The sequence below is a fragment of the Microcebus murinus genome, chromosome 4 (assembly GCF_040939455.1).
Source record: "Microcebus murinus isolate Inina chromosome 4, M.murinus_Inina_mat1.0, whole genome shotgun sequence".
NCBI classification, from domain to species: Eukaryota; Metazoa; Chordata; class Mammalia; order Primates; family Cheirogaleidae; genus Microcebus; species Microcebus murinus.
This window is the reverse complement of record NC_134107.1, coordinates 104,309,425-104,453,603: the sequence shown is the minus strand read 5'-3', so window position 1 is coordinate 104,453,603 and position 144,179 is coordinate 104,309,425. Positions and strand designations below refer to the sequence as shown.

The 144,179-nt window shown below is 37.6% G+C and overlaps 5 protein-coding genes and 1 pseudogene across 7 annotated transcripts; 4 read left to right on the top strand and 2 right to left on the bottom strand.

Annotated features, from left to right (window-relative positions):
* Positions 1-9,494: 9,494 nt before the first annotated feature.
* On the top strand, positions 9,495-28,938 carry LOC105881593 (olfactory receptor 8G3). Its single transcript, XM_076001422.1, has 2 exons — positions 9,495-10,437; positions 28,442-28,938. The coding sequence occupies exons 1-2, from the start codon at positions 9,510-9,512 to the stop codon at positions 28,936-28,938; spliced, it is 1,425 nt and encodes a 474-aa protein (XP_075857537.1). The 5' UTR covers positions 9,495-9,509.
* Positions 28,939-29,528: 590 nt separating this feature from the next.
* LOC105881592 (zinc finger and BTB domain-containing protein 46 pseudogene) lies at positions 29,529-34,742 on the bottom strand (annotated as a pseudogene).
* Positions 34,743-39,730: 4,988 nt separating this feature from the next.
* On the top strand, positions 39,731-40,702 carry LOC105881621 (olfactory receptor 8G1). Its single transcript, XM_012783308.2, has one exon. The coding sequence runs from the start codon at positions 39,767-39,769 to the stop codon at positions 40,700-40,702; it is 936 nt and encodes a 311-aa protein (XP_012638762.2). The 5' UTR covers positions 39,731-39,766.
* A 16,833-nt stretch (positions 40,703-57,535) lies between these two features.
* Positions 57,536-116,848, top strand: LOC105881620 (rho GTPase-activating protein 20-like). 3 transcript variants are annotated; one of them, XM_076002648.1, is made up of 16 exons: positions 57,536-58,652; positions 59,471-59,550; positions 63,158-63,322; positions 68,676-68,825; positions 75,373-75,414; positions 76,310-76,394; positions 81,644-81,710; positions 92,840-92,906; positions 95,417-95,789; positions 96,958-97,119; positions 101,054-101,243; positions 102,178-102,294; positions 103,406-104,165; positions 104,569-105,382; positions 109,814-109,928; positions 111,030-116,848. In XM_076002648.1, exons 1-9 carry the CDS (start codon positions 58,644-58,646, stop codon positions 95,436-95,438), a joined length of 687 nt encoding a protein of 228 aa, XP_075858763.1. In that variant the 5' UTR covers positions 57,536-58,643; the 3' UTR covers positions 95,439-95,789; positions 96,958-97,119; positions 101,054-101,243; positions 102,178-102,294; positions 103,406-104,165; positions 104,569-105,382; positions 109,814-109,928; positions 111,030-116,848. The 3 variants fall into 3 exon arrangements, with proteins under 3 accessions (XP_075858763.1, XP_075858761.1, XP_075858760.1); XM_076002646.1 differs by having other exon boundaries at positions 103,406-105,382; positions 111,030-111,389; positions 112,086-116,848; XM_076002645.1 differs by having other exon boundaries at positions 103,406-105,382.
* Positions 116,849-127,903: 11,055 nt separating this feature from the next.
* On the top strand, positions 127,904-128,830 carry LOC105881619 (olfactory receptor 10G9). The gene has a single exon (XM_076001340.1). The coding sequence runs from the start codon at positions 127,904-127,906 to the stop codon at positions 128,828-128,830; it is 927 nt and encodes a 308-aa protein (XP_075857455.1).
* An 11,633-nt stretch (positions 128,831-140,463) lies between these two features.
* Positions 140,464-141,408, bottom strand: LOC105881601 (olfactory receptor 10G7). Its single transcript, XM_012783296.2, has one exon. The coding sequence runs from the start codon at positions 141,397-141,399 to the stop codon at positions 140,464-140,466; it is 936 nt and encodes a 311-aa protein (XP_012638750.2). The 5' UTR covers positions 141,400-141,408.
* Positions 141,409-144,179: the final 2,771 nt, after the last annotated feature.

The following is a 144,179-nucleotide window of genomic DNA, read 5'->3' as shown; positions in this document are numbered from 1 at the left end:
TGTTGCTATTTGAAATGACACAATTTTAAAAAACTTCTATTTCTACTTGTTGCATCTTAGAAAAATACATTTTAATATAAAGACACATAAACCTCAAAAGGAAGAGAATAGAAAATGCCATGAAATATGCCAGAATATGCCATGAAATCACTAACAAAAAATTGTTTTGATATCCTAATATCAAGAATAGGAACTTTAAGTATGATGTGTTATAAGGTATTAGGCAAACATTCCATAATGATAAAGTGTTCAATCCAAGGTTATCCAAACGGAATCCTAAACCTCCATATAACCCAAAGAACATCCCCTAAATTTTAAAGCAAAAATGTTGATAAAATAAAATGTAAATAGAAAAATCCAAAACTTGCAGGAGACTCATAGATACTGCTCACAATAGCTGTTAAAATAGCAGAAAAAATCATCATGCATGTAAAATATGAACACAATAAATTAAAATTCCCTTAATGGAAATGTTTAGAACACACAATTCAGAAAAAACAGACAACATATTTTTTCAAGTGTGTTTGAAGTCTCTACAAAAATTACAATATCTTGTAAGATAAACAAAACCACAAATTTCAAAAAGTTAAAACAGAGTATGTTCACTAATTACAATGAAATTTATAGCCATCTAAACAGAGAGATACTTTCATTTATTTATTTGTTTAAATTCGGGATATTATGGAGTATGAACATTTTGGTTACATGTAATGCATTTTCCTTGCCAAAGCCAGGGCTACAAGCATGACTGTCCCCATACAGTGTGCATGGCTTCAGTCAGTTGGGGGTTTGTCTCCTCCACACCCCTACCAGATGGGAACCCAATGACTATTACTACCATGTGTGCACCTTAGTGTTGATAAGTTAGTACCAATTTGATGGCCAATACATGTGGTACACGTTTTTCCATCCTTGTGATACCACTTTTCGAAGGATGGACTCAAGCTGTATCTAGGATCATATAAGAGGTACTAGTTCACCATTGTTTTTTGTAGTTGAGTAGTATTCCATGGGACATATATACCACATTTTATTAATTCAATCATGTATTGATGGGCACTTGGGCTGTTTCCTCACCTTTGCAATTATGAACTATGCTGCTATAAACATTCTAGTGCAGATGTCTTTATTATAGAGTATCTATTTTTCCTTTGCGTAGATGCCTAGCAGTGGGATTAATGGATCAAATTATATTTCTATTTTTAGCTCTTTGAAGTGATCTCCAAATTAGTTCGACAGGGGTTGTACTAGTTTGCAGTCCCTCCAGCAGTGTAAGAGTGTTCTTATCTCTCCACATCCACACCAGCATTTGTTGTTTTGGGACTTTTTGATAAAGGCCGTTCTCACTGGAGTTAGGTGATATCTCATTGTGGTTTTGATTTGTACTTCCCTAATGATTAAAGATGTTGAGCACTTTTGTGTACATTTGCTGGCCATTATTCTATCTTCCTTTCAGAAGTTTCTGTTCATGTACTTTGGCCACTTTTTGATGGAGTGTTTTCATTTTTTCCTGTTTATTTTTAAGTTGTATGTAGATTCTTGTTATCAGCATTTTATAAGATATATAGAAAGCAAATATTTTCTCCCACTATGTAGGTTGTTCATTTGTTCTAATGATAATTCCCTTGGCTGTGCAGAACCTTTTTAATTTGATCAGGTCCTATGTGTTTATCTTTATTGCGGCTGTGATTGATTTGGAGGTCCTCTTCATAAATCTTTTGCCCAGGCAAATGTCTAAAAGAGTCTTCCCAACTTTCTCTTACAGAATTCTTAAGGTTGCATACCTTAGGTTTAAGTTTGTTATCCATCATGAGCTGATTTTACTGAGAGGTCAGAGATGGGGATTCAGTTTCAATATTCTGCATGTGGATATACAGTTTTCCCAGCACAATTTATTGAATAGTTTCTTTGAATCTCTATTTATTGAATCTCTATTTATTGAATAGAGATTCTACACAAAAATGTATATTTTTGTCTGCTTCATCAAAGATTAGTTGACAATATGAGGATGGTTTTTATACTTGGATTCTCTGTCCTGTTCCAAAGATCTATATCTCTGTTCTTGTGCCAATACTATCCTGTTTTGGTTACTATAGCATTGTAGTTAAGTTTGAGTCTGGCAGACTGATGCCTCCCAATTTGTTCTTTTTGCTTTAGATTGCTTTGGCTATATGAGGTCTTCTCTGGTTCTATATGAAGTATGGAATTATTTTTTCTAAATCTGTAAAGAATGATTATGGTATTTTAATAGGGACTGCATTAACTCTGTCGATCACTTTAAGTAGTATGGACATTTTAACAATATTGATTCTACCAATGCATGAGCATGGTAGGGATTTCCATCTGTTTATATATTTTACAGTTTCCTTTCTTATTGTTTTGTAGTTCTCTCTATACATTTATGTCACCTCCTTCATTAAATATATTCCTAAATATTTAATTTTCTTTGATGCTATTGTCAAAGATGTTGTGTCTCTGATTTGACTTTTGGCTTGACTGTTATTGACATATATGAATACCACTGATTTGTGTGCATTAATTTTGTATCCTGAGACTTTACTGAATTCATTTATCAATTCCAGGAGTCTCTTGGCTGAATCCTCAAGATTTTCTAGATATCATATCATCAGCAAAAAGTAAGAGTTTGAACTCTTCTGCCCCCATTTGGACACCCTTCATTCCTCTCTCTTATCTGATAGCTCTGGCAAGGAATTCCAGTACTATGTTGAAGAGAAGTAGAGACAATGGGCAACCTTGTCTGGTTCCTGTTCCAAGAGGGAATGCTTTCAATTTTTCCCCATTCAGCATCATATTGGCTGTGGGTTGATCATATATATGTCCTTAATAAGGAATGTCTTATCTATGTCTATTTTGTAAAGAGTTTTTATCATAAAAGTGTGCTTGATTTTGTCAAATGCTTTTTCTGTGTCTACTGAAACAATCACATGATCTTTGTTCTTGCTTTTATTTATGTGGTGAATTGCATTTATAGATTTGCTATGTTGAACCAACCTTGCATATCTGGGATAAAGCCCAGACCATGCATATTTTCTTCCAGTATACCAAGAAATAAGTTTTCCAGCCCTTGTGTAGAGAGATACTTTTTTAAAAGCTCAATTTTATGGTAATTAATAGTAAGCTTCTAAATATTTCACAGGAAAAAAATCAAAGAGAAATGATAAAATATTTTTAAAAAATATAGTGATGATTAAAATATTGAAAAGTATGAGATACAGTTAAAGTGTGGATGATGGAAATTTACACCTTATAAGTGTATGTCAGATGCTGCATATGGAATCAGAGAAGACTCTGTATAGCAAATGCAATCTTAAATAAAAAGAACAAGTTGGGAGGTATCAATTTACCAGATTTCAAGCTATATTACAAGGATATAGTAACAAAAACAGCATGATACAAGAACAGAGACACAGACCAATGAAACAGACTGAGAACCCAGATATAAAACCACCCTCATATAGCCATCTAATCTTTCACAAAGCAGACAAAAACATACACTGGAGAAAAGAATCTTTATTCAAATGCTGCTGGGAATATTAGATAACCACATGCACAAGAGTGAAACAGAATCTGTATCTTTCAACTCTCACAAAAATCAATTCATGGTGGATAACAGACTTGAACCTAAGGCATGAAACTATAAGAATTCTAGAAGAAAATGATGGAAAAACTATTATTAACATTGGCCTAGGAAAAAAATTTATGAAGAAGACACCAAAGGCAATCACAGCAACAACAAAAATAAATAAATAAATGGGACCTGATCAAATTAAATGCTGTTACACAGCCAAGGAAACTATCACAAGAGCAAACAGACAACCTACAAAACGAGAGAAAATATTCATATGTTACACATCTGATAAACAGCTGATAACTAGAATCTATATAGAACTCAGGAAAATCAGCAAGAAAAAAAATCAAACAACCCTATCAAAAAGTGGGCAAAGGACATGAACAAAAATTTTTTTAAAAAGATAGACTAATGGCTAACAAACATATGAAACAATACTCAACATCTCTAATCATCAGAGAAATGAAAATCAAAACCACAATGAGATATCATTTATCTCCATTGAGAATGTCTTTGATCAAAAAGTCCCAAAACAATAAATGTTGGCATGGATGCAGAGAGACAGGAACACTCATACACTGCTGGTAGAACTGCAAACTATTACAACCTCTGTGGAAAGTATTATGGAGATACCTCAAAGAGCTACAAGAAGAACTACCATTTGATCCAGCAATTCCATTACTGGGCATCTAGCCAAAGGAAAAATAGACATTCTATAAAAAAGACATCTGCACTAAAAGAAGAACTACCATGTGATCTTGCAATCCCACAATTAGGTATCTACCCAAAGAAAAATAAAAGACATTCTACAAAAAAGACATCTGCACTCGAATGTCTATAGCAGGACAATGCATAATTGAAAAGATGTGGAAACAGCCCAAGTGCCCATCAATACATGAGTGAATTAATAAAATGTGGTACATGTATACCATAGAGTTCTACTCAGCCACAAAAAAAGAGGGGGATCTATCACTTCTGGTATTATCCCAGATTGAGCTGGAGCCCATTCTACTAAGTGAAGTACCACAAGAATGGAAAAACAAGTACCACATGTACTTGATGTAACCATCAAATTGGTATTAACTGATCAACACTTAAGTGTTATAGCAGTAACATTCATCAGTTGTCAGGCAGATGGGAGAGGGGAAAGGGGATGGACATATAAACACCTAATGGGTATAGTGCAGACTGTCTGGCAGGTGGATACACTTGAAGCTCTGATTTGGGTGGCACAAAGGCAATATATGTAACCTAAACATTTTTACCCCTGAAATATGCTGACATAAAAAAAATAAGAAAAAAAAAACCCAAATAAAACAAATACTAATTGTTCACACACAAAAACGTCTGTACTAGGAAAGAAGGAAGGTTGGAATTGATGATTTAAGCTTCTATTTTAATAATTTAGAGGTAAAAACAGGAAAGATAAAAATCTGAATAACTGATTAGTATTTAAGAAATTCAGATTAGAACTAAAAGAAATTGATAACAAAAGAACTGTAGAGACAGCTAATGAAACAAAATGTTGGTTCTTTGAAAATATAAACAAAATTGACAGGCCTCACCCTAGATGAACCAAAAGCAGAAAAGAAAGGACTTCAGTAAGCTCAATTGGGAATGAAAAAGGGGAAATTACAGTTGATACCATAGAACAGAGATAATACAAAATATTATCTCTGAATACTGTAAAAACCTCTATGCACATAAACTTGAAAACATGGAGGAAATGGACAAATTCTTAGAAACACATAGCCTCCCTAGGCTCAGTAGGAAGAAATGCAGTTTCTGAACAGATCATTATCTACTACCAAAATTGAAGCGGCAATAAAAAAACTTACCACCAAAAAAAGTCCTGGATCAGATGGTTTAACACCCAAATTTCACCAAACCTACAAAGAAGATCTAATAAATATCCTGCAGAAATTATTCTGTGACACTGAGAAGGAATGAATCCTCCCAAACATGTTTTATGAAGCCAACATCACCTTCATACCAAAGCCAAGCAAGGACTCAACCAAAAAGAAAAACAAAAAAGAAAATTACCAACAAATATCCCTTATGAATATAGATGCAAAAATTCTCAGTAAAATCCTAGCACATAGAATTCAGCTGCTCTTTAAAAAAATAATCCATCCTGACCAAGTGGCCTTCATCCCAGAGATGTAGGTATGGTTCAACACATGCAAATCTATAAACATAATTCACCAATTACATAGAAGTAAAAACAGAGACCATGTGAGCCTCTCAATAGATGCAGAAAAGCATTTGACAAAATTCAATATCATTTCATGACAAGAATGCTTAACAAAATAGGCATAGACAGGATTTACCTCAAAATGATAAAAGCCATACATGACAAACCCACAGCCAACATCATACTGAATGGTGAAAAATTGAAACATTCCTGCTTAGAACTGGAACCAGAGAAGTTTGTCCACTATCACCACTTCTATGCAACATAGAGCTACAAATCCTAGCCAGAGCAATCAGATAATAGAAAGAAATCAAGGCTATCCAAATAGGGTCAGAAGAGGTCAAACTATTGCTCTTTCCTGATGATATGATCTTATATTTAGAAAACCCCGAAGATTCTGTCAAGAGACTACTAGAATTGACAAATCAATTCAGCAATGTCTCAGGTTATAAAATCAATGTACACAAATCAGTAGTATTCATATGTGCCAACAACAGTCAAATTGAGAACCAAATCAAAGACTCAATACCTTCACAATAGCAACAATGAAAATAAAATACATAGGAATATATTTAACTAAGGAAGTGAAAGACCTCTACAGAGATAACTACAAAACTCTGAGGAAGGAAATAGCAGAGGACATAATCAGATGTAAAAACATACCATGCTCATGGATTGGCAGAATCAACATTGTCAAAATGTCTATAATACTCAACGTCATCTATAGACTCCATGCAATCCCCATTAAAATACCAATATCATTTTGCACAGATCTAGAAAAAAGAATTCTATGCTTTGTATGGAACAAGAAAAGACCCTGTATAGCCAAAGCAACCTTAAGCAAAAAGAACAAATTGGGATGCATCAATTTATCAGACTTCAAACTATACTACAAGGCTACAGTAACTAAAACAGCATGCAATTTGCATAAGAACAGAGACATAGGCCAATGGATCTGAACAGAGAACCCAGATATAAACCCATACTTATATTGCCATCTGATATTTGACAAAACAAGCAAGCATCTCTCTTCTTCCCATTACCTGGGGAAAATTTTTCATACATGACCATCAAGTTTGTTTGTTGTTTGCAATATGTCCTTTTTAAGCAGTTTAAAGAACTTACTGTCTGTTCCTAGTTTGCTAAGAGGTTTATAAAATTATTACTACTTGATGTTTTCTTATATGATTTTTTATATTTTATAAGAAACCCTGTAAGATTGATGTCATTACTTCCTTAAATGTGAAGAACAGTGAAAAGATCTGCAAAAATATTGTAGCTTGCTTTATGTATCAGAATACAAATAATTCTGAAATGTTCCAGGTTCTCTAAAAAAGAATATGTGTTATTAGCTTTTACATGCTGTGAGATTATATTGTATATATATATCTTCTCTATCTTTGTTAATTTTTTATTATTGTTTTAAAGTCAAGATCAATTTATTATATTTGTTCATATATTAAGATTATATTAAAATATATTTTACCTAGATTACATCAATAATGAAAGTACTCATTTTAAGTTTAAAGTTCATCTAAATTAATTTTGATAGATGCATACACTGGTGAAAGCAAGACCACATTATTGAAACATTGTCATCATCCTAAAGTTTCTCATGCCTCTTCCCCGTCAATCTCCCATATCCCACTGCAGTCAGCCCCTGACCTCATTTCTGTCATCATACATAAGTTCTGCTGTTTAACAAGTTCGTATGAATGGAATTATACAATGTGTACTCCTTTATGTCAAGATCTTTTTGCTCAACATGATGTTTTCAAGATTAATCCATGTTGTTGCATATATATGTGATTTATTCATTGTTATTAATAGTTTACTGAGTAGTATTCCATTCTATTCATATACCCCAAATCATTTATCTGTGCATTTGTTGAATAGTTGGGTTTGTTTCCAGTTTGGGGTTTTTAGTAACAAAGCTGCCTTGTACATTTTTATATGTGTCATTGTGTAGACATATGTTTACATTTCTCTTGAGTAAATACTGAGGAATAGAGTTGTTCAGTTATATTCTAACTATATGATTAGTTTCTAAGAAATTATCAAGTAGTTTTCCAAAGTATTAATAGTAGTAAAATATTACATCTCTCCTCACCAGCTATGATTGAGAGCTCTGGTTGTTGCATATCCTTGTCAAAATCTGGTACTGTAAGTTTTTGTTTGTTTTCTGTTTCTTTTTTTCTATTAATTTAGTGTGAATGTGTAGTGGTATATCTATTCCCTTATGAATAATAAGTTTAGTATCTTTTCATGTGCTTATTAACTATTTGTATATCTTCTGTCATATATCAATTGAAATAACTTTCTTATTTTATTTTGATCTGTTGACTTAATTTATTGTCATGTTGATATTATTTATATATTTTAAATAAAAGTCTATAGTCAGATAAATTTATTGTCTTTGCCTTACTCTTAATTTTCTCAATAGTGACTTTGGACATCACATTTTAATTAGGATAAACCATAATTTATTAATATTATATGATTAGTTCATATGCGTGTATCCTAAGAAATCTTATTAGATTAATATATTAAAATTTTTCTTCAGTTATGTTTTCCAGAAGTTTAATAGTATAGTGTTTATTCTTAGATTTGAAATTTACTTCAAGAGTTTTCTTTCTTTAGGTGTCAGCTATAACATTTTAGATATTCTGTTTCTTTTCTTCTATTCAAGTAAAATTTCTTTGGAATTTTATCTTGATATGTGAAATGACAAAATTATCAATTTGCTGCTTAACATAATGGGGGTTACATTTATAATTTTAATTCCCTAATTTTATCACTCTGCCTTTTACACAATCCTAATTCACAAAAGAAAAAAGAGATGAATGGAAAAATTTAAACATTATGGATTCCTGTTTCTGTATTTGAAGTATGCAAACATCCCTTATTTTCCAATTGAAGCATGTTGTAAGTGAAACAGCTACAATTACCACTGTCATTTTCAGAGTGCTAAACTTCTGCTAATTTGATGATGATGGTATTTTATTTGTCCACATTTATCATCTAGTGTATCATAGGATGAGAATATGAACAGAGACACTTTGAATGTAAAGACTGTTCACTTAACCACTACTCACCCTGTTTCCCTCAATCACAAGCAGAGGCATTGGGTCCAAGAGCTATAAACCTGCTAACAGTAGGACAATTCAGCTAATAGATCTACACAATTAATATCTTTGGTGCCATTTCATTTTAATAATAATCATGAACATCTGAGGATTTTATGTACAAACCCAAATCACCTGATTATCATTGAAAAATTTGAAAGATGTAACAATAATGTATCTCTGTTACTCTTGGCAGAAGGTAGCTGCTGGTCTTATTAAAGGTTACTGACTGAAACTGTTTCTGCTCTCCTTGGTTGGCCCTCAGCAAATTTCTGTCATTTTCTTTGACTTCTCTAAGTTTTTAAGTGTGTGAGGATCACCTTAGAAAAATAGACTTAAAGATCACCGAATGTTCAGACTAAAATATCTATGAAATAATATTTTATATAAAGTAATGTAACCATTTGATATTAAACTGTAAAATATTTATTAACTAAAATATTTCATAGGTAAAGCTACTCAGAGTTATTATTATAAAGAAACCAAGGAGGAACCTCAATCATGAATCCTTAATATGGGGCAAAGGCAATTGAGAAGAGCAATGAAATCCCTCCAAATACTATGTTTTTTTCTTCCCTGCAGAAACTGACCAGAGAGGAAAATGACAGCAGGAAACCATTCCTCAGTGACTGAGTTCATCCTGGCTGGGCTCTCAGAGCAGCCAGAGCTCCAGCTTCCCCTCTTCCTCCTCTTCCTCGGAATCTATGTGATCACAGTGATGGGGAACCTGGGCATGATCACACTTATTTGGCTCAGTGCTCACCTGCACACCCCCATGTACTATTTCCTCAGCAGTCTGTCCTTCATTGACCTCTGCCATTCCACTGTCATTACCCCCAAAATGCTGCTAAACTTTGTGACAGACAAGAATATCATCTCCTATTCTGAATGCATGGCTCAGCTCTATTTCTTCAGCATTTTTGCCATTGCAGACTGTCACATGTTGGCTGTAATGGCATATGACTGCTATGTTGCCATCTGTAGACCCTTGCTTTACAATGTCATCATGTCTTATCACCTCTGCTTCTGGCTCACAGTAGGAGTTTATATTTTGGGTATCATCGGATCAACAATTCATACAAGCTTTATGTTGAGACTCTCTTTGTGTAAGACCAATGTGATTAACCATTATTTCTGTGATCTCTTTCCACTCTTGGAGCTGTCCTGCTCCAGCACCTACATCAATGAATTACTGGTTTTGGGCTTGAGTGCATTTAACATCCTGACTCCTGCCTTAACCATCCTTGCCTCCTACATCTTCATCATTGCCAGCATCCTCCGCATTCGCTCCACTGAGGGCAGGTGCAAAGCCTTCCACACTTGCAGCTCCCACATCTTAGCTGTTGCTTTCTTCTTTGGATCTGCAGCGTTCATGTACCTTCAGCCATCATCAGTCAGTTCCATGGACCAAGGGAAAGTCTCCTCTGTGTTTTATACTACTGTTGTGCCCATGCTGAACCCCCTGATTTACAGCCTGAGAAATAAGGATGTCAAACTTGCCCTGGAGAAAATTCTGGACAGGAAATTGTGTTCGTGAACCAGATCAATGTTACGTTGTCACATCAAAACAGGACTGAAAACCCAGATAAAAAATCATCCACATATAGCCACCTGATCTTTGACAAAGCAAACTAAAACATACATTGGAAAAAAGAATTCCTGTTCAATAAATGCTGCTAGAAAAATTGTATAGCCACATGAAGAAGACTGAAACAGGATCTGCACCTTTTATCACTCACAAAAATCAACTAATGATGGATAACAAACTTAAACCTAAGGCAGGAAACCATAAGAATTCTGGAAAAAAAATGTCAGAAAAACTCTTCTAGACATCAGCCTAGGCAAAGAATTTATGAAGCAGACCTCAAAGGGAATCACAGCAACAACAAAAATAAATAGATGGGACCTGATGAAATTAAAAAGCTTTTACACAGCCAAGGAAACTATCATTACAGCGGATACACAACCTACAGAATAGGAGAAAATATTTGCATGATTTACCTCTATTATAGGGCAGATAACTAGAATTTATATAGAACTCAAGAAAATTGAAAGAAAAGATTCAAACAACCCCATTAAAAATGGGCAAAGCACATGAATAGAAACTTTTCAAAAGAAGATAGACTGATGGCCAACAACCATATGAAAAAATGTCAACATCTCTAACTATAGGGGAAATTCAAATCAAAGCCACAATGAGGTATCATTTAACTCCAGTGAGAATGGCTTTGATCAAAAAGTTCCCCCCAAAATATGTTGGTGTGGATGTGGAGAGATAGGAACATTCATATACTACTGGTGGGACTGCAAACTAGTACAACCACTATGGGAAGTAATATGGAGAAAGAACTAAAAGTGGACCTACCATTTGATCCAGCAATCCCACTACTAGTTATCTACCCAGAGGAAAAAAAGACATTCTATAAAAAATACATTTGCACTAAAAGTAAAGCTACCATCTTATCCTGCAATCTCACTATTAGGTATCTACCCAAAGATAAAAAAGATATTCTTATGAAAAAGACATCTGCACTTGAATGTCTATAGCAACACAGTTTACAACTGCAAAGATGTGGAAACAACCCAAGTGCTCATCAATACATGAGTGGATTAATAAAATGTGGTATATGTATATAATGCAGTTCTACTCAGCCATAATAAAATAGTGAATTAATACCTCTTATATTATACTGGATTGAGCTGTAGCCTGTTCTCCTAAGTGAAGTATCAGAAGAATGGAAAAAGAAATACCACATGTACTCACCATTAAATTGGTACTAATTGATCAAAACTTATGTGCCCATCGTAAGCAACATTCACTGGGTGTTGGGCAGGTGGGAGGAGGAAGGAAGCCATAGGTAAACTCACACCTAACAGGTGTAGTGTGTGCTGTCAGGGGCATGGGAATGGGAATGCTTGTAGCTTTGACTTGGGCAGTGCAAAAGCCATTTATGTAACCAAAGCATATGCACCCCCGCAATACACTCAAATAAAACAAAACAAAATAAAACAAAAAACCAAAAAATAAAACAGGACTTTGGTTTGACTAGATATGTAATTTGTTAGGTTTATTGTTCAAATTTTTAGAAATTCAATGATGCTTGACTATGTAACACATTTCCAAAATTTCCCCCCAGTCTGTTTTCTTTGAACATATATTACACTGACTCTGTCTGGGGAAACACTAAAAGTAAAATCAAAAGACTAGTGAGTTTAAAGAAACCCTAGTTTTATTTTTTATTCATAGTACAAACAACTACTTTAACAACAAAGATTATGATGACTATGATAAAGAAGAGGATAGCAACAACATAGTGAGATTTCATAAAATATCAAGCACTGTGCCCCAAACTTTAAGTGCACCTCTTTATTTAATATTTAGGGTATTCCCTTAGGGGAAGAATTATTATTATTTCCTTTTTACAGATGAAAAAAATTGAAGCTTATTTGAGTCAATTCACAGGGTCTCAAACATAATAAGAAATTGATCCTAGAAAGTATGACACCAGGACCTGTGATAATACTCAAACGGGTACTCGGTCCAGGTAACAGTGGTTAAGCCTAAGGATGCCTAAGAATTTTCTTCTACACATCAAGCATCTGTAGTTTCCTACAAGACTGTGTTGCTTCCCTATGGATAGCTTCATGATTGTTTTATTTCATCAGCTATGATGACAATAATCAAACTCTTTCAAATTTATTATGATGAATGAAAACTAGAGCAAAACCAGAAACTTATTCTACCCTTGTTACAGAGACTCATTATACATTATACCTGACAGCAACAATTTCTGTAAAAGCAGCCCAAACAACACTGCCTTATCTTTATACCAGTAATGCTGTGTCTATTTATGAGGCAACTACTCTTGGCAGTCAAAAATCCAGCTAAGTTGTATTGATTCCATGCAGTTCACGCTTCTTTGCCCCAGAACTTACAGTTGCCACAGTTGATATTTCACGTCAATTTTCTTTTAAAAAATATCTTCTCTCTACTCATATTATTGGAAGAATGATAAAAACATATCACCCTTCCATATCCATTCATACATTGCAGTCAGATATTTATTCTCACATTGATTATTTGACTTAAAAGTCATCATTCATATAAAGTAAGGGAAAATGGCCATGATTACAACTTTTTTCTTAGGCAGGATTCCTAGTTCAGTGTGTTGGACAGCATATGTGCAAACATATTAACAGTGGACAAACAAAACAGTGTTCTGGCATAGAACCTGGAATTATGAAACCTGAGCTTACATAGAAAATATAGACTAATCAAAAGGCAGTAGACTCATCCTGGAAGAGGAGAAAAGCTCACGCAGACTCAGAAGGCAATATCACATTCAGGCGAAACAAATAAGCACCCAGGATGGAAGAATAGGAAGAAACAGTTCATAAGCCACATTTGGCCATTACAAGACATCACTGTTTATCTTAGTGAGCAGAGCTGCTAAAATCTTTTTAATCAGGGTATGACACATTAGCTTCGCATGCTAATAATAACACATGCCATGGAAGATACATGGACTTCAATAGAAAAAAAAGACTACTGAGAAAATATTGACTATAACTGCTATTCTCAAGAACCTGATTCTCTGAGAAATGGAAATTTGGGGGGAGTATTTGTCTCTGTGTTATTTGGTACTATGTTATTTGGTACATATCTAAATTCAGGATATAGCTATTTAGCACAGCCATCAGAAGTGCTCGATAGACTGTCAAAAGCGAGGATGTTTGTTATCTTAAGCCCGAGAAACAGAAACTAAACAGTTACAGTTGTGGATGCTGACTTGTGCTGTACACCAGCTTCAGAAGTGGTTCTGAGACCAGACTGAGGGATGTGCTCTTCCCTCTCAGAACTAAGGACAGCAGAATATCTGGTGCCTACAACTCCCAACACTAGCATTAGTGTCATTTTTCTCTAAGTTGAAGAGAGCAATTTGCGACTAAAATTTGACATTGCAATTTCCAAACAAAGGAAAGGTGACTGTGTTCATCCTATCCTTGTGATTTGGGACTATTAGGATTAGAATTAATTGATATAAGATGACAAACATCCCTTTTAATATATTTCCATTCATTCATAAAATATTTTTAAGCATTTTTGACGTGCCAGACAGTGTACTAGTGACTTGGGATATAGAGGAGAATAAGTTTGAATTTATTTATCATCTAGTTTATAGTCTAGCTCACAGTCTAAAATTGTACTGTGGTAGAAATTACAGGTGGCTTTCTGAGCTTGTATTCAGCAGGTCTAACCTGTTCCAAAGAGTTGCGAATATCACCCTGATGACGTAATTTTAAATGAGACTTGGAAGAAATAAAATTTCACCAGGCAATTGAGAGACAGGATTTAGTAAGACTGTTTAATCTGAGGAGAAGCACAAATAAAAATGTAGCTACCTAAGAGAATGTGACATATTCCAGAAACTGAAAGGAACCAAATGTGAACTAGGTCTGAAGAGTATGGAATATTCGTATGTTACCTTAAAAAGCAGCATTGAAGAAGAAAGATCCTTTCTCCACGGTCCCCGAAAGTGGATTGTTCTGTTTTATTTTTGAGTGTATTCAATAATTACAAATAAGTACATTATTTCATTTCCAAAAACTCAAACTGTTAGGATACTTTTCTTATATTGAGTAAAAGTTGTATCCTTCAATCTTCTAAATACCATACACAAATCAGTCATTCTTCTCTTTAAATTCCCTGCAGATATACAAAGATTCTTGCTAATTATTCATTATTTTAGAATATTTCCAAGTTCTCCACAGCTTCTATGTGCCTTTCATTTTCTTGGTATCTGTCCTTAAAAAGGACATCCATAACTAAATAAAAAACTCAGGATATAAAGCAGTGCAGCACAGTGCTCCCTAGCTTAATGGCACATGTAGAAAATGGTAATATTTGTGTAGCACAAGGCCATGGCACAGATGTGCTCCAATAATGGCATTCCAATTCCATGAAACTAAAGTTGGGAAGCTATGCTATGGCTCTCATGAGGATTATTACCCATCAAATTGTAGACACTGTATTTTTATAATTATAATCTGAAACAAATTATTAACAAGCCATTTAGTTTATGGCTTAATAAGTTAATAAAGAACTTTCATCTGATTTTTTTTCCCACATAGATTACGCTCAAAACATATACAATGGGAAAATAATTTTTTTTCTTAAGCTGAATTAAGAACTTCAATCTTTGCACTGCTAAATTTCAACTTATTTGTATGAACTTTTTCCTGGGCTTGGATTCATTTGTGTAGTAGATGTAGTACATTCAGGCCAAGGTTATAATAACATGGGAGGTTTTGTTGACCAGATGTTAGGGACTGACCTTTCACAACCCCACCGAACATAAAAGCAAGGATGCAATCACACAAGAGGAGCTTTATTTTCTGGCTAGCCAGGGTCCGAGCCCTAGAGCACCAATGCAGTGGACACTCCTTCGCAGGCAAGGACCCCGACTGGTGTAATGGCATGCCTTTTTACCCCCATGGCACACAAGCGGTGCACAAGCCGATCACGCATGGATCATGCCTTGACCTTTAAGATGATTGGTTGCCCACTATTGTCCTTCTAATATGATTGGTTGTCCCCTATTGCCTGATGGGCCAGTTGCCTGTGCTTCAATGACCTCATCCCATAATTCCCCCTACAGCGGTGTAATAAGCAAGCAATGACCAGAAACAAAAGTTTGCCGTTAGTTCATTGCCCCACCCAAGTAAATTCCCGACAATTAGAAAAATTCCTCTGCCCTTCCTGTGCCCTACAAATTCCTCTGCCCTTCCTCTGCCCTACACAGAGAGTGTGCATCATACTTATCATGGAAAATTAGCAACCTCCAAGTCCAAGCTTAACTAAACAAACAAAAATTTCACACAGAGAGTCAAAGTCTCAACCACTTTTTTTCTTATTGCATTCTCAACTATCCTCTTTATAATTCAAATAAGTAAAAAGGATAGGAGAGAGGGAGAAAAAGATAAAGAAGGAAGAAAGAAGAAAAAGAAGGGAAGAGAAGGGGAGGGAGGAGGGGAGGGGAGGAAGGAAGAAGAAAATGAAAACATAGCATTCTTAAGTTCTCACTTGAAGCATGCCACTGCATTGAATATTTGGTTTCTTAATCCAATAGTTCCCAAACTTGGGTACTCATTAGAATCACTCAGTAGCTTGGTTTGTTTCTCTTTTTGCTTTAAATAATTTTGGTCTTTGAATGTTTAGATCAGAACTCAAAGGTTCTGATTCACTGATTCTGTTCTTGTATTAGAAATTTCTCCAGATATATTGAGAAAACTTTGAAAGTTGATCAATAAAGAGTTTGGAGAATATTTTCACATTTCCAACAGCAGCTAAGAAAGAAACTAAAATAGGCCGGGCGCGGTGGCTCACGCCTGTAATCCTAGCTCTCTGGGAGGCCGAGGCGGGCGGATTGCTCAAGGTCAGGAGTTCAAAACCAGCCTGAGCAAGAGCGAGACCCCGTCTCTACTATAAATAGAAAGAAACTAATTGGCCAACTAATATATATAGAAAAAATTAGCCGGGCATGGTGGCGCATGCCTGTAGTCCCAGCTACTCGGGAGGCTGAGGCAGCAGGATTGCTTGAGCCCAGGAGTTTGAGGTTGCTGTGAGCTAGGCTGATGCCACGGCACTCACTCTAGCCTGGGCAACAAAGTGAGACTCTGTCTCAAAAAAAAAAAAAAAAAAAGAAACTAAAATAAAATACAGGTGCCAAATATTGGAAGAGAGGTGGTGACAATGATTTAAAGTAACTCCACATATAATTGAAAGTCAAGGTAATAGTCAAAAGTTAATAATTCGGAAAGAAAGCAATAAGAAAAAATTATTTGGAGCTATGGAGGTAACCTTCAAAACTAGAAGCAGAAACTGTTTATTGCAGCTATTATGCAGACATTAAGTTGTCTCTAGTGACTAGGACTAAGAGTGTAGGGAAGGTAATACAGGAACTATTCCTTTTTGTTATAATTATGTTTAGAGTTTTACATTCATCATTTTTATAAATACTATCACTTCCCTAGATGATGCTGATTTTCAGTGATTTGGGGAAATCCTGGAGTTCATTAACACTCTTTGTGTTCAAGTATGTTCTACATCTGAGTGTAAAGCAACCAGCTCACATAACTCTACCTTATCCATGAGCACACTATGAAAGCCTGTGCCACCAGCCTATATAAATTGAAGATGAACCGTGTCTATATCATATTCATCTTGAGCAACTAAAATACTGGCTTTGACATAAAATTCCTTTGACTTGAGACAAGTTGGATTTTAGAAAGGAAGGAAGGCACTTACTGATCTCATATGTGAATGTTAACTGAATTCAGATACAAGGAGAAAGAAATATAGAACACGAAGTATAACATATCCTTTACGTGCTATTCATATGGATTTCTTGTTGAGTGTCATCCCATTTATTGAAACATTGCTCTCTTCACTACAAAGCAATGTCATCTGTCATAAATCAAGTATCTGGGTATGTGTGTGAATCTAGCTTTGAATTCTGTATTTTGTTCTGTTAGTCTATCTCTATCCTTATGGCAATATGATATCATCTGTGTCTTATAATGTGCCAAGACCATATGACAGCATAATTTACAGAATTTTGTTCTTCATGGTTGTTGTGGCTATTTTAGACTGCATGCATTTTCATGTGAAATTAGCACTCCACCAGAAATATTATTGCAATTTTAATTTGGATTATATTGAATCTATAAATATAGAAACACTTGTTATCATTGTAATATTGAATCTTCTAATTTGTGAACATGGTAAATATCACCTATTATTAAGATTCTCTTGAAAATTTCTCAATAATTTATAATTTTAAGTATGCAGAGATACATTTGGTATATTTATTTCTAGGTATTTCCTGCTAAATTCTTGCTATTATAAGTGATACGATTTTTAGAAAAAAAAATATATGCATTTATTCAATTTTGTCACATAAAACCTCACATATTTTAATATAAGAACCCAGAAGGTTCAAAGGGATAAAATTGAAAGTGATATGCCAAGCAAACACTAACCAAATTAATTAAATATGGTTTTGATAATTCTAATATCAGGCATAGAAGCTTTAAGCATGATGCATTTCTAGATATCAGAGAAACATTCCATAATGATAAGGGGTGAATGTCCAAGGTTGCCTAAAACAGTAAGATCTCAGAATCCTAAATTTCTATATGACCCACAGCATAGTTCCCAAGTTTTAAAGCAAAAATGTTGATGAAATATTAAAAACAGATTAATCAAAAATTTGTGAGAGACTTTAATATATATTCCTCTGTCAATAGCTATCAAAACAGAAGGCCAAAAATAAAATCACCATGGCTATAAAAGATGAACACCACAGAAATAAATTACACATAACTTAAATATATAGACCACACAATTCTAAAAGGGCAGAAAACTTTTTTCAAGTGCATTTGGAATATATACAAAAAAGGACAATATGTTGTAAAATAAACGAAACTTCAACAAATTTCAAAAACTAAATATCACAATTCAAAAATTAAATAATTTAATGTTTATTGACCACAATTACATTGATAGTAATTTTCAAAAGGGTTTTTTTTTAAACATTTGATTTTATAAATATTAATAATATATTTTAAATATTCTATGGACAAAAACATTAGAAGAGAAATTATAAAATATTTAAATGGAATTATATTGACAATTTAAAACATTAAAATGTGAGATGTAGCTGAAGAGAGTAATTTGAGAGGAATTTGTACATTATAGGTATATGTTAGAAAAACGAAGAAAGATTGAGACAATTATTTCAGCTTCATTAAAGAATTTAGGAAAAAAACAGGAAAGCATACCTAAAATATATATATAAAGAAAAGGAATAATTAAGTTATTAAGAATAGTTTAAATAGAAAATGTACATAAAATTTATGAAATTATAAAGTAGTCTGTTATAAAATAATTAATAAAACCGACAAACTTCTAGCATGAATAATCAAGAGAAAAATGAACCATACATTATTTATTTCAGGAATGAAGAAATAAAAATATTACATATCTTATAAACATTAAACAAAAGTGAAAGAGGCTAGGTGTGGTGGCTCACACCTGTCATCCTAGCACATTGGGAGATTAAGGCGGGAGAATTGCTTGAGGCCAGGGGTTAAAGGCCAGCATGGGCAACATAGTGAGACTCTGTAAAAAAATTAAAAATTAGTGGGTCATGATGGCATCCACTTGTAGTCCCAGCTACTCAGGAGGCTAAGATGGGCTTAATTACTAACAAACCCAAACTGGAAACAACCCAACTCCCTTGAGCCCTGGAGTTTGAGACTGCAGTGAGCTACTATCCTGCCACAGCACTCCAGCCTGGGCAAAAAAACAAACAAAAGAAAAATTAAAGAAAAGGGTATGAAAACCATTTGATCATTTTCAAAACCTTGAAGTATTAATTTCAGGGAGCTGAAAAGAAAGACAAAAAATCTGAATATTGACAGCTATTTCAGAAACTTAATCTGTTACTTAAAATCTGAATAAAAAGAATATCAAAGGTCTACATTGCTTCACTGGTGAACACTTCCAAACATTTGAAGGTAATTATTGTGTAAAGTATTCCAGAATTAGAAATACAGGGAACTTTTTCTACATCTCTTACCAAGTAAATTCTGAAGAAAAATGATTACAAGAAAGGGAAATTAGGGGTCATCTGTTTATGACTACAGAGAATACACATTAGTAATTACTTCTAGTGACAGAGACACACACTCACCATACACAGAGAGAATGTTTAGTTCAGATATGCACTAGTGTTTGAACATTCTAAAATTAAACATGATTTTATAAAATTTCTTTTCCACTATTCAACTTGCATTCAGAAAACTTATTTATTTCTAAGATTTTTTATCTATTTTATTGGATTTTTCTATCTACTCTATCATGTCATCTACAAATAACACTTACATTACTTTCTTTCCAATCGTCACTATATTATTTCTTTTTCTCACTTTGTTAAACATGCTAGTCACCTCAGTACACTGAAGAAAGGAAGGGAGAGAGCAAGCAGGCATCTCTCTTCTTCCCATTACCAAGTTTTCACATTTCACCACTAAATTTGTTGTTTCCTACATGTGCTTTTTATTTTTATTTACTTATTTATTTTTTTTTTGAGACAGAGTCTCGCTTTGTTGCCCAGGCTAGAGTGAGTGTCGTGGCGTCAGCCTAGCTCACAGCAACCTCAAACTCCTGGGCTCAAACAATCCTACTGCCTCAGCCTCCCAGGTAGCTGGGACTACAGGCATGCGGCACCATGCCTGGCTAATTTTTTTCTATATATATTAGTTGGCCAATTAATTTCTTTCTATTTATAGTAGAGATGGGGTCTTGCTCTTGCTCAGGCTGGTTTCGAACTCTTGACCTCAAGCAATCCGCCCGCCTTAGCCTCCCAGAGTGTGAGGATTACAGGCGTGAGCCACCGTGCCGGGCATACATGTGGTTTTTAAGTAACCCAGAGGAACTTACTATTCCTGATTTTCTAAGAGGTTTTTTAACCACTTCCGTACGAGCCACAGATGAACGGACACAGCCCAGCGTCGGCTGTAGGAGATAGCCACAGATGAATGCGCCCAGCGACTTTAGCCTACAGCAGTGATATGAAGGCGCACAGCCGGGCATCGACTTTAGCCGACAGCCGTGATATGACTTTTCTAATTTTTCATTTATCAAAATAAAATTGTGAACATTTAAAAATAATGTAATGAAAACATAGATGTATATGTTCTCTATTCTGATTTACATTACAAGTAAAGCTGCCTGTAAAGAAAAACAAGCTGTCGGTGCTTTAAAGATTTCCTCATCACACAAGAGCAAAACAGATCTGTCATCAATGCACAGCACAGACTATCGTGCTAAGAGTGCCCGCTGTGGGCAAGGTTTGGGGGCTGGTGAGCACTGTACCGAAGTGGTTAAAAATCATTACTATTAAATAATGCCTCTTTTTCTGTAATTTAGAAGAAAACTTAAAAGATTGGTGTTACTACTTTCTCAAACATGAAGACCAGCGAAAACATATGGAAAGGTTTGGCAGCTAACTTTATGAACCAGCATTTGAACAATTCTGTAAAGTTTCCATGTGCTCTTAAAAGGAATATATAAATAATATCAGTTAGTTGTTGAAGGCTGTGAGATGATAGGTATAGAAAGCTATTCAAATTTGAGTCTCGTTCAGATCTTCTTTGTTTTTGCTGATTCTTTATTAGATTTTTCAGTTTTAAAAATAAGATTTTAAATTTATTTTATTATATTTATTATAGTGACATCTTATCAAGATTATATAAAAATATAATTTAAATGATATTACATCAAGAAAGACAGTACCCCATTCTAAGAGTAAAGTTCACTTAAATCAGTTCTGACAAATGCATATACTATACTGGTGAAAACAACACCTTATTATGGAAACATTTCCATTATCCTAAAGGTTCCCCATGCCACTTCCCTCTCATTCTCCCGTATCACTGCAGTCAGCCCCAGTCTGTTTTTCTGTCACTACTGATAAGTTCTGCTGCTTTAGAAGTTCATATAAATGGAATATACAACCACATTCTCTTTTTTGGTTTGCTTGTTTTGCTCAACATGATACAGTCAAGATTTACCTGTGTTATTGCATGCATCTGTGATTTAGTCCTAGTTACTGACGAATTCCATTCCATGCACATGCCACAATTCATTTGTCTATCCACTGATAGAATAGTTCACTTGATTCCAGTTTGGGGTTGTTATAAAACTGCCACATACATTTTTGTATATGTCATTGTGTACATGTATGTTTTCATTTCTCTTGAGTAAATACCGAGAAGCAGAGTTGTAAGGAATACTTAAATGATTTAAAATCATCATAGTTATGACTGAAATATTTTCATGTGAAATAATTTGATATATTTGAGGTGAAGGTTACATTGCATCAATCGATGTATTTCATTTTGCTGCAGCTGTCTATATTTCTCCTCATTTGGTGAGATTCTATTGCCATTGTTTCTTCTCTTCATGACCTTTTGATGCCATTTCCTGTGTGGGCCTTTATCTCATATGCATCACTGAGACACAAATTAGATGATATACTAAAAATGACATGGACACACAGACCCTTTAATGCCAGATTTCTTCTATCTATTACTTCAGCAGCTTAATTGGAACTTCATTATCTGAGTTCTTGCCCTGTGGTTAGCCTTACCCAGTGGAACTAGAGACTGTGTATAAAGGATGCAGTTTCCTCCTGTCCCTCAGGGAAGCCATATTGGTAAACACTACATGCTTTTCTCATGAGGTGCTAGCAAAATTGAGTACCTCCTGAGAATTGTGTGTTATTTACAGCATCTCAATAGCATATTCCAATGTTAGCTGTTCGTTCTTCCTATTTGACTCAAGGTTATAAAAACTACTTAAAAATCAACAGATTAAAGCTCCACATCACATAAAGCATTTTAAAATAAAGTCAATTAAAGAAATTATAATTATGTCTCAAAATAATATTTAATAAATATTTTGCATAAACACATTAATTTTTAAAACTTTTAAATAATTTGTTTTTGTTTTATATACAACTATAATCGTCTCTATAATGCACACATATCTATTCTTACTAAACATTTCCCTTTTATTTTTAGAAGAAAAGGAAGTCATTATATCCCCTTTTTTGGTTCCTTAAGAATGCTTAGTGGGTTCATGGCAATAGATGCTTTTATTCAGTTTCCAAATCAAAATGTTCTAAGCATTATTATTTTATACTACATTATAATATTTAATATAGTTAGTGAAGGTCAATAAATATAAAAATTTTGAAATCTTACATAATGCATTGGTTCCAAGGGTTGTCATAACAAAGTACCCCAAACTGGGTGGTTTTAAACAATTGAAACTTTTTTCCTACTTCTAGAGTCTAGAAGTCTGAAATCAAAGTGTCAGAAAGAGCTCTGAAGAAGAATCTGTTCCATACATCTTTCTTACCTTCCTGTGATAGTACACAATCCACCCTATCATTACTTTTCCAATAAAAACACAAACAACAATGATGATGTAATAACTGTAATCATAAACATTATTTTTTGAAGTGCTGTTGAATTCAGGTTGCTAGTATTTTACTGAGGATACGTTGCATCTATATTCATAAGAGTATTGGCCTTGGAGAAGTGAGCTTCATTGCAGGGATGCAAGAATGGTTCAACATACATAAATGAATAAATGTGATTCATCACATAAACAGAAGCAAAATCAAAGATCATATGATCATCTCAACAGATGCAGAAAAAGATCCGACAAAATCCAGCACTGTTTCATGATAAAAACCTTCAAAAAACTAGGTATGGAAGAAACACATCTCTAAAGTATAAAAACCATTTATATGCCAAACCTACAGCCAACATCATGCTGAATGGGAAAAAGTTGAAATCATTCCCCCTAAATTCTGGAACAAGATAAGGGTGCCCCCTGTCACCACTTCTATTCAACATAGTGCTGGAAGTCCTAGCCAGAGCAATCAGGCAAGAGAAGGAAATAGAGGGTATCCAAATCAGGAAAGAGGAGGTCACATTATCACTTTTCACTGATGATATGATCTTATATGTAGAAAATCCCAAAGATTTTACCAAGAGACTCATGAAATTGATAAACTCAGCCAAGTCTCAGGTTACAAAATCAATGTACGTAAATCAAAAGCATTTCTATATACCAATAACAATCAAGCTGAGAGTCCAATCAAAAACTCAATATATCACTTAACCCTGGTGAGAATGGCCTTTATCAAAAAATCTCCAAACAATAAATGCTGGCGTGGTTGCGGAGAGAGAGGAACATTCCTACACTGCTGGTGGGACTGCAAACTAGTTCAACCTCTGTGGAAAGCAATATGGAGACATCTTAAAGCTATACAAGTGATTCTACCATATGATCCAGCAATCCCATTGCTGGGCATCTACCCAAAAGATCCAATGACACTCTACAAAAAAGACACCTGCACTCGAATGTTTATAGCAGCACAATTCATAATTGCAAGGCTGTGGAAACAGCCCAAGTGTCCATCAATCCAAGAATGGATTAATAAAATGTGGTATATGTATATCATGGAGTACTATTCAGCTCTAAGAAACAATGGTGATATAGCACATCTTATATTTTCCTGGTTGGAGCTGGAACCCATACTATTAAGTGAAGTTTCCCAAGAATGGAAAAACAAGCACCACATATACTCACCAGCAAATTGGTATTAACTGAACAGCACCTAAGTGGTCACATAGGTACTACAGTAATAGGGTATTGGGCAGGTGGGAGGGGGGAGGGGGGCGGGTATATACATACATAATGAGTGAGACGTGCACCATCTGGGGGATGGTCATGCTGGAGACTCAGACTTGTTGGGGGAGGGGGAGAAATGGGCATTTATTGAAACCTTAAAATTTGTACCTCCATAATATGCCGAAATTAAAAAAAAAAGTGAAAAAAAAAACTCAATATAATTCACAATAGCTACAAAGAAAATAAAATGCCTAGGAATACACTTAGCCAAGGAGGTGGAAGACCTCTACAATGACATCTACAAAACACAGAGGAAAGAAATCACAGAGGACACAAACAAATCATGCTCACGAATCGGTAGAATCAACATTGTTAACATGTCCATACTACCCAAAGTGATTTACAGATTGAAAGCAATCTCCATTAAAATACCAATGTCATAGTTTACATATCTAGAGAAAGTAATCCTATGCTTAGTTTGGAACCAGAAAAGAGTCTGAAGACTCAATCTGTAGGCACGACATTACCAGACTTCAAACTATACTAAAGGTTGTAGCAACCAAACAGCCTGGTATTGGTACAAAAATACAGACATAGACCAATGGACCAGAATAGAGAACCCAGACATAAAAACATCTATCTACAGCCAAGTGATCTGTGACAAAACAGACAATATGCACACTAAGGAAACGAAGTCCTGTTCAATAAATGCAAGTACTACTATTGTTCCCATTGAAGAAATCCAAGCTTGAAGGCTTTACATAACCTGCTCAGTGTCTCAAACATAATAAGCAATCAAGACTTAAACAAAAACCAGGAAGTTGCTCTAGAACTCATGATTTTATGCACAGCAGTACTCCAACTCCATGAAATTATGTGTAGGTTAAGGACTTTCAAAGAATTAATTCCCTTCTATACACTAAGCATTCTTATTTCTTTATATGACTGTTTGTCACCTGAATATCTTTATGGTATTATCACCTTTGTTTTTAGATATAATCAAAATACTTCTTATCCATTCTGATCAAAGCAAAATGGAGCAGAACTATGGCCTTTTTCATCACACACACAAAAATTATAATAGATGATAGCAATCATGTGAATACAAGCATCTCAAAAACTGTCTTTATATCAGTCATGACATGGCGGTTTATGAGTGAACTGCTCACAAGACCCATAAATCCTACTAAGTTATGTTATATCTATAAAATTTATGTTCTTTTATCTCATAATCACCATAAGGAAATGATAAAAATAAAAATATCTTCTGAGCACATAATGACCTATACCAAGGCAGTTATGCATATTGATGCTTTTTCAAGTCAATTTTACCTTTACAATATATTTTCTCTCCTTATTTTCAATGATTTCCTGCTTCTGAGTAATTAATACCTCTAAATATATCTTTGTTTAAATTTGTGTATATATAAGGTATACAACATGATAATTTGATATACACATGCACAGTGAAATAATTCCTATATATTCAAGCAAATTAACATATTCATGACAATTCACGACATCAAAGTTATGATTTCTTATCTTTTCTTGGGGGGGATGGTGAGAATACCTGAAATCTACCCTCTTAGCAAATTTCTAGTTTATAATAAAGCTTTATTAACTATAGTCATCATATATATACACACACATATATATTATGGAATATTACTCAGTCTTAAAAGGAGATCCTAGCATTTGCAACAACATGAATGAATGTGGATGGCATTATGCTAAGTGAAATAAGCCAGATGGGAAGAAAAAAAACCCCTGACCTCTCTCATATGTGGAAACTGCAGCCTTAAATGATATCCTAATATTCACCCGCCCACCTACTGTCTCTCTCCAATTCAAGCCATCTTACATAATATTTTCAGATTCATACTCATGGGTATGCTCTGTATTACTTAGGTGATACAGAAACTTCTGGTGCTTTTTTATTATTCATCATATATTGATTTCCTACTGCTGCTGTAACAAATTACCATAAACTTAGTGATTTAAAACAACACAACTGTGTCACCTCATAGCTCTAGAGGTCAGAAGTTCAGTAGGTTAAAGCCAAGGTGTCAACAGAGTTGGTTTTTCTCAGGTGGTCTGAGGGGAGAATGCCTTTCCTTGCCTTTCTCAGCTTGTAGAGGCTGCAGGCATTCCTAGGCTTGTCATTACATCTATGCCACACTCCAAACTCTTGTTTCTGTTGTCATACCTTTTACCAACTCTGTTCTTCCTGCCTCCGTCTTATAAGAACTCCTGTGATTACATTGGGCCTATGCAGATAATCCAGGAAAACATCTCTATCTCAAGATCCTTAAATTAATTTCATCTCCAAAGCCCCTTTTACCATTTTCTAACATGTTCACAAGCTCTGAGATTCAGACATGAACACCCTTTGGGCAGCATTATTCAGACTAGTGTACCAAAATGGAGTCGCTTATGTCAAACCCTAACAAACTGGAGCCAGGAGGCCATGAAAGAGGAGCATCCATGTATGCCTAGGAAGAGAACTACTATAAGGACTCTCTAAAAAAATACAAACAATTTTAAAAATTCTAGATAACCTGCCTACACGAGGACACTTGCTTAACAATGGCTGTCTCCACCAGTGAGCCAACAACTCCTGCAAGAAGCCACTGTAACCAATTGTTTTTGTTTCAGAATAGCTTACATGGACTTCTCCCTTTTCTCTTGTAAAAGCTTCCTCTTCCCCTGCCCCCTAGATATGCCTATGATTCACCATAGTATGCATATCCCAATTGCAATCCCCTGCTGTTTGCAAATGTACGTTATGTTTTGAAGAACCTGTCTCTGTTATTATTTAAGTCGACATGACACCTGTGCACTCTTTGGTTCTCAAAGATTCACTTCCATCCCACACGAAAGACATATTCACCCTTTTACATGATCCCCAAAAGTTTCAACCGATTTTCAACATGAACTCCAACCCAAAATCTCACCTAAGTTTCATCAGATCAAAAATCCCAAATATCATCATCGATATAATTTAAATAAGGATGGGTGAGAATCTAAGTATGATCCATCCTGGGGCAAAATTCCTCTCCATCTGTGGACCTGGGGAACTGGAAAAGAAGTCATCTGCTCAGAAAATACAATGATGAGATGCCAGCTATAAACATTGCCATTCAACCAAGCTCCAACTCTCTTTTCAGTTTCCTATTGTTCTTATTCAGCACTCTGAAGAGTCAGCCATACTCCGCTCACCCAGGAATTAGTATGGCTGACACCATAGCATTCCCCTAAAAGTATCCCAGAGTCCTGTGGCTATTACAATGCCACACTGAAGACAGGCTTTATGAAGCCTAGGAATGGTAGAATTTGCTTGAATCTAAAAAATTTTATAGTGGTAGTAAGTTAAAACAAGGAATCATCTAACATCTTGATTCTCAAAGAGTGTTTTATACACCAGCAACATTGGCAAAAGGTGGGGGAGTTCATATAAATTCATAATCTCATATTGTACAGTAGACCTACTATCTGAATATTAATAAGAAGACCCTTAAGTGATTCTCTGCACAATAAAGTTTGAGAAACATCTCTTTATATTTAACAAATATTGATATGTACTCCTAAATTTAGAGATTTTAATTGTATGGAGTGCAACCCCAGTATGAATTATTAAAAATCCCTTGGTGGATTTTTAAATGTGCAGCCATAATAGAACCACTACTCTAGACCAACCCTATTTCTCTTCAACAATAATCTAATCTGATTTATATATACTATTTTTTCAGAGATCATAATATAATCATTTATTTTCTTGATTGATATTTAATCTATGACCCCTTCCCATTTTTTAACATAAAAGTGAAAAAAAAAAAAGAATGGGAAACATATTTGCTTCCTACTAATACTTCCTTTAATTATTCACATAAAAAATTAGGAATCAGATTTTAGATCAAGAGGCCACAAAAGTTAAATATTACATCTATTCTCTAAGTTATTACATTATGAGTCCTAAAATACAATTAAAAATAGATTTGACTTTTGAATCAAGTATATATATTACCTACTTACACATAAAACATATTTTTGTGCAAGGAAATAGTTTATTAAATTCTCTAACCCTATTAACAGTAAGATATGACTTGCCAAGATGTGCCTGATCCTCTAAAATCTCCTAATTATAGTGTGGAATGTGAACTAAAATCACTTAATAGGAGCTTATAAAAAATGCAGAATCTCGAACCCCACTCAAATCTATTGCTTTTTTTTTTTTTTTTCCCCACTGTGGTCTTTATTAGCCATAGACACTTCGCATCTCTACTCACGCCGGTACAGAAACGCAAGGGAATCTTTTAAGGCTCATGCAAACCAAGTTGTCAAAATACAGCATAGAAATCTGAACAAAGACACGCTTCCTCCACCCGCAACCTCCGTGGTGACCCGCAGTCTTCGCAAGAAACGCTGCGTCCGCAAGGTTCGCCGCAGGCTCAGCCCCGGGCGGCGGGAATGGGGCGCCCCCGGGCGGCGGGAATGGGGCGCCCCCGGGCGGCGGGAATGGGGCGCCCCCGGGCGGCGGGAATGGGGCGCCCCCGGGCGGCGGGAATGGGGCGCCCCGCCGTGGGGCGCAGCGGCCTCCCCCTCCCCCCACGCTGCGCGCCAGCTGCACTCGCGGAGCCGGCGCCAAGGCCGGGCCTGGGGCCCTGGGGCCCGCCACGCAGCGCCGGGGCAGCCCCGCGGGCTTTTTCCTGCCAGAGCCGAGGACCCTCCGTGTCGCCGGGAGCGAAGTCTCGGCTGACTGTAGCCGGGCGGGGGCTCTGCCTTCAGCCTCATCTCGGGCGGGTCTGTCATTGGGATTCGGCTAGAGACATTTACGTTTTATGTATACGATCCAACTCCTCTTTAAAAGCTCCTAGGTGACCAGCAGTCTCTACGGAAACCAAGCAAGCACACGCACCGACCTCTGCTTGCGCGGCTGTCCCGCGGTCCCCGCGCGGAAGGCGCCGTGGCCCGAAGGCAGGACGCGGCGGCGGCAGAGGAGCCCGCGCCCCGCGCGCACAGACCCCGCTCCGGCGCTCCGCGGCCCAGCGCGACGTGAGGTCCAGGTTTGTGTACGCCCGCGTGCAGCACAGTCGAGCCAGGTGGGTTTGGGGTTGAGACGCCTCAAATGCGAGTATGAAACGCTCCAGCAAGCACTCGCTGTCCCCTTCCCATCGCCCTGACAACCACATCGCGCCCCCTCGCTCCGTACAGCCAGAGCCCGCAGGCCCCGCGTGGCCCGAGAGGCCCGTCCGGGCTGTGACGCGGCCTCACCACGCCCGAAACCCGGAGGTCAGAGGTGCTGCTGCCCACAGCCCACCCGCCTGCGGGGACGGCCCCGCCCCGACCTCAGTCTCTTTGCTGCCTGAGGCGCGCCGCTCTCAGCGACCAAAGCAGGCCAAAGCAAAGCGCCACGGTGGTGGCCGGGTGCAGCGCGTTGTCCTTGGCGGGGGTGGGGGTGGGGGTGGGGGCAGGTAGCTGGCTTCCCCCCCTCCCAGGAGGCCCGCGGCTGTCCAAGCTGCTGGCTTCCGTGACAGCCGGGTCCGCACTTGACTCTCACCTGCCGAAGGGCCACCCCGAAGCTAGAGGAAGGGGCACCCTGTGGAGCTGGCCCAGCTGTCCTCCTCCACCTGCTGGTCTCTTTGTTTTTCCGATTCTCCAGCACCCTGCTCGGAGAAGGAGTTCTGCACTGCACTGTCCTTGGCAGAAGGTGGCTCGCTGCCCCTGTAGGGAGACGGCGAAATCTGCTCTTCCTTGACGCGCAAAGGCCGGTAGCCCAAGTCTCCCGGCCACAGTGACCACCAAGAAACATCGTCCCGGCCGTAGGCCTTGGGCTCTTGACCCGCCTTCCCGTAGCTGCTCCCTCCTTCGTGGCAGCTGGTGATGGCCGAGTCTCCGGGTCTGCGGAGGAATTGGAGGGACTTGTTTCAGAGCCAACCAGGGGGAGATGCTCTTTCCGGCCATTATGTCGGAGATCAGCGCTTCCCTGCTGCTGCTCCATGGGGGGCCCCATCTCCAACTCTGCAAGCTCCTCGGAGACATGGAACTTGATGCTGATGTCCAGTGCGGCCTTGATAGAGTAGTGGCACACCTGAGCGATGTCCGTCATCGGCGGAAGCTAGCGGCGGACATCACTTCGATGACGTTTCTGCTGGTGAGGGCCAGGTGGGTGGAGTACATGAAGTCGATGATGGCCTTGAAGCCCTGGGCCGTGACGATGTCCAAGTGGGTGACCGTGGCCTGCCTGGTCGGAAGTCTTCTGCACCTGGCAGACCATCTTGAAGTAGCGGCTGCTCCGGAGCAGGACATTCTTGTGCACCTTGAAGACCTTGCTCTCCAAGACCACGCAGACGTGGCACAGGACACAGTGCTGGCTCTGCTCGTTGAGCTCCTGAAGCAGGTGCCGATAGCGGGACGTCATTTCCATGTTTTCCTGTTGTTCATGTGGAAGTCTTGGTGCTGCCTCTTCTGCAGACTCTGTGCTGCTGCAGGACCACAGGGCACTTGGCGCACTCAAGGTGAGGAGGCAGCCCTTGCAGAAAGGAGCCCCAGGTCACCAAGGGACTCAGATGTCAAATCACGGTAAGACAGGGTGCTGCCAGCCAGGGAGACCCGGGTGTAGGGGACTGACATATATTTCCTAGTTTAAGAATTAAAGTTAGTAATGTACGTGTTCTGCCCAGAGTGTTTGAAAGTAATGTGTTCCGGACAGACTCCCTGTGATAAACAAAGGTGTTGCCTAGAGGCATAACAAAGGACCTGAGCTGCCAGTAGCAAGAGTGGCCGGCCCACAGCATTGGGGGTCTGGAGGCCACACGATAAACATATTGTTCCTGTGATTGCTGCGTACACCCCATAAGAAGGCTGGTTAGTCAATGATGGGTAAGACCCCTCAAGGGAGGGGCGACCTAAGCCATGCACAGGGTTCAACTGAAGATCTTAGGGGGTCACCCTAAAAGAAGCTAGGGATAAAAAATTCCCCTTGTGTCTCACCTTGCCATTCCTTGCTAATCTGGGTCCTTTATCTATGCCTAGTGCCTAGAGCAACCACCTTGAAATTCTAAGTCAGGGGATATCTGCTTCCCTAAGGCTACACTTTCCGGAATTTATGGCTATCGCTGCCAAGCCTGGGCGGTTATGTACAGGAAACTAACTTTAATCATTTGAAGTATAAAAATAAAATGGACTCGGTATTTTATTACTCGAGTCAACTGTCTGTATGTGTGTCTGCGTTTTCTTTGTATTCTGCGTTTGTGTTTTATGTTCTGTGTTCATCCTCCGTCCTGTAAACGAGCTGTGACGCAGGAGGCAGGTGGGATTCTGGGGCCACACTGGTATCAGTCTGCTCGAAAGTTACACAAGCACCATCTCAAAGCGACGCCAGCTCTGTTGTTTTCTCCAAATGCCACTTCTGGTTTCTCTACAGGTTCCCCGTGTCTGCTTTACTTACACTCACTAATCTCAGGACACTTCAGTTTCAAATAGAATCACTTATGAAACAGGTGTTCACAGACCACTTTGGCTACCAAAACCACTCAAATATATGTTCCAGAAAAGACTCCCCCTGAAGTCATGTCACCCCATAGAGTGCTGGGGGCAGGAGGACTCCTGGGCAGCTCCGCTCCAGCGATGGGAGAGATGAACAAGAATCCTGTTGGTGGAGAGCTACTCCTTTGAGGCCGGAATGGAAGCTGATGTGGATGGAAATAGTGCTAAGGTATTTGCGTAAGCCTTTGACAAAAACCGGCTTTCTTTTTATTATTGCGAGAAACCTTTTGTTTTATAACATAGTTGTTGACTCTGTTGATATGGACATGCTAGGATTTGGATCACTTTCAACTGAAGTCAGGGTATTGTGCATAATAGAAAGTACTGGACTGAGATATTTGGTTACCATGGAGCCAAGGTATTAAATGCATCTTATTAAATGTTATGTGACTTTTTTCTTTGTACAGAAGAGTACTATACTTTTGAATAGCCTACTCCCAAGTAAGAGCAAATCTGTATGATACCATTTTTCCTCTGGACATAAGACGTTATAACAGTAACATGATGTACTGTTACAATGTATGAATGTATGTGGGGTAAGGTGTTCAGGGATGCTGAATATTCTCTTCTGTAATCTGTGAAGTCTGCTTCATTTCCCCAATATGGACGTGTTCTTTTTGTTTATCTTCATATAAACATCTCAGACAAGAAATAATCAATTCATTCTCTCGCTGCTCATTGCTATACCTGGGCCAAGTATGCTGCATGAGAAGTCTTACAGTTTTCCAATATATTCAATCTAGCCTCCTCCTCTGGTCCATCATAAACCTCCAGATAACCAATGATCACTCACTCCAGCCTCTTCATGTGTGGGCAGTTAGAATCCCTAACCTCTTCACCAAAGCTGGTAGGTGTCTTGCATAGGTCCAGCATAAGAGAAGGTGGTGCTCTGGCTCCCTGTGGGTCAGGATCAGCTGCAGCACCTCATCACAGTGCCACTGGTGTCCCCAGACATTCGGTAGGGTATTGAAGATCAGAGCCAGGGATCGAGCCTGAAAACTGAGAAGGTGGCAGAGAAGGATGCCAAGCAGAACGAACTCAGTGAGAAACAGCTCACATGTATGCCAAAACAAAGTAGTCTTTTCCTTTTTCTTGGCAAGGAAACTCGACTTTAACTGCTTTATTCTCTTACAGTTCTGGAAGTAGCCCATAAGTGAATAACTAATTTTTAAAATGCCATTAAAATGCATGAAATGCCTAGTAAAACCTTGTTATACTCTCTTCAAGGCAAGCATAACTCTGGTAGGGTTATGTATAAATTTAGCACAAAATGTCATCACCTTTTCTATATTGTTTGGATGTGCTGAACTATGTTGCCTTGAATCAGCTATACTTATGAGACGCCCAGTGCCTCTGGGAGCAAAATGACAACATTTTAAGTTCAGACTCAAATTTTATGCCTAATGAGAAAACACCTATCTTGGTGAATTCGATCAATTCCAACAACTGTGCTGCTGATGTTTTGAAAAATGAAGACTAATAGAACTTGTCATTCTGGCATTTCAAATTGTGAAAGTACAGACTCAAAGGGGCAGTCATCACCTGATGCTGATAATAACAACAGCCACCTGAAGGCTTTGCCACATTCTTCACAATTGCAGGTTTTCTCTCCAGTATGAATTCTCTGATCTTGAGTAAGTTGTGAAATATGGTAAGAGCCTTGGCCACATTCTTCACATCTGTAGCCTTTCTCTCCAGTATGAATGCTCTGGTGTTCAGTAAGGTTTGAATTTCTGTTGCGGGCTTTGCCACATTCTTCACATTTATAGGGTTTCTGTCCAGTATGAATTCTCTGATGTTGTCTCAGGCTTGAAAATTAAGCAAAGAATATGCCACGTTCTTTACATTTGTAGAGTTTCTCTCCAGTATGAATTCTTTGATGTTTTATAAGGTTTCCTTACTGGGAAAAGGATATGCCACATTCTTCACATTTGTAGGGTTTTTCTCCAGTATGAATTCTTTGATGTCAAATAAGGTGTGAACTACAGTTGAAAGCTTTGCCACATTCATTGCATTTGTGGAGTTTTTCTCCAGTATGAATTATCTCATGTTGTCTAAGGATTGAAAACTGAGTAAAGGTTTTCCACATTCTTTACATTTGTAGGATTTCTACTCAGTATAAATTTTCTGCTGTTTAAGCTGTGACTTTTGGTTAAAGCTTTTGCCACATTCTTTACTGGAAAGTTTTTCTTCAAGATGGAAGATTACCCTACAAATGTTAAGAATGTGGCAAAGCCTATTACCGTGGTTCACACCTTACTTGGCATCAGGTAATTCATACTGGAGTAAAACCCTACAACGGCTGCACAGGATAGATCTTCCATGCTCTATGAGAAGTTCTCGCCTGCTGGCCCCATCCTGTCCACCCAAGTCCCATAATGTGTCCTGGAGCCTCAGTGACCTGTCTGCAATGAGGTGTTCTTATTCAGCTGTGAGGCTCTCTAGTGGGAGGGGGGTTACAGTCAGGCTCAATTGCAATTAAAACTTCACAAATAAAGCCCAATGGCTCAGTCACGTTAACAGCATGTGGTGCAACAAAAAATTGCCTCTGTAAATAACCTTCAGATAACAGATGAGAAGAAACTCGATTGATGCTGGATGGACCTATCATCGGGCACGCACTGGGGGAGACGGAGGCAGCATGCAGGAACATGGGCAGGCTGGGAGTGGCTGCAGCCCCCAAGTGTGAGTGTGAGCCCCAGAGGTGTTTTTCTGTCCCCAGAGGGCTGGGGTGGGAGGAAATTCAAGTCAGTTACTGGAAACGAAGAAGCCATGCGTTCCCTGTCCATCCATGACCACATAGCAGAGCACCTCCTGTGTCAGTGGGGCCTGTAGGTGCCCATTCAGAGCACCCCCAACCTGCCCCCAGCCCTCCCAAGTGTCCCTCTGAAGCAGCTGCATTAGCCGCCAAATCATGGAAAATCCAGGGAGAGGCTTCTTCAGGCTTCTGTAGGGCAGTGACCCAGGGTCTCCTCTGCACACTGGTGGGGCCAGGGGCCCAGGTGGGGCCTGCATGGAGGGGGCTGGAGGTGGGATTGGGAAGCTGCCCCTCTCCCCACCTTGGCCCCTAACTCCCTGCATGCAGGGAGATCCTGGGCACCAGCACTGTGACTGGCAGTCCTAGCCCATCTGCACTTTGGTCCTGGGCTATGGCGTTGGCCGACCCACCTGCCTTCAGGCCCAGGTGGCCAACATGAAAGAGTGAAGCCGCCCAGGTGGCTCCAATGACAGCAGAAAGATCACGAACTGGAGGGTGCCTACTTGTCCCCCAGTGCCCACATCTGATTTCCTGGGAAAGCACTGCACCAGCCCCAGCATTTGCTGCTGTATTGGGCCTCCTTGTGGCCCAGTCGGCTACCCTGGTGACATCAGAGGTCCCAGGACCTGGCGGAGAACAAAGGTAAAGGGCTTGGCAGTGCCTCTGGGAGCCCCGGGAGGCAGCTCCCCCTGCCCTGTGCCAGGCCCCGTGCCCCCAGCACACCAGACTGCCCCAAACCTTGGACCTGAGGCCAGCAAGCAGGACGTCTATGAAAGTAGTGATTTTGGTTGCCCCAAGATGCTGGAAGACCTGCTGCACTTCCAGACTCCCCATGCCACCAGCGAGCCCTGGAGCTCCTGAAAGGAGAGAACAGCGAGCCCAAAGTCCATGTCTACTCTTCCGCCATCACTTCCAGGGAAGTGGCTGCTCTCGAGGGAGCACGTGCTCTGGCTGTGGGGGCCTGTGTCCTTCCGTCTCTTCATACCCTCCCCGGCCAGCTAGGTGAAGACGGTCTTCAGTGCTGCCGCCGGGCAGGGCTTCTCAGGCCACATGCAGAGCTGCTCTTGGTGGATCTCAAATCCTTGAAAGCTAAATTTGACTGCCTGCAAACCTGTATCAAGATAAGCTTTTGTCTTTGTTACTATTTCTTTTTAAAGAAGTGGAGACATAGAAGAAGACATATTCTTAGGATGGATTTTTATTAGTAGAAAATAAAGTTACTAACAACTCACCCCAAAACAAAAAACAGACCCAAGCACAGGTACATCCTGTGCAGAGATGGCAGGGTAAGGGCACGGGTCTTGGGGTCAGAGGCTTCAACAGAAAAAAAAAATTTGTGATCCTTGTGCACAAATCTTTACCAACTAACAAGTTTAGAATTAATAGGAAATTCATCTGCAGGAAAACTAGACAACTGGGAAATGTCAAGTCTAATTGCTTCTTTTTTCAAAAGTGTTATCCCTGAGAAATGAAAACCCTTGGAGACTATTTGTCTCCACGGTATTTGGTACCTGGCATATCTAAACCCAGGGAAAACCTTTATATAGCACAGCAATCTGAACTGCTCAAGTGACTGTGAAAAATGAGCCTGTTTGCTACCCTGAAGCTGGAGAAACACAAACTGAAAGCTTACAATTGGGAATCCTGATCTGTTATGCAAACCAGCTTCAAAAGTGACTCTGAGATAAGGGCTAGGCCTTGCCCTCTCAACACTACAGACTGCAGAATGCTGGGCACCTGTGACCTCCAATACTAGCATTAGTACCATTCTCCTCCAAGTCAAAGACAGCAAGTTGCAAACAAAATTGAGTATTGAAGCTTTTATGGAATGGTGAGTGTGTTCATCCAACACTTGTGATTGGAGATTGTATCTGGAAGTAATCTTTGTAAAAATTCAGGGAAATATTCCTCAATATCTTGATTTATTCAATTATTCATAAAATACTTTTTTAAACCTCCTACAATGCTCCAGACACTTTGCTAGTTACTGGGGATTCAGAAGAGAATAGGTCTAGTCCATCAACTGGCTTATGTTGTAGCTCAGTCTACAAATGTGCTGTTTAGAAATTAGAGTTTTTTTGGTGGGTAGTAGAAACATTCAATTGATTATAATAAATTGGAGAATGTTTCCAGGATGACTTCAATTTTAAGTGAGATTTGAAAAGAAGTAAATATTTACCACACAGCAGAAATAAAGGTGTTGGTAAGACTAACTCTTGTAGAAGAAACAGTGAATAAAAAGACAGGCAGCTGAGCGAATATGACACATTCCAGGAACTAAAAGAAGCCAAATGTTCCTGTAGCAAAGGAGGGAGGATTACAGGACTGACAGTGATGACGGACAAGAGGTAGTATGAATTTGTGTCATTTACCCTCAGAGCATTAAGGCAATATTCTCATTAGTGTCTCTGGAAGTGGATCAGTGTCTGGGTATATTTTCCTGGTTGTTGCAGTCCTTTAGGGCTAAATAAGATTGTAAGTTTGATATAGCGAAACTTCTGCAATGCAGCTAAACTGGGGCTTAGAAGGAAATTTATAACTGAGATGTACATATTTAAAAAGAATGCAAGTTGAATTACTGATTCAATCTTTTACTTCAAGACCTCAGGGAAAAAACCAAGAAAATCACACAAAAGAAAAGTATATATACAACCACAACAAGTAAGATGTGCAACGTTTGGGGGATGGACATGCTTGAAGCTCTTACTCGAGGGGGAAGAGGGGCATGGGCAATATAAGTAACCTTAACACTTGTACCCCCATAATATGCTAAAAAAAGTATAAAGAGTAAAATAATTTGTTGGTAATAACTTCAGTGGCAAATAAATGTGTCATTTATGAAATCAACATAGCCAAAAGTTAATTTACTCAAGTTGGTTAATACAATTGGAAAAATTCCAAAATGATTGATCAAATAAAGAACCACAATTCACTGATTTTAGAATTAAAAAAAAATCACTGCATAGTCTACAATTTTGTTTAAATGTTAAAGAAATCATTACAAAAACAAACCCCAAATGCAATTAATTTCATAATTTGCAAAGTGAGTGAATGTATTAAAATTTCAACTTTGGAAAGGTAAGGAAAGATAAAATATGAACAGTGATATCTATTAAATAAATTCAATCCCTTACTTAAAATTCTCACATAGAAAACCACAAGCCTAGATTACTACACTGCTGAATACTTCCAAATATTTAAGGTATTTGGGTGCAATCTGTTCAAAAAATGTTTTTGAGATTTGTGTTATTGCATGCATATGTGATTTATTCTTTCTTAAACATTGAATAGGCTTTCATTGTATGTATGTATGTGCATAATTCATTCATCTATTCATCCACCGATGAACATTTTGGTTCTTTCCAGCTTTTGGCTATTATGAATAAAGCCGCCATAAATATTTTTGTATAAGTTTTAGTGTAGACAAATGTTTACATTTTTCCTTGGTAAACACTGAGCAGCACAGTTAGATTACATGGCAAGTACCTGTTTAAATATATAATATATTAATAAGCTGTTTAACAAAGCTGTTGAACAATTGTATACCTCCCACAAGTTTTGTACAAGTCCAATTACATGTCACCAACAATTGGAATTGCCAGAGGTTTTTGGGTTTTTTTTCTTCTTCTAACCCATTCCAGAACAGGTGTGTAGAAGTATATCATTATGGTTTTAATTTTCATTTCCTAGGTGACTAATGACATTAAAGATATTTTCATATGCATATAAACTATTTACATGTCTTTTTTGTAAGGAATCTCTTCAGGTATTCTGTTCATTTTAACATTTGCCTATCTTCATATTACTCATTAACAAAATTATTTACATATTTTAAATAAATGCCCTCTGTCAATATATGTATTGTCTTGTGCTTCCTTCTCATTTTCTTAATGGCATCTTTTGAGAAACACTTTTTAATTTTGATGAGGTACAAATGACCTATTTTTATGCTTAGGATTTTTGTTTCTTTTGGTTTTATTTGTGTGCGTGTGTGTGTGTGTATCCTTTTTAAAAAATCTTAAACTGCTCCAAAATGTCAAAGATTTTCTTTAGTGTTTTCTTCCAGATATTTTATAGGTTAGCATTTCTGTTTAAATCTATGATTTATTTCAGGTTTATTTTGTTGTAGAACATATACATTTTTAGATTTTCTATATTTCATATACTTTAAAATTCACATTTAAACCATTTGGGATTTTACTTTGGGGCATGCAATGTGTAAATTGATCACAATTTAACAGAATACAGGATTGCATTGATAATTCCACATTTCCTAAATGTATGCCTCTTCTTTGCACTTCCTTCTAACTCACAAAAGTTAAAGGAGGAGACAGGAAGATTGGGGTATTAAGATTTACTTCCGTAATTTAAGTGTGTAATCACAGCTTCTGTTCTAATTGATAGAATGATAATAGGGAATAACAAAACAATAATGACCTTGCTCACTTTCTGATTTATAAGTCTCTGTTAATTTTATTATTAATCACAGAACATTTGTATTTCTCTTTTACAGATTTGGAGTCAAGACACAATACTTGTTTAAGGTATGATAGTAAATGATGGGGTCAGAATGTGAACACAGGCACTTTGACTTTATGGCCTGTCCCTGTAAAAACTACTCATTCTGCTTCACTCAGGGGAGGGCAAAGGATGTTCCTTGTAGCCCAGGCAATTGTGGGCCAACCCACAGCTCATAGATTTACACCAGAATTGTTATAGATGTTGTTTCATAGTAATAACATTTGTAAATAACATTTAATAAAATCTGAAGATATTATGTACAAATCTAGATTTCCTGATAATTACATAAAAAATAGAAGTCTGACAGCAATAAGATCTGTGTTCACCCTTGCCAGAAATTAGTTTCAGGTGAGTAAAGGTTACTGCCCTTAGGCAGGTCTTGCTCTCTCCAAGTCATCATCAGCCAGTTTCACTCATTTACATTGGCTCTATAAATATTTATGTTAGTGAGTCTCAGCTTAGAAATACTGCCTTGAAATTATTAAAGTGTTCAACATAAAGGGACACAGAAAGTGTTCAATGATGATAAAAATGGCAAAAATGTTTTATATGGAATACATGTATTATATTTGAAAATAAAGGTTAATAATTATTAAATTGAGACATAAATTTATCCAGGAAAATATTCGAATAGAGACCCAGGAGGATACATAAACCATTAATCCTCAGTATGAGTACCCTTCTCTAAATGGAGAAAAGCAATGAAATTCCTCGAATGACCATGTTTTTTCTCTCTCCCTGCAGAAATTGGCCAAGAGAAATGGCAGCAGGAAACCATTCCTCACTGACTGAGTTCATCTTGGCTGGGCTCTCAGAGCAGCCAGAACTCCAGCTGCCCCTCTTCCTCCTCTTCCTGGGAATCTATGTGATCACAGTGATGGGGAACCTGGGCATGATCACATTGATTGGGCTCAGTGCTCACCTGCACACCCCTATGTACTATTTTCTCAGCAGTTTGTCCTTCATTGACCTCTGCCATTCCACTGTCATTACTCCCAAAATGCTGGTGAACTTTGTGACAGACAAGAACATCATCTCCTATCCTGAATGCATGACTCAGCTCTATTTCTTCCTCGTTTTTGCTATTGCAGAGTGTTATATGTTGGCTGCAATGGCCTATGATCGCTATGTTGCCATCTGTAGCCCCTTGCTTTACAATGTCATCATGTCCTATCAGACCTGCTTTTCCCTGATTTTAGGGGTGTATATTGTAGGCCTGGTTTGTGCATCAGCTCATACAGGCTGCATGTTTAGGGTTCAATTCTGCAAATTTGATGTGATCAATCATTATTTTTGTGATCTTATTTCCATCTTAAAGCTCTCTTGTTCTAGTACTTATGTAAATGAATTACTGATTCTAATATTAAGTGGAATTAATATCCTCTTTCCCAGCCTGACCATCCTTGCCTCCTACATCTTCATCACTGCCAGCATCCTCCACATTCGCTCCAAGGAGGGCAGGTGCAAAGCCTTCCGCACGTGCAGCTCCCACATCTTGGCTGTTGCTGTCTTCTTTGGATCTGCAGCGTTCATGTACCTTCAGCCATCATCAGTCAGCTCCATGGACCAAGGGAAAGTCTCCTCTGTGTTTTATACTATTTTTGTGCCTATGTTGAACCCGCTGATTTATAGCCTTAGGAATAAAGATGTCAATGTTGCCTTGAAGAAAATGCTAAAGAAAAGCATACTATTGTGACCAGAGTAATGTGAAGAGGACTTTTACTAGATCTAAGCCTTATACTAATACATTGTACAAATTGGTGTATTTCATTTTATTGCATCTGTTAACATTTTTCCTCATGTGTCGAAACATAGTCCAAAATAGAATATTCATCCAAAAAAGCTAATGGTGTCTTTTAGGTGCTCCAGTGCTAGTATTATGCACTACAGCTTCATGGAACCTCGTCAATCCATTACAGTGGATGTCTACTGCAACCAACTGGGTGAAATAATGAGGAGGCTTGTGATTAAGCAGCCAAGATTGGTCAACAAAGACAGGTCAATCCTCTTGCAAGACAATACTTGACCACATGTCTGTTGCACAAACAACGCTGCTGAAACTCCAGAGGCTGGACTTGGGAACTCTGTCACCTACCGTATTCACCAGACTTTGCAATAACTGACTACCACTTCTTCCAGGCTTTGGACCATTTCTTGCAAGGAAAAATATTTCATTTTCAACCAATGGTGGACAACACCTTTTGCAATTTCATTGCCACTTACTCTCCAGGCTTCTTTTACTGCTGGCATAAACAAGCAACTGTTAAGATGGCAAAACTGTGTCAACAGTTTAGGTGCATACCTTGATTAATTGCATTGCTTCTGGTTTGAGATATAATAGACTAAACTTTTTATTCTAAGATGGACATTTCACATTTTATGACCTAATCCAAAAGAAGAAAGCTCTCAAATCAATAAAATCACCCTACATATTAGCACATTAACTGCTGAGTTGTATTTAACTTGTGCTAGTTTTGAGCCCAGGACCTCATGAAGCAAAATCCTGCAGTTGGTTCCTGAAAATCTTACTTGTTGATGTTCTTTATTGTTACAGTTAATATTGAGAATTTAATTCTAAAAACATGGATTGTGTTGCATATAACTCACACAGAGAAAACAATAAAAAATAACAAATTAGAAAGTATCATTTTGTTCTCATAAAGCACTATGGCCCCAAGGAAAATTTTTCTTTCTTCTAGTCTGGCAATCAATGTGTTAAAGGAATTAGCAAAAGATAATTAAACCCAATGTAACTAGAAGAAAGCAAATAATTAAGATAAGCACAAAAATGATTCAACTAATAAGCAAAAAGTAAATAAATTGATAAAATCAAGTATTTCAGAAGCTTATTCTTTGAGAAGATAAGTAAAATTGATAAACTCCTCTCGGATTTGAAGAAGAGAGAAGACATACTACCAGTGCTAAGAATAAAAAATTAGTATCACGACAGATTCTATAGACTTTAAAAGGATTACAAAGAAATATGATAAATTTATGTTAATACATGTTATGACTTCATTAGATAAATTCTTCGATAGATAAAAACTATCAAAGCTCGCTTAAGTAAAAGTAGATAGCTTGAATCTTTTAAAATAATTGATTTAATGAAGTCACTTCCCTCCCTGCAAGGAAGAAGCCAGGCCTCAACAGCTTCACTTGTAAATTTTGCCAATCACTGAAGGAAGAAATTATGTCAATTCTACACAACTCTTCCAGAAGACTGAAAACCATGAACTACTTCTCAACACATTCCGTGGGGTCAGCATTGCCTTGAAAACAAAACCAGGCACAAATATTAAAAGAAAAGAAAACTATAGATTGGCATTCCTCATGAATATAGATATAAAAATCCTGAACAAAATTAAAGCAAATCAAATCAAACAATATATAGAAATGACAAAACACCGCAGCCAATGGAGTTTATCTCCGATATTCAAGGTTATTTTTTAAAGCTATGTAATTTGCCATATTATCATACTAAATCAGTGAGTGTACACTCAACTGAAGAAATAAAGCATATTTGATGCAATCCAGCATCCATCTCTGATAACACTGTCAGCAAAGTTACACAAGTTAACTGCCTCAGCTCATCTATGCAAGGTCTACAGCTAACATCATACTTAATGAAGAAGGTCTATTGCTCTTCTCCCCATATCAGAAACAAAAGGATGCCCATTCTCATCGTGTCTATTTAACATTTTACTGGAGGTTCTAGCCACTATAATAAGTCAAGTTAAGAGGCCTCCCAAGTGGGAAGAAAGAAGATATGATTGCTTTTATAGAAAATCCTTAGAATTTGCAATAAAAAGTACTATAATTAAAAAGAGACTTTCACAAGGCTGCAAGAAATAAAATCAATATGAAAAAGTCAATAATTGTATTTCTATATAATAGCAATGATCAAAATTAAAATTTAAAAAGTAGCATCGAAAGCATAAAACTTAATAATAAATCTAATAGAAGATGATAAAGACCTGGGTACTGCAATATACAAGATATTTTTAAGAGAAATTTAAAAATACGTTAATGAATCAAGAGTTATGTTGTGCTCATCAGTTGGAAGACAAGAGTGTTAATATCCAAAATGCTTGGATATTAAATGCTTTTACTCAACCTGCACATACATATAATGGAAAATGACTCAGCCTTAAAAAAGAAGGAAATTTTGAAACATGTTACAACATGGAGGAAACTTGAGGACATTATGCTAAGTGAAGTAAATCAGTCACAAAAAGTCAGATGCTGTAAGAGTCCACTTATATAAGGTATCTTGAGGAATCAAATTCATAGAGACAAAAAGCAGAATGGTGGTTACCAGGGGCGGGGGAAGGAAGCAAGGGGGCATAATTATATAATGGGAACAAAGTTTCAGTTTTGCAAGGTGAAAAGAGTTTTGGTAATGGCTTATGGTAATGGTTATACAATAATTTAAATGTACTCAATGCCAGTAAACTATACATTTAAAAATGGTAAAGTTTATATTATGTGTATTTAACAAAATATATATATACAAGAGTCTTAATATCTAATATCTAATCTAATATCTTAATATCTGATATCTAATCTGGAGTCTAATATCACCAGATTATCAATAGATTTAACATAATCCAAATCAAACTCCCAGAATAAATTTTGTAGAATAAATTCACAAACTGATTCCAGAATTAATTATGGAAATGCAAATGCCCACAATAGCCACACACACACACACACACACACACACACACACACACACAAAAAAAAATTCCACCTCTTTGAAAAAAAAAAAACAGATGGAGGACTAACAACACTACTTTTTAGTAGCGTGATATACTATATCCATACATAAACGAGCAAGCCTTTTTTATAAAAGTATAAAGGGATTCAGTGAAGAAAGAAAACAGTTTCAACATATGGAGCTGGGTATCAACATGCCAAAATAAACCCCACAAAACCTTTAATGCACACCTCACACCACACACACACACACAAACATACACAGTCACGGCAACCTAATTCAAAATAAATCATAAGACTTAATCATAAGACTCAAAATATAAATTTCTAGATGAAAAACTTTGTTACCTTGGGTTAGGTAAACATTTTTAAAAAGGACTTCAGAAACGTGATTTAAAAAAAAAAACACAAAAAAACACCCAAATTGATAATGTAGACTTCATTAAAATTAAAAACTTTTGCTCTTACAAGACGTTGTTAAGAGAACAAAAATATAAATCACAGACTATATTTGCAAGTCATGTATACATTAAAGTGTTACATTCAGAATATGTAAAGTTTCTCAAAACTCAATTTAAAAAACATAAAATGAACAAAATATTGTGCAAACAGCCCCAAAGGCCAGACACCACCACTGCCCTGCCACACACTTCCTGTCCCTTCCATCACTTCCACGTCACGACTCTGGCTTCCCGTTCAGTTGACAACTGTCGCCAGGAGTCCAGTCCCCAGAGGACGGCGGGGAGGCTGAGTCTCCACCCTGGACTCCCCACTTAGGAGCTCAGAGAAGAACCTACGGAAAGGGAAGCCAAAAAGCGCGGCGACAATGAGCAGCACCCACTGGCGGAACCGCGGCCACCTGGTCCTCCGCGAGACTGACTGCTCGCGCCCCGGGACGGCGGCAGCGCGGGGCTCCCCCTTGACGTTTCCACCCAGCCTGGCGCGCGAGCTCGGGATGCGGCGCGGGATTCCGAAGCTCAGGTGCACTTTGACGCACTCAGAGTCCCCAAACCCCAGGTGACTTTCCAGCGCTGCGGAGCTGCGCCGCGGGAGTCCAGCCTGGACCGCCCCGCCGGGCAGGGCGCACCCCGCGTCCACCGCCCACCGCCCGGCTCCCTGCAAACGCGCAGGGTCGCTCTCCGCAAACTTTGCGGCGCGGGTCGGGCGGGGAAGGGCGAGCGCTCACCAACCGCGGACTTCTGCCAGTGGTCGGGATCCCGCGGGCCAGGGCGGCGACCTCGCCCTGCGGTGGCGGTGGCTGCAACAACCGCGGCCCAGGGCTTTTTCGCTGAGTTCGCGCCAACTTCGGCGCCGCCTCTCGGTCTCGCTGGGGTCCCAGTCTCGGACCTCTCAGGCCAGGCCAGAGGCGTCCACTGTCACCTGCTGGGCTGGGCAGCCGCACCAGCTCCTCCTAGCACCACTGGCCACTCACTCCAGCCAGAAAGGATTTCAAAGACTTCCATCTTCCCTTGTCAACAAGAGACAGGGAATCTTCCCAGGCCATGGTACACCAGGACTATAGCCTACAAATAACTAGTCATAAAGAAAATTACCACGCTACGGATATCTATGACCAAGGTGTCCATCCAGAACCAAAACCGCTTTCAAAGTACCCACAAGCAAAGCCAAAGTCTTTACCCAACATATGCTATGGACACACTCTTAATAGTGAGGGGGTGGGGGAAGAAAAATAAAGCCCCATCTAAAAAAAGAAAATCCCAAACCAGGCAGCACCAGCTGCTCTACGTGGAAAGGAATCAGCACAAGAACTCTAGAAATATAAAAAATCAGAGTGAAAGGACATTGCCAAAGTAGCACACTGAGTCTCTAGCGATGGATCTCAACCGAAATGAAAATACTGAAATGACAAATAAGGAATTCCAAAATTAGGATTGTAAAGAAGCTCAAGGAAATCCAAGGGAAAATGGAAAACCAACTCAAAGAAAACAGAAAAACAATTCAGTAAATAAATAAAAAAATTACTAAGGAGATAGATATATTTTTTAAAAACAAAAGAGTATATGGTTGTATATTCCATTTATATGAACTTCTAAAGCAGGAGAACTAATCAATAGTGATAGAAAGATGGACAGGGGCTCACTGCAGTGTAATATGGGAGAATGAGAAGGAAGAGGCATGGGGAACCTTTGGGATAATGAAAATAAACAACTTCCCAAACTGGAATCAGAAAGAAATACAAACCCTGAACAGACCAATAATAAGCAGTGAGATTGAATCAAAGATAAAAAATCCTACCCCCCCCCCAAAAAAAACCTAGACGAGTTCACAGCCAAATTCTGTGAGACCTACAAAGAAGAATTAGAACCTATCCTACAGAAACTATTCCAAAATATGGAGAAGGAGGGATTCCTTCCTAACTCATTATATAAAGCCAGTATCACCTTGATATCAAAGACAGGAAAGGACACAGCAAGAAAAAACACTACAGACAAATATCCCTTACTAATGTAGATGCAAAATCCTGTTCGAAATACTAGCATACTTAATTCAACAGCACATCACAAAGATAACCCACCATGCTCCAGTTGGTTGCATCCCAGGGATGCAGGATGGTTTAACATATGCAAATCAATAAACAAGATTCACTATATAAGCAAAAACAAAAACAAAGATCACATAATCATCTCAATAGATGCAAAAAAGTGTTTAACAAAATCCAGCACCCTTTCATGATAAAAATTCTCAAAGAATTAGGCATAGAAGGAACATATCTAAAAATTGTGAAAGCCATATATGACAAACCCACAGCCAACATCATACTGAATGGGAAAAAGTTGAAAGCATTTCCCCTAAGAACAGGAACAAGATAAGGTTGCCCACTGTTACCACTTCTATTCAACATAGTATTGGAAGTCCTGGTCAGAGCAATCATGCAAGAGAAGGGAAAAAAGGGCATCCAAATTAGGAAAGGTTAAACTATTACTGTTGATTAATGATATGATCTTGTGTCTGGAAAACCCTAAAGACTCCACCAAAAGACTCCTGGAATTGATAAATAAATTCAGCAAAGTCTCGGGTTATAAAATCAATACACAAATCAATAGCATTTCTGTATACTAATAACAATCAAGCAGAGAGTCAAATCAAGGACTCAATAACATTCATGATAGCTACCAAGAAAATAAAATACCTTGAAATATTCTTAAAGATGGGGGTTAAAGACCTCTACAAGGAGAACTACAGAACACTGATGAGAGAAATTCCAGATAACACTAACAAATGGAAAAACATCATGTACTCATGGATTGGTAGAATCATTATTTTAAAATGTTCATACATCCCAATGTGATTTACAGATTCAGCACAATCCCCATCAGAACACCAGACATGAGATGTAGGTTAAGTCCATAACTTGGCTATTGTGAATAGCGTTGCAATGAACGTGGGAGTGCAGACATCTCTTCTACATACTGATTTCAAATATTTTGGGTAAATATTCAGAAGTGGGATTGCTAGATCATACGGTAATTCTATTTTAAGTTATTTGGGGGAACTTACTGGCTAACTAATTTACATTCCCACCAACATGTGTGTAGTGGTTATGTAGTGGTTTTCCATTGCAGTTTAATTTGCATTTCTTTTATGATTCATGATCTTGAGCATCTTATTATGTACTCAGGGATCATTTGTATATCATCTTTATGGGTCTTTTCAATTCTTGTGCCAAGGTTTTTTTGTTCTGTTTGAGGTAAAATTCACATGACATAAAATGTACCCTTTTAACACCTTAAAGGTACAATTCAGTGGCATTTAGTACATTAACATTTTTTTGCATCCATCACCACTTTCTAGTTCAGAGCATTTTCATCACCCCAAAAGGAAAGCAGCCATTCTCCACTGCCCCTTTTCCCCAGACACTGTCACCTCTCATCTGCTTTATGTCTATATGGATTTGCCTATTCTGGACATTTCATAAAAATGGAATCACACAATATGCAGCCTTTTTGTATGACTTCCTCCCTTAGCATACTATTTCAAGGATAACTCAGGTTGAAGCATATATCTGTTCTGAATCCCTTTTTATGGTTGAATAATAGTTCATTGCACGGATATAGCATGTTTTATTTATCCATTTTCAAGTTAATGGACATTTGAGGTTTTTCCCACTTTTTGGCTACTGTGAATAATGGTACTATGAACAATCATGTACAAGTTTTCACTGATCATCTATTTTAAAATCACTTGAGTATACACCTAGTCATATGGCAATTCTATTTCACTTTTTGAGGAACTTCCATAAATGTATGGGTATGTGGTGACACTCAATTCTATTTCATTGATCTATATGTGTGTCATTATGTCAGTTGTACACTTTTGGTTGAGGTAGATAATGTAGATTTGTAGTAATTTTTGAGATTAGGAAGTGCAAGTCTTCCGACTTTGTATTTTTAAAGATGGTTTTGCTGCACAGGGTCACTTGCGATTTCATATGAATTTTAGGATCAGCATTTCCATTTATGCAGAATAAGCAGTTGGAATTTTGATATAGTTTGCATTGAATCTATAGATCAGCAGGGGGATCTTTACAATATTAATTACTTCATTTCAAGAACAAAGGTTGTTCCCCCATTATCTAGTTCTTTAATTTCTTTCAACAGTTTTCGAGAGTTCAGTGTACAAGTCTTACACTTGTTTTGTTAACTGCATTCCTAAATACCTTCCTATTTTTGATACCATTGTAAATGGAACTTTAGAAATTTATTTTCTAATTGTTCATTGCAATAATATAGACTTAAAGCTGATTTTTATGTTGATCTTGTATACTGCAACACTGCTGAACTTGTTTAGTATTTCTAATTGTTTCTCCCTTTTTATATTCTCATTTTTTCCTGCCATATCCTTTCTTTAGGATCGCTGTTTTATTGCTGCCCTGTTACATGGGATGCACATATCAGGTGTCAAAGGTACAATACATTCTACAACTGAGCACCACTTTATGTAAGTGAACAAGCAAAGAAATTACACCAAACATCAGGATCCGGCAGTATTTTTCAGGAAAAAGTGACTAAAATGGGTTTAAATTGATTAACACTATTAAATCACATCTAATATTTAATACTACATGATTCAATACAGCTATATGATACAATTATACAAAGTGTGTTACAAGTAAGTAGCTTTTAAGGTCCTAAATTTCTATTTTTTAGAAATTGGTTGTTGTCTGCATATCTACCTCCAGGCTAAGCTTTGTACCTAAGGAGTACAATGTGGTAAGGAAGACAGCCAGGCTTTGGAATTAAGTCTGTATCCAGCCCCAGCTCTTCCATTTCCTAGTCTATGACAAACCTCCTTGAGCCTCAGTGTTCAACATCGAAAACAACTCTTATCTTGGGGGAAAGCTAGGAAAATTAAATGAGACCTTTCTGATTCTCCTATTATAATACCTAGCATACATAATATAACCCATAAAATAATTTTTAAATGAACAAATTTTTTTAAAAAAAATAATGATTTGTTCTTCTTGTAACAGCCTCACTACTTAGATCTTCATGTGAACTTGTTCAAGTGAAAAGGTGTAGAACAAAAAGAAAAAAAAAACCACTTTTCTTTCACTGTATTACTCAAAACATCATATTCAGGGCCAAAACTACATTTGTAGGTATCACTTCTATTGAAAATATTGTGGAACTGTTTCATTATCTCTATGTTGCCTTTAACTTGAAAAGTTCACTAAGCCTTCTATACCATTTCTTCCTAAATGAGTATTTAGTTGGAACCTTTTACTCATCACAAGGAAAACACTCATTTAACAGTGAAAATAATTATATGGTTGAGGACTCTCATATGAAATCCATTAAAAAACAGTTCAGTAATAAAGGCAGCAGATCACATATTGGTTAAAAGAATAGATTTTGAAATAAGGTAGATCTAGGTTCAAAGGTGGGTTCAACTAGTTACTCTGTGGCCTTGAGGAAGTCACTTAATTTCTCTCAATATCAATTTCTTTTCTTTTTTTTTTTTAGACTGGACAAGTGCAGTAGTGAGAAGAATACCAATTTCTTTTCTAAAATGAGGAAAATAAGTATTCACCTCATAGAATAGTTATAAGGGTTAAAGTCTTTGGAAGAATAACTAAAATATAGTAACATCCCCCAAAAATGTTGGTTTCTCTTGTTATGAATACCACTCACATTAAATATAGCATTTTGGAAAATTATTTACCCTTGCCCATGCCTTCTTTATGGCACTGAGTAACTTAGGTGTGTGAGTGTGGGTAATAGAAAAAAGTGTTTTCTCTAGTGACTAAAAATCTCCTTCATGAGATTGGATTCGTTAAAATACTTTTATCATTCCTGATGTTTCATACATAAGAACAATGGGAAACAGAGCCAGCGGCTGCCACCATGTTCTAGGCTCTGTATTATTAAGTGCACTGGATTTAGTGTTGAGCAGCAAGTGAATCCTCTTGGGTACCTCTAAAGTATGTTCCAGACATGTCTGTATCTTCCTCTTACCTGTCATTTCCTCAGATAAAGTCCTCACTGTCTCCACCAGGACCACTAACAACTTACTATCTAGTCTCCTTGCTTCCTCTCTTGTCTGCCTTCCAACATACTATCTAACTAACATGAGCCAGAATTATATATTTTTTTTAAAAAGAATCACACTCTACCACTCCCCCAATTAAAACCCTTCAGAATAACATCCAAAGTCCTTATCGTAGCCTTTGTCACTTGGGGAGCCACATGGACAGAGCTGACGGGGGTATACTGTGGGGTTGCAATATGTGGCGATCTGGGAGAGCAGCCGTCCCCCACAGGAGAACTGCCCCGTTGGATTACGGTGGGTCCTCAGGTGAGAAGAGCCCAGCTCCTGGAGTCATGGGAACCAAGTGTGATGCATTCCGGTGCTCAGGCTGACGGAGAACTGCAGTCCCTCCCTCATAGATGGCAACCGGGAAAGCAGTTTGAGCCAATAATTTGGCAAGTGGCTGCCTCTCTCCAGTGGGTGTGTACTCCAGGCCCAGATTCCCACAGAGAGGAGGGCCTATGCCTCTTCCTAGGGGACCTACAGTGGTCCCAGGGGGTCCAATCTGAGAGCTCCCTGCCTGCCAGCATTTCACAGGGACTCACACTAGTGGGTCAAACATGCAGACTAGACCCAGGACTCCCATACACAAGAGGTTTCAGGGGGACACAGGGTGAGGTTTGAGAGCTAGACTAGGGTGGTGAGGGAGTGCACATGGACAGAGCTGATGGGAGAATTACTGAGGAGATCCAAGATGTGGTGTTCTGAGAGAGCAACCACACCCCACCTGCAGGAAAGCTGCACTGCTGGGTTAGGGTGGGTCCTCTCGCAGGGAAGATCCCAGCCTGGCACCACAGCAACCAAGAGTCTAGGCCCCTTTCCCATGAACATCCCTCCAGGTCTAGAGAGCCTGTCCTGACTTTCCTCCCAGCAGCTTCCCCTAGCAGCAGAGAAAGCAACCTCTGAGCCCTGCCAAGACTTTGCAAAGCCTTCTGGGCTCACACAACCTAATACTCTGCCTTGATCCTCCCCGTACATCTGCTGTGGTGAAGATCAAGCAACTCCTTGGAAGCTACCGGCCCCCTCCCAAACCTGGAGCATTCAGGTGCTCCACCTGAGGGACTAGAGCTTACCATGGGCACAAAAGAATATCTTGACAGTTGGCTCTTTCACGCAAGCGCCAACCACTGACGGGAAGAACAACTCTACAGCTCATCACAGCATCTACCAACTCAATCAAACAGAGCATGGCTGATTCTCACTCACAAGTATGACCCACCATCTCGGAGATTAAGCTGAGGGACACAATACAATTCACACTGCTGGGAAGAGATGAAGATGGCAGGATAGAGGCAACCCAAGGGGATGCTGTTTATTGGGAGAAAAATGAAATTACAGACAGCACAAACTGTGAGAGGACTCCTTATTCTGCTGCAGAGCTCTAGGATGATCAGGAGTTGCTGAACGTCTGTACAGGGACATTCCACTAGAAACCTGCTGCAAAAGAGATCTGGTGCCTGCCAATACCAGACTCCTGCAGTGGATGACATTCTGATCACTCTGATGCATGGAGCCACATCCACTCAGGACCCAGTGATCCAGCAGACACCTTAGCATCATCCCACCCCAGGCCAGGGAGAAACAGATGTTCCACAGTGTGGAGCCCTGTGACTGGGGGTTGAGCACATCTCCTCCCCAGCACGGAAGCCAAAGAGAAGGGGAGCCTCAGACATCACAGTCCACTTGGGAAGCCATGGGTGACTACCTCAGTGGGTCCTAGGTATGGGGAAGAACCTTGGCCGACCGGCAGTTCTGGCCTGCCTATGCAGAAACTGGGCCACTGAGAAACCCCTGCCTGCGTAACTGGGCATCAGCAGTCCCCATGTTGGTGGAACAGCCCTCCATATGGGCAGCTCTGCCCTGAAATCCCCAGAGCCAGCTTTGAAGCTCTCACTCGGCCCAACTCTGAAGTTCAGCCTCTGCAGCTCCAGGACCCCTGCCAGATCAGCATCTCCAATCCTGAGACTTCCAAGTTTTGCCTCAACCCCAAGACCCCACAACTGAGTCCCCACCACTGCCACTGGGCTGATAAAACCTCCCTGACATCCAACACCTCACTCAGGACCACCCATCCCTGAGCAGCTGTCACTCCTGGACTTGGTTTGAGAGAGTCTACAACAAAGTAGAATGGGTGGCATGCATACGTATAAAGCCAGAGTCAAGAGAACAGAAGCCAGATGACAGGAAACCAGCAAATAACCCTGCAACATGAAAAACAAAACAGCCCAACATCACCAAGAGAACAAAATTGAGCTAAGGTAGTGGACTCCACCCACAAGGAGATTGTAAAAATGACAGAAATCGAATTCAAAATATGAATGGCAAATAAGATGATTGCAATTGAAGAGAAAGTTAAAAAACAACAAAAAGCAGCCAAAAAAGTATTTCAGGAAATCAGTTAAATCAGTGGAGAAAAAAGTCACTAGAGAGCTAGACAAGATAAGAAAGAATATAAGAGCACTTAAAGAAATAAAAGAGTCATTCAGGAAATTTCAAAATGCAGTTGAAAGCTTTAACAACAGGCTAAACCAAGGAGATGAAAGAGTCTCAGAACTTGAAGACAAGCTTCTCAAGATAATACACTCATTTAAAGAGCAGAGAAGAGTATTAACTAGTCTGAGGAATCACTGAGAAAGATATGGGACTATGTGAGTATACTAACATTCGAATTATAGGTATTCCTGAGGTTAAAGAGCTAACAGCATGGATAAACTTATTTGAGGAAATTATTTCCCAGGCATCATCAGAAACTCAGACATACAGACAGATGGAAGATGGACATGAAACACTGGAAAGATACATAGCAACTAGGTCATTTACAGGACACATAGTAATCAACCCCTGACATTTTAACACAGAGAATTTAGAATATCTAAATTAATCAATATCCTTACTGTCTTTCTTAACAATACCAAGACATCAGGATGCTCTATCTCTGCTCTCTTTCTCCTGGCTCACTTAGGGTTGCCATCCAGAGAGCTCTGTCTTCCTTAAACCCCCAGGTTAGATGTTTTTGCAGGATGTCCTTTGGAAAGAGCCTCTTGCTGGCAAATATGCTCATTTTTTGCTCATCTGAAAATGGCTTCATTATTTTAAAGAGTTTCCTGGGTGTAAAATTCTAAGATGGCAATAATTTCCTCTCATAGTCTCACTTTCATTGTGCCATAGAAGAGTCAGCGTCCATTTTTTCTTCCTTCACGGATAATGTTTTCTCAGGCTCATTTTATGTGACATTGTCTTTTGTGTTCTGCAATTTCACTCTGACATGTTTATGTGTTAATTTCCTTTTATTTCTCCCACTGAGGATTCATTGGGATTCCTGAATCTGGAAATCGGTATGCACATGAGAAAAAGGTGTGATACTTTCCCTCATCCATCATAAGGTCACTCATGGCTGACGCTCCTATAACAAAAGACAGGTCAACAAGAGAAAAACATAACAAATGTATTTATCAAAGTTTTACATGACGTGGGAACATTCAGGAATGAAGACCCAAAGACCCCAGGAAAACTGTCTATTTTTATGCTTAGGTTTGAGGAAGAATAGACAGTCACGTAGAAATGTGGGTGGACAAAGGGGTATAATGTAATGGGAATAGACTGAGGGAGAAAAGCCAGCAGGGTCCGTCTGTTCAGATTCTTCTTGACCTGTCTGTAGCATTCCTTCCTCCCAGTATGAGGTAGGACCCCTCTGGAATGAGTTCTGGTGTCTATGACTCACTTATAGGGGATAATGAGGGCCAGAGGCAAGAGGGCGGGAAAAGGTTAGAGAGAAACTGAAACACTCTTTTCTTTTTGAAAGAAACATATCTAAAGCAAATATGATAAAATATTAATATCTTTTAAATTTTATGCTAAGTATGAATATGTCTGCATTATTTTCTGTGCACTTCTAAATGTCTAAAACATTTTATTTTTTTTAAAGCAAAAGGACAAAATGAATGAATGCGAAAATTACCAAAATGTTTTGAAGAGACCATTTATGAATAGGAATTTGACAGACTATATGTATTTTAAAAGAAATATAATACAAACTTATAAATATATGTTATTGCCACAGGAAAATTGAAAGTTAATCAGGGTTACAGAACATACAGTACTCCAAAAACTAGTTCAAGTATTGACTGGGTTGTAAATTCCAGGACAGGAGTGTTTATCTGTTTTGTTCCCCCTGAATTGCCAACACCCAAATAGAGCCCAGCACATAGTAGGTTATCAATAAATATTTGTTTAAAGAGTGAATCTTCTTTAACCATGCTCATCTGATATAGTATTTCAATTCTATGAAAAAATGTTAAATTAACTGTTCAGTAAATAGGATTGGAACAATTGGATATTTATATGACAGAAAAAAAATAATTTTTGTCTAACCCCATATACAATAAAAATCCAGGTTGAATAAAGATATAAAGATAAAATGAAAGTACAAAAGCATTTCTTAACAGTAATGAAGACTTACTCTGGCTATAATATGACTGGAAAGAATACAAATCAAAATTGCTGAAGAGAATGAGAACTATACAGTCTTTTTGTAATATATTCTGACATTGTCTACTAAAAATACAAAGGTATTTGGATGCAACAGTACTAATCTGGTTATTCTATTCATGAAAATAATATACATCAAAACTTAAACATAAATATATAAGCACTTTTAGTTATAACAGAAAATAAATACATAAGAAATAGCAGAGAAGTATATATATATTGCATGATCTTATATATTGGTATGTAAATTAACAGGCAAGCAAAAATTTTTGGAAGGGCATAACAAGCTATCAATAGATACAAGAGTAGTTTTTATGGGGGTAAATTGGGGCAAAATAGAAAAATATGTCTGACACAATGTAATATGTACAACATAAAATTATTGATACTATTTCTCTAAAATTATAAAAAATGAATTTGTTTATGGTCAAAGATTAGAAAGTAACATGGACCAGAAACAACTTGATTTTATTAGAAGATAGGACTGGGACACTTTTTTTTTTTTTAGATTTTTAATGTTATTTGAATACTTATTTTCAATAAAGTAACTTTAAATAAGAATAAAATACTACAAGGAGAAGTTTTATAAACCAGGTGGGGATAAACATTCCTAATGAATTCAAGGAAGCTAGAATATTTAAAGAAAAGTGTTGATAATTTAGCATGATAAAAATGTAAAACTTTTGCATGGTAAGACACTATAATCAAAATCAAAACACAATTACAATACAATGATAGAGTAGGAAAAATATTTCCAACATTTATGACAGGAAAGAATTAATATCTCTAATATTTTAAAAGCATCTACAAATTAAGTAAAAATAAAAGGCAACCTGCTAGAATGAATGTACTGCATATATGAACCAGCAAGTAACAGAAGAGAAAGTGCAAATGGCCAATAAACATACAAAAAGATAGACACCTTCTTTATTAATCAAGGAGACAACAGTAATTTCTCTGCCTCTCTAATTGGCAAAACTTTCAAAAAATGGAAGGGACTAAAACTGATATAGGAAAGTTGACACATTTACAAACAGTTCATAAAAATGTAACAGATGGTGAAGCCCCCAAATCTGCACATCAATTTTTCTTAAATTGTTAAGTCCTCTATATTCCATGGGTCTGTTTTATGGTTTCATAGACTATCTATTCTCTGGTCAACTTTTCTATCCCTGCACAAATATGACACATTCTTAATCACAATCAGTTTATTATTGATATGTGATAGAATAATTCGTCTCTCCAATACATTATTGATTAAAGAGATAATAATAGTGAGCATCCTAATCATATTCTTGATTTTCAATTATTTTAATGTTTCCTTATTTAGAATAATAATTTTTAAGTTTTTGTGTTTTGGTTTTAATTTTTATTTATAATTGTATGGATACATAATGGTTGTACATATTTGAAAGATACATTATATCAGGTTAAATAAGTTTATTTTATTTCTATCTTTCTAGCTTTTTGTGTTCAATTTCAGAATATTACAGGGATACACACACTTTGGTTACATAATTTGCTTTTGTACAGTTTGAGTCAAAGGTATAAGTGCACCTTTCACCCAGATAGTGTGTATTGTACCCATTAGGTGTGAATATTCCCATGCCTCCTCCTCCATCCCACCTAATTGATTTCCACCGAGTTTTACTTCCATATGTGCCCATGTGTGTTGATCGATTAATTCTGATATAGCATTGAGGACATGCGGTATGATCATGAAATCGCATTTCTCAGATACACTGCTTCAGGAAGTGAGAATGACTGATCACTCCTGCTGATGCACTCTGAAAACAATTATTACCACATTTGTGCTGGTGCAAATGTGTGCAGGGGTTGCGGCCTGGCAGCTGCAGAAACCAGTCAGGGTTCCCCACACAGGCCAGATTGGGGATTGAATAACAGGTTAGGAGATGCTGTGGGCTTCCACATCTGCACAGCCACAGCACTCTGCAATGAGCAACTCCATCCCTAGGCCTGGGCAGCGGGGGCCGGGTGCGGGGGAACTCCGCTCTGCAGTCTGCTGAAAGCAAGGCAGGAATCCTGCCACTGCTCCACTCAGGGTGAGGTCGCCACCTCTCCGCCAAAGCACAGGGCCCAGCGGCACAGAAACGGTCGAGTGAGCAAGCAGGCTCAGACCACGGCGCAGAGGCCAGAGGACTGCTGCGGGGGCGGGGACCGGGGGCGGGGCACTGGGGGCGTGGCGACGGCGCTGATTGGCTGTCCCCGCTGTGACCCCCCTCCAACGGGCTGTGCGGAGCGCGGGACTAGGCAGTTGGCCCCAGGGAAGAAGCGCCGCCTGCACGCGGGGTCCTCTCCCTGCCTGGACGTGGCCGGCTCAGTCCGCACGCCCTGGGAGTGTCTCGGGCGAGGCCTCCACACCAGGAAGATGAGGCAGTTGAGCTGGGCGCGTGACCTCCGCCGCCGCGGCCCCCGCGCTCGCCACAGCCTCGCGCCAAGCGAAGGACGCGGGGGTTTAACGCTCACGGCTCGCGGCCTCGCGTTCGTTGCGGGACCTCCCGCATTCTCCCGCACTTGCCCACCGCCGCGCCACGGTTTCCCGCGGCGCTCCGGCGTTTCTCGCGTTCCCTCGAGTTCTCCCTGTGGAGAGTTCGGATTGTTTTCTTCCTCTAGGAAAGACCCCGCAGCCTCCCAGCCGCTTCCTTCAGCCGCGCGATCCGCAGCCCGGCTCCTCCCTGCGGGGGGGGGGGGGGGGGGGCGCCGGGCTGGGGCGGGAGCCGGTTCCATCCGCGCTCGGCCCTCGCTCCCCGAGGTGGCCTGGGCGCCACTGCCTCTCGGCGGGGCCGGCACAGAGGTCGTCAGGGCCGGCGGCGTCCGCCCCTGAGGGACAGCCGGCGCTGACGCAGGTGGGCGGCCGGGCCGCAGCCCCGGGTCAGCCCCTCGCCCGGCCTGAGGCGCCGCCGCTCCGCGTAAATGGCGGGGTTCCCGCGCCCGGGCGGAGGTCCGCATGACTCCGGGTCTTGGGGGTGGTGGTCAGAGTTGGAGGTGCGGATTTTGGTTGGTGTTTCTAGCCCTGTACTTCTACCTCCTCAGACCCCAGCATAAGACATTCTCATATTTGGCCATTTTTTTCCTTGTGGTCGGGGTGACCTTTATAAAGCGCTGCCTTTATCAATCATGTGATGGAATAGTGACACTGAGCCAGCTAGTTAGTTTTATATGGTTCCTAGTGGAACAACATCCACTTTCCATGCATGGCTGGCCGAGGCTCCCAGACAGTGGGTGAAAACTCTGGCCAGGATAAGGTGTATGAACTAAAATGCTCACCCCCCCCCACCACGGCCTGACTGAACCCCCTCCTGGCTAAATGAATATCCTACAGCAAAATTTCCTGGCAGGAGGAGGGAGGTCAGACATGCCTTATCATGCCCCCCTCCCTTCTTGGAGACTTCCTTTGTAACCCATTAACAGGCCTAAGGGTTTGCAAGACAAACCTGCAGGTCCTCAATTTATGGAACAAATGATGGCAACAAATGGTGGCTTATCTCTGGTAAACAGTTTATGTTAAAACATTCCAAGCCTTTAGACAAAGTTTCATGTCTTTAGCCAATTACAATCTGAAGAATCTTTAAACTCACCTATAACCTGTAAGCCCCTCCCCCCCTTCCAGATGCCCACCTTTTGGGGCCAAACCAATGTATGCTTCCCACGTATTGATTGATGGCTTTACCCCTAACCCCTGTCTCTAAAACGTATAAAAACCAAACTATAACCCACCCACTGAGGAGTTCACTTGCCCAGGGCCTCTTGGCAGTGGCTCCAGGTTGTGGTCCTCAAATTTGGCTCAGAATAAATCTCTTTAAAATTATTTTGCAGAGTTTGGCTTTTTTTCCATTGACAGGTGAGAGGCTATACCAGGAAGAATGACTTTGGTGAGTCGGGCTAAACTCCCCTCATGGCTGTTTGTGACTATAGTGTCAGTTTACTCAAGTATCTCTAGTGGCTATTTTTAGAGTTGTTAATTATGTAAGATTGAATTTAGAGATTAATTATCTGGATAATTCAAGTTGAATAAAACCTCAGATTTTGAGGTTGAATAAAACCACAGATTTTATTTAGGTCATTAGAAACAGAGTACCTGAATTATGTTTATATCACCTGGGGGGGGGGGAGAAAACTCTATATTTTTAAGTTATAGCAAAAAAAAAAAATTCTATTTAGAAGGAGGGATTCCAAGATATGTGAACACTTAAATTTAAAACAAATGTAAAAGTTCATTAATTGTTTATGTGAGAACTTTGCTTTAACTGTTTTTTCCTCTCTTTTACTTGTCTTTCTTTGAGGGCCAGTTTGGGACCTCTCCTGCCTATGAAATAGAGTAGTGCCTGCTCTGATGACACTTTGGGGTATAAATAGGAGAATCTATCTTCAGCCTTGAGCATAGGGCTGGACACATAGTCAGCAACAATGGTTATGATAGTGTTCTTCCCAAATACTCTGATCAAAATTTAACCTCTTTATTCTCTAACCATAAAAAAAAAATGACTGCATATGGTACTTTTTAACACTTACTATCCTATTTTTTAAAATTTTTCTGTTTTAGATGTTATACTTTTATCTGCATAATGAAATTGTAGGCTCTTTGATAGGCTAAAATGGGTGATATAAAACTTGTTGAATTGGATTGAAAATCAACTTTTATTTCCTTTACAAACCACATGGTCTTCATTTATTTATTTTTTCTCAACAGAAAATTAAAGCATTAGTTGAAAGGAGGAGTGTTCCGTCTCTTCTCCACAGAGCTCTGCAAGAACAGCCTAGAACCAGCATGTAAGTGCAAAGCTTTGTACTACACTTCTGCTATGTGCTTGGAACATTATAGTAGACAAAGAGTTTTTCAGATCACGTTTTTTATGTGTGGGTGTTTTTGTTTGTTTTCCTTTAGCACCAGCATTCTCTGTTTAATCATAGATAACCTGACTGATGTCCTGAGGTTATTTAATAAGACCTCTTCTTTATGGGAATCATACTGCCTTTTAGAGCTGGCGTGTAAGCTTGGTTGGTTTAAAACTGATTCAATAGTGAATCTCACATCACATAGTACACAAATATGCAGGTTCCACATTTTATCAAAGTGTATTTGTAGAAACAAATAGAAATCAGAATACTGAAAAATGAATGTTGTTTTACACAAAATATTGCTTATTTTTTATCATAAGGTGATGCCTGTGCATGAATAAGGTCATTTTTTCCACCAATTTTAGATATCAAGGAAGATAACCAGATTGAGATTATAAAAAATGGAATATTGGTTTCTTTTGAATATTATTGGTTAAATCAGTGAAATTCAAAGTGGGAAATGAAGCTAAATATATAATAAAGTGGCCATCTTACCTATTGTGGCCGATTACTGTTTCAGTGGACATTTTAAGGGTTTTTCATAATATGTAGAAATTTAATGGATATTCAATTATTAATTTATTGATTCATTTTGAAATGGAATTTTTTACTCATAGCATTTTTTGTGTTCAAATGAATCTTGTGATGACTTTCTTCTCAGCTGGGAATCCTTTTATGTAAAGTGAAGTCTTCATCTTTATTTAAAGTGAGGGTATACCTGCAGCTATGATATTTTTGTGAATGATGTGCTAATTTAACATAAAATCTATATGAAGGTATTGAAGATTTTTAGTGCCACCATAGATTCTATATTCAAATCCCATTGAATGAAACTTATCAAAATGCTTAGGTCACTTTCTTCCCAGTGCTCAACAAGTCCTCTTAGATTTAGTACTCTTTCTGATCTGTCCCCAGAAGATATATGCTTTAGTCATTGGGTTGATTAGGAAATGTAAACTCCTTTTAATAGGTGCCTAATGAAAATTTAATTAGGAAGATAACTTCTTAGCAGTTTTTGTAGAAAGGTTACAGAAATTAAATACTATGAAAAATATCAATGAATTAAACTTCATGAAATTTTAAAGCTTTTGTCAAAAACACAGTGAAGAAAGCATACCAGGCAAGCAACAGACTGGGAGCAAATATTTCCCCAAACACATACCTGACAGAGCACTGTATACCAGCACAACGTGCCCAGGATTCATAAAAAATTCCTATAACACAGTAGATAATGTGCATAATAACACACAACTCATCTTTGTAAAGCTAATGAGCAAAAGATTTGAAGACATTTTACCAATGAAAATGCACAAATGGACAGTAAGAACATGACAGAAATTAGCACTCGGAGAACCACAAGTTAAAATCTTAATGAGAGGCCACTATATGTCTCTAGACTGCCTAGAATTCAAAAGACTGACAGCAACAAGTGTTTTTAAGGTTGTGGAACAACTGGGACTCTCCTACTGTGTTGTAGGGAATGTAGAAGGATACAGCCACTTTGGAAAACTAACTAGAAGGTTTATTTTTTTTTCTAAAATTAAACATAACTGTATTCTATGACCTAGCAATTCCACTATGGGATATTTACCCCAAGAGAAATGAAAACATAGGTCACAAAAAGACTAGTACAATGTTTAATAGCAGTTAAAACTGGAAACATCCCAGGTGTCCATCAGTAAGAGAATAGATTAACTCCGATATATTTATACATTGAATACTATTCAGTAATATAAAGGAATGGATTATTGGTAAATGAATTCCAAAAACATACTGAGTAAAAGCTATCTTACACAAAATAGTACATACTGTAGTTCCAGTTATATAAAATTCTGGAACAGGCACAATCTTCACCATCCCTCAGTCATAAAGATAGTTTCCTATGTGTTCTATTAAAATACTGATGATTTTGGTTCTTACATGTAAGTCGATGATCTATCTCAAATTACTTTTGGTTTATAGTATAAGGTAGAGGCTGAGATTCATTTTGTTTTTTGAGATGGGAAAACCTTCAGTGGGAAAGAAATCAGAATAGTGGTTTCCTCCAGGATGTTGGAGTGGGGACTGACTGGTATAAGGAGTATGAGGGATTCGGGCACTGATCAAGCAAAAAGGAGATGATGATGGCACAAGGTTGCATGAGAAAAGAAGTCCCTCAGCACACAAGACTTTCCAAGAGGCTTAAGATGAGGGCCCACCATCTAACAGGGGAAGAGGGCAAGAGAATTCTGGAAGATAGGAGAATCAGAGACAATGTCTCTGGAGATGACATGTCCAGGTGATGTTGCTCAGTAGTGAGGAATGTCTGAGTCAGAGAGCGGTAAGGGGCAGTAGCAGCTTGGGGTCTCATAACCACAGGTTCTCTCTTATCAGTGGCCAGCAGATGCTGGATCTAGTTTTATGGAATATGCAAAGCAGGCAGGCTGTTAGTGGCTAAAAATCTTCTTGTGTGGGCTATTTTTCAAATGATTGGGTATGTAAAAATTTGAGTTTGGCACCAGTGAGCTTTTGAACTAACAGATATCAGCCTGTGATGAAGAAATAACTCAGGAGTCAATCCATAGAAACTGTTTCCTTAATTTAGATAATAACCAGAAGGGAGAATTTTTTTGAGTGATGATAATTTCCTATATCTTGATAGGGGCTTAGATTACACAGGGGGAATACATTTGTCAAAAGTTAGTGAATATGATGCTTTAAAAAGGGCTTTATAAAAAAAAAAGGTCAGTGAATCTACACCTAAGATTTTTGTATTTGTGTATTTTGTGTATAAATTTTATATCAAGAGAAAAATATGAATATTGAACTCTAGTTAATGACATGCATGCTGAAGTATTTGGGGGAAGGGTATGTACTGCTTTATGTAGTTTATGCTGAAATGCCAGAAACAAAATAGATTGATAAATAGACCATGTATGGTGGCCATGCCTGTAACCCCAGGCATTTGGGAGGCCAAGGCAGGAGGATACCATGAAGCCAGGAGTTCAAGACCAGTCTGGTTAGCATAACAAGACCCTATCTCTACAAAAAAAGTTTTAGAAATAGCTCTGTGTGATGGCACATGCTTGTAGTCCCAGCTATTTGGGTGGCTGAGGCAGGAGGATCACTTGATCCCAGGAATTGGAGGATACTGTGCTATGATCACACCATTGTACTTCACCCTGAGTGACAGAGCAAGACCCTATTTCTAAATAAATAAATGAATGAATGAATCAATAAATAGAAGGATAGATAGTTGGATACATATATAATAAAGCAGACACAGTAAAATATTAATGGTAAAATCTATGTGGAGGTATACATACATGTGTTTAACATAAAATTATTTCAACTTTGCTTTATGTTTCAAAATGTTTCATAATGAGATGTTGAAGACTACTGTGTGGAGAATATACTGGGGGACCAGTTAGGACACTGTCATTGCATTAAAAAGTTACAGTTTTATATTTCTTGACCAACTTTAAGTTATAATTTTATAAAAACTTGGTGGTATATTTGATCATTTGACTGATGATCTGTGGAATTTGATCCGTTACAGGGAAAGACCTTCTGCTGCCATGAACACCTGTGCATTTCTGATGGCATTTGCCTGCTCCAATAGGACTCTGCTGATTGACAGCCTAGTGGAGCTCACAAGAGGCCTGCAGAGGCAGGAGCAGCATCTTTTTCTCTTCAATGATCTGCTTGTTGTGGCCAAAAGCAAGTAAGTGAACTGTACAGTCTCTCCTGGTTATCACTAAAAAATTGCATTTCCACTAACAAAGATACCCTTTCAATGGTTATTGTAAGGGTTATTACAATAACTCAATGGTTATTGTAAGAATGTCTGGCCTCTGTTGGTATACTCAATATCTGAAGTGAGTTTTATGTTTGTTTCTTTTTTTGCAAAATAAATTTTCCATTTTTTGTTCATACAACAAAATGTTCATTTAGGTCATGTGCCATGCCTTGAATAAATGTAGGAAATATAATGAACGATGTGATGGGGATAGTTCTTGCTCTTGGGTAGATTACATTCTAATATGGGAGCTTACCTTCGTGTGTAGGGGAGAATAAGACAGATTGTGATTAGTGCTATGGTGGGTGAAGTAAAAGATGGGGTGGTGGGTGAAGTAAAAGATGGGGTATGTGTTAGGTAGGTGTAGTCAGGGGATAAATCATTGAAGGATGAAAAGCAACCAGCCATTTAGATAGATGTCAGGACCATGAGTGTTCTAGGTCGAGACAACAGGTACAAAGGTGGTGGGGAAAGCTTGGCCCTTAGAGGAGTTCAAGGAAGGCCTGTGTAACTGGAGCCTAATGAGCAAAGGAGAGTGATAGGAATTATGATTGGTGAAGTACACAAAGGTTAGGTCATCAGGACCTTGTCGACCTTATTAATTATCTATTGCTGTGTAACAAATCACCCCAAAACATAACAGCTTAAAACTGTAAATGTCTATATTTTCTCTGAGTGAGGAGTCTGGGAGTGTTTCACTGGATGGTTCTGGCTCACGATCCTTCTTGAGGGCTCTGTAGCTTGTTGGGCAAGGTACCAATTATCTCAGGGCTCAACTGGAACCCAAGAAACCACTTCCAAGCTCACTCATGTGGGTGCTGGCAGCTGTAATTCCTCATGGCTGTTCTCCAAAGGCTTCCTTTCCACGTGGGTCTCTCCATAGGGCTGCTTGTATGGCAGTTGCTTCCTTCGGAGTGAAAGATCCCAACAGAGTCAGAGAGAGTAGGCCATTGAAATAGCACCCAAAATAGAAACCACAGTATTTTATAACCTGATTTTGGAAGTAGTGTACCATCATTTCTGATGTATGTGATTGGCCACACAGGGCAACCTTGGCACAGCATGGAAGGGAACTATGCACGGGTATGAATATCAGGAACTAAGGATCATGGGGACCATCTTGGAGGCTTAGTACCACAAAGGCTATCATAAACCCCTCGGATTTTATTCTGAAGGGTTTTAATTGGGGGAGTGGTAGAGTGTGATTCTTTTTTTGAAAAAATACAATTCTGGCTCATGCTAGTTAGATAATGCACTGGAAGGAAGGCAAGAGTAAAGTTAAGGAGACTAGATAGTAAGTTGTTAGTGGTCCTGATGGAGATAGTGAGGGCTCTATCTGAGGAAATGACAGGTAAGAGGAAGATAGAGACTTATCTGGAACGTACTTTAGAGGTACCCAAAAGGATTCACTTGCTGCTCAACACTAAATACCAGTGCACTTAATACTCAGCCTAGAACATGGCTGCTGCTGCTGGCTCTGTTTCCCATTGTCCTTATGTATGAAACATCAGGAATGATAAAAGTATTTTAACAAATCCAATCTCATGAAGGAGATTTTTAGTCACTAGAGAAAACACTTTTTTCTGTTACCCACACTCACACACCTAAGTTACTCAGTGCCATAAAGAAGGCATGGGCAAGGGTAAATAATTTTCCAAAACACTATATTTAATGTGAGTTGTATTCATAACAAGAGAAACCAACTTTTTGGGGGGATGTTACTATATTTTAGTTATTCTTCTAAAGACTTTAACCCTTATAACTATTTTATGAGGTGAGTACTTATTTTCCTCATTTTAGAAAAGAAATTGGTATTTTTCTCACTATTGCACTTGTCCAGTCTAAGAAAAAAAAGAAAAGAAATTGATACTGAGAGAAATTACGTGACTTCCTCAAGGTCACAGAGTAACTAGCTGAACCTACCTTTGAACCTAGATCTACCTTATTTCAAAATCTATTCTTTTAACCAATATGTGGTCTGCTGCCTCTATTACTGAACTCTTTTTTAATGGATTTCATTTTCGCTGTTAAATGAGCGTTTTCCTTGTGATGAGTAAAAGGTTCCAACTAAATACTCATTTAGGAAGAAATGGTATAGAAGGTTTAGTGAACTTTTCAAGTTAAAGGCAACATAAAGATAATGAAACAGTTCCACAATATTTTCAATAGAAGTGATACTTACAAATGTAGTTTTGGCCCTGAATATGATGTTTGGAGTAATACAGTGAAAGAAAAGTGTTTTTTTTTTCCTTTTTGTTCTACTCCTTTGCAGTTGAACAAGTTCACATGAAGATCTAAGCAGTGAGTCTGTTACAAGAAGAACAAATCATTATTTTTTTTAAAAAAAATTTGTTCATTTAAAAATTATTTTATGGGTTATATTATGTATGCTAGGTATTATAATAGGAGAATCAGAAAGGTCTCATTTAATTTTCCTAGCATCCCCCCAAGATAAGAGTTGTTTTCGATGTTGAACACTGAGGCTCAAGGAGGTTTGTCATAGACTAGGAAATGGAAGAGCTGGGGCTTGGATATAGATTTCATTCCAAAGCCTGGCTGTCTTCCTTACCACATTGTACTCCTTAGGTGGAAAGCTTAGCCTGGAGGTAGATAAGCAGACAACAACCAATTTCCTGAAATTTAGGACCTTAAGGGTACTCACTTACAACATGCATTCAACTCTTAGGGAAGAAGATATTTTCCTTATGTTTTTGGAATTTTTTTTTTCCTTAGCAGTTATTTAGAGAACCATTGTTTTTTTTTTTTTTACCTTAAATCATTTATTGTTCTGTATAGTGTTTATATCTAAGTAGTTTTTATGTAACCTATATTTTGCTAAAAACATTTTATATAAAGACAGTTGTATACCACTAGAAAATTGTTGTTTTTAGATATATTGGTAAAATTTGTGCTCATTGTCTACTTTTATAGCTTTTTATTTTAGTTGTCCCTCACATAGGGTTATACCATTTTATCCTAGATAACTCTGTTGTCCATTCTAATGTTTTTATTGAGTGACAAAGTTTATATCAATTGATGTAAATGGTGTTATTTATGACATTCAATTCATGGGAGACTATTTTAAATACTTTCTATATCCATTGGGGATATTTAAAAGTTTGTGTGACCTATGTTATTTTTTATGTTTTGGGCATAAACCCAAGAGCCTTAAGATAGAAAGAACGTAGATATTTGAAGAGATGATGATGATAATGATGATGAGTAAATCCTGCCACCTTACAAAAATTTAGAAAAATTTTTAGGAAATGTATTACATGATCATTCTCATAGCAAACATTCATATATATTCACAGATTCTTCTTAATATGAAAAAACTTATTTTTTTTTTCCAAAATGAACAGCAGCAACCAAAAAGAAATAGCCTCTGGCTATATCAAACGTATGTGTATACTCACCCTTGGATAAAAAATTGTGTGGTACCCTGGATCAATTAGACCAGTGCTTGGTCTTCATATTTAGCCATAGAGAAAAGGGAGACCTCAGTTCCATATTATGTCAGCTGATATTTAGGCTTCATTTGGAAACTGCTTTCAGTCCTTGGGTTGGGCCTACAGAAGTAGACTCAAGTGGGATAAATAATTGACAAGGTGTCACATATTTATTTAGGCAAACTAAAGGAATTTTAGTAAGCACAATAATCGAAAGGATGTTAAATGTACCTTTTATTGGCTAAAATATTATATTTGCTCCACTTTGTGCTGGATATTGACAATGTTGCTGAAAATTGTTTTGAATTTATTGTCTTTTTTTTTCCATACTAAATTAGGAATGTATTAAAGGCAGATAGGGCCTTGGGATCTACTTTTGTATTCATTAGGGGTGATACTTTATTGATCTAGGAAAAGGATCATTGGAATGACTTTTTCCCCAGGTCAGTATATGTGGATGTTTGCATAAGATATCTGAAGTATCCGATATAGATAGAGATCTGCATTAGAAAACACAAAATGTCAAAGCAAACATGAAAGAGTACCTTTCCTTCCAAAAGATTTGTAGTCTTAGTTTTATATTACCTGAATAATTGGCATTATGAAATAAGAATCAGTCTGTAATTGAATCTGTTTCATAAAATAATATAATGATTTTTAGCAATAGGGTAAAAATATTAAAATAAAATACAGAAAGAAGCCATTTTGCCACAAGGTACTTTTCTATTATATATATAATATATATATATATATTTAAGTGTATATATATATATATATATATATATATATACACTTAAATTTGGTGCATGCCATGGGAAGGACAGACGAGTCTTTAAATCTAGGTTGTCCTTCATGCATATTTCCTGCAATATCTTTTCATCTTATAAATCCCACTTAAGAGTTTTAGCCTTACTATTCCATGAATCAGATAGTGTTAGGGATGCTTCCATACATGAGGTATCTTTGATTTTATTTTAGCTTTTCCACAAACGGTTCTGAATGGCAGGAAGGACCCAAGTTTCCCTGGGCGTTCTCTTTATCCTACTCAGTTTCTTCTGTTTAAATCTCAGCTCCATCTGAGCAATAAATTTGTCAATTAGCTCAAGAGATATGATGGTTTCCATACCAGGGTTCTTAGTAGGAAGAAACTGTCAAAAAGAAATTCTTAAAGTAGATCACCTTATGAGCCCCAGTGATTAACATTAATTGTGTCAAACCTATTCTCTTTTAGGTTATTTTTTAGGCTACAGTTCTTCAGTTTTAGCCAGAATATAAGGGAAAATGCTTGAACATAATCTTAAGAAAAGAAATTTAAAATAATCTATGCTTTTAAAGTCTAGAAAAGCTTATAGCCACTCAGTTGAAAATGTATTATAAATTCCTCTAATTAATTCTAGGTTTTTTCATCTCTCTTAAAGTGGAAATTTTATAAACATCTTAATAAATCATGTATACTTTTTTGCATTCTGCCACTCTAGTCCTGTCCTTTTGTAAATAAGCAAGTTATAAATAATAAATGAATTAATTTTTTGTGACAGCAGTAAGTCAAAAAGTAAGTTTTTGATCCAAATGTAGCGCTCAATGTATAGAAAAATAAAATGGCAGTTTATGGCTATTTGTTGCTATACATGCAGACATGAGGAGTAAATGCTTCACCAAATGTTATAAAGGCCTTCTTGGTCCAAGGTAGCCTACTGTGTTACAATTTACTGCCTCAGGCACTGAAGACAAAAGCAATGAACAGACATTGACAGAAGTACAGAATCTCCCATACAATTTAAGAAACAAACAAAATAACAAGAGGTCTTTTTTGATTTTTATCTTTCTAGGTACAACAATAAGTTTAAGTTGAAAAACAAGATTAAATTATCTGACATGTGGACAGCAAGCTGTGTCGATGAACTGGGAGATGGTAAGAGCAGTGCTATGAAATCCTTTGTCTTGGGCTGGCCCACTCAGAACTTTGTGGCCACTTTCAGGTAAGAACCACAGCTTGTCCTGTATTTACCTTGTTTAGCTACTTGGGTGATTTCTGGGATGAGGGAAAATTGTTAAGCAAATTTTGTTCCCCAAATTGTTAGAAGGAAAATAATTTATTCTGGTTGTTTCTGAAGTCAGTGACTCATCTTTTGACACATACTCTCAACCAAGATGCTCATGCACCTTATGTTTTTCCCAAAAACTTTTGGTTAAAACCTATGCAATTTAATGGTAACTGTTGGGAACTCTTGAAGTCATTTGCCTTGGTTTGACCAGTGAGTTTTAAAGGGGCTCTACTGAAACAACTGTGGGGATGAGAACTTCCAGGAATATAGAAGGGGAATAGACTGGTGGCCAGACCTTTAGGACTCCCTCTCCAATATCCCTTTTCCTAATGTGTATGGACTTATTTATTTTACATATTGAGGTTTTGAATCTTATCAGCCTTTTCAAACCACTGAAATAACCTTTATCAAAGCAAATTTTATAAAATAGTCCAAATAAGTTTGGATAAGTGGTTTATACTCCAAAGTTTTCTAAACAAGTAGTTTATCCTTATACAAATAAAACTAATGTCCTGCAATACTGGGTTGCTTGAATTATGTATCAGGTTTTGGTTTAGTATCTATAGAGATGTGACAATCAAGAGCAAACAATATTTTAAGGAGTAAACTTTGGTTTCCAAGAGTCACTTGTAGGTGAGGATGGGGTTGGAGAATGTATGAATAAAGAATTTTTGTCCTTTTATGCTGAACATGCTTAATTGGCACTTAAAGGTCAGGGAGAGCATAGCAAAGCTCACACCTGTGCTTTTGAACAAATGTACTCCAACTCTAGTATTTTTTTTTTATTCTTAAGGATTTAGATTCCATTACATGCACATGATGCTTTTCATTCTCTTCCCACCACCACCATATTCTTCAGGCATCATCCTGAAGCTAGTAAACTAAAATTTTCTAAGCTGTAAATCTCTATTAAAAGACAGGCATGTAATTTCACTTTGTTATGCATTATTTGCCTATAACAGATTTTAAGATTTATTTGGAAGGAACATGGGTTTCTATCTTTCTCTGTGTATCTTCTTTTCCATGACAGATTTCCATAGATATTATCATTTAATATTGCTTAATATCCTTAGAGTTACAGGTGAAGGGAAGCGATTAGAAGTGAGGGATGTGACTAGATGATGTTTTTAATCAAAGCATTTCCATGAAGCTTCTTTAAAGAAGAGGGGGAAATGTGAAAACAAGTTATGTGTGTGTGTGTGTGTGTGTGTATAGAGAGTATTGCTCAAACTATGATTCTTTAACCAAGTGAAAAAGGTTAATATCACTGGGGATGTCATGTGGATATCACATACTCCTTTTATATAATGAGATGATAAGAGCAATTCCACTCTGTGGTCTTTTCCCTGAAAAACTCATAACTCCTGTCTAATCATGAGAAAAACTTCCAATTCACACAAATTGAAATTCACACAAATTGAGAGACATTGTACAGGATATCGAACCAGTACTCCTCAGAACTGTCAAAGTTAAGAAACAAAAACATGGACAGACTGACAAACTGTCAGAGATCAATTACTAAGGAGACATGATATTTAAATATAATGCAGTATCCTGGATTGGCTCCTAGAACAGAAAATGGACATTAATGGAAACCCCAGTGATATCTGAATAAAATCAAGAGCTTGGTTAATAGTAATATTCTGGTATTGATTTCTTAGTTTTAACAGATGGACCATGAAAACCTAAGAGGATAACATTAGCGGAAATTAAATTGGGGGACCAGTATACAGGGACTGTCTGTATTATCTTTATGAGTTTTCTGGAAATCTAAAATTATTTCAAAATTGTTTATTTATTTATTTTAAATAAATATTTATTAATATATAATAAATATTAAATTAATTATTAATTAAATTAATATTAATTAATCAATCAATTAATTATTAATTAAATTAATAAATAATAAATATTTATTTTAAATAAAGTGTCGCATTCTGCCTCTCCTCTAGTATGAGGACTGAGACTGACCACCCTACACAAAACAACTGTAAACTCCAAAAACTACCCAAGGGTTATGGAGAATGAACAAAAGTTGGCAGATTTTGAAGAGGACTTAAAACTAGGAAGAAGGCACCAGTAGTGGGTGAATTTCCTGGTTTTATGGCTTCCCTATGAAGAGAAGAGGCAGTCACATCAAGGTGTAGGGCAACTCAAACTGACACAAGTTCTAATCTTCCTGAGATGAAGAACCAGAGTACATAGCCTAGGTCAACCACAGCTATTACAACATGAGGGGGGAAATTTCATAAAAGAAAATGTCAGAGAAGGGAAGCTGTAAATTCTGTGTATAGACACTGCCCAAGTCTCTGCTACCCCCCCATATGCTTAGGATAGACTTGCAGCTTAATGTTAACATCAAAAAAATTGTACTGAACTGCTCCCTACCACAGGTGGATTATATTTTGTAGTTTGAGCTAATCAAGTTAGTTGCTTGCTAAAGCAAAACATCAATACTCTTTTGCAAATAGAGCAAAATACAGTCTCCAAAACCAAACATTTGTAATGTTCAGAGTATAATCTAAAGTTTCCTGACATATAAAGAACAAGGAAAGAGAAGGGATAAATCAATAGTGACCTATTCTGAGTTACCCATATGTTAAATTACTAGAAAAGATCTTTAAAGCAGTTTTCATAAATATTCATGGTAGATAAAATGAAACTCCAATTGAAATTAATAGAAAGACAGGAAATATCAGTAAAGAAGTAGAAAATATTTTATGTGGCCAGACAGAAATTCTAGAATTAAAACTACAATATCTTAAATAAAAGATACTGGTCTTTTCTGCAGAATGGAAGTAAAACAGTAGCCAGTGAATTTGAAGATACATCAATACAAGTTTTCTAATCTGATGAAGAGAGGAAACAAAGTTTTTTTTTAAAATGAGAAATGCATCAGGGACTTGTGGGAAAATATCAAAATGTATGCCATACATGTAATTGGACTCTCAGAAAAAAGAAAGATGAAATGGGGCAGAAGAAATATTTGTGGTTATAATGTATATAAAAACCTCTCAAATTTGGTGAAAGACATAAATGTACAGATTGGAATAAGCTCAGATAACCCCAGACAGGATGAGATGGAAAAAATTGTACCTGGTCGTGTTATAGACAATTATTGTACATCAAAGATAAGAGAAAAATCTTAAAAGCAGACAGAGAAGAACAATGAGTTATAAATAAGAGAATGATGATTTGAATTATTGCAGATTTTCATTGCAAAATTTGAAGGTCAGGAGACAGTGGAGCATCTTTAAAGTGTTGAAAGCAACAACTTTCAACCTAGACTACAATAACCAGCAAAAACATTCCTAAATATGAAGGTGAAATAGATTATAAAAAAACAAAAACAAAACCTAAGAATTTACTGCCAACACACCTATTCTACAAAGAAAATGTTTCTCAGGAGAAAGTGAAATGATAATCAGAAGGAAGCTCAGATCTTTAGGAAGGGATGAAGACCATTGAAAAGGGTGTGTTATATCTTGGTAAATTTCAGGGAACTCTAGGTCATGATCAGTTTAAAATGCCATCAGGCTAGCAGCATAAGAGGCAATCTCTCCTACCCAGTTACTATAAAACTACTATATAACTATTTAAAAAAAAAACAAAAAAGTAAAAAACTAATAGTGTTGAAAACTAAGGCTGACAACTGCCATATTGAAGAGCTCTCAGGTGAGTTAAATTGGGGAGAGAGCAAGGAATCGATGTGAACTCTCCATGTCTTACTTCAGGAAACAGGACAGATAGTCATGTATCAAAAAAGGCCAAAAGGAATTTCATATCTGTGTCACTACATGTCTCTGATTTACAAACCTAGCATTTTTTTGTTTGTTTGTTTTTGAGACAGAGTCTCACTCTGTCGTCTAGGCTAGAGTGCCATTGTGTCAGCCTAGCTCACAGCAACCTCAAGCGATACTCTTGCCTCATCCTCCTTGAGTAGCTGGGACTACAGGCATGCACCACCACACCTGGCTAATTTTTTCTATTTTTAGTAGAGGCAGGATCTCACTTTTGCTCAAGCTGGTCTCAACTCCTGAGCTCAAGTATTCCTCCTGCCAGGACCTCTCCGAGTGTTAGGATTATAAGTGTGAGCCACCATGCCCCAGCCCAGAAACCTAGGATTTATATGTACCACAAAAAGAGGTGCTACACCTTGATTCTACAAATAACGGTATGATACAATGGGAACATTTTTGAAAACACACAGGAAGTACTTCAATCTGATGATGGTCTATCTACAAGAGTAATCAGAAGAATATTATTTTAACTTATGTACCTACTGTGAGTCTTAAATTACAAACTCAGGTGTGCCTGTTTATTTAGAGATCAAATTCATACCCCCCTTAAGCCTCCATTTTCCCAGGCTGGTATGAAATCAGATGTTCTTTACTGGAAATCCTGTTTTTTTAAGGCAGAATCAGAATACAAGAGACTTCTGAGATACTTCACTGCTGACATCATCTTTTTCTACACCCAGAGCTGTCTTTGTACCTCCAGAGATGTTCTGCTTCCTTGCCACATGCGGAAGGAAGATGTTCTTCCTTCCTTGCTGATTATAAAAACTCTGATGCCTGGGACTCATGCTCCCTAGTTGCTCCTTAGCACCATTTCTTCTGGGTTCTTTGTTTCCTTAGGACATCTTAACTGAGTGACATGGTTTCTGGTTCACTCTCAAGGATAGCAAACTTCTATGCCCTCCATAATTTGAATCTTCCAATGTGCCATGCCCTTTTTCTTTCTTTAATATACACTGCTTTCTCCTGAGTATTAGTAGTATATTTTTAATGGGTTTAGGTGTTTATAAAACTCAGAGGTAACCATTGACTTTGGAGCACTTCTGTTTTATTCCTGTAAACATGCCTGAGATTAATAACTATTAAAGAAATGGAGCCCTAGATTCTAGTATAGAGCAGGGGGAAGGGGCAAATATAAGAAGATTACACAGATCAATCTCTATAAATTAACCTGACACATTCCGTAATTTGTTTATTTTTTAAAGTAATATGTACTATATATTTAAACAACACTATACAACAATAAGAATGAAGGATATAAAACTACATGTGGTGATATTGATAAATTTAACAAACATCATGTTAAATGAAAGAAGCCAGACTCAAAATAGTATATACTATACGATTACATTTACATAAAGTACCCAAACAAGCAAAACAATTCTATGCTCTTGGAAGTTAGGGTAGTGGAAACTACTGGCTGAAAGGAACATCAGGTGACCTTCTAAAGTGATTACCTGTTTTATAATCTGGGTGGTGGTTATGCAGGTGTGTTCAATTTATAAAAATTCCTTGAGCGGTACAGTACAGCTTTGCGAAGTTTTCTCTATACAAGTTATTTGTCAATAACTAAGTGTCCTAAAGTGGTAGTTTTCTTTAACTGCTTTGAAAAGGTTAATGTGTCTGAAGAAAATGTCTCATATATTTTCCACATAGGTTTTTGCTGAATAAATGCAAGATTTAACATAAACATACAAAATTTGAATCTGGAAAATCTTTTTTAGAAAAGATGATAAGAAATGAAAGATGGAAGTTCCATGGTTAGTGGTAAAAAAAAAATGTAATGTGCTTTCTGATGGCCAATCCTGAGAGATTGCTGATGGAGAAAATTGCTAAGCACCAAAGTTAGAAACAAATTGCAAATATTTATGAAGTATATTTTGTTGGAAAAAGACATAAGTATAGTTTCCAGTTTCTTTAAAGAGATTAGAAATATGGTTTTAAAAGCTTATAAGTGACAAGACCATATAGGAATAAAGTTAATTTTATTTCTAATTTATGAATTAAATGCAGCTGTGACATCAGCAAAAAATATTAATCAATAGTAATTTAGTTGTATTAATCAATAGTAATTTAGTTGTAAATGGATTGACCTTAAGCAGGTTATAGTAATTGAGAATAAGAGTTCTATGAACTAAGAGTTCTATGAACTAAATTATAATTCTCCTTTATGTTTTTTAAAAAATGTTTCTTTCCCTGACAAGAGTCTGGTTTCTGGGCCAAGGTATTTTATCCATATGCCAAATTTCTCCTTAGTCTGTTTAATCTAAATATTAAGCATACTTTCTATTTGTATGCTATACAAATGCTATAAAAACACTCTGAGTGAGATAATTATCTCACTCTGAGTGAGATAATTTACAGATGTGGAAAGTCCAGGTGTTGAATTCCAAATCAAGTACTCTATCCACAATAAGAGCTACCACTTACTAGTATAATACCACTTGTAGAAAAGCAGCTGACTAGAAAAGAGGGTCTAATAAAACTATAGTTGAGTGTGTAAGTTTTCCAAAAGGGCATTTTCACCATGGGATTCTGTAGAACAAAGTTATGTTGAGGTTGCATCTTACATGTGCAACTACAACAATAACAGTCTGTTCATATTTTCATCTGGATTGACAATCTTAAATATTTTAGCATAAGTAGCGTATGCAATTTCTGTTTTCCATTTTCTTTGATTGCAGTTCTCCAGAACAAAAGGACACATGGCTGTCTCTCCTTCAGAGGTATTTTTTTTTCAGTATATGTATTTTTAATCTTTAACCTGCAATAAATGGATTAAAACCTTTTCTGCAGAGACGTGCTCCAAGTTATTCCCCTTCTCCTTAGTAGAAATTGTTCATTTGTCCTGAAAATAAGCTGCTGTTCGGATTGTTCTCTATTTGCTATAAATAATGTTCTTTCATTACATGTAGTTCTTACTTTCTAGGAAGGAGAGCACTGAGGTCTAGTTAGATCATTTTATGCAGAAATTAGTCAATAATATCTTCCATCTCTTTCTGTTGTCTCCAGTTTACCAACTGGAGCTAACAGTTTCATCAAAGTATTTGTTAAGTTTCCATAAATGCAGAGTTTTCTGATGAGCACCTTGGAAATTGATTATTAACCCCACCATTGAGCATGCAGACTAAAATGATAGACTTAGCCTCCTTTACTAGACCCATAGTTCTTCCCTCCTTCCTCTGCTCTCCTCCTCCCCAAGCAGTGGGATAATGGAGATGTACACTCTACAGGAGAGCTAGATAAGAAGTAAAAGGTTGTTGCTTTGGTTTGGCCTTATAAAGTGTCTTCTATGCTCCTGTTCTTATCAGCAAGGTGCTAGACATGTCCAAAGAAGTCAGGGCAGTGTTAAAGATAAAACATTACCCAGAGGTGCCTTAACCTGCCTGTGCTCCTCAAACCTCACTTGACATGGAGGTCCCATTCTTATTTGTGCCCATGCCTAGTGTCCTGCCATGTTTTTTAATTCCCTTTCAACCCATAATGTAGTCCGGCTTTGCTGAATCTTCTCATATGTCTTTAAAAATAGCATATAAGTACATTGAAATTATTGGTGAAACAGACTGATTTAAAAAATAAGCCATCAGCAAAAACAGTGACTCAGTGTTTGCATTTGATTAGATACATTGATCTCGAGAAACAGAAGGACTATCTGAAGAGCATTCCCCTCAAAATATTCACCGAAGATATGGGGAATTGTGTCCATGTAAGTGTTTATAAGGAAGAAAATTAAATTCCATGTCCCTGCATTAAAGCAGAATACCATGGTTAAAAAGAGAGACTGACAGGCAGACAGATAGACTGTCTGTGCTGTGCAAGGTAGGCATTTAGAAATGCCATAGGGGGAAAGTGCATTTTCCTAGGTATATCTCTGTCTTTGTATATATGAAAAGTAAACCCTAGAGAAAATGAAGCAAGAGAAATTCATATTAACTATAATAATTGACATGTATGCTTGGAAAAAACACTGCTTATTAGATGTCTCTTTCCTCCCTCTGGCATGAATGTTTCTCTGAATATTGTTAGTAGCAGCTGCAGAGACTTGTAGTAAAGCCGTTTCCACAAAGAGGTATTTTCAATCATTATTAAACATTTTTTTCCAAGTTATCACTTCTTAAGGAGAAAGTGGTTTTGAAAGTTTATGGATTGAATTTCTCAAGCTATGGGGAAAATCTGGGAAGGTTGACATTTTTAAGGGATCAGCATTTTTCTGCCTCATAGTTTTATCACATTGGTCATATAAACATTAAACCCAATTTATTAGGTATGATTGGATGGATGACTCATAGCACAAGAGCCAATATGTTATTGATGGTGAATAAGATGGAACCTTATGGATACTTTTGTGATACTATGGACTGCCATACTTCACAGCAGCTCTGCATCACACAGAATAGTTTTGTTTGTGGAAAAATATATAGTGCAAAATCATTATGTTTTGACCAAAAGCAGAAATTATGGAAATATTCTGACAAACACCTGAATGCCAGATAATCACTGCTTGAGGGAAATATTCAAATTTTGAAACAAGAGAGATCTTTTGTAGCAAAGTAGGAGAAAACAAAATGAAACGTTGTTTCTGCCTGCTTTGATTCAGTTGTTGTGGCAGTTGGTTACATTTAGGATTTTCATGGAAAACTCTCTGAACTTTTTTAAGCACTTAATGTATGGAAAGTGTGTGTGCTTGAGAAAGGACTGATGTCCCACTCTCATTTTGGAAAAGATAAAAGATGTGGTCAGGTTGGGTGCTCTGTTTTGATCATTAGTACCCTGAGTAAGTCAAGGATGATATGATACACTCTGTCCTTTGCTCTCTGAAGCAGATTTCGTGGCTAGAGTCTCTTTCCAGGAGCCCTGCTTCCAGAGTTAATCCCCCAAATAAGAGTGCAAGTATGGGAAGTATTATCTTTGTCCTTCAGTTCTGCACAACCTGTCAGTGAATTCTGCTAATATGCAACAAAATAGCCACATGTTCAGTTTTGTCTATTTATTTTGTTATTTGTTTATTAGCCAAAAAGCATTATCTGCTGAAATTCATTCATTTTATCTACCAGAAAGGCATGCAGGAAAAATACACTTAATAGAATTACAATTTTGAACATATGTGCCCAGTACTACAAAAATCATTATGTTAGAAACTAGGTAATTGGAAGAATAGATTCTTTACTTTACAAAAGATTCATGAGAGTGTTTCTTTAAATGCAAGTGTTTTTAAATTTAAAAAAATGCAGAAACCCTTATTGAAATTAAGTCTTAAGTTAAAGCCTAGTATGTAACCTGCCTCTGACACATTGGTAGAAGACAGACACGGGGTTGGGTGCTCCAAACCCTCCCTTGTTGGCCTCTGAGATAATTCTGCATAATCCCTGTGGCTCTAAGGAGTACAATTTGAAATTAATGCATTTAGAATACTTTTTTAAAAATTAAACTTCATTTAATAAACCACTTTTAGAGGCAATTTGTCATGTCAAGTAATTGTCTCATAGGGAAGAAATACTATTCATGGAAAGATAAGTGATAAATTATCAGTGGATTTCACTTAGCTTTATTTTTATATTTTTAAAAATATCATTGTCTTTCCATTTCTGCTACTTATTTGTGCATTTTAAGCCCTAACAAGGACACAGCCTGATAACTGAATTCTTATAATTATCATATATAAAACTTATATATAGCAAAAATATTTTTTTGATAACATAACATTGTTTTATATTTAAATAATATCCTTTGAATTCAGCAACCTATATAGATATCTAAGAATCTTGCTAGCTCCTTTTCTGCTGCTTGCAAATGGTCTTTTTAAGTAGCAATTCTCACTGTGGTTTTACAGAAAGCTGTTACAGATAGATTATAGGAGATTCTATGTCAGAGTTGGTAATAGGATTGAGCTTTCTGAAATTTTCAGTTCTTTCTTCTAGACTTGTTTCTTTTAAATCTTGTAAAGATTTCAACAATGAAAATCTTAGTAGCCACAGTGTCTGACATGTAGAAAGTACTCAATAAGTAGTGGTTTTTCAAAATTCTAAGCTTTAAATGTTTATTGTAACTAATTATTATTCAGATTTTATCTAAACTGACTTTATACCATGCAAAGAAATAAAACCTTGTACTGTGAAAACAATACTGAGGGAAAAAATAGAGATTCAGCTTCTCCCTTCTTTTATTACCCATTAGGTTGTGGAAATACAATTATCGAAATGAGGCAGTTGACCAGCCTCAGTGATTCTTCTTCTTCTTTTATTTTTTTTTTTTGCTTGATTAGGAGCTAGATTCCTGTACTCTCTCTCTCTCTGAAACATATTTAGTATATTTCTTACTTGCTTAATCTCTTATATTTTGGGCCCACACATCTTTTAGTTTAAGAGAAATTTTTTATTAAAAGGCATAATCTATAAGGGAATAAATATAAATTATAATCGTTTGTGTTCTACTTAAGTCTTGTGATTTATTCTTTCCGTAAGAAATAAGAAGTGTCTTTGGACAATCATTTGACAATAATTATTTCTTCACCTGATTTAAAAATCTTTACTTATAACTGTATTTCTTATTTCTTTTTTTCCTACAGTACAAAACTATCAGAGTAAACAACACAGATAGAACAAATGAAGTTATCCACAAGTTATTGTCAGTGCTAGGGGTAACTGTAAATTACTCTGCTAGATAATCTTAATTAAAAACAAATGTTGATAGTTTAAATTCATAGAAATATTATCCCTTTCATGCTAAGACAGCTTCTATCAGAGATACCAGTCATATTTTGTTCCCCAAAATGTAGAAATTAGGGACAATAAGCTTTAATATCAGCTTGATATATGGGTGCTGTTCTTCTACTCTTATTTTAAAACCGATGTTAACTGAAAACCATAATGACATTGGACTATAAATTAAAAATATAATTGCATTTTAATTATATATACTACATACCAATACAGAACATGTTTTGGTATAATATTCTTAATAAGAAAGTTTCAACCTCCTCTGTCCTTCCTACTTGACACTATTTGACTTCTCCTCCCCACCTAAATATCCTGTTATTATCCCAAGACCCAATGAGTCTGAGAATGATGAATTCTCAAGGATGTGCCTGGTAGTAGAATTTTTACATAAAGTCACATTGGCTGGCTATAGGTCCTGGAAATGACATGGCTAGTACCTCTAATGAATTGGTAAATAAAAGCACAACTTAGAATTAGATCATGGATTTGAAGAGGTTTAGTGTGAACATCACACTCTTCCCTGTTTTGCTTTTAGCTTCTGTCCCTTTCTGTGATAGAGGTCAGTTTTGTTGAAATTTTAGTAGTGGAGAAGATTGGAATATTTTGAGGATGAGGTAGAGGAGAGAGAACCAGAAGGTTCTTCTCATTGCTTCCCTACCAGTTATATAAACACCATACAATGAGTATTTTAATTAAAGGGAGTGACTTTCAGAAGGATGGAAACTAAGCACTTTAAAAATACTATTCTTTGAATGAGATTCTCTATAAAGTAAGTACACTATTAGGATTATGTGCCATGATACATATTTAAGACATGTCATAATATTATTTATTATGTGTTTAGATTTGCTTGTACACAGTGCTGTAATGAACCCTTAAGAACTTAGGGCCACCAAAATTTCAAATAAGAAATCCAATTTCTTTATTGAATTTAGTAACATTTCAAATGTAATTAAGCATATATACAGAGTAAAGCAGTCATGTCTGCATTGATTTCTAATCTATATGCATATATTTTGGAAGAGAGTGATAGTAGTTTTAGGGGTAGGGAGATTAATGACATGATTCATTTTCTTATCTATGCCTTTCCTTTGGACAAAATGATCAAGCTGCTCACACAGCTGCCATCAAAAAATTATATTAATTAATAATTGAGGCTGTTTGGTTATTCCTGTTCTAAGGAATTATTATGATGTTTTCAGATACTACATAAAAACAAAAGATTTTTCTTAGGTTACTCTTCCTGTTTGCAATAAAATTTTGGCCAGGGGATGGGGCAAAGGTGAAGTGACAAACTGGGTGTTTGGGGGAGGGGAGTGGTTTGTATGGTATTCTTCATAGTCAGGACCCTCCATTATAATCATAGCAGGGCCATGATTTTTAATTAGAAGTTAAAGCCAAGGGTATGAAATATTGCCAATAAATTTATCTGTTCTAGCTTCATTTAAAAGATTTTTGTTTGATCCCTCCTAGGGCATTCAGCAAAATCTGTATAATTTAGTGATAAATCTTTCAAGTGGGATGTAGCGTGTAGCTAAGTTATAATTCTGCTAGTGAACAATTTTATTGTTGTCCCTGACTGGGCCTATTCTCTCGATAGATCTCTTGTCCTTTCTGTCCCCAAAAGTAGACTTACCCAAACTATCGCCAATGCAAACTATGCCAGCTACTTATCTCCTTAAAGCCTCTTGGTCATTCTTCTCCTGCTCAGAAGCAGCTGAGCTAATAATCAGCCTTTATCATTTGCCTTTTTAGTCATAGACACAGCAGTATTCGAGGCTTTCTGGATAAGAAGGTTGTCTTTGCAGGGGCACGTTGGAAGTTAAGTCCAATATTCTCTGAGAAGTCTGGAGATACAGCAAAAGTCTGGACTCTAAAGAAGAAATTAGCCTTGTAGAACCAGGGAGATTGTTCTTTGTAAAAGGGCCTATGATTTCAGATTCCATGGGCTACCTATCTAGTGAGGGCTGAGTCCATTGCAGTTTGTGGATCCCTAGCCCTCATTGGAAGGAAAAAGGCAGGATTCCTCAGTCCCCTATTGAGGAATGAGGAAAGGGAGATTGGTTGCAGGAATCAATACTTCCGTCTTAAAACACCATAACCACCCTCGTGAACCTGATTAGCATTTATAGTTTCTAGGATATTCCTTTTGCAAAGCATAAAAATGCCAAAAATTTGTCCTTATTCAGGTACCAGTTGTGAAACATTTATTGTGACCTTTAATCCTTTTATCTCCAAGGGTTGTGAGAGAGATTACCAGTTATGCATCAATTCTGGGAAAAAAGCAGTACTGTACCCACTAATTGGTAAGTTTTGCAAAAATTGAAGTAGCTTTGATTGTATTTTAATTATAATTCTAAGTGTGTCAGAATTGGCTATATGGTCCTAAGCTCTACTACTGTTAAATAATCTCATATGATATTCATTTAATAAATATATATCAAGTGTTTACTATGTACTAGGCAAATAATATCTCCTCATTCAAGCAGTTGATGGTATAGCTGAAGGGAGAAATGTAAATTTTCCTCTCTGCCTTTTCACTTTACCAAGCAAAACCTATCTTGCTAAAGTTTTAAAAAATTTGTCTGTAAGAAAGCAATATATATTGGTATTCCTTTTTAATGTTTTTCACATTCCCTTTATACGTTTATTTTTCATATTCAATTCTTGAATTTCCTCCTTCCCTTCCCAACTACACGTTCCCTCTGTGGAAGACAATCTCCAATCCAGTCATGCATGTTAATCTACCAATGAGTATGCAACACTTGTTCTGTGCCCAAATGTGCCCAAATTTAGGCATCATAAAGAAAATGAGAATAACTCATTTGCTATTTCTCTAGCCAAATTTTCCAGCATTTGTTTTGAGCAATTATTGGTAACTAGGTTACATTAAACTTTATTTAAATCATTTATCTAAAAGTGTATTTCTTTTCTTTTTTTTAAATTTTTTTTCCGGCATATTATGGGGGTACAAATTTTAAGGTTTCAATGAATGATCTCCCCTCCCAAGTCTGAGTTTTCAGCATGACCATCCCCCAGATGGTGCACATCTCACTCATTATGTATGTACATACCAGGCCCCCTCCCCCCTCCCACCTGCCCAATACCCTATTACTGTAGTACCTATGTGACCACTTAGGTGCTTCTCAGTTAATACCAGTTTGCTGGTGAGTATATGTGGTGCTTATTTTTCCATTCTTGGGATACTTCACTTAGTAGTATGGGTTCCAGCTCCAACCAGGAAAATATAAGATGTGCTATATCACCATTGTTTCTTAGAGCTGAATAGTACTCCATGGTATACATATACCACATTTTATTAATCCATTCTTGGATTGATGAGCATTTGGGCTGTTTCCACAGCCTTGCAATTATGAATTGTGCTGCTATAAACATTTGGGTGCAGGTGTCTTTTTTGTAGAGTGTCATTGGATCTTTTGAGTAAATGCCCAGGAATGGGATTGCTGGATCAAATGGTATATCCACTTGTATTGCTTTAAGGTATCTCCGTATTGCTTTCCACAGAGGTTGAACTAGTTTGGAGTCCCACCAGCAGTGTAGGAGTGTTCCTCTCTCTCTGCATCCATGCCAGCATTTATTGTTTGGAGACTTTTTGATAAACGCCATTCTCACTGGAGTTAAGTGATATCTCATTGTGGTTTTGATTTGCATTTCCCTGATGATTAGAGATGTTGAGCATTTTTTCATATGTTTGTTGGCCATTCTTCTGTCTTCTTTAGAAAAGTTTCTGTTCAAGTCTTTTGTCCACTTTTCAATACGGTTATTTGATTTTTTCTTGCTGATTTTCGTGAGTTCTAAGTATATTCTAGTTATCAGCCCCTTATCAAATGCGTAGGATGCAAAAATTTTCTCCCATTCTGTAGGTTGTCTGTTTACTTTCATGACTATTTCTTTGGCTGTGCAGAAGCTTTTTAGTTTGATCATGTCCCATTTATTTATTTTTGTTGCTGCTGTGATTGCCTTTGGGGACTTCTTCATAAACTCTTTGCCTAGGCCGATGTCTAGGAGAGTGTTTCCCACATTTTCCTCTAGAATTCTAATAGTTTCATACCATAGGTTTAAGTCTGTTACCAGCGTGAGTTGATTTTTGTGAGAGGTGAGAGGTGTGGGTCCTGCTTTAGCCTTCTACAAGTGGCTATCCAGTTTTCCCAGCACAATTTATTGAAAAGGGATTCTTTTCCTCAGCGTATATTTTTGTCTGCTTTGTCAGAGATTAGATAGCTATATGAGGATGGTTTTATATCAGGATTCTCAGATCTGTTCCACTGGTCAATATTCCTACTTTTGTGACGATACCTGATTGATTTAATTACTACAGCTTTGTAGTATAGTTTGACATCTGGCATATTAATACCTCCCATTTTGTTTTTGTTGCCTAGAATTGCTTTTGATATTTGGGGTCTTCTTTGGTTTTATATGAAGCGTAAAATTATTTTTTCTATATCTGTGAAGAATGCTGATGGGATTTTAATAGGTATTGCATTGAATCTGTAGATCAGTTTGGGAAGTATAGACATTTTAATGATGTTGAGTCTGCTGATCTACGAGCATGGTATGGATTTCCATCTGCTTACATCCTCTGCTGTTTCCTTCCTCAGTGTTTCATAGTTCTCCCTGTAGAGGTCTTTTACCTCCTTGGTTAAGTATATTCCTAAGTACTTTAATTTCTTTGTTGCTATTGTGAAAGGGATTGAGTCTTTGATTTGGTTCTCAATTAGATTGTTGTTGGCGTATATGAATGCCTCTGATTTCTGTGTATTGATTTTGTATCCTGAGACTTTACTAAATTCATTGATCAGTTCCAGGAGTTTCCTGGTTGAATCTTTGGGGTTTTATAGATATAATATCATATCATCAGCAAACAGTGACAGTTTGATCTCTTCTGCCCCTATTTGGATACCTTTAATTCCACTTTCCTGTCTGATTGCTGTAGCCAAGACTTCCAGCACTATGTTGAATAGAAGCGGAGATAGTGGGCAGCCTTGTCTGGTTCCAGTTCTAAGTGGGAATGCTTTCAATTTTTCCCCATTCAATATGATGTTGGCTATGGGTCTATCATGTATGGCTTGTATCATTTTTAGGTATGTCCCTTCTATGCCTATTTTCTTAAGTGTTTGTATCATGAAAGGGTGTTGAATTTTGTCAAAAGCTTTTTCTGCATCTATTGAAAGAATCATGTGGTATTTGTTTTTGCTTCTGTTTATGTGGTGAATTGCATTTATAGATTTATATATATTGAACCATCCCTGCATCCCTAGGATGAAGCCCACTTGGTCATTATGGGTTATTTTTTTGATAAGCATCTGGATTCGGTTAGCTAAGATTTTGTTGAAAATTTTTGCGTCTGTGTTCATTACGGATATTGGTCTGTGGTTTTCTTTTTTTGTTGCATCTTTCCTGGTTTTGGTATCAGGGTAATATTCAGTTCATTAAAGGTGTCGGAGAGGTTTCCGTTCTTCTCGATGTTGTGGAATAGTTTCTGCAAGATAGGTACTAGTTCTTCTTTGTAAGTGTGGTAAAATCTGGGTGTGAAACCATCTGGGCCGGGACTTTTTTTAGGCAGATTTTTAATTGCTGTTTCTATTTCAGCTCTTAAGATTGGTGTGTTCAGAAAATCTATTTCTTCCTGGTTGAGCCTAGGGAGGCTGTGTGTTTCTAGAAATTTGTCCATTTCTTCCACATTTTCCCGTTTGTGTGCATAAAGAATGATTTTTGTAGTATTCATAAATTATATCTTGTATCTCTTTGGGATCAGTTGTGATATCTCCTTTTTTGTTCCTGATGGAGCTCATTAGAGATTTCTCTTTTCTTCTTTTCGTTAGCTTAGCCAATGGCATGTCAATTTTGTTTTATTAATCTCCTGAATAGCTTCCCTGTTTTCAGTTTTGGTTAGTTCCGATTTGATCTTGTTGATTTCACTTCTTCTGCTGGGTTTGGGGTTGGTCTGTTCTTCTTTTTCCAGCTCTTTGAGTCGTTTCGTTAGATTGTCTATTTGGATCTTTTTGACTTTTGGTTATAGGCATTTATGGAGATAAACTTTCCTCTCAGAACTGCTTTAGCTTTGTCCCAGAGGATTTGATAGTTTGTCTCTCCATGGCCGTTTTCTTCATAGAATTTTTAAATTTCCATCTTGATTTCTTCATTTATGAAGTAATCATTTAGTAGGAGGTTGTTTAATTTCCACGGTTTTGTGTAGAAGTGTGAGTTTCTGTCAGGGTTGATTTCTACTTTTATTCTACTGTGATCTGAGAAGATACATGGTATGATTTCTATGTTTTAAAATTTCTTGAAGTTTTCTTTGTGTCCTAGGATATGGTCAATCTTAGAGAATGTCCCGTGAGCTGATGAGAAGAACTTATATTCAGTGGATTTTGGGTAGAATGTCCTGTAAATGTCAGTCAGACCCAATTGTTCTAGAGTTTTGTTTAAGTCCATTATTTCTTTATTAATTTTCTGTTTGGAGGATCTGTCTCGTGCCGTCAGTGGGGTGTTGAAATCTCCGGTGATTATGGAGTTGCTATTAATCCATTTGCTTAGCTCTAGTAAGGTTGCTTTATGAAACTGGGTGCACCTAAGTTGGGTGCATATATATTTAAAATTGTTATCTCTTCTTGTTGAAGTGTGCCCTTCACCATTATATAATGTCCCTCTTTGTCTTTCACTACTTTTGTTGGTTTAAAAACTAAATCATCTGAAATTAGAACTGCCACGCCAGCCTTCTTTTGGCTTCCGCTTGTGTGGAATACTGATCTCCACCCTTTTACTTTTAGTCTATATGCATCCTTGCAGGTTAGATGTGTTTCCTGAAGACAGCATATACTTGGCATGTATTTTCTTATCCATTCAGCCAGCCTATGTCTCTTGAGTGGAGAGTTTAAGCCATTCACATTTATTGAGAGAACTGATAGGTAGGGTAGATTATTGTTCATTCAGTTGGGTTGGATGTCGTTTCTTTGATTTCTCTCTTGAGCCATTGTATTATCTGGCCTTTAATATTTGGGATTTGGTTGTGTTTATAATTGTGAGTTTTTATTTTGGTGTTCTGTGCATAACACTGTTTTGAGTACTTCTTGTAGGGCTGGTCTTGTCTTGGTGAATTCTCTGAGACTTTGCTTGTCTGAGAATGTCTATTTCTCCTTCATATATGAAGCTTAGTTTTGCAGGGAATAAGATTCTAGGCTGGGCATTGTTCTGTTTTGGAAGAGTGAGAATGTGGCCCTAGTCTCTCCTTGCTTGTAAAGTCTCAGTAGAGAAGGCTGGTGTTATTTGGATTGGCATTCCCTTGTATGTTGCTTGCTTCTTTCATCTTACAGCTCTTAGAAGGGCCTCTTTAGTTGATATTTTGGTCAGTCTGATGACTGCATATCATGACATATTCCCGTTTGCATTGAATCTCCCAGGTGTCCTCTGAGCTTCTTGAACTTGTATATCGAGATTTTGAGCAAGGCCTGGGAAATTTTCCTCTATTAGATCTTCAAATAGCTTGTCCAACCCTTGAGTGTTGTCTTCTTCCCCTTCTGGTAACCCTATGACCCTCACATTAGGTTTCTTGACATAATCCCACATCTCTTGTAGGCTTTGCTCTTTTCTCTTGTTTCTCTGCTCTATCTCTGTGACTGTTTTATTTAGTTGGAGGGTGTTATCTTCAATCTCTGAGATTCTTTCTTCTGTTTGATCTACCCTGTTCTTGAGACTTTCCACTGTATTTTGTAGTTTCCTGAATTGATTCTTCATTTCCCGCAGTTCAGTTAAACTTTCTTCATTGTGTCTATTTCTTTAGTGCACTTTTGTTGTAGGTCCTGGAGACTTTTTGTGGTTTCTTTGTGTTGGTTATTGATTTGTTGTTGCAGGTCGGTGAGTGTTCTTATGATCCACATACGAAATTCCTCTTCTGTCATTTTGGTTTCCTGATTTTGGTTTTTGTCCATTTCCAGGGTGCTGGTGCTCCTCTTTGGGGGTATGTTTTCCGTTTGGTTCTTCATATTTCCGGAGTTCCTTCTCTGATTTCTTCCCATGTCATCCAGTTGTTTTTTTCTTTTCTTTAGGTTTTTGTTTGGGTATTCACACGCCTTGTTTAGTTTCTGAGCCGGTAGGTGGTGTCTGTGGGTGAGATTTGACCACTCCCCGTATAATGAGTCAGTAAGTGCTGTGAAAAGGGTGTGCAGGATGTCCTCCCTGTCAGTAAATGGTGCTTGCTTGGAGGGATAGGCTACGCCGTTGATTTTGTGTCCTGTTATCAGCTCTTGTTCCTGTAGAGAGGCACTCTAGTGCCTCAGGGGTCGGTGGGGCCCTGGGACTTCCAGGTGTGTCCCTTTCTCCCCCTCAGGGAGTGCTGGTCTAGGAGAGTGTCTGGGCGGAGCTGGGTTGGGTAAGCCTGCCCCTCGGGCAACACCAATGCTGTTAGCAGGGGTCAAAGTTCTGATCTCTGCTTCCAGGAAAGCTGTCAGGGAGGGGCTGGAATGGCCCCGCTCAATTCTCTATGTGTGGGTGTGGGGTTGTCTGAGACCCGCAGTCTGGAGCGGGCCTTGCTTCTTTCCACCCTCCCCAACTCTGCAGCTACTCCTGGGCCTTTGCCAGCAGGCCAGACCATACGCCACCAGGCTTCCCTGGACTATGATGGTGCAGGGAGGTTCCCTGCACAGCAACGCCATTTGGGCTGGGCGTACGACCTCCTTTTGGGAGAAGGGTTGCCCTCTAGGATGCTGATCTGCCCTTGAAGGCACACACACCTCAGTAGGCTGTTTACGTATATCCCTTCCGTGCCCTGGGCAATGCAAGTCCTCGGTGCACGGGATCTGTTCTGCAGGTCTCACCTCTGGGCCCCCGAGTTCAAAGTATATCCCCACCAGGGTGAGGTGTGTCAGTCCCAATTCGCCCACAGAGAGCCAAAGCTGGGTCTATGCCTCTCAGCCTCAGGGTCTGCACCATTCTCCTGGGATCACCGTGCCATCAGCACCTGGGAGGGCTGGTGGGTAGGGAGCTCACAGTCTGAGTTCCCGTTATTCAGCCTAGGGTCCCAAGATCCTGTTCCCTCGAGGTCCCTCTAGCTCATGGCTATATTGTCTCTCTAGGCAGCTGCGGGTAGGGTCGGCAGTGGGGAGAGGTAATATGACGCCTGCCACACGGCTCGAGTCTGTGCCCACGGAGGTGCCCCAAGAGATTTGGGAGCCTGGTGCTGCGTCCGCTACTGGCTTACCGCTCACTGGTGGCTGCCATCTCTGGGCTCATGTCTGCAGGTCTCTCCACCCGCTGGGGAGCCCACCAGCAGTCCCAAATGCAGGGGAAGGGAAAGGTGACTGAGCCACCTACCCTTCCCAGTGGTCTCCAGGCTGCTCTGGCGGTCTCAGCTTCCAGTTCTCCTCTGCAACCTCCTCCCGTGGAGTCTCCCGTGGTCTCAGGTACCCCTCCTTCTGGCCCTCATCCACTGTATGCTCGTCTTCTTGCTTCTTTTTTCTAATTTCTGCTAGAATCTGTCTTTTCTGCAGAGACACTGTGTCTGGTGGTGTTTTTTATTCTGCCATCTTGATCCAATCATTGAAAGATGAGGTTTTAGAGGAAGATTATTTTATAAATTAGCAATAGGAATGGCTGGTTTATAAACAGCAGCTAGTAGCAATACACTCTGTCCCTTCTTTCTTCACCATTCTGTTCCCTTTATCCTCTGCCTACTGCAGAGTAAAAGGCACCAGGCAATGCTGCAGGTGCCTCTAAGGTGATTTTTGTGGAGGTCTCTTCTTAGCCTACTGATCTAATATGAATTTCTTGTGAACATTTTAAAAAATATTCTAGAATGCTAAACGTAACATACAACATAATAGCATCATAATTTGTCCTAAGTTTGAGATTTAAGCTATCAGTCTGAAAGTAAGACTATATAAGAAATATAAGAAAATAGATAATGAAAAGTATAAGTGGAATAGTAGAAAACTCATGCTGAACTTCTGCACCTGCCTTTGTCAATTTGAACTAACAGGGTCTTTGCCTTTTACCATATCATTTCCTTACAGATTAATCACTAACAATTTATGGTTAGGTAAAAGCTCATCAATTGCATAGTTCAGTGGATCTTAAGATGTGTAAATCTCCTTCCTCTTGCATTGAGGTTGGGAAAACACTGCTGGAACTGTAGGTTGAATTCAGAAAATGAATCTTCTATAAATTTTTATGGGAATTAATATCTTGCTTCTTTTTCACTTTTATTTTATTTTACTTTATGTTTTTTTTTTTTTTTTTTTTTTTTTTGAGACAGTGTCTCGCTTTGTTGCCTAGGCTAGAGTGAGTACCGTGGCGTCAGCCTAGCTCACAGCAACCTCAAACTCCTGGGCTCAAGCAATCCTTCTGCCTCAGCCTCCCAAGTAGCTGGGACTACAGGCATGTGCCACCATGCCCGGCTAATTTTTTCTATATATATTAGTTGGCCAATTAATTTCTTTCTATTTATAGCAGAGACGGGGTCTCGCTCTTGCTCAGGCTGGTTTCGAACTCCTGACCTTGAGCAATCCGCCCGCCTCGGCCTCCCAGAGAGCTAGGATTACAGGCGTGAGCCACCGCGCCCGGCCTACTTTATGTTTTTTAATTTCAGCATATTACAGGGGTACAGAGGTTGAGGTTACATATATTGTCTTTGCCCTGTCCAAGTCAGATCTTCAAGCCTGTCCATCCCCCCAGACAGTGCACATCACACTCATTAGGTTTTAATATACCCATCCCTTCTCCCCTCTTCCATGTGCCCTATACCTGATGAATGTTACTACCATATGTGAACATGAATGTTGATCAATTAATACCAATGTGATGGTGAGTACATCTGGTGCTTGTTTTTCCATTCTTGTGATACTTCACGTAGTAGAAAGGATTCCAGCTCCATCCAGGATAATAGCAAGAGGTCCTATATTACCATTATTTTTTTGTAGCTGAGTAGTACTGTATGGTATTCATACACCACATTTGATTAATCCACTCATGTATTAATGGGCACTTGGGTTGTTTCCACATCTTTGCAATTGTGAACTGTGCTGCCATAAACATTTCTAGTGGAGGTGTCTTTTTTAGAGAAAAAAATAAGATGCTGCAGTATCATGATACACATGGCACTTGAAGCACTGTCAAAATATTTCAGTGTCACTACAATTTGTAATGCCCTAAGCAGCAGTGTAAACAATGAGAGTGCCATATACTGTCTCTGTCACAGCTTCTCAACTCTGTAATTCAGTGTGAAGAGAAAGCAACTGTGAATAATACCTAAAGGACTGCCTGTGACTGTGTTTCAGTAAAACTATTCTGGGAAGTAAAATTTGAATTTCATATAATTTTTATGTGTCACTAAATATTATTTTGATTTTTCAAACTTTTTAAAAATGTGAAAATCATTCTTAACTCACTGGTTATCCAAAGTGGTGGCAGGCCAGATTTGGCCCAGGAACATGGTTTGCTGCCCTCTTTAAATGATTAGAATGCACAGCTAATTAAAAACATTGCAGCTAAAGTCTCAGTGCTTTACCAGATTTATAACAGAGTTAATACAAGTAACTGAACCATCTCCTTTGACTTGTGTGCATTCCTTTGCATGGTACATCTTTGTAGTGCTTTGATTAGAGGAAGAAAAGCCAAAAGGCCTCTAGGAACACTAAAGAACTACAAAAAGTCTGGGAATTCAAAAAGTCTGGGAATTTTGAAAAATATCTGTTCATGTCCTTTGCCCACTTTTTGAGTTCTAAATAGATTCTAGTTATCGGCCCTTTATCGGATGTGTAGCTTGTGAAATTTTTCTCCCATTCTGTGGGTTGTCTGTCTGCTCTCTTGACAGTTTCTTTGGCTGTTCAGAAGCTGTTTAGTTTGACCAGGTCCCCATTTATTTACTTTTGTTGATGCTGTGTTTGCCTTTGGGGTCTTCATAAATTCTTTGCCTAGGCCAATGTCTAGAAGAGTATTTCCAACATTTTCCTCTAGAATTCTAATAGTTTCACACCTAAGGTTCAAGTGTGTTACCCAGCATGAGTTGATTTTTGTAAGAGGTGTAAGGTGTGGGACCTGTTTCAGTCTTCAACATGTGGCTATCCAGTTTTCCCAGCATCATTTATTGAGTAAGGATTCTTTTTCCCAGTGTATGTTTTTGTCTGCTTTGTCGAAGATTAGATGGCTATATGAGGATGGTTTTATATGTGGATTCTCTGTTCTGTTCCACTGGTCGATGTCCTAAAGTACCTAAGAATATGTTTAACTAAGGAGGTAAAAGACTTCTACAGGGAGAACTATGAAACACTGAAGAAGGAAATAGCAGAGGATGTAAACAGGTGGAAGAACATACCATGCTCATGGGGCGGCAGAATCAACATTGTTAAAATGTCTATACTACCCAAAGTGACCTACAGAGTCAATGCAATGCCTATTAAAATACCATCATCATTTTTCACAGATAGAGAAAAATTAATTTTACTCTTCGTATGGAACCAGAGAAAACCCCGTATAGCAAAATCAATCATAGGCAATAAAAACAAAATAGGAGGTATTAGTTTACCAGACTTCAAACTATACTACAAGGATATCATAATTAAAATAGCTTGGGACTGGCATAAGAACAGGGACATTGACTAGTGGAACAAAACAGAGGACCCAGATCTTCTACCTATTTTCCCTGTCATTCAAGTGTTTTCCCCTATGGGTTTCCTACTCTGAATACGGGGCAGGTATTCTTAATTTGGGGAGCTATATGGCCAGAATAGAATTTCTAATTAAAGTTTTTTCTTCTTATGATTATTAGTATATAAGTACAAAGTCTTAAGAATTGTACCCTTTAATATCCATTTCCCTTATTTAAGCATGAAGAAAACACTAATTTGAATTGTACCAGAGTTATTCAGGAAATCCAGATTTACAATAATTTATTTAGCTTTACATTTACATCACTCATTTTTTATAGTACTAGCATGTTTTTAATCAGCTTTTGACATTAGAAATTAAGAGCTATGCATTACAAGCTATGCAAGAAAGTAAATAGTAATGGCTGCTTTTCTCAGTCCCAGAGTAAATGTCAACTCTCAGATTGAATGCTGTATATAACAAAAGACATGGCTACCACTGAAAGTATTTGTGATAAAATCAGAGACTTGATTTCTACTTTATTCTCTGTCAACAGTCATACCATGGCTGATATAAAATTTGTTGATAGAGCATTCCTTTGAAGAAGTGAATGAAAGCTAAAAAAATCAAATAAGTCTGATAGTTGTAGAAGTAATAAAATTAGGTTAAATGTGAGTAAACAAGACTGAGTACAACTACTTAACATATAGATTAATGTACATATGAAACAGATATTTGCACAGATTGACATTGCTAGACATCTAGGAATTCCTTCTTGGAATTAAGACAGGGTTCATTTTTTGTTTTTTACAATGCTGTTCCTTCATGTCTGCAGACCTCTGGAGAGGGGTGACACCAATGGAGAGTGGATGCAGAGAGGTGGCCTTCTTTGTGAGTAGGAGGTTGGTATCTTGGCAGCTATATTCAAGATTGCTGTGATCTATGCCCTGGGCACACTAGTAGTTTTCACACATTTTCCTACATAATTCTCTCAGTAAGCCTCTGAGAGAGAAGTATTTTTTATTATTTTTATTTTAAAGACAAGGAAGAGGGTAAGTAACTTGCCCAAGTAAGTATCCTAAACAGGAGTCTACCGAACTACTGTCCCCAGAGCCAAACACCATTACACACCTGAAAGGTGTGTCTGGAGTGCATGTACGTGACGACATATTTATTATATCCCAGGAAGTGAGCACAGGTGATGGTTTAAGGCCATTTGGTAAAATGTTGCTTAATTGCTTATCCCCCAACAACTTGGCCTTTTTAACATTTGGTTTAAGCAAGTTATTCTGAAGAAATAAAATGGTAAGATATGTTATAGCCAAACAATATGAAAGCCTTCTTTGAAATTAGCCTTTGACACCACTGACCATGTCCTCCTTGAAAAGCTGCTCTCCTGCAATGTTTCATTATCAGGGAATGCTGGCTGCTGAACATCATGTCTGGGTAGCTTTGTTGGGTGTCACAAGGAACAATGCCACATAGCCAGAGTTTAATGACTAATTCCCATGCCCTCTCACTGCAGAAAATCATGTCCAACCACGAGTGGGCACTACCTGGTCATTATGGCTCCTCAAATCCTGGTTGCATTAACCTTAATTGCAGGCTCTTTGGAATCTGTCCCACAAATCCAAGCTTCAGGGGTCAGCCAACGATTTAGGCAGAATGTACATGCTATTTGCGGTTCCCACTATCAGGTTTTCTCCCTTCTCAGAACCCCCCTCACTTCCCAGCTGCTGTGGGTACCTCTATCTTGGTTCTCTAGTTGTTCTAGCCAGCAAGAGTACAGGTTGCTCTCTAAATTTCAGTCACTCCCCATTACTGTGGCACCTGCCGTCAGGCCAAATGCTCTGAGAATGAGAAACTCACCCAGTGCTCTGCCATTCCCTTCCTACAGGTGTCAAACTTACACCTCCACTTCTGCCTTATTTTGGTTACTCTGCAGTGCCTTCTGGAAGGTTTATTTGAGTTTGTTTCTGCAGAATGCACAGTTGTTACCTGTGTGCATATGTTGCAGGGAAGAGGCAGGGGTCATCCACTTTTAGAATTGGAACCTCAGAGAGCTGTCTTTTTATGTATTAAAACTGGTGCTCTTAACTCTAGTGTAACTTACTGTTGATTTTTCTTACTTCTGCCTATTTTGTTCATGTTGTCTTTTTCTACTAAAATTCCTTCACATTTTCAATTGTAGTTCAGTAGTGATTTATTGAGTACTTACTATATGCAAGACACTATCCTCTATCTGTTGAAATCTTATTCATTCCAAATACAAATCAAACGCCAGTGCCTCCAAAATCACGCCCCTCCCTACTGCTAGATAGATGTCATTTACTTTCCTCTAAATGCCTTCGGTACTTTTTTCCTCCCTTATGACATTTTATTCCTTACTATGCTTGCTTTTATCTCCAGTATGAGAGGTCTCATTACTATTTTTTTTTTAATTTTTTTTTTATTTTGGCATATTATGGGGGTACAGATTTTAAGGTTTCAATAAATGCCCATTTCCCCCCCTCCCCCCAAAAGTCTGAGTCTCCATCATGACCATCCCCCAGATGGTGCACATCTCACTCATTGTGTATGTATATACCCGCCCCCCTCCCCCCTCCCCCCTCCCACCTCCCCAATACCCTATTACTGTAGCACCTATGTGTCCTACATTTGCAAGGACAGTTCTCACTCATGTTTCAGTCCATCCATGCTACCTTAAACATGCTTTTAAAGTCAGGAACTGAAAAGAAACATGAAGGTGTTTGCATTAGGAAGGGAAAAAAAGTTGTAGAATATCAGCTTAATGTCTCTATTCTCAATATAGTGGAGTGGGACATCAGGTAATAAAATATTGTTTATTTCTAGGGAACATTTTAATAGAGATAAATCCTCTCCTCCTTCCTCTTCTTCTGCCTCTCTCTCTTCATCCTCTTTCCATTCATCTTGTCTTTCTCTTTCTCCTACTTCCCCTTCCCCTTCATCTTTCCCTCCCATCCTCTCTTCTCTGTTTTTCTCACTATTTAATTTTGATCAAATTGTCACTTTTTTGTATGCCTATTCTCATCTTTAAAATGGGAATATATGTGTGTTGGTATGCAACACTTTTTTTGCTTTAAGTTGTGACAGTCAAAAAGGAAGCCTTTCTTTTACCTTTAAAAATTTACTGCCCAAACTCAAGTAAACAGACCAATGATGTCCCAAAAATGGATGGGGGTACTCAAATATTTCATTTTTCCTTCATTAAGCTTCTTTCATTTATAAAATATTATCATGATATGTAGTTTGGATTCTCAATAACAAAAGACATCTATAAATATTTTTTTCTCTTTGAGGCATTGTAAGGAACATGTTGTAAAATGAAATTGTAGAAATAAGGTAAAAATGAATTAAAGTAATTTTGTTAATAATTCCACTCGTTTGTTAGATTCACATTGGAAGACATCTGAAAAGGACAACTTACTTGTGTTACTGCCAACATCTCCTCCTGTGGCAGGAGAGCTCCTTGGACTTTCTTTGGAAAATACCTCTGAGAACGACACACATGAGGTTGTTGATGCCCCATGTGTCAATACAGGAAAGACAGTTGCCCAGGGAAGCAGAAACATGGCCTCTATTTTAAAGTTCACTGATGACATCCTCAAGCTACAGAGGTGCAGGATGTTTTAAAGAAAACTGACTGTGACTTGGAGCACTGTAATGAAGAAAGTGCTCAAATAGAACATCCACTTGAGCCCAAACTTTTTGGAGTCTCTCTGAAATACATTTGTAAGAACGACAATCTGCTGACACCTATCATGGTAAGGGTTGTTTTGTCCTCTAAACTAATGGGAAAGAGAATGTGGGAAGGAAGAGCTCCAGAAGATAGATCTGTCCCCAAATAGAAAAACTATAGACACCCATGGTTACTTCAAAGTATAAAAATCTGAAATAGTATTTCAGAATCAGAAGGAAGACCTATATAGTAAGAAGAGATAATGTAGTCTACTGATTACAAGGAAGAGCCACATAAGCCTGCTCAGATAAATTAGGGTTTGCTCTGTAGACAGAGAATCTTCGTTATCCCTCAGAAATCCTTTCTTGAACTCCACATTGTTCTGAAAGTCTTCTTTTATCACTTTAGTATCAGAGACTACTGACACTTATATTTAAGTTTTAAGAATTGTTTTATTTGTAGTTAAAGTGTTTAAGTATAAAGATACAATCTCTGGCATTTACTCTTCTTTTGCATATTTAATGGGTCAGATCAAAGCCACTGAGTTTACATTCTCTGCAATTGATATATTAATCTCTTCTAAGCAGAATTTATTGAGTATCCTCTAATCACTATGGTACATGTATGGCATTTCATGCTATGTTATACACTTATAAGTGCCAGGCACTAGGCCAGCCACTGTTGGTTATCCTTCACAACAAATTTCAGGGATAGTTAATATCACATCATCATCACTTCTTGACAAATTTTTTGAAGCCTCAGAATTTTATTCAAGGTTACAAAGTAAATATGTAGTATAACTAGATTTCAAATCACATGGATTGCGTGTCTCTAAAACCCATCCTCCTCTTATACGGCAAAAAGAGGATGTAAAAATAGAAAAAAGGCAAAATTAGAAGACACTTAAAATACTCTGTTAGTAACTTATAGGAATATACAGGGCATTGCTGTGAACTGTAGTTTTCTTGATATATAGTAGATCACCTGAACCTAATTGTCCTATCTAACTGAAATTTTGTATCCTTTCACCAAAATCTCCCCAACTCTAGTACCACCTCTATAGCTTGGGAAGCTCTGTTCTGCTCTCCATAAAAATTGACTTTAATCTTTGTAGCCATCCATCCAGCTCTAGTCCTTCAGTGCTTCTACGCTAGTACATCCTAGCCTCTGGCAGCCAAAGAGGGCAAGTACATGTTCCCTTGTTTATATGTGTCAAGTGCCATTTTGGTTTTTTTCTCGTTGTTTTCCCATAGAATATTCTTTTGTTCCTGAATGACAAAGCCCCTCTCAAGGAAGGCATCTTCTTTGTACCGGCTGACATGGAATACTGCCAACAACTAAAAGAAAAACTTAATTGTGGAGTACTGGTACAGCTGTACTGGGAAAATGCCTTTGTGCTGGTGTCTATTTTAATGGTAGGAAAAGTTCTTCCTTTATTCATAGCATGTGTAGCTCTCAAGATAATTTTTTTTAATTGTGAGCATTATTTCTGCCTACAATGACCTATAATAGATTTAGAAATGAAATAGTGTTAAAAAACATTTCACAAATCAACACTGGACATTAAAAACCATCACCACTGATATGACATAAGATGTCCTTTTAAAATAGTTTTCGTGTCATGCTAATCTCATATTCACTTCTGAAACCCCATGTAAAAGATAAAATTTAATTAAAATTTGAACTAATCAAAGCATACACACTCAGAGATGTTTACCAAAACAAACCTGCTGATGATTTCCTCACTGTCTCACTACCTTCTTAATGAAGGCAAAGTTTTCAAAAACAAACATTTATTAAACTTTTGAAAATAATTACAGAAGTTTACGATAATAAAGTACATTTGTCTTACAACTAAAACAATTTGCTGAGACTGTAGAAAATTCCTTTTGTTTACATAATCATCATGACACAGCTATTCTTTTTTTTTTTTTTTGAGACAGAGTCTCACTTTGTTGCACAGGCTAGAGTGAGTGCTGTAGCATCAGCCTAGCTCACAGCAACCTCAAACTCCTGGGCTCAAGCAATCCTCCTGCCTCAGCCTCCCGAGTAGCTGGGACTACAGGCATGTGCTGCCATGCCTGGCTAATTTTTTTCTATATATATTAGTTGGCCAATTAATTTCTTTCTATTTATAGTAGAGACGGGGTCTCACTCTTGCTCAGGCTGGTTTCGAACTCCCGACCTTGAGCAATCTGCCCGCCTCGGCCTCCCAGAGTGCTAGGATTACAGGGGTGAGCCACCATGCCCAGCCTAGCACTTATACAAGGATTGAAGGAATGATTATGAGATTGATTGATTGAATGATTATGAGATTATGAGCCTCACAGATATCTGGGTGCATTTCCTTGAGCTAGCCCTTTAAGGGAAGGGGAAAAGAAAACTTAGAATGGTTTACTGCCAGACCAGGTCATGTACTCCTAGTTTCCGAAAGTGTGTGTAAACAGGAGGATCCACCCAAATGGGTTGTCCTTTCTCTTTCCCACTATAATCAAGACTTTGGTTATCCCAGTAGCTTTTGTTAGAAAAAAATCAAAGCCTATGTTTCTTTGTCCCCAGTCTGTGGTGAATTGGGACAGAGCTCTGTATAGTTCATGGAAAGGGGGAATTACCTGAAGTTTTTAGCAACACATTTTCTTTCTTGTTTCTCTAATACATACTTGGCATGAGAAAAATGATTTAAAATATTTGTTTTTTAATCTATGTAAGGATTTTCTGAAAGAAATTCCTGAAAGTATTTTGTCATCTGATCTTTATGATGAGTGGGTCAGTGTCATGGATAATAAAGAGGATAAAGATAAAATCAATAAAATTCAAAGGTAATTATTCTATTTTGTTATGTCTCAAAAATACTTTCTAAAACTTTAAAAACTATAAGCTTCTCTGTTAAAAATCAAACTCATATTCATAGGGAGCAGTTTAAAAATGGATTTATGCTAGCTCATCATAGTTATTGTTTTATCCCTAATGCTTTTAACATGGAATACTTGAGCATTGTATACCTTCTGTATATCTAATGAATAGGAGGTGTATAGCACTCTGGGAGGCAGAGGGGAGAGGATTGCTTGAGTTCAGAAGTTCGAGACCAGCCTGAGAAAGAGTGAGATCCCATCCCAGCTATAAAATAGAAAAATATTAGCCAAACAACTGAAAATAGAAAAAAAAAAACTAGCCGGGCATGGTGGCACGTGCCTGTAGTCCCAGCTACTCGGGAAGCTGAGGCAGGAGGATTGCTTGAGCCCAGAAGTTTGAGGTTACTGTGAGCTAGGCTGATGCCACAGCACTCTAGCCCAGGCAACACAGTGAGACTCTGTCTCAAAAAAAAAAAAAAAAAAAAAATAGGAGGTGTAATTCAGTGGTTCACTAGGTAATACTGTAGGCCCAGTCTATAGTTTATGATCTTAATTTTGGTAAATATTGAAGTAACCAAGATAACTCCTTATATAATTCCTTCAGGAACTGAAGTCATATGGAGAAAATGACCCATTTCCTCTACTCAAGCAATTAAGTTTAGTAGAGTAACGATAGATAAACCAAGAATCACCATACTAATGCAGTATAATCAGTGCTATAAACGGCATATCTAGAGAATTCTGTGGGAGCACAGCAGAGAATCAGTTAATGCCTTGAGAAGTGTCAAGGAAAAGGGGAGTTGCAAAGTCTCAGTCTGATTACAGAGCATGCACTGTTTCTACTCATGCACAGGGAAATTGCTTGGATAACTCATCACCCTCATGCCTGAGTATTTCTCACATTATAATAGACTAGGAAAGAAATGTCCATTAGCAAACAGAAATACTTTGAGTCCTGTAAAAAAATCAAGCATCCAAAAATCATTTATTGGCATATGCTTGTTTAATACAGTTATTTTCTTGAGCAACTTTTAAATGTAAATTATCTACATACTGCTCTTGATGCACATAATTTATATGTGTAACATACTATACCTGTGGAATATACTAGAAACTAAACCAGGTGACATAGTACTACCTCCGCTTTCATTATAGTTTGGTGGAAGCTATTCAGATAGCATCCAAGTTTATATTTGTTTGCTCGTTGTCCAAAACGTTATCTATTTATCCATCCTATAAGTTGTTAAAGGGTATTTTTTTGTAAAAAGGTAATATTATTACTGTCATGCAAATATAAAATAAACACATGTGAAAAGCTTTTCTTTAAATTGTTAGTAAGGAAACCAAGAGATGTTACAGCCATCTTTGTAGATTTCAAATTACCACAACATTTGTGTTCAACCAAGTTGAGCCAGAAACACTGAAAACGAATTTACAAAAAGATACAAAACTGGCCTTTTCTACCAGGGCAAGGGTGCAGATAAATCAGTTGTCTCTCTGCCACCCAGAATTTTGAAATATTTAGCCAAGTGTTATGTGTACTGCTATCAGTTATCTACAACTTACACAATTGTAAAATAGCCCTTGTGAAAAGGGCTATTTTACCCCATAGGAACCCAGAAGCATTTGCTACATGCCTTATTTTCCATTGAAGAAACCCAGTGATCTTTTGGTCTATTTCAAAGTCCTTCATAAGTTACCCTTACAACAACTGTACTCACTGTCAGTCTATTATAATGAAGAAAAGGCTTTTCTGCTATTTGTGCAACAGGAGTCAGAATATGAAAACAGCAACAATCATGACTATCAGCTTATATATGTTTTCTGGATAGTAGTAGTAATAATTTTTGGTGAATAATGATTTAAAAATCCCTTGTCAATTACCAAATGAGAACAGTAGAAAACATACTACTATAGCTTGACTTATATGTGAAAGTGATACTAATGAGGCAAGATTTGGGACAAAATCAACCTTGGAAAATGGAAGAACAGAGCATAAACTCTCAGAATGGCCTGGAAGTCTTTATAGCCGAGATTTGGGTTCTCACCAAGGGAAAACATTCCTGAGTTGCTATGTGGAAATAAAGGAGAAATTAACATTTTAATTGCTGTTTAATTTTATCAGAAAAGTTTTTGTGGGTTGTAGTTGAGATTATTCTGAATTGTTATAGGATTTGCCTAAGTTTAAACACATTCTACTAATTTCAGGAAAATATTTGGAAAGGTTTTTATTTTTTAATGGTACTTTTTCTGCATTCTTTCATATTTTCATTGGGTTGTGAAGACAGTGTAGAAATATACAAAAAAATAAATCCCAAGTGCTTATCTTCTCCTCTTCAGGCATCCTCACTTTGCTCAGTACAGGTTAAGTGAAGCTTGTGTATCTGAGTTGGGTTCTTGATTTGCCCTCTTCTTTCTGCAAAGTTAGAGTTGCATGTCTATACAAGTTAAAAAAAAAAAAAAGTCTTGTGTAAAGAGTGCATTTTTCTGTCTTTAGGCTCTTAGAGAAGCTTCCAAGAGCAAATGTCGTGCTCTTGAACTATCTATTTGCCTTACTATGCAATATTGAGAAAAATTCTGCATCAAATTAGATGGATTCATCAAACCTGGCAGCATGTGTGCCTCCCACGATTGTTTGGCCTGCTACTTCCTGCCGCCCAGAACCAGAAAATGAATTGGCAAGAAAGGTAATGAATGTTTTCTTGTCTACTCTGGGTGACTGCATCACTATTCGCAAGTGAAATTTGAGGCATTAATTATGATAGATAATTTCTTAAATAGCTTAAATACACTTCTAAATTAGAGTTTACTAACTATGAGATGTTTTATTCTATCAAGGTAAACAATACAAAAGTGATTTGTCGGCCGGGCGCGGTGGCTCACGCCTATAATCCTAGCACTCTAGGAGGCCGAGGCGGGTGGATTGCTCGAGGTCGGGAGTTCGAAACCAGCCTGAGCAAGAGCAAGACCTCGTCTCTACTATAAATAGAAAGAAATTAATTGGCCAACTAATATATATAGAAAAAATTAGCCGGGCATGGTGGCGCATGCCTGTAGTCCCAGCTACTCGGGAGGCTGAGGCAGGAGAATTGCTTGAGCCCAGGAGTTTGAGGTTGCTGTGAGCTAGGCTGATGCCACGGCACTCACTCTAGCCTGGGCAACAAAGCGAGACTCTGTTTCAAAAAAAAAAAAAAAAAAAGTGATTTGTCAAGAAGAAAAGTGATAACAATTGATTTACTTTTCTTTTCACATTAAAGAGGATAAACAGTATGACTAACTTAAACCACAGAGTGATAAGAAAGTAGGTGATATGATTGTAAAATTTAAATGAGGCAAAACAAACAAAAAGGATGCTGGAGTTAGGCAAGCCAAGATGCAATTCTCAGCCCCACCACTTGCCTGATGCATAATCTAGGGCAAATTCAGTGACACTGACCCACAGTGTCCTCATCTAAAAATGTGGAAGTGGTAATAATATAGTAGTTACTGAAAAACTTCACTCCTATAGTGCCTGGGAGTTAATGTCATGTTTGAAGATATCATATATATTCAGATGTGAAATGGAGTTTATAGACATGTTAAATGAGTACTAGTACCTCATGTTTGTCTGTCTTTGTATAGGTTCTGTTGCTCTTTCAATTTATGCTTGAGAAGTGCCAAACTTCTTCTTTTGAGAAGAAGTCACATCCCTTTATGGAGAATTTTCAGGAACACATGGCACTAGAAGAAATGCCTCAGGTATTGCCAATAATCGGATTGTTTTTTGTGAAAAGTAGACATATCTTTGTGCAGATGCTTGGGCAATGGTTTTCCTGGAGCCCCTGGCATCTGAGGTAAAGGGAGCCTCTGTCCTGGGTCAGTAGGGCCCAAGGCTTCCAATCCTTTCCTAAAAGGCCTGCTTAATGGGCCAGGGCACAATCCTATTGTGGTAGGGCTAAGAAATGTATATAATGAGGAAACAGTTTTAAGAAGTTATTGGTGGCAGGATGCTATGGTATGATGGTTTGAACCTTTTTTTTAGTAAAACTTTATGAGAATCCCTAATATAATACAGCAGAATGTGCTATGGTTGAAACTGCAATAAAAAGCCCATAGTAGAGGCAGGCCTGTGTTTTTTTTTTCCTTCCTTTCCCTCCTCTTATTGCTCCCTGAGACACTTTTCAGAATTCTAATGTGCTATGAGATGGTTCGAAAGCAACTCACATCATTTGGGGTAGGGAGATGCTGAATTGAAAGACAAACAACCTTCTAGAATATGAATTCCTGTACCACCAGTTACTAGTGGTGTTTTCTTTGACCAATTATTCTATGCCACTGAAAATTAATATCTTCATTTATGAAATATGGATACAAATTTCTTTGTGGTCATTCTGAATATTAAAAAAGGTAATGGGTATTAAAGAACTTTGTGTAAGAGAAATTGATAAGGTTAGTGAATAGTTTCCCTAAGACTAGGTTAATTATGTATAACAACTAGCAAGCTGTGTTAGAAGGCAGAGTCTTTTTCAGAATCTAGGTATAGCTTGCATTATTTCTTTCATATTTTTTCACCATTTCTTGGTCTTATGATGTGTTCCTTGTTTTGAGAAAATCTTTCTTAAGGAAAGCCCATTCATCAGGACCTGAGATAAATCTAGTATATCCCAACAGGTGTTTCTTCTTTCATTCTGTACTAACATTTGGCAAGATGGTAAAAGATCCTTTCTTTCTTCAGAGTGTATTCAATAAAGAAATTTGAATGCTCTACATGGAAAGAGAATTAAACTAAGCATTATAATTTGTTTCTAAAGTAGTATGGGCTCTATTTGTGCTCAGTAAAAGTGCTAATCATGGTTTGATTTTTTGACAGATTTTTTGTACTTTGAACTGAGTACTCTTCCTCAGTAGACAGCCTGGAGTGTCCTAAACAAGGATATTTATGCTCCATTCCCTGATGTGGCGAAGGACCTTGGGCACTAGAAGACAAGCATACAGTCTATGTTAATGGACATTGAGAATCTTGAGCCAGCCGAGGTGGCATACCTTTTATCACTCAATGACTTCTTCTTGGAGCATCCTGAATAGGAAGCTGCTCAGATGGATGGGCCTCTTAAAGCCACACCACATTTTCATTCTCACAAATAGTTTTGAGCTTGAGAACACAGGTGTTAGTATTATCTCCATTTTATGGCATGGAGACTAAGACTCAGAGGGTTAAAGTCACTTGTCCAAGGACACTTAAAAAGTGAATGGCAGAATGAAGGCTCTTGGGCTGGTTTGCTGACTATGGACCCACGCTCTCTTAAGGACAAGATAGTGCTCAAGATGGAGGGATGGGACTCTTCCCATGGACCTTCTGGTTATCCATCTTTATTTTCTTCATTTTCCTCCATCCTCTCCTCTTCTCCCCACCTCACATTGGCACTTCTTCCTCTTGGCTGCATTGTTGTGTCTTCAAATGCCTGCACTGGATTAGCCCTCATCTTATTGTTATCAAAGTTGTTGAAAAGTGGGAAAAGTGCATCTCCATGTCTTTGAATGGAATTCTGTTTCTGGTAAACCATAAAGTGCTGTAAAGAGAAGGATTTCTGGCTAGCTTTTGAGGCAGGTCTCTTACAGGCAAAGCAGAGGTACGTGTGCTGTGTCACTTCTAAACCCTGCCCATTTGGCTTAGACCTGGAAATAGGCCCTGGCTGTGAACAAGCAGCATGTGAATCAGAAGAGAATTTAGGTGGCGGAACCCACAGAGTAGTGACTGTGCTGTGATAATGTGTCAGAAAAGCTGGACTTGCCTTTGTCTTGATTCACACAACCAGGGAAAAACACTAGGTCCAAGCTGTCATTGTTGTGTGTTCTTGGCTTCTCTTTTTACTGAAAGAGTTTGATATCCAAAACACAACCCTAGGTGCATGCTGATTTCTTTTAAGTCTTCTCGATTCCCCTCCAAATTTCTGTAAGGCATCCCTGTATTCTCTAGTTATCATTTATTTTACCTATTCTGAATTTCACTTATCTATTTTGCTTTACCTACAGTGCCTTGGGAGAGCATCCATCCTGGGAACCTGTAATATGCTTGCTAAACTAAAACTAAGGTGATGGCCAATGTCATTGCATTAAAATGATTGTGAATTGGAGTTTTCAAAGGCCTGTTATCAGGGGTCAAGGGCTATTTTGTTTATTCCCTGCTCTCCAGAAGCCCTGATGATTTGTTCTAAATCAAATTGTTTTAAATGAATAAGTAAAGGAGTCAGAAATAATGTTTCTTAATCATTCAATTTGCATTTTTCTTTTTTGGTTAATAATATTGGCTATACCTTTACATAAATAATTACCCAAGCTGAGAGAATAGCATTACTATAATAACTATTAAATTTTTTGTTAGTTCATGTAGGGTAAGAAGGGAAATAATAATGTAACTGCCTCCATAATGTAAAAAATGTTTTTTGTAATACTTTTAGTTTCCACATATTTCAAATGGGTTTTCAGTGTTCACATTATGGCTGGGGCTTGGGGCTGTTAGTAATCTTGACAGTAAGACTTATCTCAACCCTGGTTATTTAGCAGCTATAGTCTCAAAATAGGCAGTAAATAGGCACAGAACAGTCATATTTGCTGACCAGAACTTTGTAGCTTCCTATTGCACTGACACGTTCTCTTTTGAGTTTCTCTACCAGGAATAGCGGAACCTCCTACAAAGCTTCACACCACCTGGTCGTCTGTAGTATTTTCCTGGTTAGAGCTGGAACCCATACTACTAAGTGAAGTATCCCAAGAATGGAAAAACAAGGACCACATCTACTCACCAGCAAACTGGTATTAAATGAGCAGCACCTAAGTGGACACATAGGTACTACAGTAATAGGGTATTGGGCAGGGGGGCGGGGGTTGGGTATATACATACATAATGAGTGAGATGTACACCGTCTGGGGGATGGTCATGCTGGAGACTCAGACTTGTGGGGGGAGGGGGGAAAGAGCATTTATTGAAACCTTAAAATCTGTACCCCCATAATATGCCGAAAAAAAAAAAAAAGTAATACTGCACCACAGACCATGCCCAAAGACCCTCTGACCCTGTATACAAGGCTGAAAGAATCACCAATATTAACCCCTAGCTTATTATGATATTAAAATCCCCACCCTGGGAGTGGCTTATCTGCCAATTTTTGATCATAGGCCATATGTAGTCACATGATTTCTCACTGCACTTGCATGCCCTGTATTCATCCCAAATGTGCAATGATGCTCACACCCCTCCTGCATTATTCATTTCACCTCTAGGAAAAACATGTTGATTGGGGAGGTTCATTTGAGGCAGTTCATAACCCCCTCCCAGTTGACATGTCCACTGAAATAAATCCTTTCCTCTTAACAATCCTTGCTATCTCACTAACTGGCTTTCTGTGTGGCAGGCAACATTGACCTCCCCTCCCCCTTGTGGGTTTATTACCCACATGGGGACTCATCCAGGATCCGTTCTCATGGATTGGTGGCCAAGCAGTGGGGAGAGACTTTAAAAGCCTCCCTAGCACCTGTCTGGCTGAGTTTCTGCCAGCGGTTGGTTTTGGTTTCTCCCACTAATTTCCCTATTGTCAGCCCCAAATACATTCCTGATTGTCATGGATGAATGGACCTTTGACTTGGATTTTGGCATTTGCATCTGGACACGTGAGAGCTCTTTGAAGGTACCACACATCAGAGAAACTCATCTGTCCCTCTGGGGAAGTTCTCTGGAATTCCCATTTGGGTGTGGAGCCTCAGCCATTTGGGAGAGTAGGACCTAAAACTCCTCTCTCCATCTGGGGAATTCCTCCACAGTTCCTGTTTGTGCTAGAGGCCTCAACCATTTCACAGGGTAGGACCTGTGACTGTTTGTATTGGGCACTCCTTAGGCTTATTTGTTGGAACTACAGTCCCTCTGGTGTGTGTGTTTGTGTGTGTGATATGGAAAATAAGAATTCCATTCATAAATGTAAAAGTTGTACACTGGGAATCCTCCATCCTTGCTGTTTGGGCTTTTGTGCTATTTGGACCTAGAACAGGTTGTTTGTAGTAATGGTTTGAGATAAGATTCTTGAAAACTTCTCCCCAGTCTCCCTATATAAATATTTGTTTGAAAGTACTATATTTGTTTTGGGTTTTGTTTTGTCTGGTGTGTTTTCCCCTGGCTTGTGTTTGAAACCTTTTAAATTTCTCTTTGTATTGAGTGTTTATCTATATTAGTATGTGGCATATAAATATACTGTCTATGAGAAAGTTTAAAGAGATGCGAGGTTTTCTAGGCCTTCAGCTGGTCTCCACATATTATGTCCTGTTCTTGTACACATGTTTAAATTGATGGGCAAATAACATCAAGAAAATTTCAGAGCTCAAGTGGTCGATCTGGCACTGTGGAGTTAAAATGCAAAGTTTGTTAAACTGTCTATCTTTTCCCTGCTGAAGCTGTGATTTCTAAGTTATGTGTGTTGAGATGGAGCTCACTGAACTATGTTATCACAAATTCAAGGCCAGCTGAGAATGGCCAGTTACTCATTTGAAACTGAATGAAAAAGAAAAAAAGGTTAAAGAGGCCTTTTTAAAAAATACTCAAACTGCCACAAAAGTGCTTTACCAAATATTTTAGTCCATAGTTTTCTTGACATTGCCTCTTGGGACAACTTAAGGTTGGCTATATGAATAAGTCCCAACTTTGTCAAAAACAATTTGATCCAACCAGGAAATGAATGAAAAATTCTCTAAAGAAATTGAGATACTATGGCAAAACCAAGTGGAAATCTTGTGAATAAAGGAGGCATTCAAGGAACTTCAAAACACAGTGGAAAGCCTCAAGAATGGAATGGATCATGCAGAGGAAAGAATCTCAGAGCTTCAAGTTAATGCCTATGTGATAAACAACTCGGATGAAGAAAAACAACAGAAACAAGAGAGGAGACCAAACCATATAAGAAATGTGGGATTATGTAAAGACACCAAATATAAAAATCATTGGCATCCCAGAGAGAGAGAAGAGGAAAATACACAAGGACTGGAAAACTTATTTCATTGTATATATGAGGAAAATATGCCTGGCTGATATACAGATACAAGATGCACACAGAACTCCTGGGAGACTCAATGTGAAAACGTAGTCACCATGTCACATAGTTATAGTTCTTAGGCTGACCAAAGTAAACACGAAAGAAGCTATTCTTTAAGCAATGAGGTGAAAGTAGTAGGAAAGCTACAAAGGAAAACCTATCAGACTAACTGCAGACTTCTCAACTGAAACTTTATAAGCTAGAAGGGACTAGGTACCTATTTTTAATCTTCTAAAACAATAATGCCCAACCTAGAATTCTCTATCTTCCAAAATTAAGTTTCATCTATGAGGGAGAAATGAAGACCTTCCCAGACAAGCAATCACTGATGGAATTTGTGAAGAACAGACCAGCACTACAGGAAGTACTCAGACGTACAATACACACTGAACAGTGCAATGGACACTCTGCCAAGTAAAATCACTCGAGTTAAAGTCGGAACCTGTACCCCATAGTGACCCAGAAGCATTTGCTAGATGCCTTATTTTCCATTGAATATGCCCAGCAATCTTTTGGTCTATTTTAAAGTCCTTTATAACTTACCCTTACAAAAACTATAGTCACTGTCAGTCTATTATAGTGATGAAAGGCTTTTCTGCTATTTGTTCAACAGGAGTCACACTACCTTGTTTTCCCCAGGGTGCAGATTCTTATAGAAAAAAGCAACAATCACGAATATCAGCTTTTATATGTTTTCTGGATAGTAATAATAATAATTTTGGTGACTAATCATTTTTAAATCTCTTATCAATTACCAAATGAGAACAGTAGGAAATATACTACTATAAGCTTGACTTATATGCATAAGTGAGACCAATGAGGCAAAGTTTGGGGCAACCTTAGAAGATGGTGGAGCAGAGCATAAACTCTCACAATGGACCTGGAAGTCTTTATAGCTGAGGTCTGGGTTCTCACCAAGAGACAACATTCCTGAGTTGCTACTTGGAAATAAAAAAGCACTATATCCATGTGTTTAAAACTATTAAATATAAAAAAATAAAAATAAAAAAAAAGCACTATAAATATAATTGCTGCATGATTTTATCAGAAAGTTTTGTGGTTTTGGTTGAAATTATTATGAAATGTCACAGGATTTGCCTTAGTTTATTTTACTAGTTTCAGGGAAATATTTCAGGCAGGTTTTTATTTTTTTAATGAGACTTTTTCTGAACTCTAAATACATTTTCATTGGGTTGTGAAGACAGTGTAAAAATATACAAGGAAGTAAATCCTAGTGTTTCTTTTCTCCTTCACTACAGGCAGTCCTCACTTTGCTGGGTACACATTAACTGAAGCTTCTGTGTCTGAGCTGGGATTTTGATTTTCCCCTCTTCCTCATGCAAAGTTAGGTTTACCTGTCTTTACAAGTTTTTAGATAAATGTCTTGCTAGAGTGCATTTTTGTCTTTAAGCTATTAGATCAGCTTCCAAGAGCCAATGTTGTTCTTCTAGAATATCTATTTGGATGATTACACAACATTGAGCAACATTCCTCATCCAATCAGATGGATGCATTTAATTTAGCGGTATGTATCACTCCAAGCGTTCTTTGGCCTCAAACTTCCTGCAGCCCAGAACTAGAAAATGAATTTACAAAAATGGTAATGAAGTTTTTCATTGTGTGCCTTGGGGGACTGAATCACTATTTTGAAAATGAAATTTGAGGTATTAATTATGAAAGATAATTTCTTAAATAACTTAAATATGCCTCCTTATAAATTTGTATTTACTAATTATGGGATGTTTTATTTTATCCTGGTAGACTATAGGAAAGTGATTTGTCAAGCAGAGAAGCAGTAACAATTGGTTTACTTCTCTTTTTACTTTAAGGAGGATAAACACTATGACTGGCTTCAGCCACAAAGTAAAAAGACAGCAGCTGATAAGATTCTAAAATTTAAATGTGGTAAAACGAACAAACAAAAAAGATGTTGGAGTTAGGCAAGTCAATGTTCAATTCTCAGTGTCATCCCCCCTTCTCATATTCATAATCTTTGGCAAATTCAGTGACACTGACCCACAGTGTCTTCATCTAAAAATATGGAAGTTGTAATAATATAGCATTTACTTTAAAATCACACTAATACAGTACCAAGAAGTTAATGACATGTTTGAAGATATTATATATATTCACATATGAAATGTGCTTTATTAACAAGTTATATGAGAACTAACAGTTTATTTTCATCTATTTTTATATAGGTTACCCTGCTTTTGAAATTTATGACAGAAAATTGTCATAGGGTATTTAGAGAAGAAATCACTTCCCCTTATGGAGAGTTTTCAGGGACATGTGGCACTAGAGGAAATGCCTCAGGTATTGTCAACAGTTGGATTGTTTTTTGTGAAAAATAGACATATGTCTATGAAGATGCTGGAACAGAGGTTTTCCTGGAGCCCCTAGCAACTGAAGTAAAGAGAGCCTCTGTCCTGTGTCAGTAGGTCCTGAGGTTTCTGATACTTTCTTAGAAGACCTGCCAATAGGTTCAGGGCATGATATTTTGGTAGGGTTAAGAAATGTGCATGATGAGGTCATAGCTTTCAAGAAGTTATTGGTGGCAGCGTGCTTTAATATGATGGTTTCAACCTTTTTTAAAATGAAACTTTATGAGGATCCCTAATATATATAGTAGAATGTGCCATGGTTGAAACTGGGATAAAAAGCTCAGAGGTAGTAGAGATAGGCCTGGTTTTTTTCTTCCTCTCCTTCCTCTTACTGGTCCTTGAGACACTTCTCAGAATTCTAATGTGCTATGAGCTGCTTTGAAAACAACTTTCATGACTTGAGGTTAGAGAAACACTGAATTGAATGACAAACAACCTTCCAGAATAGGAATTCCTGTACCACCAGGTACTAGTTATCTTATCTTTGGCCAATTATTCTATGCCACTGAACATCAGTATCTTCATTTATGAAATTCGAATAAAAATAATGTCTTTGTGGTTATTGTAACTATTAAATAAGATCATGAATATTAAAGAACTTTGTAAAAGAGAAATTCATAGGGTTAGTAAATGGGTTTCCCAAGACTAGAGTTAATTATGTATACCAACCAGCAATCCATGTCAGAAGGTAGAGTCTTATTCAGAATCTAGGTATAGCTTGCATTAATTCTTTCATATTTTTTCACCATTTCTTGGTCTTATGATATGTTCCTTGTTTTGAGAAAATCTTTCTTAAGGAAAGCCCATTCATCAGGACCTGAGATAAAGCTAGTATATCCCAACAGGTATTTCTTCTTTTATTCTGTTCTAACATTTGGCAAGATTGTAAAAAATACTTTCTTTCTTAAGAGTAGGAATTAGAATACTCCACATGAAAAGAGAAATAAACTAAGCACCATAGTTTGTTTCTAAGGCAGTATGGGCAATATTTGTACTAAGTAGAAGTGTTAATCATGGTTTTATTTTTTTACAGATATTTCTCACTTCCAACTGAGTCACTTCTCCTCATATGTCAGCTTGGATAATGAACTGAATGAGAATGTTTATGCCCCCATGCCATGATGTGGCAAAGAAACTTGGCAAATGGAGCAGAAGTATAGACTCTCTATTAATGTTCATTGGTGACCTTGGCCAACCTGGGGTGGAATATCTTTTATCACTCAATGACTTCCTCTTGGACCATCCTGAATAAGAAGATGCTCAAATGGTCCAGCCTTGTGAAACCAAGGCAGTGAATGTTATAGTGTGCATAAGTGTCCTGCTGCAGGATCCTGCTGAGGCCCTGACTGGCACCCTGCCACCTGTCTATATCTGCACCAGAGGCAGCAAAAATGTAAGGCAAAACTGGTGCTGTTGGGCCAGGCATGATGGCTCACACCTGTAATCCTAGCACTCTGGGAGGCCAAGGTGGGAGGATCGTTTAAGCTCAGGAGTTCGAGACCAGCCTGAGCAAGAGTGAGACCCCTGTCTCTACTAGAAGATAGAAAGAAATTAATTTGCCAACTAAAAATATGTAGAAAAAATTAGCCGGGCATGGTGGTACATGCCTATAGTCCCAGCTACCCGGGAGGCTGAGGCAAGAGGATCGCTTGAGTCTAGGAGTTTGAGGTTGCTGCGAGCTAGGCTGATGCCATGGCACTCTAGCCTGGGCAACAGAAGTGAAACTCTGTCTCAAAAAATAAAAAATAAAAACGAAAAACAAAAAAACTGGTGCTGCTGAAAGCCCAGCATCTACTATCTGGATCCATAGCTTTCCTATCTGAGGGAATTTTTGTCAGAAAAAAGCTGTGAAGTCCATCTGTGATGCTATTCTTTGTCAAAAAGATGAGTACTATCTGAAGCAGAATTAACCTCTACATGCAGGGGGTAAGACAGAGTTTTAAAACAGAGTTTATTCATAAGCACTGATACAAACAAGAAAAATTGCACTAATCAAAACATTATGAAGACAAGCTTGTCTGGTAAGGAAGGAAATTGTTTGAAAATGTTCTATAAATCTAAACCATTGGCCATTTCTGTGTCCTCACAGAATCATTCCAAGAATTGCTGTTTGATTTGGATATAACTGGAAACTCCCCACCACACGCAGCAGATGCCTTCAAGAGTTCAAGGAAACACCAGCTCAGCTCAGAGCACAACATAAATGACTGTAGAGGCAAATTGTCCTTTCTCTTGGGTATTTGTTCAAGAAGCAGCATAAAAGTCTCCAGGAATCTGTTCTCTTGCATGAAGAGGAGGATTATCTCAAACTACATAAGTCTTTGCAAATAGATGTACAAAAGCTTTTTAACCAGAGTTTGGTCATGGGGATTGAGGTGGACAAGAGTAGTGAGAAGGTTTTTCCCTCGAGGTCAAACACTGAGAAGGTTTTACCCTCAAGGTCAAATCTTTGCCCACAGAGTATATTCCAGCTTATCCTCTCTGGACACTTCCCCATCAGACACACCAGTGAGCTCCCAGGACAGTGCTTTTCTCAGATTTCTGAACATTGTGTGTTTATACCCACTGAAACTTCTCCAATACATTGCAGTTTTCAGGCCAAAGAAAACAGAAAAACTGTCTTCTTACTGTAGCAGTTCTGGCCTTGTTTCTGGAATGCCTGGTCCCTCATCAGGGCAGGCCAGCAGCTGCCTGGCTTATACAAAAAGGACACAAAAGATTGGCATTCACAAACACATTCTGTAACTCTTCATCCCACCATGTGGTTGAGAAATGATGTGGCCAGTGTGAAAAACTGATCCCTCAAAAAGAAAGCAAAGGCAGCCAGACCAGAGAAAAAAAAGATAGTTTCTCTAGAAGAACATTTGGAGCCACCTCCAAATGCTTCTGGTGTCCTAGAAGAAAACTGACTGCAGCAGGAACAGAATGACATTCCCTTAAGGGCAGCTAAGGGACTGGGAGCTGTGCAGTCAGCCCAGTGGTGTACTTCTCCCTGCCAGGATTCAGACGGACTCTGTAGCTCAAAATCCAGCCAGGTGGAAAGCAAACTCAAGCTGTGTGTGAAGTCACACAGGAAGTAGAGCATGGTTGTCAGGGCTCCTCTGATTCTCTACCTTGTGGAGGAGCCTCAGTCAGCTCTTGGACTATGGATTCAGTGGCCAGCCCAGACTCAGGGCCTACAGTTGTCTATGATGTTGGGGACAAATATTGAACCACAGACATTAACCACAATAAGAAACTGATGTCCACAAGAACAGGAAATGGGACAATAATAAGATAAAGATAATGATTATTATGACCCGTTTGTATAAGATACCTGGAAGAGGTAGCATAAGGATAATGATTGTTAATACTTATGGCAGGAAGAAATAATAATTCTCTTTATTGAAATGATATTGTAAAATTTTTATGCCAAAAAATAATTGTTACTCAGATATTTAGAGCCTTTTCTTTGTTAAAGCACGGGATTGGTCCTGTCATGTGGTTTTAGAATTACTAGCAGAGGGCCAGAGAAAACATCCTCTGTAGAGGAAGCATGTCTTATGTGAAGAGTCTGTGAGATTAATGTCCTGAGAGGACCAGGATGTCACAAATGAGGAATAAAGGACACGGAGAGAGAGGAAGTTGTACAGAGAAACCATCCACATTTTAATAAATAGCCAAGAAATATGCTACTAACAAAAGCATTAAGAATAAAAGCATGTCTGGTAATGAAGAAAAGCATGTCAGACTTTTCTCTAAATCTAAGCCAATGGCCATTTCTGTGGCATTTTGCAGTCACATGTCCTCACAGAATCATTCCAGGAACCAGCCCATTCATGCAGCCAGAGTGGAGAAAATAGTGATTAAAGAACCCTGGGTAGCATGGTATCAGGTTTTTTCATTGGCTGTATTTGTTGATTTCTTTTTTTCACTAGAAATGAAGTCGTTTTCAAAGGCTTCAGGAAAAAGAGATGGGAAAGAATAGAAAATGGTTGCTCAAGATATCCTAGTCTTCCAAAATTAGTAGCATTTTTCTTGCCTACTTAAAACTTTCATAAAATATGGGAGTTTGTTACATAAAGACATGGGTGTTTAAAATATAAATATGCTCAAACAGAATACATCTATGATGAAAACTTTTTTAACCTGAGAAGGCTTTGAATGTCTCTAAACTTCTAGTCTTGCTGTAGAAGACATCTGTCTTTATAAAATATTCCTTTCATGAGTTGAACAGACTGTGATTCTGAAACAGGAACTTATTACCTGATATTTTTATAACAATCTTGCTTTTCCTCTTCAAAAGAAACTAGATTGTTGCTTGTTAAAAACACAGCCAGTGCACTCATCAGCAAAAAGCTTGATAACTTTTTATTGGTGTTTAGACTTTGGTATCTTGAGTCCGTAGGGTTTCCTGGTTGGACTTTCTCACAGCTCTTACAAAGCTCTAGGTGGTGACTGAATTTATCCTCCTGCACATAAAGGGTCTGGAGATGATGCTTTTTGTTTTGTTTTTGTCCTTCTACATTTTCATCCTTGTGGGGAACCTGCTCATCCTACTGGCTTTGTCTCCACTCAGCATCATACCCCAGTATTCCTCTTCCTGTGCAAGCTGTCTTTTTTTCACATAGTTTTCTTTTCTGTGAGATCCCCAAGATCATACTCTACCTCTCAGGGAACAGCCACACCATCTGTTATGTAGGTTGCAGGTCCCAGCTCTTCTTTCACCATTTCCTGGGCAATACTGAGAGTTTCCTATATTCGGTGATGGCCTACAACTTCTTTGTTGCTATATGTCACCATCTACACTATACCATTGTCATGAGCCACAGAGTAAGCAGCATCCTCCCCTTGGGGGACCTCATTTTTGGGCTACATTCAGGCCACATTTCTCACCACTCTAACCTTCCAATTGCCCTGCCATGGCCCCAGTGAGGTGGACTATTACTTCTTGATATTACAATGATGCTGAAGCTGGCTTTTGCAGACATGTCAGCTCTAAAGATGGTGGAGTTCATTAACATGGGCCTCATGCCCCTTGGTCTTTTCTTCTTATTCTTCCTCCTGTAGTCACATCATCTGTTCCATCCTGCAGATCTGCTCTGCCAAGGGCCGACATTGCTTTCTCCACCTGCAGTGGCAATCTCACTGCCATCCTGCTTTTCTACCTGCTAGTGGTCCTCATATACCAGAGGTCAACCCAAAGCCCCTGTCTGGGTGTAGATGTTCAGATCCTGAATAACCTGGTAACCCCGATGCTGACCTCCTTGATCTACAGCCTGAGGAGCAAGGAAGTGAAATCATTGCTGAAGAAAGTATTACATCAACTGGTCTTCCTTCCTGAGCATTTGTAGAAACAGATAAGTAGCTAACACTTCCACCACGTTTGTAGGTTAGAAAACATTTTTATTCTCACAAATATTTTTGAGCTTGAGAACACAGGTATTATTATCATCTCCATTTTACAATGTTGGGACTAAGACACAAAGAATTAAAGTAACTTGTCTAAGGACACTTAAGGACCGAATGGCAGAATGAAGACTCTTGGGCTGGTTTTCTGACTCTGGACCTGCCATCTCTTGAGGACAAGGTAGTGCTCAAGATGGAGGGATGGGACCCTTCCCATGGACCTTCTGCTTCTTCATCTTTATTTTCTTCATCCTCCTCCATCCTCTCCTCCTCTTCCCACCCCACACTGGCACTTCTTCCTCTTGGCTGCATTATTTTATCTTCAAATGCCTACACTGGATAAACCCTCAGCTTATTGTTCTCAGAGTTGTTGAAAAAGTGGGAGAAGTGCATCTCCATGGCTTCCAATGGAATTCTGTTACTTGTATACCATAAAGTGCTGTAAAGAGAAGGACTTGTGGCCAGGTCCTGAAGCAGGTTTCTTATAGGCAAAGCAGAGGTATGTGTACTGTGTCACTTCCAAACCCTGCCCATTGGGCTTAGACCTGGAAAGAGGTCCTGGCTATGAACAGGCAGCATGTGTGTCAGAACAGAAGATAGGTAGGGGAACCCATGGAGTAGTGACTGTGCTGTGATTCTGTGTGACAAAGTGTGGATTTGGCTTTGTTTTGCTCTGCACAACAAGGGGAAAGTATTAGGTCCAAGCTGTCATTGTTGTGTGTTCTTGGCATCTCTGTTTACTAAAAGAGTTTGACATACAAGATCCAACTCCAGCTGGATTCTGATTTCTTTAAAGGCTTCTCTGTCCTCCTCCAAAATTTCTGGCAGATATCCCTGTATTTTCCAGTTATTTCTTGTTGATCCTTTCTGAATGTGTTATAAAACCAATACCTATTGTGAATTTCACTTACTTGTTTTGTATTACCTACAGTGTCTACAGAGAGCAAAACTATGATGATGATATCCAAAGTTGAAACCTATAATATACATACTGAAAGTGAAACTAAGAAGATGGCCAGTGACATGGCATGGGGAGGACTGGGAAGGGGGGTTTTCAAAGGCATGTTCACAGGGGTCAAGGCCTGTTCTGTTTATTCCCTTCTCTCCCTGGACTGTGTTGATTTGTTCTAAATCAAATTGATTGAAAGAATAAATAACCAGTCAGAAATAATGGTTTCAATTATTCAATTTGGAATTTTTTCTTTTATGATCAACAATACTTTTACCTTTACAAAAGTAATTATTCAAGCTGAGAGAATAGCATTATTACACTCATTGTTATATTTTGTCTTAGTTCACTTAGGGTAATAGGGGAAAAATACTTTAATTATTGGACTGCTAAATTAGTGAGAAACAGTCCCACCCTATTATTTATCATTCTATATTTTACATTTTGTCTAAAATACTAATTTAACTTTTGGTTCAGTAATATTCTATCATAATGATACCATTAGAAAGCTGTTCTTCATTGTCCTGTTGGATGTCTTTTGTTTAGAAAAAAGATTTTGAGATAGGAGGGAGAGAAAAAAATAATAAAAACTTTTAAAAAGATTTTATCAAACATTAAATGGAATAATCTTAATGAGAAATATGCAAAGTATAAAGAACTATAATACATTGACACATGTGTCCCCTTATCCAGTTTATGGACAAGAATAATGCCAGCATCTTGCAAGTTCCCAGTGGGTCCTCACACATCCCATTCTATTCACTTTCCCTAGAAGTCATCATGCTCTTGAATTTTCTATTTATTTATTCCACTTTTTTTCCTTGAGTTTTACCTTATATGTTAGTGTCCCTAAACACCATATTGCAAGGCTTTGAAATTTTACTAACATAATTTTACTGAAATTTGCTGTTTTCACTAAATATTAGTTTTTTTGGGGGGGGCAAGGAATCATGACTTCTTTATTGAGGGAACTACTTTTAGCCTCCAGTTTACCTATATTTAATGTTTTGATGCTGCAAATTGATCAGTACCCATTTTATAAATGTCAGAATATTATTGGGGTACAAACGCTTTGGTTACATAAATTGCCTTTCAGCTGCCTGAGTCAGGGTTACAAGCTTGCCCAGCCCCCAGACATTATGCACCACACCCATTAGGTGTGAATTTACCTATCCTCTTTGCACCTCCTCAACACCCAATGAATGCTACTTCCATATGTGCACGTAAGTATTGATCAATTAGTGCCAATTTAATGTGTAATGTGGAACATGTGGTGCTTGCTTTTGCATTCTTGTGATACTTCATTTAGAATAATGGGCTCCAGCTCCATCCAGGATAATAAGAGAATACCATTATTTTATGGCTTGAGTAGTACTCCATGATATACATATACCACGTTTTATTAAGCCACTCATGTATTTATGCGCACTTGCATTGTTTCCACATCTTTGCAAATGTAAATTGTGCTGCTATAAACATTTGAGTGCAGATGTCTTTTTTATAGAATGTCTTTTTTTCCTTTGAGTAAATACCCAGTAGTAAGATTGCTGATCAAATGGTAGTTTCACTTTTAGTTCTTTGAGGTATCTCCATATTACTTTTCACAGAGGTTGTACTAGTTGGCAGTCCCACCAGCAGTGTAAGAGTGTTCCTAGCTCTCCACATCCATGCTAACATTTGTTGTTTTGAGACTTTCTGATAAAAGCCATTATCACAGGAGCAAAGTGATATCTTATTGTGGTTTTGGTTTGCATTTCTCTGGTGATTGGAGATGTTGAGCATTTTTTTCATATGTTTGTTAGCAATTAGTCTATCTTCTTTTGAAAAGTTTTAATTCATGTCCTTTGCCCACTTTTTAATGGGGATGTTTGATTTTTTTCTTGCTGATTTTCCTGAGTTCTAAATATATTCTTGTTATCAGCCCTTTATCAGATGTGTAGCATGCAAGTATTTTTTTCCATTCTGTAGGTTGTCTATTCATTCTAATGATAGTTTCCTTGGCTGTGCAAAAGTTTCTCCATTTGATCAGAGCCCATTTATTTATTTCTGATGTTGCTATGATTGCTTTTGGGATCTTCTTCTTAATTTCTTTGATTTTTTAAATTTATTTTTTATTTTTAGTTGACTCATAATAATTGTATATGTTTATGGAATACAGAATGATGTATATGTATATAATGTGTAATAATCACATTAGGGTAATTAGCATATCTATCCCCTCAAAGATTTATCATTTCTTTGTGTTGAGGACATTCAAAATTTTCTCTTCTAGCTTTTTGAAAATATATGATAAATTATTGTTAACACCATTTACCCTACAATTGTATAGAATACCAGAACTCATTCTTGCTATCTAGCTATAATTTTGTAGCTGTTAACTGATCTCTTTCCATCCTTCCTTTTCTCATCCTAACCTTCCCAGCCTATAATAACCATGGTTATACTCTCTGCTTCTATGAGCTCAAATTTTTTTTAGCTTTCACATGTGAGTGAGAACATGCAATATTTACTTTCTGTGCCTGACTTCTTTTAACTAACCAAATTACATATTGCATATTGCCAAAATGTGATATCCCATTGTATGAACATGTAAACATTTATTTCCTGATTTTGTTTTTATTCATAAACAAATATGCATTTCCAAAATGTGGTCAGGATTTCAGGGTGGAACAAGATGGTGGATGAGAGAAACTGCCAGCCAGAGTGTCTCTGTAAAAAAGACAGATTTTAGAAGAAAGTAGAGGAGATAAGCAAGCAGACAAGCATACATCAGATGAGGGTCAGAAGGAGGGGTACGTGAGACTACAGGAGACTCCACAGAAAGAGGTTGTGGAGGAGAACTGGAAGAAGAGAGCTCCCGAGAAGCTTGGAGACCGGCAGACAAGGGTAGGTGGCACAGTTAACTTTCCCCTCCCTTGCATCTCAGACTGCTGGTGGGCTCCTCTGCAGTTGGAGAGACCTGCAGACACCAGCCCAGACACGGCCGCCGCCAGTGAGTAGTAAGCCTATTGTGGACATGGCACCAGGCTCCCAACTCCCTTGGGGCACTTCCCTGTGCAGAGACCTGAGCCACTCTACAGGCACCATATTACTTCATTCTCCCCTCCCCCTTCCCTATCCACGGCTGCGAAGAGAGACAATATAACTACCAGCTGGAAGCATCTCCAGGGAATAGGACCTTTCCTTTTGTGGCCCTACAGCTGACTGAAAGGTACTCAGATGGTGAGCTCCTTACGCGCCAGCCCTCCCAGAGGCTGATGGCTTGGTGACTCCAGGAGAACAGGGCAGATCCTGAGGCTGAGACATCGACCCAGCTTGGGCACCCAATGGGTGAATTAGTACTGGCACTCCTCTCCCTGGTGGGGTCAAGGATTGAATTCTGGGGCCGAGAGGTCAGACCTGCAGACCAGATCCATGCACCCAGGTCTCGCATTGTCCTGGGGTACAAAAGGGATATTCGTGAACGAGCCTACTAAGGTGTGGGTACCTTCAGGGGCAGATCAGTGTGCTTGAAGGCAACCATCCTCCCACAGAAGTTCTGTGTACCCAACTCAGGCTGCGATCCTATGCAGGGAAACTCCCGGCCCCCATCACAGCCAGGGGAGACCCGCTGGTGTGAGGTCTTGCCTGCTGGCAGAGGCCCGGGAGAAGCCGCATAGTTGGGGAGGGTGGAAAGGAGAGAGACCTGCTCCAGAATGCAGGTCTCAGACAGCCCCATCCCCACATGGAAACTTTCCAGCTGAGTGGGGCCATTCTAGCCCTTCCCTGACAGCTTTGTCCAGAAGCAGTGAACAGACCTTTGACCCCTGCTAACAGCATTTGTGGTGCTTGAGGGCAGATTATTCAACCCAGCTGTGCCCAGAATCACTTCCAGATCTGCTCTCACTGAGGTGGAGAAAAGGACACACCTGGAAGTCCCAGGGCCCCACCCACCACCTGAGGCACTAGAGTTCCTCTCCAGAGGAACAAGAGCTAGTTACAGGACCCAAAAACAACACTCTAGCCTCCTCTGCCCAGCAAGCGCCACCTACTGACAGGGAGGTCATTCTGCATACACTTTCACAGCACCTAGTGACTCATCACACAGGGTGTGGTCGAATCTCACCCACAAACACCACCTACTGGTTCAGAGACTAAACAGGGCGTGTCATTATCCAAACAAAAATCTAAAGGTAAGAAGCAACAACTGATCCAGATGGGAAGAAATCAGCAAAAGAACTCTGGAAGTATGTACACTCAAACAGCACACCCCCAAAGAGGAACACCAGCACTTTAGAAACGGACATCAACCAAAATCAGAACACTACAATGACAGAAGAAGAATTTTGAACATGGATTGTAAGAAAATTCAATAACTTGTAAGAAAAAATGGATAACCAACACAAAGAAACCTCAAAAGAAAAATCCAGGACCTTGAAGAAAAATTCACTAAAGAAATTGAAATAATAAAGAAAAATCAAACCTAACTCCTAGAAATGAAGAATCTATTCAGGGAACTACAAAACACAGTGGAAAGCCTCAAGAACAGGGTAGATCAAACAGAAGAAAGAATCTCAGAGATTGAAGATAACGCCTTCTAATTAAATAAATCAGTCACAGAGGTAGAGAAGAGAAATAAGAGAAAAGAGCAAAGCCTACAAGAAATGTGGGATTATGTGAAGAAACCTAATGTGAGGGTTAAAGGGATTCCAGAAGGGGTAGAAGAAAACACGCAAGGGTTGGATAAGCTATTTGAACATATAATAGAGGAAAATTTCCCAGACCTTGCTAAAAATCTAGACATTTTAGTGCCAGAAGCTCAAAGGACCCCTGGGAGATTAAATGCAAACAAGAAGACACCATGACATGCAATCATCACACTAACCAAAATATCAAATAAAGAGGCCCTTCTATGAGCTATAAGGTGAAAGAAGCAAGTAACATACAAAGGAAAGCCAATTCGAATAACACCAGACTTCTCTACTGAAACCTTACAAGCAAGAAGAGACTGGGGCCCCATTCTCACTCTTCTGAGACAGAATAATGCCTAGCCTAGAATCTTGTACCCTGAAAAACTAAGTTTTGTGTACAAAGGAGAAATCAACACATTTTCAGATAAGCAAAGACTGAGGGAATTCACCAAGACAAGACCGGCCCTACAATAAGTACTCAAAACAGTGTTACCCACAGATCAGCACAATAAACACTCACGAATGTAAATCTACTCAAAGCTAAAGATCAAAGCCCAGACACTACAATGGCTAAAGAGAGAAAACAAAGCAACAAAGTTCAACCCAACATAATGAACAGAAATCTGCCCCACCTATCAGTTCTCTCAATAAATTTGAGTGGCGTGAACTCCCCACTCAAGAGACAGAGGCTGGCCAAATGGGTAAAAAATTATAAGCCAAGTATGTGCTTCAATCCACAAAGTAATACAAAACAAAGAAGTTCACTATATCAATGGTGAAGGGTACAGTTCAACAAGAAGACATAATAATTCTAAATATGTATGCACCCAACCTTGGTGCACCCAGATTCATAAAGGAAACTCTACTTCATCTAAACAAATGGCTAAACAACACCATAATACCCTGAGACACATGCACTCGAATGTTTATAGCAGCAAAATTCACAATTGCAAAGATGTGGAAACAACCCAAGTGCCCATCAATACATAAGTGGATTAATAAAATGTGGTATATGTATACCATAGAGTACTATTCAGCTTTAAGGAACAATGGTGATATAGCACCTTTTGTATTTTCCTCAATAGAGCTGGAACCCATTCTACTAAGTGAAGTATCCCAAGAATGGAAACATAAGCACCACATGTACTCACCAAAAAATTATTATTAACAGATCAACACCTAAGTGGTCATATAGGAATAACATCTATCGGGTGTCTGGCAGATGGGGGGGAGGGCATGGAAATATACATACGTAATGAGTGCGATGTGCACCAACTGGGGGATGGACATGCTTGAAGCTCTGACTCGAGGAGGTAGGGGGCCATGGGCAATATACATAACATTTGTACCCCTATAATATGCTGAAGAAATAAATAAACAAATAAATAAATAAATATCCCACCAAGAGTCTCCTGAAATTGATAAATAAATTCACCAAGTCTCAGCATACAAAATCAATGTACATAAATATACTAGCATTTCTATATACTAATAACATTCATGCTGAGAGTCAAATCAAAGACTCAGTATCATTCATGATTGCTAGATAAAATAAGAAACCTAAGAATATACTAAACCAAGAAAGTGAAAGATCTCTATAAAACGAACTATGAAATGCTGAAGAAAGTAATTATAGAAGAAACAAGCAAATGGAAAAACATCTTGTGTTCATGGATAGGTAGAATCAATATTGTTAAAGTGTTCATTGTACCCAAAGTAATTTACAAATTCAATGCAATTCCCATCAAGTTACTAAAGTTATACTTCTGGAAAAAAATAATTCTATGCTTTGTTTCAAATCAGAGAAGAGCCCAAATAGCCAAAGAAATCCTAAGCAAAAGAACAAATCTGGAGGCATTGCATTACTAGACTTCAAACTATACTACATGACTACAGTAACCAAAACAGCATAGGATTTATACAAAAATGGAGACAAAAATGAATGGAACAGAACAGAGAGGCCAGACATAAAAGCATCTACCTACACCAAAGTGATCTCTGACAAAGCAGACAACAATGTACAGTGGGGACAAGATGTCCTATTCAATAAATGTTGCTGGGAATGTTAGACAGCCACATGCTGAAGAATGAAAGAGGACTCCTACCTCTTACCACTCACAAATATTAATTCAAGATGGATAGAAAACTGATATTGAAGAAATGAAACCATAAAAATCCTAGAGGAAAAATTCTCCTAAATATCAGCCTAGCAAAGAATTTATGAAAAAGATCCCAATGACAATCATGGCAACAACAAAAATTAATAACTTAGATTTGATTAAACTAACAACCTTCTGCACAGCTAAGGAAACAATCAACAGAGCAAATAGACAACCTGCAGAATGGGAGAAAATATTTTCAAGCTACACATCCAGTAAAAGGCTAATAACAAGAATTTACAAAGAACTCAAGCAAAAAAAATCAGCAAGAAAATAAACAACCCTATTAAAATGTGGGCAAAAACATGAACAGATGCTTCTCAAAAGAGGAAAGACAAATGGCCAAGAAACATGAAAAAATGCTCAATGTCACTAATCACCAGGGAAATGCAAATTAAAACCACAATGAGATATCCTCCTGGTTAGAGTGTTGTTTTTAAAAAGTCCCAGAACAATAGATGCTGGTGTAGATGCAGAAAGAAATGCTTACACACTGTTGGTGGGACTGCAAATTAGTGCAACCTCTATGGAAAACAGTATGGAGATTCCTCAAAGAACTAAAAGTAGACCTACCATTTGATCCAGCAATTCCACTACTGGGTATCTACCTCAAGAAAAATAAGTCATTTAATGAAAAGGACACCTACACTCGAATGTTTATTGCAGTACAATTTACAATTGTAAAGACATGGAATCAACCCAAGTGCCCACCAATTAATGAGTGGATTTTTTCCAATAATTAAAAAAAATCATTAAAATATTACATCAATGAAATGTGGTATGTACACCATGGAGTACTACTCAGCCATAAAAAGATGAATTAATACCTTTTTCAATAATCTGGATGGAACTGGAGACCCTTCTCCTAAGTTAAGTATCACAAGAATGGAAAATAAAACACCACATGTGCTCATTATTAAATTGAAACTAACCAGTGAACACACAAGTGCACAGAGGGAATTAAAACTCAGTGGAAAGAAACCAAGAAGGAGGGGGGGAGGAGAGGGGAATAAACCAATCTAATGGTACTGTGAACACTATTTGGGTGACAGGCACACTTTTATAGCCAGGACTCAAACATTACAAAACTGATTCATATAACCTAAAACATTTGTGCTGCCTTAATATTCTGAAATAAAAAAATGAAAGTATGACATTTTTTAGATAAAGATATGTTAAAGAAAACAAAAGATGATAATCACAAATATATTAAATTAAAATTATTACATTATTAAATAAATATTTTACAGCTCATTTTCATTAATAATAATGTAATAAAGCTAGAGTTTAATAACCAAATAATAATAAAGAAAAATAAATTGAGAACTTAAAATTGCTAATAATAAGCTTCAACTTGTGAGGTAATTACAAGTACAATTAATTCAACTTATGAGGTAATTACAAGTAAAATTAATTCCAGATGAATGAAACATATACAAGAAGGAATAAAACATGAAATCATTAAAATATTGCATAAGTGAAAACTAATAAATCTTTTATGCAAGAAAAACACTTAAAGCAAGATACCAGATGAGAAAACATGAGAGTCAATTGGTAGAATTTCCTAGAACATTTTAAAAAATATGTACATATAAAAATATATTTAAATGATTATAAATTTAAAAGTACATTTTACCTCCTGGTAAAATATAAATTAATATTCTCAGTTTGTAAAACTTCAGATGAATCAATAAAATAAAAGTACCTCAAAAGAAAGAAATGAATAAAGATCCTAAAAAGCTAATTTGCAAAGATGATATACACATGAAATATCAAAATGTTTACTCATGGTTGTAAAAAGCAATGAAAATAATGACAGCACTAAAATCTCATTATCATTTATACAGCTGGGTAATCATTATGTATGGTAAGTATTTCTTTGGGGAAAAGCCACCTTAAAACTCAAATATAAACAATAAAGAAGGTTTGGGAATTGGGATATTTTAAACCACTGTACAAAGGTGGTGACTGAGAGAATGATATTATTGGAAGAGCACAAACATGTGAGGAACATTCTGGATTCTGGCCAATTGCAAGGTGAAAGCAAGCAGTTGTGAGTGTCTGTCAATCACTGGTGAGGGAAAAGCCTAAGTCTTCCTTCTTTCCTCTTAGCTATAAACAGCAGTTCCAGGCATACATGGGCTTCTCTCAGGAGCATTCCAATAAGAAACATACATGGTATTATGTGCATGCATGTGAAGAACCTTCCATTGGTGTCTTCCTGTTGTTTCTGTGCTCATCAAGGGAATCTGAAAACCTCAGAGCAATCCACTCCCCTGAGACACAAATCAAGTTAAGCTCCTACCCATGTTAGTTTGTTTCCTACACTTCAGCTTGTTTGGTTCTTAACTAGAAAAGGACCACTCTATCTTAACACTGTTTATGTGTTCTTTGCAGCTAGTGCCTGTAAATAGCATGGGGAGAGTGAAGAATTTGGGGGGAAAACTCAGATGAGTTTTACTACTGAAATGATTCACATATTATAAGGTGAGTTCTTAGGTAGATGTAGTTTCCTCTGCTTTTGTTCTTTCATCTCAAATTCTATTCACAGCTAAGATCCTTGGGAGTTGTTAGACATTCTTTCTGAAATCAGTAATCTAGATAGATAAATAGAAGGATAGATAGATAGATGATAATTGAAGGCATACAAATAGAGACTAGGTTGCTACTCATGAATGTTCAAGTAAAACATTAATGCTTTTAATTGAGACTCCTGATTTAAGTCTTACATTACCTTGGACTTCACTTTATAGAAATTTTCATATTTTATCAAATCTGATTATGAATCTATTCTGGAGATTTCGTCCTCCTGATACAGTAGAAATTTCAGAGTTATATTTGTTCCATTTTTGGAATTCTGATATCCATGTTGGTGATCACAATAATTCAGTCTCTGCTATTTATTAATATTCACACAATTGAAAAATATAGCCTTAATGTAACTTAAGCCACATTTGCCAGGGATAGAATAACATTTTACCTTGGCTTTGCTAAGAGCAGACATCCTGGTTTCTCTGTTTTGGTGAACCAGTTTCATATTCTTTTCTCACTGAGGAAAAAGTAACAATTCTGAACTAAGAGAACACTTTGTGTTTAGGCAAAAACCTCATTTCTGCCTCAACTTCAATGGTACATAATCCCAAGTTTTCTTGACAACAAGCTAACACAGTCTCCATTCATTTTTCCTGTCTCAGATCATAGGTGTTAAGTAAGAAACACTGACTCTGTGGAATTGCCTTCTTTTATGAGAGCATTGCTTGGTTTATCAACATGAGTGGCAGGGGAAGATGGTAGAGGAAACAGCATCTCTAACAAAACCAAGGTTACAAAATACTTAGACATCTAGGATAGAAGTGTGTATGATAGAAAGCTGGGCCTAGCCAGCACATTGTGGATGGGACAGCACATATGAACATCATGTTCTTAGAGCCTCATAGAGGATGGTCAAATGTAAGAGAATCAGGGGGACAGTCATGTCTGAAGCTTAATATTTTCTTGATCATTGGGGAAGTTTTGGGAATTCCACTATGGAGTCTTGTCGACATTCCTATCTGCGTGACACCTGAGGCAAGTCCTTTAAAAGCAGATGTTGGTGGGGGCACCAGTAAGAGTACCAGTTATCAAACATGCCAGAAAACCTTAGCTATTAAATTGAGGAGTCTCTGGGGACACTAAATATTTACTATCTTTCTCTAAGAACAAAAAAGCAATTCTGCAATACTGTTGCAAGGTACAATGTTGTATGATGCACTGTCATTATTGAGCAGGTATCACCTGCCAGGCTGTCCTAAGTACTTTAAATGTATCATCTTTTTTAATACTTACAACTGCTGTGTGAGGTGGGTGATGTTAGTAATGCCAAGTGACTTGTGAGGAAACTAGAGAATGATTTAGGTATACTGTAGACTTTAGATGTATCATTGCTACCAACAAACAGTTTTTCCAAGTTTTCCTATGAACCCTGAAGCAAAGATATTATATAATATGGCTAAGTAGGATTGCAAGTAAACCCCAACATTACTTCCCACTGGTATGCACTCCTCATTTAAAACCCTCCCTTTGAGTGTGTGTGTGACCTACAAATATGATGGGAAATAATTTCTTGATTACATAATGCAACATAACACTGTCATGGAAAGCTAGACTCTCCTGCTGGCTTTGAAGAAACTGTCATGTTGTGAAGACCAGGTGGATAGGATCCTAGGACCCAGGGTAAAAACCAGAATAAAACTGGGACTTCTGTCCTAAAACTGTAAGGAACGGAATCCTTCAAACAACCTCAAGTAGCTTGGTAGAGGGTTCTGAGCCTCAGATGAGACTGCAGCCCCAGTTGACACCTTGATTAAAACCTGGGAGACAATGAGCAGAGGGCACAGCTGGCCCGACCCACAGAAAAGGTGAAATAATAAATTTGCATGTTGTGTGCCAATAAGTTTATAGTAATTTTTAAAACAAAAATAGGAATCTAATACAATATGTTTGTTCTTATTTCTTTGTCATGTTAATCTCTATTTGTGTGTGTGCAGTTGTGCATGAATGTGTAAGAGAGAGATACTAAAATATTTCGCCAACACTCTTACCAAAGAAGCTTTGTGCAAACAAATTTCACTATAACTCTTGAGTTATTTATCATGCTTGATGCAATTGCTACATAGAAAATGGACACTTAGTTTTTAATTAACTGCTAAATTCTGGGTGGTCTCTATATCCCCACAGGGAGAGAGATCAAGGGGGAGAAGAAATGTCAAACGTGAGCCTTGTGACGATGTTCATCCTCAGGGGCCTTCCCCATGCCCCAGCGCTGGACACCCCCCTCTTTGGGATCTTCCTGGTGATTTATGTGCTCACTGTGCTGGGGAACCTCCTCATCCTGCTGGTGATCAGGCTGGATTCTCACCTCCACACCCCCATGTACTACTTCCTCACCAACCTGTCCTTCATTGACATGTGGTTCTCCACTGTCACGGTGCCCAAAATGCTCATGACCTTGGTGTCCCCGGGTGGCGGAGCTATCTCCTTCCACAGCTGCATGGCCCAGCTCTATTGCTTCCACCTCCTGGGGAGCACAGAGTGTTTCCTCTACACGGTCATGTCCTATGATCGCTACCTGGCCATCACTTACCCACTCAGGTATGCCAGCATGATGAGTGGGAGAACCTGTGCCCTCCTGGCCACCAGCACTTGGCTCAGTGGCTGTCTGCACTCTGCTGTCCAGACCATACTGACATTCCGTTTGCCCTTCTGTGGGCCCAACCAGATCCAGCACTATCTGTGTGATGCCCCACCTATCCTCAAACTGGCCTGTGCGGACACCGCCACCATTGAGATGGTCATCTTTGTGAGCGTTGGCATGGTGGCCTCGGGCTGCTTTCTCCTGATAGCACTGTCCTACGTGTCCATCGTCTGTTCCATCCTGAGGATCCGCACCTCAGAGGGCAGACACAGAGCCTTTCAGACCTGTGCCTCCCACTGTATTGTGGTCCTTTGTTTCTTTGGTCCTGGTCTTTTCATTTATCTGAGGCCAGGCTCCAGGGATGCTGTGGATGGCATTGTGGCAGTTTTCTACAGTGTATTGACACCCCTTCTCAACCCTGTTGTGTACACCCTGAGGAACAAAGAAGTGAAGAAAGCTCTATTAAAGATTAAAGACAAACTATCACATTCTTAGAGCAAATAAACACTGGAGAGTAAATACGCTAATTTTCAAAATTAGTAATAAAATTTAGTTATTATGAAGTTTATTGTATGCATAATTCTCAGTGTTAAACATTTTTCAAAACCACCTACTCAGAAATATTTCTTTTAAAAAGATTTCTAAGAACTTTTTAAATCATAGCTTTTATTTATGGTGAGTGTACTTATATTCTGAATATTGACATTTGTATTTGCAATAGGTTTGTTTTCCCTTTTTAAAAAATAAATATTCTAACTTGATCTCAGGTACCAGAATTGAGTTACTCACATATCTAAGTTTATGGTATGCTCATTTTTTTATTTCTGTGCACACAAACTTGGGAATTTGTCATCATGGGGACACTGTTCAAGGACAGCAACAAATATCAGAGGTCATTTCCTCAGCCTGCAGCTGTGCAAATTCCTTCTTAACTCTTCTCACAGCTGTGGTTGTGTGCGCGTGAGAGAGAGAGAGAGGGTCCAAGGTGATTAATCCTCCTCCCACGCATGTTTTGGCCCTGTTAATTGCCCCTACATTGAAAAAGTCCTAATCTTCCTTCATGCAGTCTTTCCATCTCTGGCACTGGCGTGCTGCTTTCAGTAACTGGGAGCCATTGCCATCTTGTAAGAGCCCTGCGGGCTTTTCAGGTTGGTGAATGGGTTCGGGATGAAGTTAGTAGCAGATGCTCTGGTTTCTATCACATATTCTGAATTCCCTGTTCTACCTAACCAGATACCCATATTTAGCACAGAACAGGGCTACGCTGGACACTTTCTCTACAGATGGTGGTGGCTGGTCACACTGTCCAGATAGCAATTCTGCCACCCTCTTGGAAATCACAACCTGCTCCAGGGCAGGGACACCCCACGTTATAGAACACACCAAAGGTGTGTTCCCTTTAGAAAGTAGAAAAATGAAAATATAATTAGGTAATGTTACCATATAATTTCAACATGTTTCATTTACAAATTAGAAAAGTTAGGCCTAGCACAGGAAGAACACTCTAAAAAACTTAATGCACAGCTATGCAGCCCAAACGCAGCACATACTTGTGGGCATCTGCATATAATGACTAGAAGTGCCAGAACTGCATGCAACCAAGACAAATAGACATTCGAATAAGTTTAGAAAGCATCTTATGTCCTGTTCCTCAATTTCCCAACCCTAAAGACCCTCTCTCAAAATACTCTGATGAGGATTAAATTGAGTTAATAGAAGTGTCTTGAGCAATGCTGATTCATAATAAATTCTAAATAAAAGGTTTTAAAACCTGGAGTCACGATAATGATTTCTAAGAATCATTCTCTTTACAAATTATTTCAATGATTCCCAAATAAATTACATAGTAATTTATTTTCCCAATTTTATTGACATATACCTGATAGATAATAAATATATATATTTATGACTTACAATGTATTGTTTTGATATATGTATTGAAATGATTACCATGATTAAGCTATTATCATATTGATCATTTCATATAGTTACCTTTGTATGTGTGAGTATTGAGAACACTTGAATCTATACTTTTAGCAAAAGTCAAATATAAAATAGGTTATTATTACCCATAATGAACATGCTATATATTAGGTCTCCAGAACTTACTCATCTTATAACTACATGCAGCTTTTCATTTGCTGACCAATTTCTCCTCTTTTCCAACTCCCAGACCCTGGTAACCACCATTCTATTCTCTTACTCTGAGTTTGACTTTTTTTGAGATACCACATATAAGTGAAATCATACAGTATTTGTTTTTCTGTGTCTGGCTTATTTCTCTAAGCATAATGTCCTCCGGTTCATCCATATTGTCACAAAAAACAGACTTCTTTTTTAAGGCTTACTAATATTCCATTGCATATATGTCCCACATTTTTTTAACACATTAATCTTTCAATGGATACTTATGTTATTTCCATATATGGGCGATTGTTAATAATACCTAAATAAATATAAGTGCAGATATCTCTTTGATATAATGATTTGGTTTCCTTTGGATATATACCCAGAAGTAGAATTATATCATATTGTAATTTTATTTTTTGAAGAATTTCCAAACTGCTTTCTATAGTGGATGTGCCTATTTTTCTTTCTACCAACAATATACAAGGATTCCCTTTTTTCCCACATCTTTGCCAACACTTGTTAGCTTTTGACTTTTTGATAATAGCCATCCTGGCAGGTGTGAGGTGATATTTCACCATAAGTTTGATTTTGCTTTTCCATGATGATTCGTGATGTTGAGCATCTTTTCAGATACCTTTTGGCCATTTGTATATTTTCTTTGGAAAAATGTCTATCCAAGTCCTTTGTCCATTTTTATTAAGATTAATATGGGTTTTCTTTTGGTTTGTTTTCTTTTTGCTACTGAGTTGTATGAGCTCCTCATATATTTCAGATATTAATCCATTATCAGCTTATGATTCAGAAATATTTTCTCTCTTTTAGTGGTTGCCTTTTCATTTGGTTGATTGTTTCCTTTGCTGCGCAGAAACTTTTTAGTTTGATTTAGTCCTACTTATTATTTTTGCTTTTGTTGCCTGTGTTACATAGTATTTTTGAAGAAAAGTAGTTTTGAAGAAAGTAGTTTTCTTTAAATCATTGATATATTACTTTAGTAATTAATATCATTACTGACAATGTAATCATTCTTCTGATTAATTGACTATGTTGGTAAATTTGGTATTCCTGTAATTATTAATTTTCAAGGAATTCAACTTTAATAAAATAACAAAACATTAAAATCATGCTGAATTTAATTATTCTAGAATAATTGAGAGGCAGAATGGTAAACATTGAGCTTGTGATATGCTAGACATTTTTAAAGGATTATCTCAGTTTAATCATTATAAGAACACTATGAGATAGATACTGTTACTTAAATTAACATAATTAGTAAGGAAAAGTCAAGGTTTAATTTCAGACTAGCTGGCACCAAAGCCCATGCTGTTAACTTCTAGGCTACATTGGTATCACAAATTTCAGGAAACTTCTTTGTCTTTGGGTGGTCAGGGCAATATTAATGAATATCAATAATCATTGTAATAACAAAGCACCTATTTTCTATAGGTGTATATATATATATATATATGTATATATATATACTTCATATATCAGTGTAGGATTTTTTAAAAACTACATTTTTATAGAATATGAAAGGTGCCTTATCCACTCTTCTACCTCCACCTGATTTAGAGTCTAAATACTTCATCAGACTGTATTATCGCATCTGTTTCCTTATGTGCTCCACATTAAGCTGTGGACTCCTCAAGGAAAAATACTGTCTTGGCACTATAGTAGCCTGTTTATATGAATCGTAGTCTGTTTCCTTAGAACGTTCATCTGACTACTAAACCTTTTCACCTTCACACATGCTTACTTTGGTTTTTAGGGACCAGACTTCTGACCCGCACTCATAGTATTAGGTAGCACCTACAACAGATGACTTTCCTTTGTGTCCATCTAGTTCCCACTTTCTTGGTTTGAGTCCACAATAATTTTAGTTTGCTAGATATTTCCATTTGTATATAAAGCTATTGAATTATTTACATTATCAAATAATTAGGATGACTTCATTTTGTAAATACTTTATGGAATTACTATTATGCCCTAAGAGCTTTTAGTACTGTTTTTAAAAGAGTGAAAAACAAAACAAAACAAAAGAAATCAGAATTGATGTTTACATTTCAGAGAGGGGATGATGAAAACTTAGCAAATTTGTCATCATGTTGTACCATATTTTGATGTACTCTCTTGGGTTTCTCCTTGAAACAGCAGCTCTGAAGTACTGAACTGAGATGTTGTCCACAGAGATTCACTATTAGTTGTGTCATTTCCCTGTTAACCTGTATTTCTAAAATATTGTGTAGGTGTGGTAATGATGTATCTGGTTGATTCCCTGAAGTTACATTTTCTGAGTTAATTAGTAGTTGAAAAGGGTTTTAAATTATAAGAAGTAAATAGCTAAAATACAGGGTGTCCCAAAAGTCTCCATACAAAGGAGATATTTTGTAATAAATATTTTGTAAATAAACGTACATTTAGCTACAGTTTCCTATTTTCTGTATGTATAGTGACTTTTAGGACACCCTGTATATTAAGAATCTCATTCAAATTATGGATGAATAGGGTCATTTTTATAATGATCCCCTAATGCTGATACTTATTTAGCAGTTCAGTCCTTTATCAATTAATTAATCAGTGCAATCATGGTTTCAAACAATTTAATTAAATAACTACTATATTTAAGACACAGAATAGACAGAGATTCAAGACATTATGTTACAGAACATCAGAGTTCAATTGGAAACACATAAATGAACAACAGATGGATTACAGAGCAGCAAATTTTAACTCAAAAGTTTACAATGTGATTCAATTTTTCTCACATGGTCAAAATTAAGAGAAAAAGATATTTTCTCCTCCTCTTTGGTAAAATAGGGAAACATTTTTAAGATGGGTATTATCGTATCCTTATTCAAAGTTATCATTGGCAAAATATTCCTAATGGATTTTATTTTAAAATTTTGGGTGCCCTTACTATCAAAAGTGACCAGAGGCATGCCTAATAAATCAAAAAGAACATTTGGGCAGCCCTGAAGACTCAGTATCACCTTATCCATCTGATTGATCCACAGTCAGCAGAAGCAATGGAAAGCCATATCGAATTTTGAAACTTTGATTGAGACTTATGTAGCAACAAGGCTGATGTCGTAGTCAGATGTCTTAATGACAGCACTTAGAATCATTAAATATAAATAGAAGAGAGAGATTTTCCTGAAGTGGGATATTAGTAGGTAAGACATAAGAAACTTTCCCTTGCTCCTCTAAAGGCAGCCCACCGCCTATATATTCACATTTTAGGATTTGGTGTTAAGAGTATTTCAAAGTATTCGTTTTTTTAGGCTGCCTTCCAATATATAATTTCTTTTATTTGTAGTGGATTACTGTGTCTGTAATAGTCTAATATTTTGCTATTTGTTTTCAATTCTTACCTTGAATTTTTTCTATTCTTGTTTTATCCTATTTTTTGTTTTAATGAAAATATTTAATGTATTAACCAAGTATTTCCATTATTTTATTTACTTTTTATTACTTTTAAGTATTTTTAATTTTATACTAAATTCAATATCATTTTAATGAATTATAATCTACTTATATTTGTACTTTTATCCTATACCAAATCAAGAACTTTACAACCATTTTGCTCTATGCAACTGCTTGATACATTTTTTTATATTGTTGTACTATATTTTCTACATATGTTATAAACCTGATAAAATGTTACTCTAGGGGCTTTAAGCACTCAACAATCATGTATGTTTACCTTTCCCAGTACTATTTATTTCTTTTTTCACTTCTTTTCTTCCATCTGGAATCATTTTATTTAATTTTAAAAATTTCTTAAATACTTTTTATAGTGTGTGACTACATTTTATAGTTTTATAAGGAGCTTAAGTGTGTACCAGCTACTTTTCTACTGGCTCTTTATAAATAAGTTTTTCTTTTTTGTTTTTGCTTTATAATTTGACTTTTTGCCTGCATTATAAAATGTTATTGAAGAGTAATTTATATCCACTAAAATGCAAAACTTTATTGAGGTATAATTTGTATCTATTTTAGGTACACAGTTTGATGTGTTTTGACAAATGCATGTACCTGTGTATCTACCACCACAATCAAGATAAAACCTTTTCCATTAACACAATCATTCCTTGTGTTCCTCTTGTCAATCCTCTACCACCTTGAGCCCCCAGCAGTCACTGATCTGCTTTCTCTCACTATGGATTAGATTTGTCCTTTTTAGAATTTCCTATGAAATGGACCATATGGTATATACTCTCTTGTGTCTGGCTTCTTTTGCTCATACTAGTGTTTTTGATATTCATTTATGTTTTTGTGTGTATCAGTAATTCATTTGTCACTGAATGATAGTCTATTGTATAAATATGCCATAATTTACCAAATTTTACTTCCAGGTTAGGGATATTATTGATAAAGCTGCTGTGTAGATTCGTTTGCAAATATTTCTTGGCCATGTGATTTAAATTCTCTTGAGTAAACATTGAAAAGTAGAGTTGCTAAGTTGAATGATAAGTCAAATTACAAATTTATGTTTAATATTTTGAGAAAGTGATCTTTCTCCAAACTGGCTGTACTATTTTGCATAGCCACCAGCAATGTATAATAGTTTCTATTCCTCCACATTCTCACTAATATTGATGTTAACTTTTTAAAAATTTGGCCATTTGATTATGTGTATATAGACTTATAATGGTTTAATTTACATTTCACTGATAAATGTTGAGCATTTTTTCATCTTTTCAATGGCCATTCACATATCTTCCCTTGAGAATTGTGTGCTTAAATCTTTTTTTCCCATTTCTGATTGGGCCACTGTTTTTAAATCATTAAATTATAGGCTATTTTTACAAATTTTGGATTCAGATTCTTTACTGAATATATGCACAACAAACATTTGCATCCAGAGTGTTTCTTGTCTACACATTTACTTATGGTTCATGCTTTTTCTGTCCTCTTTAAGAAATCTATAATCTATACCTACTCCAGGTTTATGAGGGGTTTTCTCCTGCTTTTTTCCCTAGGAATTTAATAGTTTTATCTCTTACAACTAGGTCGATAATCCAATTCAAGTTAATTCTTGTATATAGAGTTAGGTAATAGTCAAAGTTCAGTTGTTACTTAGGAATGGCCATCTTTTTAGCCATCATTTGTTGAAAGCACTACACTTTCCCCCTTTGAAATGCCTTGGCACTTTGATTAAATATCAACCGACTGATAAGTACAAGTCTATTTCTGGACTCCATATTCTATTCCATTCTTCCATATGCTAATACTGATGCAACTCACTCTTGATTACTGTGATTTACAGTACTTATCCCATCTTTAATCACACAGGTTATAAGTTTCTGTGCCTACTATATGCACTATGTGCCCATTATATGCATCTCTATTCACAAAACCCTCTAATTGCCCCTTTATTACTTAAATGAATGCTTTTGGCATCTCATTTTCTTTAAATTTCCTTCCAATATCTCTTCAATTCTATTAAGATCTAAGCTCTGCTGTGAAAGAGTTTAACAGCATTTGGGAACTGGAAGAGGAACAGTGGTGCCCTTTGATCCACTGCTATCTAGGACCATGACATTGAGAAGGAGACGGAGCTGCTTTTGTAAGTGCTATCTCTGGGCCTCTTTGAATTTATAATGTCTACAAAAGTCTTTGGGTGTTATTTTGAGAAATAATTCTACAAAGAAGGTCTGATAACAGATTTGTAAATCTGTTCCTTTCTTGGACTTTCTTGGGAAATGCAGAAGCAGTGGTTACGCTTTACAGACCTAGCCCCTCTTTATGCAACTACTGAATAAGAGAAGTTTCCTTCTCCATGTTTAGGAGATGGATTCTTAACAGCCAGCACAAATAGAAGAATGTAGCAGCCAATCCTCTTGCTTACTTAACTTCGTTGGCTTCTGCTGCTTTGATCAGATAATTTTACCTGAAACTTCCGCAGGTACTCAACCTAAACATTCCCAAAGTGAGACACTTTATTCTACCCTAAGAATACATCCTGTTACTTCCCTATTTTGGTGAGCTCTGTCACAACTGCCAAAGTGTATGAGCTTCTCCATCAGCTTTGCCTCCTCATGCACAGGGTGAGTGACTCTTTGCCGTCCATTTCCCACACTCAATTCCCACTAGTTGGTAGATAATGATTCTCTTTTTTAATAAAATGAAATAAAAATTCTAAAAGCACTAGAGAATTTATCTAAAGGCAGGTTCCCAAATGCCTATTTGGCATTTTAATTTATATTCAAATTCTACATAGAGAACATCTGTGTAAATCCTCTAGCTGGATTTCCCATTATTCATTCTCAAACACACCTGTGGTCCTAGAATCCTTTATTATGGGAAGCATTTAGTACTGTAACCTTTTATGAAAGTTGCCATTCAGAGGCCCAGGTGCTTCTTCTTTCTGGTTTGAAAGTTTACCTCTTCTTAAATTAGTGCTATTTACTTTGAGAAGAAGTGGGTCAGTTGCTGTTAAATTTTTACATCCATTCAACCTATGCAAAGTTGCTATATGTTGCCAACTAAAGTGCTCTTCGGGAAGCCTTATGAAGCGAAAAGCAACCCTGTTTCAAATCGCAGCCAGTTCAGCTCCTCTGGAATGAAGGTTACTTTCTGGTATCATGGAGCAGGAATTTTAGAGATCGAAATGAATAATCATTTAGTCAGACTTATCTTTTAATTTCATGCAGCTCTGTGGCCTTCGCAGTACTATTTATAAAGTGGACCCTGATGGTGATGTTCTCTTTAAAACATTACTGGTAAGCTGGTGATGAGACACACTGATGCTGTCTGTCTGATTTTTTTAGACAGCTTTTGTAGCTTTCTGTTGGGAATCAGGTATGTGAGCATCTCTGCAGCAGTGTTGAATGTAATTTTGAGAAACATGGATTGTGTATTTTGACTTTTATTTTATAAATACACAGCTAAACCGTGCCTTTTCTCCCTCACAATCCCGTTGGAAGATGCTCACTACTTATGTGTCTCTCTTCTCTTTCCCAGCCCCACGCTCACCCAGTTCAGTTGATTCATTTATGCAATACTGTTTCCAACTGGAAACCATTTTGTCACATGTGTTGGTGAGATAATCACTGCTTTTCCTTAACATTCTGCCAGCTTTCTGTTGTTGAAGTGTTTCAGTTGACTACCTGATGCAAAAGCTATAAAATAATCACTCGGGGAAGGGGAAAAATGACCAAAAAAAAAAAAAAAATTCCCACTGCTGCTGCCTGAGCTTGGATTTTCATGTATGTTTTTCCCCCCTGATATGCATATGAAAAAGCTCTTTAGTTTATCTTGCTGCTCTAAAACTTACCTTCCTCCAGTCTGTCTTTCATGTTGTTTCCAGTTATGTCTCTAAATATAAATGCTATCATATTACTGTTACATCATGAGGTATTTCAGGAACTCTCCCAAACTTGAAAGATAAAAATCTTTCTTCCTACTGTTGTATACAAGCTCCTTCATGATTTGTTTGATTTTTTATGATTCATCTCCTTATGAACCTGTTTTTTTTATATTGGAACTATAAGCTCCTTGAAAGGAGGTCTATGTTGTTTAATCTTTGTACTCAGAGAGTATAGCACACAATAGTGACTTGATGTGTATTTACTTATTGAATGGATAAACAGATGGATTTAGGCAGGGAAATCCCATCTTCTCTGAAAGAAGGAAAACATAAAAAATCTAAACAAAAAGATCAAATTTAACTCAAAGATGGTTTATCTAACCCTCTAACAAATAAAGTACCATATTTGACAGCTTTATGTAGTTGTCACGTTCATATATGTTTAAAAAACATCACACAGGAGAGTCTTATAGTCTTAGAACTGTCCAAGGTACAATATGTTCAGTATCCTGACTGTGGTGATGGACACATAAACTTACACTGGTGTTAAAATTGTGCAGTACTGAACACATACACATGTGCACACACACACACACAAACACACTGGTACAACTGTGGGAATCTGAGTAAGACCTGTGGATTATACTAATGTTAATATTCTAGTTGTGATATTACACTATAGTTTTGCAAAGTGTTACCACTTGGGGAAACTGGGCAAGGTGCACAAAGACTCTCTGTATTATTTCTTATAGCTTCATTTGATTCTACAATTATTTCGATTAATATTTTCAGTTAAATAAAGACACTGATATTTACCTTATATATCATTAAATACTTACATTTCTTTCAACCTAGTTTTGTATAATACATATTGTCATAGTATTTAGAATCTTCTAGCATATTTCTGACTCAAAACGAATAAGGAATCTCTCTTTGGACACTCACTACACTTACCACAATGCACCCTGGATGATGCTACACTTGCTCTTTCTTTTCTCCCTTGCCAGAAAATGACCTTGGTGAATGCAGAGACCTAGTCTGTTTGCATGCGTGCATGTGCATGTGTGTGTGTGTGTGTGTGTGTGTGTGTGTCTGTTGTTTATTATGTGCTTTAACAATAAATGGCCCATAACATGTTGTGAGTTACATGCAATAGTGTAAAGTAAGTCTAATGGCTAAGTAATTTTGGTCTATTTGTACCTCAATTTTCTCCTTTGCGAAATGAGCTGGGTTGTATAATTGGCCCATACCAATCTGGTTAATTGGAGTAAACACCAATGATTACCCTCTTACATAGACCACTGTTTCATAGGTTATGTAGGCCATGCTTTCACAGTTAGTATGATTTTCCTCTCAGCACAGCTCCACAGCTACTGAGAGCAGGAGATGGCAAGCTAGCACAGAAGGGACCTCTTGCTAAAGCATCTCTGAAATGCAGCTGTGGCAAATCAGAGGCACTTGAGAAATGCTCTTCACTTCTACCAACTGCCTCCTGGTTTTCTCTTTGTCTTTTCCGGATGTGCTACGTAGAGGTGGAGTGTATTGCATTAACAGGACACATGAGACATTTAAATTAAGCATTTCCTTAGAGAAAAATTAATTTAAAAATTCAACACATATATATATTTAGATGACTGATTTTGAGGTTAATGGTCCAAGCCCTACCTCCCTAGATAGTGTCTAAAGTTCATTTTATAATTTAAGTCAAACAAATGTGATTTACAGACATAGTCTAATTACATGGCGACTATTTCCTAGTACTTTATTCAAATTAGGGAATACTCTCAGCAGTTTTGACTAGATATTTTTGTCTTTAAGGTTATTTGTTTAGTTTTTATATTATCATTTAGTTTATATATTAGTTTAGTTTATATATTATTATTTGTACCCTAACTGATAAAAATAATTTTAATATTGCTGAAAATGGAAGCTTTGCATTTAGCATAATACCTCAGCTGCTCTATAAGTATAGAAGAAAAGTCTACATAATTATTATCAGTAACCAATACAATGCATGCAGTGCAAAGAGTGTATAAATGGACAAATACTAATATTTACTTTTAAAAATCTTAGAGGCCAAAGTAAAGAAAAAATTAAAGACATACAGTTTTATTAGCTCATAAATGTACATGAAACCATTCTTCTTAAGAATCAAAAGTTTCTTGTCTAGTATTTTATAAAGTGAAAATTCTGTCATGTGAATACTATATTATATAGGGAATTATCAATATTATAAGTGATTTTTTCAATATGGTAAGTTTGAAACATGAAAAGAAAGGTTTTTTTTTTAATAAGCTCTGTCTTAAATCACACAAAATAAACTGTAAGAATCATACTGCATAGCAATTCTGGAAAATATATGGATGGTAAAAATAAACTACTTTTCTGATGACTTACTTAATGGAACATAGAAAGAAGAATAGACTACCTCTCTACAAAGGTCATAGAACACAGAAAAAGAAACAAGAATAGACTATCATCCTTCCTCTTAGATTATGATCATTAAATGGCTGCTTTAGCTGGGATTCTGAAAAACATTCTGCAGAAAAAAGTTAAAGGTTCATTAACTAGCCCATTAAAAATTAGGATTGAGTAAATGAAATGTTTTGTCCAACTATGAAGCTCACGTTGAAGGTTTAATTTAATTATAAATAAGAAAAAGAAATCAGGCATATCTGGTCTATCTTGATTATTTACCCTGAGTAAACACCGATGCACTTTTCAGCTTCAGTAGAGCTTTCTTCACTTCTTTGTTCCTCAGGGTGTACACAACAGGGTTGAGAAGGGGTGTCAGCACAGTGTAGAAGACTGCCACAGCCCCATCCACAGCATCCCTGGAGCCTGGCCTCAGATAAATGAAAAGACCAGGACCGAAGAAACAAAGGACCACAATACAGTGGGAGGCACAGGTCTGAAAGGCTCTGTGTCTCCCCTCTGAGGTGCGGATCCTCAGGATGGAGCAGACGATGGACACATAGGACAGTGCTATCAGGAGAAAGCAGCCCGAGGCCACCACCCCAATATTGACAAAGATGACCGTCTCGTTGGCCGAGGTGTCCGCACAGGCCAGTTTGAGGATGGGTGGGGCATCACAGAAGTAGTGCTGGATCTGGCTGGGCCCACAGAAGGGCAAACGGAATGTCAGTATGGTCTGGACAGCAGAGTGCAGACAGCCACTGAGCCAAGTGCTGGTGGCCAGGAGGGCACAGGTTCTCCCACTCATCATGCTGGCATACCTGAGTGGGTAAGTGATGGCCAGGTAGCGATCATAGGACATGACCGTGTAGAGGAAGCACTCTGTGCTCCCCAGGAGGTGGAAGCAATAGAGCTGGGCCATGCAGCTGTGGAAGGAGATAGCTCCGCCACCCGGGGACACCAAGGTCATGAGCATTTTGGGCACCGTGACAGTGGAGAACCACATGTCAATGAAGGACAGGTTGGTGAGGAAGTAGTACATGGGGGTGTGGAGGTGAGAATCCAGCCTGATCACCAGCAGGATGAGGAGGTTCCCCAGCACAGTGAGCACATAAATCACCAGGAAGATTCCAAAGAGGGGGGTGTCCAGCGCTGGGGCATGGGGAAGGCCCGTGAGGATGAACATCGTCACAAGGCTCACGTTTGACATTTCTTTTCATTTACAGGGCTCTGTCTTTACAAGAAGGAAGGCAAATTTGGCATTTATTGAGAACATGTTTTATATGAAATATGGCAAATACATTTTTTTTCTGATGGAGAACACAATGGTTAAATTTTCCTTATGTTTTACCTAGCCTTTGTGCTTCAAAGTGTGACTTTGATGAGAAATGATTACTTCCTTATTCTAATATCAAAATTAACCAAATAGAAAAAAGAATTCATATAAAATCAGCCAAATTTCAAAAAAGAGGCATAAGTTTTATATTTTGTTTTTTGCCAGATTAGAAAAAATATACCTACAGTTGCAACTATTCAGTGTTAACAAGCTTCTCCCAAGGATAAGCCTTTATTCAAGTATCTTCTCTCCCCCCTTTTCTCTCTAGCATTACAGATATCTAGGTACATACACGTTCTCTCTCTCTCTCTCTCTCTCTCTCTCTCTCTCTCTCTCTCTCTCTCTCTCTCTCTCTCACGCACACACACACACACACTTGCAAACATGCAGATTCATTCTCTTTCCTCATCAGAGAATTTCCATTATAAATAGAAATTTATAAAGCAATCTTCATCCTGAATGGCTGAGAGAAAGTTGCCATCTTAAAACTTTCTGGTCAATAGCAGAAGTAGCAAGGCAGGATCCCAGCAATGGTCTGGCCTTGCTCAAAGCCTGCCTTCTTGTTTCTCTGTCCTACACAAGCCTTTCCTGGTCATATGCAAAATAGGGTCTCAAAGGAATATTATAATGATCAGAGTATCATTGCTTTCCTCAAATTTTCTTATTCTATGTCTTTTTCTATTTATAAATTTATTATTTATCCCTCCAGGATTTTAAGCAATCAATCTTCCTCTCTCTAAAGCATGATCAAATCATTTCACAATATATTTTGAGATGGCCAAGAAGAATTGGATATGCCTAAGTAGTGAAGAGGACTAAACTGCATTTCTAGTGTTTGACTTTCAGGACTGAATTAAATATAATAATATGGTTGTTCTAAAACAAACACAAATGTGCCTTAAGAAATAAAGAAAAAAATACACAGTCGGAAATTATGTTTTTGTTTCTATGATTTCTAGTATTGCAGAACTCAGACCTAAAGTTTTTCTTCTTTAAAGAGTATACTAGATGATCCAGAAATTATATATTCAAAGAGAAAATAATGAAAAGATATGAAAAATATAAGGAAATCTGGTTGGAGACCTAGACCTCTCTGATAGAAAAGAAAGATTTCTTCACTAATTTCTAAGATGCTTCTGTCATACAGACCATATCAGCAGCACATTTGCATTTTGGGGTCTCTGATAAAAAGATTTTCCATCAAGGAACCCAGCTGGAACTGAGTTGGAAAATCAGAGTCATAATGCTAAGGTTTATAGAGAAAGCACTTTATTAATTTATGGTTTCATAGAATTTTGAATCTTTTACAAAAATCACTCAAATTTGGCTCTATGGAGTCATACATTACACAATCTAAAGCAAAGCTGAAGAAGATTGAAAAAAATCCATACAACTATGACCATAAATACATTGCAATCACCTCAAAAGTGTCCAATAATGCATTTAAAATGTGGAGGTTTTTTCTAGTTTTTGCTACTTACCAATTTTACAACTAGGTTTTCAGATTATAAGACAAAATTCAAGGTTTAAAGAAACTCTTAGTCTCGATGAGTAGCATAATTCTTCTTCTTACAAAGATGGAACCACAGAAGAAAGTGGTACAGAAACAAACTCTTTTAAAATAGAGATTAAAATTGGTTTACTATCTCAGGAGATATTGCCTTGGCCATAGCGACCTCATGGAAGAGGATAATGTTACGACATTATGATAAATACTCAGAATTTTTTCCAAATGCATCTAATAAAGTTGATTATTCTTTTGATAGGTGACCACTTCATAAGCCATTTTATTTACCCAAAAATTAATTTCCAAAGTAACCATGGCACTCTGAATTTTAAAATTTCTTGTGCAGGGAAGGATTACTTTATTCTTATTTCTTCTCTAAATTCAAAAATAGAAAATATGGGCTTTTATCACATAAGAGATAATTCTCTGGTGAGGTTCTTAGTCTCTCTGATGAGTCTTTAGCTTTTTGGTGATTATGGCCAATCACAAAAAGGAGCTCTGGATCTTCTGTGCTCCAGGGATGATCAGAGTATTACTCCTTTAAGACAAACATCTTACTAATTAAACTTCCTCCCTCTGGGGCTTGGCAGTCTCATACTATGCAAGTTACTGGCCAAGAATGGATGCTACCAACCTTTGTTTGGTTCAGAGATTTTTCTCTTCCTCTCAGAGATTTTTGCCTTTGTATTTTCATTATCTTCTGTGCTTTAAAACATATTTAAAAATTTTCTGTGACAGGTGATTTTGTTTTTTAGCTTGAGTTAATACAACTAAAGAGAAAGAAGTTATACTTTTCTTCCAAAATTAATGCATGTTTTAGTTATCAGGAAATAGGTTTTATAAAACAAGAAAAAATAGTCTGATGCAGTAAAACCTCAAAGCAGTATTAGTTTTGAAGAAGGAAAATAGCACCTTCATGAGCCTTTTGTGCTAATGGAAATGCTCTCACATGTATACGGAAAATACAGCTCTCTGTGGAATGGATTTTGAAGAACCTAAAGTCCACTGAATTAATATCTCTTCCAATTAACCTATCATACTACCCAATTTTCTGACATTAGTTATCCATTTAGTATAAGGCATATTTAATTAAGTAAAGTCACAAAACTATCTTGAAAGGTTATTTCACTTGAATGTTTATAGCAGC

Bases quoted from the DNA above. Each gene is read 5' to 3' on its own strand.
- LOC105881593 (XM_076001422.1), top strand. From the start codon at position 9,510: ATGACAGCAGGAAACCATTCCTCAGTGACTGAGTTCATCCTGGCTGGG. The intron at 10,438-28,441 runs GTTCGTGAACCA...GGTCTTTATTAG, and splicing joins AATTCTGGACAGGAAATTGT to CCATAGACACTTCGCATCTC.
- LOC105881601 (XM_012783296.2), bottom strand. From the start codon at position 141,399: ATGTCAAACGTGAGCCTTGTGACGATGTTCATCCTCACGGGCCTTCCC.
- LOC105881620 (XM_076002648.1), top strand. The intron at 59,551-63,157 runs GTAAGTGCAAAG...GATCCGTTACAG, and splicing joins GAACAGCCTAGAACCAGCAT to GGAAAGACCTTCTGCTGCCA. The intron at 92,907-95,416 runs GTTGGTATCTTG...CTCGTTTGTTAG, and splicing joins GCCTTCTTTGTGAGTAGGAG to ATTCACATTGGAAGACATCT.
- LOC105881621 (XM_012783308.2), top strand. From the start codon at position 39,767: ATGGCAGCAGGAAACCATTCCTCACTGACTGAGTTCATCTTGGCTGGG.
- LOC105881619 (XM_076001340.1), top strand. From the start codon at position 127,904: ATGTCAAACGTGAGCCTTGTGACGATGTTCATCCTCAGGGGCCTTCCC.